At 35.8% G+C, this 110,654-nt stretch overlaps 21 protein-coding genes, 1 long non-coding RNA gene and 1 pseudogene across 29 annotated transcripts; 12 read left to right on the plus strand and 11 right to left on the minus strand.

The window, feature by feature from the left end:
• The first annotated feature begins 2,990 nt into the window (after positions 1–2,990).
• Positions 2,991–6,938, plus strand: LOC106360411 (annotated as a pseudogene).
• A 3,468-nt stretch (positions 6,939–10,406) lies between these two features.
• On the minus strand, positions 10,407–15,084 carry LOC106375647 (pentatricopeptide repeat-containing protein At5g62370). Of its 2 annotated transcripts, none has more exons than XM_048742612.1 (4): positions 11,918–15,084; positions 11,646–11,742; positions 11,483–11,548; positions 10,407–11,387 (listed from the first exon to the last, which is right to left on the minus strand). In XM_048742612.1, the coding sequence occupies exon 1, from the start codon at positions 14,858–14,860 to the stop codon at positions 12,062–12,064; it is 2,799 nt and encodes a 932-aa protein (XP_048598569.1). In that variant the 5' UTR covers positions 14,861–15,084; the 3' UTR covers positions 10,407–11,387; positions 11,483–11,548; positions 11,646–11,742; positions 11,918–12,061. The 2 variants fall into 2 exon arrangements, with proteins under 2 accessions (XP_048598569.1, XP_013671069.2); XM_013815615.3 differs by having other exon boundaries at positions 11,629–11,742.
• Positions 15,085–15,240: 156 nt separating this feature from the next.
• LOC106444875 lies at positions 15,241–17,603 on the plus strand. 4 transcript variants are annotated; one of them, XM_022717496.2, is made up of 9 exons: positions 15,241–15,461; positions 15,702–15,758; positions 15,921–15,973; positions 16,090–16,141; positions 16,307–16,372; positions 16,467–16,526; positions 17,042–17,084; positions 17,194–17,244; positions 17,416–17,603. In XM_022717496.2, exons 1-9 carry the CDS (start codon positions 15,350–15,352, stop codon positions 17,477–17,479), a joined length of 558 nt encoding a protein of 185 aa, XP_022573217.2. In that variant the 5' UTR covers positions 15,241–15,349; the 3' UTR covers positions 17,480–17,603. The 4 variants fall into 4 exon arrangements, with proteins under 4 accessions (XP_022573217.2, XP_022573219.2, XP_022573220.2 ...); XM_022717498.2 differs by having other exon boundaries at positions 15,269–15,455; XM_022717499.2 differs by having other exon boundaries at positions 15,271–15,419.
• An 8-nt stretch (positions 17,604–17,611) lies between these two features.
• Positions 17,612–20,720, minus strand: BNAA01G16050D. 2 transcript variants are annotated; one of them, XM_022717488.2, is made up of 12 exons: positions 20,674–20,692; positions 20,441–20,597; positions 20,112–20,233; positions 19,882–20,024; positions 19,724–19,787; positions 19,613–19,640; positions 19,273–19,487; positions 18,831–19,088; positions 18,450–18,548; positions 18,277–18,327; positions 18,085–18,175; positions 17,612–17,994 (listed from the first exon to the last, which is right to left on the minus strand). In XM_022717488.2, the coding sequence occupies exons 2-12, from the start codon at positions 20,586–20,588 to the stop codon at positions 17,819–17,821; spliced, it is 1,395 nt and encodes a 464-aa protein (XP_022573209.2). In that variant the 5' UTR covers positions 20,589–20,597; positions 20,674–20,692; the 3' UTR covers positions 17,612–17,818. The 2 variants fall into 2 exon arrangements, with proteins under 2 accessions (XP_022573209.2, XP_048598584.1); XM_048742627.1 differs by having other exon boundaries at positions 20,441–20,720.
• Positions 20,721–21,030: 310 nt separating this feature from the next.
• Positions 21,031–24,009, minus strand: LOC106444874 (polyadenylate-binding protein RBP45C). Its single transcript, XM_048742632.1, has 6 exons — positions 23,616–24,009; positions 23,002–23,470; positions 21,969–22,024; positions 21,752–21,882; positions 21,404–21,668; positions 21,031–21,297 (listed from the first exon to the last, which is right to left on the minus strand). Exons 1-6 carry the CDS (start codon positions 23,904–23,906, stop codon positions 21,295–21,297), a joined length of 1,215 nt encoding a protein of 404 aa, XP_048598589.1. The 5' UTR covers positions 23,907–24,009; the 3' UTR covers positions 21,031–21,294.
• Positions 24,010–24,194: 185 nt separating this feature from the next.
• LOC106444870 lies at positions 24,195–33,975 on the plus strand. Of its 2 annotated transcripts, none has more exons than XM_013886288.3 (14): positions 24,195–24,341; positions 24,536–25,628; positions 25,724–26,429; positions 26,599–27,094; positions 27,379–27,527; positions 27,619–30,873; positions 30,961–31,173; positions 31,456–31,659; positions 31,752–31,955; positions 32,121–32,261; positions 32,421–32,861; positions 32,944–33,373; positions 33,460–33,547; positions 33,630–33,975. In XM_013886288.3, the coding sequence occupies exons 1-14, from the start codon at positions 24,302–24,304 to the stop codon at positions 33,835–33,837; spliced, it is 7,668 nt and encodes a 2,555-aa protein (XP_013741742.2). In that variant the 5' UTR covers positions 24,195–24,301; the 3' UTR covers positions 33,838–33,975. The 2 variants fall into 2 exon arrangements, with proteins under 2 accessions (XP_013741742.2, XP_013741743.2); XM_013886289.3 differs by having other exon boundaries at positions 32,121–32,246.
• Positions 33,976–34,032: 57 nt separating this feature from the next.
• Positions 34,033–36,716, minus strand: LOC106444872. Its single transcript, XM_013886290.3, has 7 exons — positions 36,325–36,716; positions 35,777–35,917; positions 35,331–35,696; positions 35,015–35,260; positions 34,780–34,872; positions 34,506–34,706; positions 34,033–34,420 (listed from the first exon to the last, which is right to left on the minus strand). The coding sequence occupies exons 1-7, from the start codon at positions 36,631–36,633 to the stop codon at positions 34,205–34,207; spliced, it is 1,572 nt and encodes a 523-aa protein (XP_013741744.2). The 5' UTR covers positions 36,634–36,716; the 3' UTR covers positions 34,033–34,204.
• A 289-nt stretch (positions 36,717–37,005) lies between these two features.
• LOC106444859 (fatty acid desaturase 4, chloroplastic) lies at positions 37,006–38,003 on the plus strand. Its single transcript, XM_013886279.3, has one exon. It carries the CDS (start codon positions 37,006–37,008, stop codon positions 37,900–37,902), a length of 897 nt encoding a protein of 298 aa, XP_013741733.2. The 3' UTR covers positions 37,903–38,003.
• Positions 37,683–39,708, minus strand: LOC125579108 (vacuolar protein sorting-associated protein 22 homolog 1). Of its 2 annotated transcripts, XM_048742649.1 has the most exons (8): positions 39,450–39,708; positions 39,244–39,354; positions 38,980–39,115; positions 38,633–38,787; positions 38,428–38,535; positions 38,261–38,350; positions 38,132–38,174; positions 37,683–37,922 (listed from the first exon to the last, which is right to left on the minus strand). In XM_048742649.1, coding segments are annotated over exons 1-8 (696 nt in total). In that variant the 5' UTR covers positions 39,501–39,708; the 3' UTR covers positions 37,683–37,920. The 2 variants fall into 2 exon arrangements, with proteins under 2 accessions (XP_048598606.1, XP_048598601.1); XM_048742644.1 differs by lacking the exon at positions 37,683–37,922 and having other exon boundaries at positions 37,968–38,174; positions 39,450–39,707.
• A 279-nt stretch (positions 39,709–39,987) lies between these two features.
• LOC106444836 (microtubule-associated protein TORTIFOLIA1) lies at positions 39,988–43,788 on the minus strand. Its single transcript, XM_013886267.3, has 4 exons — positions 42,924–43,788; positions 42,345–42,536; positions 40,443–41,972; positions 39,988–40,349 (listed from the first exon to the last, which is right to left on the minus strand). The coding sequence occupies exons 1-4, from the start codon at positions 43,647–43,649 to the stop codon at positions 40,152–40,154; spliced, it is 2,646 nt and encodes an 881-aa protein (XP_013741721.2). The 5' UTR covers positions 43,650–43,788; the 3' UTR covers positions 39,988–40,151.
• Positions 43,789–44,979: 1,191 nt separating this feature from the next.
• Positions 44,980–46,168, minus strand: LOC106444827 (60S ribosomal protein L14-2). The gene is made up of 5 exons (XM_013886258.3): positions 46,028–46,168; positions 45,808–45,909; positions 45,462–45,591; positions 45,273–45,385; positions 44,980–45,180 (listed from the first exon to the last, which is right to left on the minus strand). The coding sequence occupies exons 1-5, from the start codon at positions 46,028–46,030 to the stop codon at positions 45,124–45,126; spliced, it is 405 nt and encodes a 134-aa protein (XP_013741712.1). The 5' UTR covers positions 46,031–46,168; the 3' UTR covers positions 44,980–45,123.
• Positions 46,169–46,477: 309 nt separating this feature from the next.
• Positions 46,478–49,679, plus strand: LOC106444815 (TBC1 domain family member 15). Its single transcript, XM_013886247.2, has 12 exons — positions 46,478–46,853; positions 47,332–47,427; positions 47,511–47,614; positions 47,709–47,848; positions 47,938–48,036; positions 48,121–48,243; positions 48,314–48,402; positions 48,498–48,603; positions 48,688–48,785; positions 48,879–49,139; positions 49,227–49,310; positions 49,404–49,679. Exons 1-12 carry the CDS (start codon positions 46,764–46,766, stop codon positions 49,413–49,415), a joined length of 1,302 nt encoding a protein of 433 aa, XP_013741701.1. The 5' UTR covers positions 46,478–46,763; the 3' UTR covers positions 49,416–49,679.
• Positions 49,680–50,104: 425 nt separating this feature from the next.
• LOC106444806 (COBRA-like protein 11) lies at positions 50,105–54,130 on the minus strand. The gene is made up of 4 exons (XM_022717529.2): positions 52,490–54,130; positions 52,246–52,391; positions 51,830–52,162; positions 50,105–51,164 (listed from the first exon to the last, which is right to left on the minus strand). Exons 1-4 carry the CDS (start codon positions 53,061–53,063, stop codon positions 50,220–50,222), a joined length of 1,998 nt encoding a protein of 665 aa, XP_022573250.2. The 5' UTR covers positions 53,064–54,130; the 3' UTR covers positions 50,105–50,219.
• Positions 54,131–54,359: 229 nt separating this feature from the next.
• LOC106444789 (DDRGK domain-containing protein 1) lies at positions 54,360–56,815 on the minus strand. The gene is made up of 9 exons (XM_013886223.3): positions 56,671–56,815; positions 56,446–56,576; positions 56,210–56,321; positions 55,806–55,918; positions 55,515–55,616; positions 55,276–55,434; positions 55,058–55,114; positions 54,928–54,964; positions 54,360–54,780 (listed from the first exon to the last, which is right to left on the minus strand). The coding sequence occupies exons 2-9, from the start codon at positions 56,563–56,565 to the stop codon at positions 54,569–54,571; spliced, it is 912 nt and encodes a 303-aa protein (XP_013741677.1). The 5' UTR covers positions 56,566–56,576; positions 56,671–56,815; the 3' UTR covers positions 54,360–54,568.
• Positions 56,816–56,888: 73 nt separating this feature from the next.
• Positions 56,889–58,777, minus strand: LOC106444777 (protein translation factor SUI1 homolog 1). Its single transcript, XM_013886216.3, has 5 exons — positions 58,474–58,777; positions 57,797–57,877; positions 57,458–57,663; positions 57,242–57,295; positions 56,889–57,155 (listed from the first exon to the last, which is right to left on the minus strand). The coding sequence occupies exons 2-5, from the start codon at positions 57,831–57,833 to the stop codon at positions 57,111–57,113; spliced, it is 342 nt and encodes a 113-aa protein (XP_013741670.1). The 5' UTR covers positions 57,834–57,877; positions 58,474–58,777; the 3' UTR covers positions 56,889–57,110.
• Positions 58,778–60,046: 1,269 nt separating this feature from the next.
• On the plus strand, positions 60,047–60,796 carry LOC106444749 (napin-like). The gene has a single exon (XM_013886195.3). The coding sequence runs from the start codon at positions 60,105–60,107 to the stop codon at positions 60,645–60,647; it is 543 nt and encodes a 180-aa protein (XP_013741649.1). The 5' UTR covers positions 60,047–60,104; the 3' UTR covers positions 60,648–60,796.
• Positions 60,797–63,779: 2,983 nt separating this feature from the next.
• LOC106444770 lies at positions 63,780–66,076 on the plus strand. Its single transcript, XM_048756887.1, has 8 exons — positions 63,780–63,938; positions 64,032–64,299; positions 64,761–64,845; positions 64,974–65,109; positions 65,272–65,381; positions 65,469–65,580; positions 65,658–65,834; positions 65,915–66,076. The coding sequence occupies exons 1-8, from the start codon at positions 63,780–63,782 to the stop codon at positions 66,074–66,076; spliced, it is 1,209 nt and encodes a 402-aa protein (XP_048612844.1).
• Positions 66,077–67,000: 924 nt separating this feature from the next.
• Positions 67,001–67,751, plus strand: LOC106444760 (napin-like). Its single transcript, XM_013886204.3, has one exon. It carries the CDS (start codon positions 67,059–67,061, stop codon positions 67,599–67,601), a length of 543 nt encoding a protein of 180 aa, XP_013741658.1. The 5' UTR covers positions 67,001–67,058; the 3' UTR covers positions 67,602–67,751.
• Positions 67,752–72,468: 4,717 nt separating this feature from the next.
• On the plus strand, positions 72,469–73,242 carry LOC106449778 (napin-like). Its single transcript, XM_013891478.2, has one exon. The coding sequence runs from the start codon at positions 72,533–72,535 to the stop codon at positions 73,070–73,072; it is 540 nt and encodes a 179-aa protein (XP_013746932.1). The 5' UTR covers positions 72,469–72,532; the 3' UTR covers positions 73,073–73,242.
• Positions 73,243–80,970: 7,728 nt separating this feature from the next.
• On the plus strand, positions 80,971–81,760 carry LOC106449768 (napin-like). Its single transcript, XM_013891470.2, has one exon. It carries the CDS (start codon positions 81,036–81,038, stop codon positions 81,582–81,584), a length of 549 nt encoding a protein of 182 aa, XP_013746924.1. The 5' UTR covers positions 80,971–81,035; the 3' UTR covers positions 81,585–81,760.
• A 12,225-nt stretch (positions 81,761–93,985) lies between these two features.
• Positions 93,986–94,773, plus strand: LOC106449756 (napin-like). The gene has a single exon (XM_013891461.3). The coding sequence runs from the start codon at positions 94,050–94,052 to the stop codon at positions 94,596–94,598; it is 549 nt and encodes a 182-aa protein (XP_013746915.1). The 5' UTR covers positions 93,986–94,049; the 3' UTR covers positions 94,599–94,773.
• Positions 94,774–98,006: 3,233 nt separating this feature from the next.
• Positions 98,007–102,080, minus strand: LOC106449745 (kinesin-like protein KIN-14M). Its single transcript, XM_048742692.1, has 16 exons — positions 101,919–102,080; positions 101,580–101,778; positions 101,304–101,448; positions 101,108–101,217; positions 100,916–101,035; positions 100,455–100,835; positions 100,303–100,377; positions 100,064–100,210; positions 99,845–99,983; positions 99,664–99,773; positions 99,365–99,526; positions 99,086–99,294; positions 98,923–99,004; positions 98,729–98,833; positions 98,542–98,646; positions 98,007–98,457 (listed from the first exon to the last, which is right to left on the minus strand). Exons 2-16 carry the CDS (start codon positions 101,745–101,747, stop codon positions 98,278–98,280), a joined length of 2,238 nt encoding a protein of 745 aa, XP_048598649.1. The 5' UTR covers positions 101,748–101,778; positions 101,919–102,080; the 3' UTR covers positions 98,007–98,277.
• Positions 102,081–102,306: 226 nt separating this feature from the next.
• LOC106377454 lies at positions 102,307–104,594 on the plus strand. Its single transcript, XR_001275805.3, has 2 exons — positions 102,307–104,012; positions 104,246–104,594. It is a non-coding gene; the product is annotated as an uncharacterized LOC106377454 (long non-coding RNA).
• Positions 104,595–110,654: the final 6,060 nt, after the last annotated feature.

The following is a 110,654-nucleotide window of genomic DNA, read 5'->3' on the forward strand; positions in this document are numbered from 1 at the left end:
TCCGGCAATTGCTTCATTGTTCGGGCCCGATTGATTTCTTTCTGTTCGGCTTGCGTGAAAAGGGACAGTCGCTTCGAAGTCAATCGATTAAGGTGAACAAACGAATCTGAGATCCAACGCTCTGCAAAGGAAAACTCTTAATAAGTATTATTCACTTGTTCGTGAATGTAAAAGGGAAATAAGAGAGAAAACTCACGACTAGCAATCCGATCTACAGATCTTTGAATTCTTTCCCGAGTAAAATCCTCCCAGTGATCTTGCTTCTGCAACGCAACGATCCGAGCACTCTCCTTCCAATCCTCGGGGTATGTGGCAAGATTCGGGTGACCAACTACAAAAAGAGAAAAAACAACACGGACACGTTAGACGAGCACACGCTACAATCATCACAGAAGGCAGTGTGCAGTACTCATCTCTGCATTCCAAAGAACGCGATAACCAGATTTCGGAGGTTCCTCGAACGCGGACCTGTTCGACTTCACATAGAAGTACGAACGTTGCCAATCCGAGGTTTTGGTCGGATACCCCGTGACCACGTTGTAGTTCGGGCGCATCCTCGTCAAGACGAGCCCATCGTCGGAGATTGAAACCGAGGTCAACTCTTCAAACGACCTCACACTCATTGACGTCCCCGCCTCAGCCGCAATCACCGACAGAACGACCATTAATCGAAGAGAACCGTTCATTAGCTGGCTCAAAGCGACCCCTCGGCGGAACGCATAAGCCGTGACGATTCGAGGAATCGGGAACCACAGTTTCGTGTCGTTCCGGAAATACGACTCGTAAATGCACTGGTAACCCTTCGGAGGTGACCAAGGCCTCTGATCTGGCTTCGGAATAATAAACGAGACTCCGTGTGCGTTGAGATCTCGGAGGATAGCCTCCACCGACTCCACGGTAGATTTCGTCCTCTCGACGTTCGACCAGTCCTGACCATCGACAACCGAAGGTCGAATTCTCCAAACCTCCAACGGACTCTCCTCGGTGAAGATGTTTCCGGGATAGTAGCTGATCGGAACAACCGAGATGTCGACAGCTTCTTGACCGTCGTCGTCACCCCGGAATTGTTCTCTTGCTTCCGAGACCAAAAGACGCTGCGCTAGGTCCATATTCCCCGTATCCATCATTGCTTCGCGATGGATACTGTCAGGATTCTCAGCAGAATCCCGAGAAGATACCGCCCCCTTTCCTTTTTGTTCTCGCGTCAAACGATGTGACGACATCTCGGATAATCGTAGATCTAAAGACAGAGATAAAGAGAGAGAAGGAGTGTAGAGAGAGAAAGTACCTTTAGCGCTGCGGAGAAAAATGAAAAGAAGCGGAGAGGGGTGCGCTATTTATAGGGAGAGAAAAGCGCTGGGATCAAGGCGTCATCATTACGCCTAATAAGACCTAAGTGGGCCTAAACCCAATTAGGCGCGTGATCAACAGATGCGTCGATCCGTCTTCTCGACCCATAAGCGTTTATCTCACGATCGCAACGCGTGATCGACAGATGCGTCGATTCATTTCCCCGATTGAGAAGCGTTGATTAAACGGATTGACTCCTCAACGATCAATCACTTGCTCGGATTGAACCTTTTGTCCTCCGAACTAAAGACACCAAATTCATCGAAGACCGACCGCTCGACCATCAATGAACTGGGGGGGGCTTACTGTTGGGGATGGATTTAACCCATCCACAAAGCCCATCGAACAAAGGGCCCAATCCAGCGAACCGAGTCGACGTCGGCTCAGAAGCCGATTCTCGAGGCTTCGGCTTAACCAGGGAATGCTGCTAGTCAAAGCAGAGAGCAAACGAAGCGGGATCCATCGACTAAGCGGCTCAGAGCGAGCATCTCCTAGTAAGGCCCGAAAGGCCGACAAGGCCCAATCGGTAAAAGGAGATTAGGTTAAGGTAATCGAACAGAGTATAAAAGGAGAGGAAAGCAAAGGAGAAAGGCATCGACACTTAGCTACACAAACTTAGCGGCGAGATTAGGGTTTATCATCCGTATAATCATCTCTCTGCTATTTGTACTTTTCCGGTTTAAGCTCCCACGAGCTCCGGCTTGCTTTCACTTTCTCCACCTTTGTAACATCATCTCGAAATCTAATAAACGCCTCTGTTCGACCCATTTTTAGTATTGTTTACTTCATCCGAGACCAAACTCACCTTAAACAGTTTATGACCGCATAACATAAATTTTACCTCTAGATTTAAGAAAATAATCACAATGGGAGAGAGATAGAAGTTCATTATTTTTAAAAAGTTTCTCTAATGCGAAAGGGGCACGGTGACTTTAACTGACGACTCATAGCAGACGTCGTGATGGCTTCATAACATACAAAATTACTTACTTGTTTCAGAATTGGCATGTTATATTTAATAAGTGGTTAATGCCTAATTTTGACCACCGCACATCAAATTGATTAAATCATTCTTAGAACTTGAAAACATAGGCAAGAAAAATTAGCCGGTTTGGTACTACTGCAAATAAACTATCTGGTGAAAATCTCGATCGAATTTTGGTAGCTATTTATTCAGATAATTTTTTAAAAATAAAATAAAAAGGGTTGACTTGAGAACAAAAGGATGGGACGAGTTATTGTTGGCAAACACACTAAATATCATACAAAGTCCATAACCTCTCTTTTATTTTGTCCTTTTGCGTGTTTGCTCGACTTTCATGCCTTCCATTAGATGCTCGGAGTAGGTGAGGTCTATAGGCGACCCTAACCCCTAAACCATTATTTAATCTCGTTTATTATAAGTTTTTTTTTCGCCACGCTTGTTATTATTAAAAACAAAATGGTAGGAATATTTTTCTTCTAGCAAGACTTATGTAGGTCTTATAATTAACTCGTATTTTGATGTTATAGTAGGACTTTGCAATTTAAGTGACCACTTTTTTCTGTTATAACAATTTTAAAGAGTCAACAAAACTCACTCTTGCTACGTTCAAATCTGAAGGGAGAGCAAGCTAGAAATCGCGTTATTTGAGTCAAGTGAAATCTAGGCCCAATATTCAAGGCCCAATTATTATATTTTAAGACACTCAGAGACGACGTCGTAAACAGTGATGTTTTGTTTAGTCTTGGCTCTTGACAATTGACAATTGACAAGTGACGACGTCCTTTTGAATTAACAAATGAAGCACAGACAGTGAATCACTATCAATGGAGGCTACAACGGCAGCTCCATTCTCATCCTGTGTCACTCCAAGACAAAACCTTTCTTCATCCCCGAGTTCGTTGCTCCTCTCCCGGAAGAATCTCGGCAGTGCTAATCTCAAATTCAAATCTCCGAGAAGCCTCTCGGTTCGCGCATTAACTCGTATTTTGATGTTATATTAGGACTTTGCAATTTAAGTGACAATTGACAAGTGACGAAGTCCTTTTGAATTAACAAATCGAAGCACAGTCAGTGAATCTGGTAATTTCTATAACTCACAAATTCAATCAAAAGTTTTTTAATTTTTCGATCTCAAGCTTTCGTTTTTTTGTGTGTTGCCTATAGTTGTGACTTTACTTGACTACGGAGCTGGGAATGTCTGTAGCATCCGTAACGCTCTTCGACACCTCGGTTTCAGCATCAAAGACGTATAAGCTTTTTTTTATTTTTCTCTAGTCTCCATGTTAATGTAGTGAGTGATGTCATTGGGGGAACTTGAAATGTTAGGTTAAAACCCCTGGTGACATTCTGAATGCTGATCGTCTCATCTTTACCGGCGTTGGAGCTTTTGCACCCGCCATGGATGTACTTAACAAAACCGGGCAAGCATCACTAAGCTCTGAGGATCTCTTCTTTGATTGAGGTGCTCTTTAAGTTACATTCATCGACTCTAGTGAGGAGAATGGACCAGGTTTTGCTCTATTGCCCCTCTTGAACACAATCATCATTTATGATATCATATACTCAAACTGTGTATTTATGTCAGTCAAAGGTCTTGGTGTGATACCGGGAACAGTTGGACGCTTTGATTCTTCAGCTGGTATAAGAGTACCCCACATTGGCTTGAATGCTTTGCAAGTGGGGAAGGATTCTGAAATTTTGGATGATGTTGGAAGTCGTCATGTGTATTTTGTTCATTCTTACAGGGCCATCCCGGTATGTATTTGAACAATCTCTTCTTTTTGCTATCATTTGCCACTGTCTATCTCTTCTTCTTATGTTCATAGTTTTCGGTTCTGTGATTGTTGCAGTCAAATGAAAACAAGGATTGGATTTCGTCTACCTGCCACTATGGCGAATCTCCTTTATATCTTCCATAAGAAGAGGAAATGTGCATGCAGTCCAATTCCATCCAGAGAAGAGCGGGGGTATGATGTTTTACTTTTGTTATTTTGTTGTTGATATCTTCATATATAGTAATCTCATACTAATTCAGAATCTGGATATTCTCAGAGGTGGGGCTTTCTGTTTTAAGAAGGTTCTTGGATCCACAATCACCCTCGAAACAGGTAGGTTTCACTCTAGACTTTCCTGCACAACCTAAGCTTCCTGAGGTTTTTTTGGGTTTTGCTAATGGACACTACACTTCACTCGAAGACAGAAACCAATGGAAGGGAAGGCTTCGAAGCTTGCAAAGAGGGTAATAAACTTTTCCTTCATTATCGTAGTGTCTTATCCACAGTATTGTTGGTTTTTCTCTTTACTATTATTGCAGGAATTTTTCTAATGATATATATATTTTTCCATTTCTCTAGGTGATTGCTTGTCTTGACGTGAGGACTAAGGATAAAGGAGATCTTGTAGTTACTAAAGGCGACCGATATGATGTGAGAGAGCAATCTAATGAAAACGAGGTCTGTTAAAATTGTTGCTTTAATGTTGTATTTTGAGCTGTGTTGACTAATCTGAGAGGTACTGAGGTTGACTATTTTATTGTCGCCGTTAACTAATTAACCTTTCTTGTGCAGGTTCGTAATCTTGGAAAACCTGTGGATTTAGCTGGTCAGTATTACAAAGAGGGTGCAGATGAGGTATGTTTCTTGCTGTTAATGGCTCAAACACAGATTTGTTTAGATTTTGTTTGCCATTAAATCATTCTCCCTTTGGGTTTTCAGATTAGCTTTTTAAACATAACTGGATTCCGTGATTTTCCTTTAGGGGATTTGCCGATGATACAGGTACTAAGATTAGTTGTTTCTCATTAGAGTTTTAAGTATTACTTCTGTGTTTTCTGATTTAGATTATTTTACATCCTTTATAGGTTTTGAGGTACACATCAGAGAATGTCTTTGTACCACTAACCGTTGGAGGTGGTATTAGAGATTTTACAGATGCTACCGGCAGGTACATGTTAAGAGTTTTCTTTTCAGCCTGTTTCTTTTGAACATGTTCTCCATAACGATTAAATATCAAATTACTTTTGCTCAGGTACTACTCTAGTTTGGAAGTTGCTGCTGAGTATTTCAGATCCGGTGCTGATAAAATCTCCATAGGAAGTGACGCTGTTTATGCTGCGGAAGAGTTCATTAAATCAGGGGTAAGCTTGTACATGCCGTCTCATTTTGTCGAAAACGCTAATCCCCTTGTTTTTTTGTAGGTGAAGACAGGGAAGAGTAGTTTAGAGCAAATATCCAGAGTTTATGGAAATCAGGTATGTTAATCGCTTTACACTAGAACGTAAGTAGCTTTGTTACAGATTGAGTAGACAGTGAATATACATTTGAATGCGTTTAGATATTTGTTTTTTTATATTCCCCAATTTACGTGAAGCAGCTTTTCAGTTTATTGATTGAGTTTTTCTCGTCGTCACAGGCAGTGGTTGTAAGTATTGATCCTCGTAGAGTTTATGTGAACCATCCTGATGATGTGCCATACAAAGTCATGTTCTCACCTCTTTTCTCTTTGCTTTGTCATGGTCTAAACGAACATGGTTGAGGCTGGCTACATATCATACATTTACATGGCAAAATTGGGCTGCTTTGAAAGATCAAGGAAAATACTCTAGAAGCTATGTTAACTCTAGTTTCAGATGTCTTGCGTCAATCTTTTCTGAGCTTTTCTTGTATAGCCTTGTGTTCTTTGTACTATACAAAGAATTGAGTTTCTCCATAGTTTTGCATACAAATTTAATCCACTTGCTATTGTTAGGTCCGAATGGGGAAGAATATGCATGGTACCAGTGCACGGTAAAATTCCAGCCAGCTCTTTTTTTGCATGTTATTTTTGAATTTGTCTCATTCTTTAACACTATTGGTTCCTCTGACTAAAAGGTAAGTGGAGGGCGAGAAGGTCGGCCTATTGGAGCGTATGAGCTTGCAAAAGCGGTTGAAGAGTTAGGTGCTGGTGAAATTCTACTGAACTGCATAGACTGTGATGGTGTGTACACTTACAAATTCCTTTTTAATCTTTAAAGCCGCATTGTTTCAGATTTAAAGATCATTCATTCTATGCTTAAATTTTCTCTCCTTATGTTTTTGCCTCTAATTCTTTGCGAGTTTCAGGTCAAGGGAAAGGATTTGACACGGACTTGGTAAAGCTCATCTCTGATTCTGTAGGCATACCGGTGATCGCAAGCAGTGGAGCAGGCACTCCTGAGCATTTTTCTGAGGTGTTTGAGACGACAAATGCATCTGATGCTCTTGCTGCCGGCATTTTCCACCGGAAAGAGGTAACAAACCTTTTATATTCTCCTTAATACCTTTGAATTTTAAACCTAGTTTGCTAACTGTTCTATGCCATTTTGTATGAAGGTACCAATCCAGTCTGTGAAAGAGCACTTGGTAGAGAAGAGCATAGAAGTCAGGATGTAAGAAATTCCGTTTCTGTTCAAGACTTCACGTGCTACCATTATTCATGTCACACTTTCAACAAGATCGATTATTATTTTCAATAAGTTATTATTATAACAGATTAATCGATCACTGATCATTTCGTTGTATGAGAATAGATGAACTTATGTTATCTTTTTATTTCATCATAAGAAAGCATATACGTTTTCAAAATTGTTCACTTTTCAGTTTTCTCTCATCTAAAATCCTTATTAATAATACAAGAAAGAAAATGAAATCTGATGATCCTGATTCCTGATAAAGGCCTAAGAAATTGGAAAAGAAGTTCATGAAAAAAATTGATGAGGGTATAACTGGTTCAAACTTAAAGGTGTGGGAGTGTGCTTTTTGCAGCTAAAATCTGCATTTTCTGTGTGCAAATGCAAAAGATTCTAACGAAATAAGGAGGTCAAAATGCACTCCTATATATTATTTGAGAAGTCACCTATTCTGATGAGGTGTTGATCATTGATGAAATCTTAAGAAAATTGTTATTTATATATATAATAAATTATTATTTAATAAAAAAATAAAAAAATTTATAATTTTATAACATAAATTTATGTTTTCGAATTATACTTTTTCAAATTGTACTTTTTTATAATTTCTTTTTGAAAACTTTTTTTTTATGTTTGATACTACTTTTTAAATTTTTTTTAATATTTTTAAGTATTTATTTATATATTTATTAGAATCCTAAATTTCACATTCTAAAAACCCTACCCCACCCGGGGTGGACCACCCCTCAACTTTAAACCATAAGTCTAGATTAGTTAATCCTAAGGGTATAAGTGTTTTTTACCATTCATTACAAGTGAGAGTAAAAGTGGTTAGTGTAAACATTAAAAGTGGTAATATGAATGTGTTATTTGTGGCAATTTTCCATTACATTGCGATTACATTTTTTTGAAGCATTGCGATTACATAAGACAGAAAAAGAAAAAGAGAATCATCAGACCAATCACTGGGAAAAATGCAGTGGTGGTGGAGGAGGAGGGGTATACGAAGGCGCAATCACCGGTGCAGGATTGGTCGTGACGACCATCCCGTCACCAGCGAAGAAACAAGATCTCTTGGTACGGCCGTTGAGCTGAAAATAAAGGTTCATAGCGACCCATACTCTCCCTTCGCGAAGCACCTGGGGTTCGTTTGCGGGCACGGCGTCGTTGCGCAGAAGGATTCTAGGATAGCCTGCAGCCTGTCTGGCGAAAGCCCCGGCTTGGGTAAACACCAGCGAGAGGGGGAGGGTTCGAAGAGTATGTCGCCGTCGTCTCCGCGGTCAGCGCCGCCAAAACAATGAGAAGGGGTAAGAAGAGTTTCTGCATTCTTGTTGCTTTTGCGTTTGCGATTTGTAAAAAGGAGAGTGAGTATGTTGTAAAGGAGAGTGAGTATGTTGTTGAATTTAAAGAGAACTAAAATACTTAATGAAGCAAAGCTTCTAAAATTGGCAAATTTTGATTGTGATACGTGTTTCTACAACTAGATTGACATTTTAACAGCTGCACATTGATGGAAGTAAAGAAACACGAATTTGAAATATTGGTGGAAGGTTTCAAACTGTATGTAACAATTTTTTTTTTGGTTTCACATAAAAATTAGGTATTAATAATTATTAATTTGAAAAGTATAAAAATCAATCGTACCCATTACAATCAACTGATGGGGTAAAAGGCACAACCATAGAAATATGACAGAGTTCAGGCAAGTTGATAAGTTTTGAATATGGAGATGAACTTATAACATCTTTAAAACACTTGCAAAGATCTTGTCGAGCCTGTTTCGTCGTTGCTTGGCGGTTTATGCTATAAATAGCATTACAACAAGTTGCCGTTGTAATGTCATAAATTTTGAATATTAATTTTGCTATGTATATAATGTCATAAATTTTGAATAATAATTAGAAACATTAAAAATATAATTTTTAACTTCAATTAATTTAAAAATCAATCGTAAAGTTTCTATAAATTTGATGTAAAAATAACTGATGAATATTTAGTAATAACAAATGCGTGTGAAATTATATATGTAATTATCACATTAACTTCTCCAACATATATCATTCATCTTCTTGGGTTTCTTCTTATTTTTTTCGTTATAATTTCGTTTTTTTTACTTAATTTTTGCTAATGTTTTCTTAATTTTTTACATATTTTTGTCAAATATTTATTTTTTTCTCTAAATAATAATACGAAACATACAATCAACGAACCAAAATTCCAGTTAGAATTCTTTTCAATCATAACATTACCTTATTCACTATATTATTTGACTTAAATGCAATTTTTTTTTTAAAATCAAAGTTCTCACATGATCCGTCAAATACAATCTTTCCAATATTCAAAGCCTAATTATTTATCTAACATAAATGGACATTATAAGAGATTAGTAAGTGTTATAGATACGACTATATTTTTATATGAATGTGAAATCATTATTTCTATAATTTATTTATATTCAATATTTTATGTAGTATATAAATATAAAAATAATTGATCAAACATTATTACACTTTCTACTTTTTTGAAAATTATCTACCATTAATTATGATTTGTAATATGATTGAGGTTATTTCGCAAGTGATAGTAATTAGTTTTATATTTTCCTTCTATTCTATATATAATTAAAATAATTAATTTTATTAAAAAGTTCCATTTATTATATTATGTAGTTTATGAATAAAAAAAGAACTGATCAAACGTTAATATTCTTTATATAATTTCAACAATTAGTTACCATAAATCAATATTTGTAATATAATTTAGATTTTTGGGCAAGTAATATTAATTGGATCTAGTTTTGTTTTTATTTCAAATATAATTTTTCAACCAAGCAAATTATAAAATAAATCTTAAGACTTCACAAATGATCGATATGTAAGCAAAATTCATTTAGTTGACTTCTAGTTTAATATCTAGGAGAATTTTTTTTTTATAAATTTTGTGTAAAATCATATAAATAATTTAAAATTAAGATAAAGTAATTTTTAAGCCATGATAGATAATTTTATAAATGCTTTATTTTTTTATAAATGACTTATAAGTCATGACATTATAAGTCATGACATTATAAGACATTAATAGTTATTATAATACGAATATGATGTTTTGTATAAAAATATGAAATCATTATATCGATTTCTAGAAATTGTGTTATACTAATTATTTTATGTAGTATATAAATATAAAAAAAATTAATCAAATATTATTACACTTTCTATAATTTTGACAGTTAGTTACCATAAATTATTATTTGTAATATCATTTACACTATTTGGTAAGTGATATTAATTCGTTTTAGACTTACCTTTTTTTTAGATCTAATTAAAATAATTAAAATTTAAATACTTTTCAACCAATCAAATTATAATTATTTTCTTAAAACTATCTATATGATTGACACCTAAGCAAAAGTTACTTAAATGTCTTCTTATCCTACTATATATAGGAGGAGGATACACTATTTACGTTTTCGATGCAGTTAAGAGGGAATTAGATTACTACTTTACCCTAGCTCATGTAGATCATCAGTAATAGGCAAACTGTAATAGATATAACATATTTTTATTTTTATTTTTTATCTCTGATAATCCAACTTAATCCAACTTAACAAGGGTATAACTTGTTCAAACACAATGGCGTGGGAGCTAGCCTTGTTCAAAATGCACTTCTCAGCTCAGTTCAAACAATACATACATACAAACATATATAGACTGTGTTGAGCCGACTCAAAAGGTCTTTGTATCTATCTATACTACAAAATGTTAAGCGGATTGTCTCCGTACTCTTCTTCCTCAATATGTTTCTTCTGCCATCTTGTTCAGAAAGATGCAGCCAAGAGGGCATTTAAGCCTTCTCCACACCTCCAATGAACATTCTTCATCCGATCTGCTGATATACAAATCCCACTGCAGCTCCAGTCAAACGAGGCAACACAGATGTTGCCTGCCTGCTCCTTCCACTCACAGTCTGCAGTTTCTCATCGATCAACATGGGAACTGATCCATACTAGGGAATACATCCTAGAAACCATGATCCTAAAGAGACATCTTCATTCACGTACTTGTGAAGTGTATGTTTCTGTATCCACAAATTTTCCTTGGTTAATAAACAATCAACGTATGATCTTATACACAGAAAGCAGTTTAGTTTTTTTTTTTTTGGATTTGTCAAGGCGCCATGTTTACTTTCTTCCGCCTGAATAATTCTATCAAGAATTCCACCTGGAGTGGCACTGGCCGCAGAAGACACTTAATCAGAAAATATGTAGGCATGAATCAACCTATGGCCTTTTACAAACCGCATCACGATGCCTTTCTCTTCCTCGAGCTTCTTTCTCTCCTCACCTAAAAGAAGACCATGTCCAGTCCCATACAATGTACTTAAGGCTTAAACGGTGAGCTTGGAGAAACATACTGAGAGGCATTCAAATGGCAGGACTGAATCCCTGCGCTTTCTGCTGCTAAACGCAGTATTTATCTTAACAACCATCAGATTCTTTTGGTGACAGTTTCAGGGAGCTTTGATATCATCAGAAACGAGTGAACGATTGATGATGGATTCGATTCTTGCGCGGCTCCTGCAGTCGCTAATTCCATTTCCAAAGTCGAAATCATTTTGTCAAGTGTTCTGCGTAACACCATTCAAGCACAAACCAAAAAGATTAATGCTAAATAAAAAAAGAAAAAAGTGAAGTTTAATATCAGCTATTTTTTTTCACTTACTGAACTGCATCTGGACTCTTGTAAACTTCTCCAAGGCTGTCTTTTGACCCACGCTTCAAAAACCTTCTGATAAACAGAAAGAGAATGATATGAACAACTCGGAATCAAGAAAACCCTTGTCCGGTTCATGACAATATCAAACTCACCTAATTAGAAAACTTACTTTTGATGAATCACAGTCCTCTGGCTCTGACACTAACTGCAGCCATTCATCTGAAGCTTCCCTTGATACAACAATGGCTTCAGGCTCAGGCCACATTCTATTCATATGCACAAAGTATGATTAGTGCACATAATGACGGGATCATCTGCTTGTGACTCCAGAAGAAAATGTCACACAATGATTGGTTTTGGTTCTCTCACCAACTACAGTTGCATCTCAACCATGTTGTCTATAAAAGAGTATACTTGTCTATAAATACATTGTTCTGTTACCTGTCGGAGAAGAGAGCTCCCGCGCAGAGGAATCCGATCCAGAGAAAGAAAGTCTATTTCTTTGAGACAAAACTCTTGGAAGCAGACAGCTCTAATCCTCTATGTTGTCTAAGCAAAACCATGATAAGCTATAGAGAAAGAATCTCAAAGAGTGACTGTGGGACTAATCGAACGAGGCCAAAAACCAAGAGCAGCCATGTCTTTAACTACTTTAACCGCTTCCATGGTCAATCCAGAGTGACAGAGACACTGAAGCAGCGTTTCATAAGAGTCTCTGTTTGGATACACACCATCCTTCTGCATTTCCAACATCAGAGCTAAAGCATCACGAGGTCTTTCACTTTTACAGAGACCCTTAAGCAGCGTACTGTACATAACTTGATCCGGCTCGCACTCAGAGTCCTCAAACAAAGCTATAGCAGACTCAACGTCGCCTGCTTTGATATGAGCTTTCATCAGGATAGTAAAAGTCACCTGATTCGGAACAACTCCTTCCTTTTGCATTGAGTGGAGATGGTTATAAGCTTCATCAAGGCTCCCTGCAGTACAGTATCCTGTTATGATGGCGTTGTGGAGGTATAAGTTAGGGACTAGTGACGTTTTCACTTTCCCAATCACTTCCATTGCAAAGCTTTTTGATCTGTAGTTGCATAGAGAAGAGGGGATTGATGCTACAGGATTTGTCTGAAGAAGACGTCGAAGAAGCTCTTCTTGACCAGGCTCAACAAACACTCGTCTCTTTCGTGCCATTGCTCTCCATAAACCACTGAGCAGTGTGATGTAAGCAACGTGATCATGTTTCACCTCGTTTTCTCCCATTAAACCAAACAATGTGAAAGAAAACTTGAAGTCTCCCTTCTTCAAGAAATGACCAATGAGTGAAGTGTACAACACAACGTTTGGAGATAACCCGTCTTCAACCATCTTATCAAGATACTCACATCCTTTCTCGATCATACCAGTCTTCACAAACCCACTGATCAACACCGTGTAAGTAAAAGAGCTAGGTCGGACGAAAAGCTTGACCACTTCTTCAACTAACTCATTTGCTTCGTTGATCCTTGCGTTTCTCGCGTACGCATTGATCATAATCATGTAAGCAATCTCATCAGGTTGAATCCCGGACTCGAGCATCCTTGCAAAGGTCTCTTCTGCCTCAACAACTCTTCCTTGTCTACCAAGAGAACCGATGATTGAACTGTAAATAGCAACCGTAGGTCTCAAACCAATCTCCTCCATCACATCCACAACAGCAAAGGCAGCGTCTCTGTCGTTGTTCTTGCATAACTCATTCACAACTATCAAGTACGTATCAGGATCTGGAACGAATCCCCATTCTTGAATTAGATTGACCAAAGACCCCAAATCCTCTATAAGCCCCTCTTCAAACAGACATTTGATCACCGAGTTGTATGAAAAGGGTAAAGGCGTGCATCCTAGATTCACCATCTTCTTGATACGAGACAAAGCAGCGGTGAAGTTTCTTTGCGAGCATAGAGCGGTTGTGACAACGGCAAGTCCCTTGGCAGCTAGCTTCGCGTTTTTTCCAGCAACCTCCTCGAGCAAAGACTCAACTTTCACCTCAATGTTCTCAACGCCATCATCAATAACCGCTGGACTTATTACCCCACATCCGTTATCCACAATGGCTTGTAAGATAACCATAGCGTACTTAAGCTCGTGGTACTTGGGAAGCATCTTCAAGAGCACAAAGTAAGTGATATGGTCAGGGACAACCCCGTTGTCTAACATCCTCATCAACAAGCCAAGAGCTTGATCCAATCCCCCCTTCTTGTGAAACGCGGATATAAGATTCGTATAACAATGCACGTTGCGTGATAAACCTTCTACCCCTCCTGCGCTGTTCTCGAAAAGCCTCAAAGCATAATCAACATTCCCTTCTTTGCAGTAGCTACCAATCATTATATGGTAAGTGAAAACATTCAACCGCACACCTTTTTTCATCATCTGACTAAACATAACCCTCCCTTTATCGAGCACACCAAGCTTCACGAACCCATGGATCAAAGTGTTGAAAATATAAGTGTCGAGTTCGCAACCTTTCTCAACCATCCGCGAGTAGAGCCTCATCGCCATCGTCATATCATTGTCCTTGCAATACTCTCTCATCAAACAAGTGTACATGACCTTATCCACAAAGTATCCGTCAGCTTCCATGTGATCAAACAAAGCCTCTGCTTCAGCAGCGCATCCTCTTGTACAAAACCCGTAGAAGAGAGACTTATAAAGATTAACCGGAAGAGGCATTCTCGTCATCTCACAGAGAGTATCCAACATCCCAACCGCTTCATCCAAGTGACCATAACCGCACAACCCTTTAAACAGTCTCTTGCAACACCAAAGGCGTAAACAACTGCCTCTCGCTTTGACTTGCTCAAAGTAAAGATACGCCTCGAGATAGTGACCTTGATTGCAAAGCTCGTTGACTACTAAGCTACAAGCGTTGTCACTAGGAACATAACCAGAAGCTAGAACTCTATCTAAACATGATCTAGCCTCGTCGAATCTCCTTAACTTAACCAAACAAAGAACCATCGAATCCAAAACAGATGAATCGGGAACGACACCGTTTCCGAGTACACGTTGGTTGTAGAAAGTTTCAGCCGATTCAGGCTGACCCATCTCCGTGAGCTTCCTTATCAATGCGCCGCAGCAGAGAGAGTCGAGTTCTATGCCGTTGTTGACTGCAAAGTCGGCAAATAAAGCTGCCTCTGATGTAGAAGAGCAACCGTCGATGACGCGGCGAGTGACTTCCCGAGCAGAGTCCAGGAGACCTCGTCGGCGAAGGTTAACTATCAACGACAAACATCTGGACCTGTGGTCAGAAGAAGCAGAGGTCGATGATGGGTCTGACGGAAGAGCGCAAGTCGTAGCCTTTCTCGATTTCACTAAGCGATGACACAAAGCCTTCACCTTTAACATCGTCACCCAAATCTCAAGGTTTGGGAAACAAAGAATCGTACTTTACAGAAGTTGAATGAGGAGACAGATAAGATTTTGAAGAGATTTTGGGAAGAATAAACGGCGACGGGGGTTGATTGAAGTGGAACGATGAGAGGTGAAGCGCGGGGTTTGAAACAGAGTCATCGAAGTCGTCGTACTAAAACCCTCGTCATCTTCGTACTCTCTGTAAATTGGTTTAATGTGTTAACCGGTACATATGGTCGAATTCGTTTTATGAATCTAAACCGGGTTTGTGGTTGCAAAATCTGTAAGTAACTTCAAATTATTGGGCTTTCCTATGGGCTATAATCATTTTACAAAACAATTAATTTTTAAAAAGTATTAATCGGGTCGGATCTTTATTACAACCCGATATAACGAAACAGAGGTGGATCCGGATCCCAGACGGAGCAGAGCACACCTCTGATCGGAGAACAATTCTTCTGGGACCATAGAAAAGAAAGCAAAATGTCGAGGCTATGGGCGAGAGTTGCCGGAATGTTCAGAAGCAAGAGTTTCATCGGAGCAGACATGACTGGTAACAAGTACTTCTCCAGAACGGAGCAGATTGACGGTCTGGGCGAGTATTGTTCCTCCAATCTTACTGTCCCAAGGCTTGTTTTTTTTTTTTTTTTTTTTAATTCATGGGTTTGAATTCGATTGATCAGTGATGCTTTAAACGAGTCCTATTCTACGTGTGATCGTGTAATGAGATCATGTGTTTGATATTCGATACATATATGAAACTGACATAACTTGTTAATAAAGATTCTTGTTTTGTGCGCTTACATGTTCTGATTTGCTTCTTTCTACTTTGCAGTGAAGGAGAAAAGATGGGTTGTCTTTAGACGAGAAGAGGACCCAACCTCTATTCCTGGTAACTTTCAAACTTCATCAAATGGCTTGTTTCATGGTTTTGTTTCTATGTATGAGCATATATATATATTTTGATTCTCTCTTGGGGGTTTAAGATAGGCTTACACCTGATTATTTGCATAGAAATAGTGACATATTTCTTGTTTGATCGATGTTGTTGCAGTTGAATGGATATGTTGGCTCAATGGGCAGCGAAAAAGAGCTCCTACTCCAGAGGTAAGAAAGATCAACTCCTCTTTAACCTGATATTATTTTGTAATGAGCATAGCGTTCTTCACGTTCATGGTTACGTTGCATTTAGTATCTGATGTTGGTGATTCTTAATGGTCTAGGAAATGGCTGAACTTGATGCAAGGCGTGAGCGCGTGAAGCTTAATGTTGCTCGTATGTGTTTCCAGTTTCTTTATTCATTCTTTACAAGCTACCTATCCTTTTAGATGTCTGAACATTTATTTTCAGTGTTATTGTTCAGGACTAAATGACTGGTCCATTTAGTGTCGCTTCAATTTCTTTGAAAATTTTAATTGTTTTTTCTTTTGCCTTCCCAAGTTCTCAAGAAAGAAGAGGAGGAGAAGAAAGCCAGAGAAGGAACTGGACGCAAAATCACGAGCATCGGTAAATAACATTTAGAGAGTTCCCACAAAAGTTGTTCAATTTGTTTTCTTCATTTATGAAGTGGACACTTAATGTTGGCTCTCTTTGTATAAAGGTAAAGCTGAGGGTCCAGAATTGACAAGCTTTGTTCGCCACTTCCCAGCGGATTCAAAAGGTACTACATTTTCTCTGTGTCAATTGATTAAGGGAGACACCATAAAGTGCTGAAGGCTAGCCTCTTAGGTTTAGTATGATCTGATAAAGATTGTTACGGACAGGCATTTACACTTATAACTAAATCTGTCTTGGTAAAGTGTCTTTGGAATGACGTCCATATGCGTAATAAGAAATGCTTCTGAGGATATTGGTGGATGATGCTTGTTCTGCTGTTCTGTGTGTATCTGTTGCAGTGATGATCAGAGTAGTTTTGTTGTTAACATGAATGAGAAACATATTGTGCATTGCTTTGTGAAATTCTTTTGCTATGATAGTAAAAATGTTTCATGTACGTCCATTGTGGTTGGGATAGATTAGAAGGGCAATAACAGATTTTTCACTGTCATTTGTCGATTCTTAGGGTGAGGTTCCTACAGTTGCTAGTTTTCGTATAACACAATAAATAAATTTATTCTGCCATAAACTCATGAAAGCAGGACTGACAGATTTTTTTTTGTTTGTTAATGCTTAAAGGTGATAAAACAGATGAAGCTAGTAAAGAAGCAGATCAATCAAGGTAAAATATCTATGCACACATCATATCTTGTGTTAAATCTTTTCATGCTGAATGGAAAACACAGCATCTTTCACACCATAAGCAAATGTTCTACACGTTGCTTTTACAGGGTCAAGGAACATGAACCCGAGATAGTTACAGCAGAACCACCTGAACCGAAGTAAGTATACGTGTTTAAACCTAACACACATGTTCAGACTGATGTATATTAAACTTTTAGCTTCTTTGTGATTGTTACAGACCACTAGCAAGTAGAATCTGTTCTCTGTGCTAATATTTTTTTTTTGGTATGCTTAAATTCAAACTAATGACATTGATGATGATAATGCAGGACGACAGAGCCGTCAGGGTCTGGATCATCATTTAGGTCCGGGACATGGCAGCCACCATCCTAAACATATCTCATTCTCACGTAGATAAACAACCAACTGATTTTTTGTGCAATCATCTGTTTGTTTGTTGTAGTCTACATAAACCGATTGGTTCGAGATGATTAAAAGAGCTATTAAGGACCCTAAAGTTTGTTGTAGCTCACCAAATATGGATTTATAACTCACCCAAAGAATGATATAATTCACACTCTACACAGTTTTTAGTTTTTACTCAATCCAACTCAACAAACCAATGAATCAAAATAGCCAAAATCGAACAAAAAACACAGAACGCATCTTTTTAAACCCTTATTAGGTTGGAGAGGCAAAGAATAAAGGTATGGAAGCCAAAACATGGAGACTCTATTTATGGAAAGTGCCAAAGAAGCCATTAGGAACCGCAACTGGCATTGGCTGATTCGTCGGGAAAGGAGGCTGCATAACCGGAAATTGGGCGGGAACGCTGTAAGGTTGCAGTCCAGCCGTCATGAACGGTTGGGAAACGCATAGCTGCAACGGGTGGCCACTTGCGACTACACCTACATCACAAAATGGTTCATCCTAGTTAGGAGCAAAAAACATCGGTTGTTGTTCTTTAGGGTATCTATCAAGAGATTCAAGTATTTTACCTTGATGCTTCAGGTATTGGACATGTTGTGCGGGAGGTAGAGGACGGGAGAGCATAGGTGGTGGAAGAGGCGGTGTTCCTTGAACCAGATTCTGGAAGAAAGAAGAAAGACGATTACACTACACTAGAGAGATTTTCGACCAAACTAATCCAATGACCATATAAACTTAAATTATATGCACCAAGTTCTTACCTGAGAAAGTGGCTGGGCAAATACAAACTGTCCTGATCTCGCAACCATTACCTGGTGTACAGTAGAAAGAGCATTTAGAAACATATACACCAAGTAAAGCTCCTACAGTGCAATTCATTATAGCGTATACGTTTTTTAAAAAGTGAATTTTGGTATCTTCCATGAAATACAACCTGAGGATTTGGGTTTACAAACATTGGTGATGCTTGAACAGATTGGTATGGGGAAGTGAATGTCTGTGGCTGTGCCCTGTTAACAGTAGGCCCGATCATCTGCAAAAAGGTGGTACGCAAATGGAAGTCTGATTCATTGATTGCAAAAAGAAAAACTAAGTTGGTGGAAAAACTAAAGGAGGCATTTTGTATTACTAAGTCAGGTCAATTCAAAGCGATTTCTAATCTGGTCTTCTATACTGACATTTGTTAAGGATCAGGCTCTTAGTGCTGAAACAAGTAAAATCTACTCTCAACTACTAGCTGATAAAGTCCCCTTTCACGTGATATGCCCGAAGAGACAAAGAGAGGCAGAGACAATACTGGAAAGATAATACTTACGTGCTGAGGAAAAGGAACACCGACAGCATTTCCAGCAGTCAAATTACCATATGGTACAAACTTGGAAGACGGAGATGTTTGGGGCATATAAGGGTTGTTCCCCAGATTTGGGTAAACAGCTTCAGGAACATGCAGCATGGGAGTGTTGTTTGGTATATAAGCAACATTTCCGATGTCAGGCATAGCAGTAGGAGCCGGTGAAAGACGTTTTGTATAAGATGGAGAAAAGGTCTTTGCCTCTGGATTCAATTTGAACTCCTGTAAGTATGCGGTCAAAGTATTAAAGATAGAAACTTGGAAATTAAGTAACAGATAAAGTGAAAATGAACCTCAAACTAAGCGTATACCAACGACTCCGAAAGTGTTCTCAAAGAAGAAGGAATTGGCTAACAAATTTTTAAGACCGAACAATCAAACTAACATAACTGTACTTCGGAATTACCTTAGCCTTTTTGACAGCTTGGATAGGTGCTGGTTCATTAGGAGGTGCCTCTAAACCCTGCCACAACCCTGAGGTTTCATCAACGGCTGTACTTTGTGAGGATGAATTGTCAGTGGAAGAGGGCCTTTCAGCAGCATCGTGACAACCATTACTTAGAGGTTCCATCACCAACTTATCTTCTTCTATTGGTTTAACTCGTTCGGACATGCTATCCACTGGATGATCATATGTATGAAAGTTGAGGAGAAGCATGTAAGAAAACACATCAATTTCAAAAAAGAAGCAGAAACAACTCAACAATAACAAAAGCTAAAAACAACTATGGAGAAAATGAACTTACAGCTAGAACTTGAGCTTTGGATATCAACCTGCAATAGGAAAATTAACAAATAAGCAGCTATTAAGTAATAACCGAATCAAGCAAATGAACTATCCATTGTGCAAGACTAACATTATCCAACTGGCGAACATCAGGAACTTTTTCACTAGGGTTCAAAATCTTGGCTCCTGCACGTCTGGTCAACAAAAAAGCATTCAATAATCAAAGAAAAGAAAGAAAACTTATGTAAAGGCAACAATGGCCGCGTGACCAAGATAGTAACCCTTTACCTAATATGATGATTTCTCCTTCCCTCAAAGCAATTATTTTTAGACTTGTTTGCAGCAGAGAAGCGAGGCTCAGAAGTTTCGGTGGCTGATCCAACATTCGCAACCTCATTATTGCCTGTAACATTTGACGGAAGCGAGACTCCCTATCAATTCAAAGCACGTCATATACACTGTCACAACACGAAGCTCTACAAGATAGTAAAAAGGGAAGTAAATAAATAAAAGGAGACCTCAGCAACTATTTGAACAATATTGGAAGACGTAATAACAAGTGTCTCCACCACAGTTCCACTTGCTACATTCGCTTTACTCTTCCCCTTCTTAGTGATTCTCGCATTCTTCAAAACAATGCCTAAACAGAACAAAAAAAAAAAAATCAATAGACTGCTTAAACTATCTGATCTCATTGTTACATATAACAAACCAATTAACAGAATCTTCAATTCGATATCGAAGATAACGTTCAGATCTCTAGTGCGACATTGTAACCAATTACTAGAAAGAAGCTCGAAAAGAAAAACAAATCAAGCTAAATCAATTAACCGAAAAAGAAACATACCGAAGCCGTTATCGACGGAAGCAGTGTAGAATAAACCAGAGAACACGGAACCATCCTTGACGTGAACGTGAACCTGCGATCCGATGATGCACATAGTCGCAATTAACAGCGTTGAGTTGTCGTCTTCCAATTTCCTTTCGAATCCCATCTTTTTGAGCTTTCAACGCAGATTCAAGTTTGATTCTCTCTGAAAATGTTCAAATCTGTAGAAGTATCTATCTATGTACCATCACCTTGTACCAGAAACGAAGAGATCTAGAGAGGTGCGAGGGAAGCGACTCTTCCTTATTTTCCCTCGTTTCTCCAGAGATTATATGGGCCCTTACTTCGTATAACATACCCGGCCCACTTTAAAAGCATAAACGTAGATATTGGGCCTTATTGGGGGCTTTTTTTATATCTCGCCTTATGTTTTTTATATAGAACCGGCGTGTATAGACGTATTCGTTAGCTATGTGAATAAGAAATCCCTTTTATAACTGATGAGAGCTGATGACAGTAGATTCAAGAATGTGTATATGACACAATATGTTCGTAAACGATTCAACATTTAATCAACTTGTTTCAAACTTATATAAACAGGGCGGGGGTGGTGCCAACTATGGCCTTGTAGAATCTGTTAAAATAGTCTTACGGGATGCAAGAAGACAGTACAGAAACATAATGGTCAAATATGCAAGAGAAAAACAAACAAACAGAAAACAAGAGTTGTAGAGCGAGAGAGTGTGTGAAACTGAGACAAAGAGCTAATTCATATCTACTTCAATAATTCATTCACCATTTCCAAACGGTGTTACATCACAGACAGCTTTCTGAAACTTGAGCTCCATCACGACATACATACACATCATGCTTCACTGCAATTCAGAAAAACAAACAGAGGGAAAAAGAATTAGCAAGCTCCGAACAGGACATTTTTTAGCGTTACTGACTTTTTCAATTGCTTAAAAGCTCAAAAAGTACCTGCTGGTAGCCACCAGGCTGCTGGTAGTTTCCATAGCCGGCACCAGGGTAGCCACCATAGTACGCGTTAGGGTCCCGAGGAGGAGGTGCATATCCGTAACCTTCATATCCCTGAGGAGGATACCCATAGTATCCACCACCACCATACTGGGTCTGATCAGGTTGAGTCTGTTTGTTATTAGGACTGCGACCCCATGAAAGACGAATGCTTTGTCCGCCAAGTTGTGTTCCATTCAACTGGTTGAGTGCTTGCTCTGCACATGCCCTGAAGCACACAGACAAGATGAAAGATATGTGAAACACAATTCTCAAAAATAAAAATGACGTTCATCTACACAGTCACACTACCTATTAGCATACTGAACAAATCCACAACGTTTTCCTGCTGGAATTTTCACATGAACAAGTTCACCAAATTGACCAAAAACTGACTTCAAACCATCTTCTGTCACACTTTCATCTAAAGCCCCAACAAAAATCTGGTAAAGCAAAAAGAACACTTAAATTCACTCACTATACCTCCTTATATAGAACAGACTTGAGGAAACCGAAACAAAGTACGTACCGTTGTGTTAGTTGGGTCAGTTTCTCCGGGATTTCCTTGAGAGCTCTGATATGCACCTGCAAATAACAGACAAGAGAACTTAGTGGAGAAAATTCGAACTTCTACATTCTAAAGCAAACAGACACTAAAACAAACACGCACAAACAAAAGCAGTTACAAAATTATCTAATAAATATCAGCAGATAAAGCAAGTGGCATATTTTATACAACTTGGAGATTAAGGTACAGAGATTCTCAAGTTTAGTAGATAACTGAATCTTTAAGGGTGTTTTAGGTGCAGTGTGGACCAAAATTCTCCAGGATATCACATTATCACAAGTAAACTAAGTTCCTTCCATGGTCTGACACTCGTTACCAAAGTAATCAACTTGTCGAAGAACCAGGATAACTAACTAACGACAAAGAAGTGCTGCTAGCATAAATTTAGAAGAGAACAGTAACTGAAAGAAGGAAATAAAAAATTGTAACACTAACTACCGAAAGAAATTGAGCTGAGAGGTATGAAGATGATTACAAAAGGATTTCATACTGGAAAAGAAGCGAAATGTAATGAACTGTATAATATGAAAATAATTAACTTAAAGGTACGGCTTAATATCAAAAGAAAAGACTTATGCTTGAAAAGTAAGGAGCTGAAAAAGATAAATTGCGACTGTAAAGGCTACTTGTAATTAACTTCTGAAAACATAACCAACTGACCTAAATGAGGCCACGCATTAAGGTGGTATCATTTTCAGCTGTAATCAGTTCCAGGCAGAGCCTCTTGTTTTCCTGCTTTAAGACAACATGAGTTTTTTCTTATAAGCTTTAGGATGTTTTGCGATATTATATATTCTTCAAAGTGCTGAAAGGAAAGAACCGGAAGGAAAAGGACGGTATTAAATATAATTTTAAGGCGTTAACTAACAGAACAAGCATCACCAATCAGAAATATAGAGGCAAATGAATATCCCAAGGAATATACAATCAACTACCATAGACAGTTAATAGACAAAAGTCATCAAAAATCTGGTTCCTTAGTAATAAAACATACCTGGTTGTTGCATCGTAAGAGGCTTCTTGTTAGCAGCTGGACCAGTACGCATAGGCCTGGAAGAGCAGTATTGACCATTCATCTCAGTCATGGCACGAATCTGCTCACTTTCATCCCCAAACTTGACAAATCCGTACCCCTTGGACCGTCCAGTGGTCCTATCAGTCACAACTTTAGCGCCCTTGACAGATGAATACACAGCCTTAAACGTCTCAGTAAGCATATAGTCAGTAACATCAGGCGCCAGATCTCCTACAAAAACTGTGTGCTCAGGCCCGTCAGACTGACGTCTCTCTCCAGCTCCAAGCTGAGCCCAGTTCAGCCTGAACGTCTGCTCACACCCCGGCATTTGAGCACCATTGTAAGTCTGCAAAATCCTCTCGGCTGCAGCGTGGCTCACAAACTCAATAAACCCATAACCTTCAGAATAACCGCTTTGCTTATTGCGAATGACTTTGGCTTGTTGAACCTGCATCCACCAAAGCAAAAAAAAAAACACTGAGTCTTCTTCCCTAACAGTCATCGAATCAAAGGTTAAAACTTATAAAGGACGAAACTTTCTTTCTTCAAATGAGTAAAAATTGATGCTTTAGATTAATGAAATTGACTATTACCTCACCAGTGACTGTAGAGAAGATGTTCTTGAGGTAGCTTTCGTCCATCCATGGCTGGAGGTCTCCGATCCACAAGGACCGGATCTCTCCACCTGATCCTGGATTCTGAGATCCACCGCCATACTGCTGCTGTTGAGGTTGACCAGGAGACGGCGACGACTGTGGATTCCATCCTGCCGGAGGCTGACCCTGTTGCTGCTGCATCATCATCCACTGCTGGTGGTGGTAAGCTTGCTGGTCCTGCCCTGATCCTGCGGCAGCACCGTTAGCGGCTGGAGGTGGCTGCTGCATCGTGACGACGTTCACCTAGAACAATGGAGGATGCCCCTCGGACAAAAGGGCAAAGGACAGAGAGAGAGAGAGAGAGAGAGAGAGAGAGCTAAAGTTGTCTCTGTTGCATTTTAGAGAAAAAGAAAAATATCTTAATGATTTCGACCTCACATGGCCCAATCTAAAAAGGCTTCGGCCCATTATGAGAGCACTGGTGCAACCCGGTTTAATGACAAACCGGGAAGAAGCACGATGATTTCGATTCGTAATAACCAAAGATTTGACCGGTCTAGATCCGGTTTTTGTGATTTGTTTTTTGGTCGGCGGTTTAGGGATTTAAAACCCTACTTTCAGCTGTAACACGTCGCCGGAATCTTTTCTCGTTCTAAACCCTAAACCCCTCTCACCTTTCAGACATGGTGGAAGAATCAAAATCAGACATTGAAGAAGAACAAGGTACGTTAAGACGTTGAACTCTACTTTAGCAAATTCTGTTTTATTTTGCGACCAGAAACAAAAAAGTTTCGAACTTTATTTTGCTTAACAAAAAAAAGTTTTAGACTTTGAGTAGCTTTAACTCTCTTGGCTAGTTATAGGCTGGTGGGAAAGTAATTTTACTTTCTGATTGAATTACATGTTTGCCATTTCAGGAATGGTGGTGAACGGAGGAGGGAATAGTAATCTTGAGGTGGTGATGGCTTTTGGACCGTCCCACGAAGCTAAACTTAGGGAACTGTTGCATAAGCTTTGCTCAGAAGAGATTAAGCTATGCTCCGATGCTTCAAAAGAGTTTGTCAAGTTACTAAAAGGAGAAACCGGCGGCGATTTGTTGCGTCTATATTTCCAAAAGTCACCCGAGTTCGCTGAGCTTCTAGAGGCATGGAGGATTCGACATGGAAAGCAAGGACTACACTATATATACTCTCTTATCCAGACGGTTTTGAGTCATCCAGAGGGGAAAGGTAGATCAACTGATATCGGAACAGCTCTTGACCGGTTCTGTTTGTTCCTTAGTGAAAATAAAATGGATGAGATTTGCAAAGGATTAAATAGCAAAGAGAGTAAACAGCAGAATGCTGCGCTTGGACTGTTGACTTCTATGGTTAGACGTGGTCCACGCTTGGCGTCAGAGATAGCTGGGAAGTTCGATTTTAAGGGTTTTGCGAAACTGGCGGAGTATAAAACGAGAGGAGGGGGTGGCAACGCGACGAGGAGGGCTTGTGTTGTGTTTGCAGTATCATTCCTCGAAGTTGGGAAGCCGAGGTTGTTAAGCGATGTTTTACAGAAGAAGGAAATGTATTCGAAAGTCCTAAGAGGCCTTGGGAAAGACGATGATGATGACGACACTGTGGCGTATGTCCTGTCTACGTTGAATAACAAGATCCTCGTTGAAGAATCAATGGTTCTTCCTAGTCTAAGGAGTGTTCTTTTTGGGATTGCTACTCTAGAGCAGCTAGCCAGCATTTCAGCAAGAGATGATGATGGTGGGACTGTGAATGAGTTGGCCCATGATGTGCTTGTTAAAGTTTGTACAGACCCGTGTAATGGATTGATGCCAGATGATACGAGGAAGTTGACTGGCAATTTAGAAAGACTGCTAATGTTCATGAAGAAACTGCGAGCAACAGAGATTGTTTATCACAGGGATTTGCTTCTAGCAATTGTTAAGGGTAGACCGTCTTTAGCTTCAGCTTTCTTTGAAGAGTTTCCATACAATGTGGAAAATTTTGCATCACCTTCCTGGTTAGTCTTCTTTAGAGTACCATAGTGTATCTATATCTTTATTTTTGAGTGCTGTTTTTTTCTTTCTTTTTGCATACTAATTGAAGTTATTGCAGGGTTTCTTCTATTTCATTGGCAGCAGATTTGGTATCTTCAGTAAGAAATTCATTTTCTTTTGAGTTTCTCAATCCAGATCAACGTTCTACACCTCCTTCAGGTGGTTCAGAAGTTCAGACTATCATGAAAGAAGTTCAGACCATCATGAAATGTATATGCCCTCGACCATTTAGCCGGTTGTTGATCACCAGAGGGATGCTTTGCCCTAAATTTTTTGTGAAACATGGGACCTTGAGATTCCTCTCGGAGACGCTTTTGCTCTGGGATTCGTTTGTTACGGCTTCTCATGGCTGCTCTGAGCAAATTCAGGCTTCTCTTGAACGGGATGTCATGGGTGAGGTGAGAAGCTTTTTTCCAGATTCTCAGGTGTTATTGACTGAGCTGAAGTCTCAGAGCGATGCTAGTGGGATTCAAAAGGCGTCTTTGAAGAGAAAAGCAGTGTTGGAGAGTGGAGTAGTAGGTAGAGAGAAACGCATTAAGAGATCTGAGAAGGATGTTTTGGACGAAGTGGCTGGTGATATCGTCATTGGTGGGGTAGGTTTGGCAGAGGATCCTGTGGATGCTCAGATGTTAGATGGAAATGAATATCTTCAGAATGTTTCAGAAATTTGGGCTTCAGAGCGTTGTTCCAAGCCTGTTGATTCAGCCGAAGAAGCAGAGATGTACTTGCGCATAAAGATTATGGATGTTCTTAGAATTTATGTGGTACGTTGACTTTTCACATATTGTGCAAACTTTTTTTTTTTTTTTTGATCAACTTTGTACAAACTTTTATTAAGATGTATATGCATTGATAATAGGCTGGTAACTTAGACATTCCTCATCTGTATTTGATGAATTCAGGTTTTAAGCTACATGTTTTTCATTTTTGCAGCGTACTGTGCCTAATGTGCTTGAAGGATCGTTTGATGTCTTCATGAAATTTCTGCCTAATCAACGTTCTTCATGGTTGCCAGCTGAATTGCAAAGAGCTGTCTTGTCTTTTCTTAATGAGTACATCAGCTGGAAGCCAAGGTCCCAAAGCGAGAGCGTTCCTACAAGAATGCCACCACTTATGTACATGCAGTTGGAAGTATTCGTGAATTTGTTTCTTTTCTCATCAGACGACGACGTGAAGGATCTAGCGTACAATTTAGCAGTGGTAGCTATGAGCAGCACTGGTGCTTTTGACAAAAATCCAAGTGAAATTGGTGCATGGTTTCGGTTTCTACAAGGTTTTGGAAATACTAAAGGACCTCTTAAGGTTCAGGAGGCTGTACAGAGCACGTCAGCAGTTGTTATCTCCTTTTTATATGATGCAGTTAGGACAGTTGGAAAGAATATGTTCAAGTACTTGGATATTATCAGAAGTAGCCTGTCCCATTTAAAAGGTATTGCTGCCTTCAAAATCAATGGTTTGGTAAAGGTTACATGTGTTTTACTCTTTTTGCTCAGGTTTGGCATCTGAGGTGTCTAATATGTTGATCCAGTGTTTCTTTGTCTACCTTATTTTCTGTAACTATTTGGAGTTTTAAAATTTATTGTCTGCACAAAGATGATTTAGTAATTATCGAACATGATTCATTTGATCCTGCAATATTAATCCTGGTTACTATTTCTGTAGACTTGTGATAAACATTTATTGATTGGTCCATCTTCTATGTTTTGGTTGCAGGTGTATCAATTGGTTTCAGCCCCCTAATTGTTTGTGTTCTGCAAAAGTGTGTGAAGCTACTAACTGTATCTAAAAGCCTTACTTTCCCGGAGAAGTCAGCAATATCTCTGTACGTTTGCACCACGCTGAAATATCTTTTGCAAACTCAGGTAACTATACATCTGCAGATATATAGTATACATACTTTACCATGCAATCGCTTAAGATACCAATACCTTTTCTGTGTATTGATTATTGTAGGTAGATTCCAGACCACTCTCATGTTTGGTGGAGTCAGTTTTGTCTGAGGTGGTTGATGAATCTAAGGATTCTCTATGTGAATGGTGGCCATTGAGAGCGTTGCTGGTTTTCTCACAATCTTTGTCAGACAAAAAACCTTTCATCTTGCATTCCAGAAGGACAATATGTCGACTTGCCGATGCTTCTTTTGCTGATACTCTTGATGAGATCAAAGGGCTGGTGAGACGTAGTTCTCCGGATGAAATTGCTGGAATCGTTCAGTCGTTCTCTTCTGCATTGATATGTGCAAGACCTGAATCGATTCTGGAGAATTTTGATTCTGTGATGGCTATTTCTTGGACTCTCTACGGAACATCATTCTCAATCTTACAGGCGATGGCCTTTCTAGAGGAAAACTTCGTCGGAGACCTTTCAAAGCTGTCGCCTGACTTGCTTGTGCGAGGTTCAGAACTTACTGGGTCAAGAAGTCTTCGTGAAGGAACAGTATATAGTGAGACTTGTTTTGAGGACCACTCATCCATAACTGAAGAAATCAAAAGTAAGATGGACGTTTGCGATACTGAATCTCCCGCCTTCCCTACTTTTTTAGAGCAGCTTCCCTTTCCTGAACTGCTTACCGCAATTAAAAGCATGGATATATCTTGGTTACCAAGAGTATCAGAGTTACTGCTGCTAAAAGTTTCGCATCCTAAAAGTGATAGTTTTGAATCTGTCAAATTAATACTCTTCCATCTCTACCATATACGATCATCTTACAAGGTTCAACCAGCTCCGGTACACTGTCAACTCTCTAAGATCTGCTTACGTCTCATGAAGCACTTGTTCTCTCAAATATCAGAGCTGGAACCCTCTTCAGATAAAGTGCTTGCTCCTTCTGCAAAGTGGAAGCATCAAGTGGCCCAGACTGTTCTCTGCCACCCAGTTGTGATGGCACTGTTGGAGAGTCCCTTGGATTGTGGCACATTACCTCTAGTGCAGAATGTTGAGATTTTTCCAGAAACGTCGCTGGCAACGGGCAGGATAGTTCTTAGTGAAATAGATCAGCACATCCTTGATCTATTGGCGACTACTTGTGAGCATTTTTTGTTTGATGAGACACACATTGTGCAGAAAGGGGAGCTCAGGGACCACAAGTCAATTGTGGCTTTTAAAACCTTGGTTGAAACGCTTCTCTTGGAATTCAGAGGCAAGTTGGAGCTTTGTGTTGGTACTCAAAGTTACGCGCCGCTTCTACAACCATCACAAGTAATTCATGCTTTGTTGAGGTTTATATCACCTTTTAAACTTTTAAATCTTGCTCGTTCCATGCTGGTTGATGTGGAAGAATTGGCAAGCCCAAATTTGAGTAAGATTGTCAGTTTGGGACTGGATATTGCTGGCGGGGCTTTCGAAATGCTTACATTGTATTCACAGCAGACGGCTGCTAAGAGAAAGATATATGATCTGTTGTGGGATTTAGAAGAAAAGAATTATGACAGTAACCTCCTTGAGGAAGTCTATAGCCTAGCATGCAGGTTTTCTACCTCTTTTGGTTTGGTTTCGGCAGACACGTGTTTGCTTAAAGTTGGGGGTGCCATTTTCAGGGGGAAACATAATCAGCATAGTAGTGCTCACCTGTTGACCGTGATAATCTCACAGATTGTTGGTAGAACCCCTGAAGACTTGATTATCCATTGCATTAACCAGGCAAGCATGACCAGAGCCAAGATATTGTTTTATTTTGTGGAGTCCAGTCCCTTGCATCGGTCAGTCTTTGGACACTTTTTCTATAGTATGCTCAGTAAGCAACAGGGCGACTCTGCGCTTACTGATGATCAGTTTATCATGCTTCTGCCTGCTGTGCTATCGTATCTTTCACCAATTTTTGCTAAACCCGAGAAGCCGTGGAGTAGATGTTTGGATATAACTTCAGTTTATTCAAATATACTAATAAATGGTTTTCTACAGTGGCCGAAGTTTTCTTCTGGGTGCATCTTTGACGAGAAATATGAAGAGATTCTTCTGTCGACGACTGAGGATATCGACACTATGTTTAAGGCGAGTCTTCTTGGGAAGGCAGTGCGTATGTTTCAGGATCACTTCGCCTGGACTGAAAGTCCAACTAAAAGAGAAGATCTCTTAAAGGTATTCCAGTCCATGTTTCCTCACACTAGTGCTGGCAAAGAGATGTTGGATTGCAGAATAAAAGAAGTGGACGTTCAGTCAGTAGACTGTATGTTTAATGTTGCCATCCGTGAAGTTGCCAAAGTCGAACTCTCAAGGATCTGTTTGTTTCCTGCGTCTAGCAATCACAAACGTCAAGCAGGTAGTTGTGTGAAGAAAAGTTCCTCAGAAATGGGATCCAACAATGAGAGTTTATTCACGCCGTTATTGAGTTACTTAGTTGATAGGTGGCAATGTGTTGTCAAGAGATTTGATGGTTCTTTTAAAGGGAATGCCGAGAGGAAACAAGACAAATGTGGGTTGCTGTGCAAAAGTCTTGAAAACTTCATTCTGAGAAATATTCTCAAGTTTTTGGAAGACATGTGCGAGGAGCTTGTTCACTTGGATTCCCTTCCTTTCCTGGAGGGACTGATGAAGTCTGTTCTTCTGTACAGATTTGATGACTCGAGGACATTGAAGATACTGAGGGAAATTTTCTCCTTATTGTCTAGAGGAAAGTACTCATATGCACCATATATACAACTCCTAATATCTCACTCTCAGTTTACACCGACTATCAGTTCTCTATCATCCTCACACACTGGTGAATTGTTTAGGCCTATCTCCAGCATTTTAAAACATCTTATCATCCCAAGTCCAGATTCTGTCAGAGTTGGAAGTTGTAGTCTCCAAGCACCTGACTATATGAAGCAGTTGGAGATTGTCAAAATTCTCAGAGTGCTGCTCTCCAAATGTGGGAAAGACTCAGGAATCATTCTGAAAGAACTACACTTTCTTCTTTTGTGTTCTTATGGTGCAACTCTAAGCGAAATCGACATAGAGCTCTACAGGCTGATACGTGATATCGAGTTAGTTGATGAGGAACACACGCTAGATGTTTCTGAAACAGGTTATTTGTGGGGTAAAGCTGCCTTGAAAATGAGAGAGGGACTGCGTCTCTCTCAGGATGCATCTGATGGTGGCGAAGATGATTTAGTGGAAGATCTCCGATTGAGACTTTTTAAAGAGAATCTTTGTGTTGATCCCAAAATATGTGCTCTAACTGTTTTATATTTTCCTGATCAACGAAGCGCTGATGATCCAGTAAGCGAGGTACCTGTCTTTAATTTTAATTCAGCTAATAAATCTTGTAATTGCATTTTCAAACATCGTTCAAACTAATCACTCTTCCATGTGTAGGAATTCTCACCTATAGTTGAGGACATTGAACGATATGATCCGGCTTTCATCCTGCGATTCTCAATGCATTCATTGTCCGTGGGATATATTGAACCTTTGGAATTCGCCAGTTTAGGCTTGCTTGCAGTTGCATTTGCGAGCATGTCTTCAGCAGATCTTGGGATGAGAAAATTGGCCTATGACACTCTTATGATGTTTCTGGACGTTCTTGAGGTAATAGTTATCTTATGTTTAACTTTATCTGTATGCATTGCCTGTTTTGACTGTCTACTGATGTTCTCGTCAGAATCTCTAGGTGTTATCATTTATCTAGTTAATGGTACCTTTAGTAATTTAAACTGTACACAATATGAGAAAGGATTTGTAATTGCAACTGCTAGCTAGCAAAAGTTTTTATTTTGTTGTGGGTTTTGCAAAGGCTCATTTTGCTCAGATTTGTTGTCGAATATTCTAAAGTTAAATTGCTTCTTTTTTAACTAAAACTTTTTGATGTAGAGTTGCACGAGGAATAAGCAAGTAAAGTGGATTAGGCTTCTGCTGCTGTGTCTGAAAAATGGAGTTGAGGAACCATGGCAAAGAATCCCAACTGTTTCTGCTGTTTTTGCCGCTGAGGCATCTCTTATATTATTGAATTCTTCTCACGAACATTATGTTCCCATTAAAAAACTGTTGAAGAGCTCACCTTCACTGAATCTCAGGGTACTTATTCTCTGAAAACTATGAAACATCGTCTTTATCCTTCACACTTCGCCAGTGTACTGAAACTGTTTTTTGCTTTTTCTCTTTGTTAGGGAATACCTTTATTTCATGAATTTTTGTGGAGCAGTGCATTTAACTTTAAATCACAGAGGCTTTGGGAACTTCGCCTAGTTTGCGTGGGCTTGAAATCAGATGACGATGCTAAGCTCTACACTAGAAACTCCATCCTTGAGGATATGATGAGTTTTTTCTCAACTCCTCTTGCTGATGATGAAACTAAAGGACTAATCCTTCAGGTGATACTTTCTTCTAAATGTCACTTCGTGTTAATTTTGCATTATACACCATTCCTTCTTCAAACTTAATACTAAGGCCATCCTGAAAACATTTTTCTGTGGTATCTTTTTCAACTTTAAGCTCTTAATCCAACGCGACAAAATCTTGATTCTTTCACTTTTCAGGTTGTGAGGAAGTCAGTCAAATTCCAGGCCAGACATCTAGTTCAAAATTGTGGTCTGTTTTCATGGTGTTCATCACTTATCTCAATGTTTACTACAAAGCCCATTGGAGACGAAGATTTTCACCTGGTGATTGTCTTGAATGTATGCACAATATCAGTCCATTAATGCTATAAGTCATGGTCAAGCGCGCACATTGTTTTATTGAATCAACCATGCTTATTGTCTATTTGTTGCATCAAGAGTCCTTATGTAGAGTAGTGTATTCGTTAATTGAATTGCTTTGTGGTGTTGCTTTATCAGGTTATAACTGATGTTCTGGCATCCAGAAGCGTTACACAGTGGTTGCAAGGGGAAGAGATGAGAGGAGGGCCCTATGGAGAATGTGGTCAGAAATCCACAACAGAGTCCGACCACAACAACAACCGAATTGATCATCCATTTCCCCTAGAAGGGCTAGTGGAAATCTCATCGCGTTTATGCAGACTTTTGGTTGGTGGATTGGTTTCAATACAAGAAAATACTACTTTGGTTGATTTGATTCTGCAGATACTGTCTGCTACTCTAAAGATATCACAGAAAGTACGAAAAATATACCAGCCACATTTCACCATCACTATCGGTGGGATACTACAACTCTTTGAGGCTGTTGCTAACTGCGATTCTCCTCAAGTCGAAGCTAGTGCAGAGCGTGGGCTTGAAACTATATTAATGAGCACCCCGCCATTTGAACTTATATGCATGGTATCTTTCTCCTTCTCTTATTCTCTGACTTATTGAGCATCCCTCCAATTTGCTTTGAACCGTTTATACGATATCTTTTCAGGACATAGACAAGCTGAGAATGTTTCTTTTGTGGGGAACATCGACAGCATTGAAGAGTGACCTTAGAAAGGGATCTAATCCAAGTGAGTCTCGTCAAGATACTAAAACACTCACTAAAGAACCACAAGAGGAGAGTATGGTAGCAAAGTTTCTACGTTGGCTGTGTGCTTCTGTGATTCTTGGGAAGCTTTATTCTAAGGCTAACGATTCGGACCCGTCGGTCTTAAGTAAAACAAAGCCAGAAACTTTGCTGACATTGTTAGACTACTTAAAGACAAGGAATCTAGAAGGTAGCGAGACAAAGTCCGAACACATAATAGGGGAAGCAATCGTACACCTCCAACAGCTTTTGTCTACAAACTACAGCGTCCTTCCCTCTGTTGTATGTGCACTTTCTTCCATGCTTCTTCGTAATGGCCTCGAAATTGCAGGTATGCTGCTTTTATATAACTCTTGTTCTAGGAAGTACTTGGCTCTAAATGTCTGTAAGTTGAAATTTTGCTATTCTTCTGCATAGGTTCAGAGTCTGGTTGCGATTACAAGCTCATCGAATCTCTGTGTTGTGGAATAAGCAGTCCTCCCGAGGCTACACCAGACTGGAGATGGTAAACGATTCCTCTGTTGTTCAGTCACTTTGTAAAGCTTTGTTCATCATTTCCAAAACTTGACATTATTTCTTATCCGCAGGTCTTATTATCAAGCATGGAAGGATCTTTCATCCGAACCGGCCACAGATCTGCAAAATATCGATGAACGTCATGCATGCCAACACCTTCTGCTGATATTCTCTGATATGCTTAGAGTAGAGCCGGGGAAATCTCAAATGGTGTTGCTTCATAAAAGTTTTGACATGTCTAGTGTATTTGATTGGGAAAGAGGTTTAGTTGAGACCTAGTCATTTTGTTCTATCATCCAAATCAATCAGTTTTGCTTTATCAATTATCAGTGACATAAGTTATTGATTGACACATGTGAACAATTGTCAAGTTTTGTTGTATCAATGATAATTGTTACCAAGTGATTTCCATATAAAGTTAAAAAGAGTATAGCAACTAAAAGCTCCCAGCTAATTTTCTCCGAATGAGCCCACTGAAGATAACGTCTGAACTATTTTATTTTTATACACAAATGTATAAATAATCTTATTTACTTTGATTCCAAGGGATTTCTAATGTATCTGAAGTGAACTTCACGTGATTCGTAGATCATCACACGAAGTCATTCCTAACAAACAGACAGGCAACACAGTTCAGTTCTTGGTTCTAGCAGTTCTTTGGTCTGTGGTACTTTGGAGGCAGAGACGGGCAGTGCTCGTTCATATGCGGGTATGGCTCCATAGTGTTGTAATCAGGAAGCTCCATTCTGTATTTCCCAAGTATCTGACAGTACGGAAGCTTTACATCGTCGTTGTCATTGCACCATTTGGGCAAACGGCTTGCATTGTTCTCGAAAAACTTGAGCATGTAAGCATCTTTGATCTGCAAAAATGGATTCCCTTGTTCAGTCAGTGTGCGTGTGTGTGTGTGTGTGTAGTATCTTCTAGCCATAGGATAGTTCTCTTACCGTGAATTCAGTGACTTGGATGGAACTAGAGACTGGATCAAACAAGCCACCTTCTTTGTACATTTCGAGGATGAAAGCGATACAAGAAGTTGATTTCCCATCGCTATATATCCACTCATCTTGTTCAGGAACTGCTAGCAACTCGTCGAAAGAGGATCCACGCTTTTCGACTTCCACGAGTACATCAGGAAGATCAAGACCCTGCCAGTTCACAACACCTTAGATTAATAACTAAAGATGATAACAACGAAGAATATGGAGTCGAAGCTAATACCTCTGTCCCGAGTCGCTTGTTAAGGGCTTCATTCCACATATTAGCAGCATAATCAGGCTGGATTTTGCTCCAAACCGTCATGACAGAAGCCACCTGAAAACATATAAAACAAAAGAAAATACAGAGCAAGGCAGTCATTAACCTCATTGAAGGTGTTTAAAGAGAGAACACGAAAGAGACAAATTGAAGTTCATATTTTCATCAGGCCAAGGTTTTAAAAGAGGAAAAAACCTACAAGATGAGCATCCAGAGGAGGTGGGTAGTTCCCGCTGATGGTATCGATCCAGCTAAAGATCAAGTTGTGATAGCCATACGGTTTACCATCCATGCTGCGAGCATATTCCCACGCAGCAGTAACATTAAACCTAGCTCGATAATCAGGATGCAACGGTAGCAATGCAATATGAGGATTTGCGTCATCCTTGGTTTGTTCAAACTCCCACCACTCTTCCCATGGCAATACCGCTATTACATCTTCTCCCTATGACCCACACAACATGTAATATTAGTTTCGTCTCAATCATGTGACCTCTAAGCATTTAAAGTGTTACCTTTTCATTTTCATTACCGGATTCACCAACCCATAGTTTCCCATCAGAATCCCTCAAACAGACAGCAGTGTGGCCAGCATAAGCTCCGCTTACCCACTTCTCAAGAGTCTCAAACCCACCCCACCGCCCACGGATCTTTGAGATAGCGAGCATGTCTCCAGAGTGGATTTCATCGGTAGTAATGTTTGTAACCCAAGGCTGAGGACGAGCATAGAAATTAGCACCCATATGCTTCTCAAGAAACGCTATATTAGAGTTCTCCCCCCAACCGGTGTTGGTAAAGAGAGGGAAGACATCCCACAGTGCTCGGAGAGTTCCCACCATCCCTGCTTCCATGAGGAATATCGAAACTCCTTTCTGCTTAACCTGATCAAATGTGAGAAGCTATTAGACTTATGAATACTAAAACAACAAAAAGAAATACAAAAACAGAAGCTTGAGCTTACATATTCATACTCAGCTTTTCCTTCCCACTCACTGAACTCCATGGTGTGCTCCCTTGAAATGAAGTACCAATCCCATGTCACACGATATGGTGTCACAAAGACATAAATATCCATGCAAGTCCAACTATGTGCCTTGTCAACCTGCATTAAAACAAGCAACAGCTTTAATCAATCTTAAGATCCATCAATCAAACACAGTTTCACACAATGTTCTAAAAATCGGTCTAAACGGCAAATCGAACCTAATCAAAAAGATTTTCTAGAATGATTTAAAAAAAAAAAATCGGTTTAGTGTTCAAGAAAATGGTATATTCATCAGCTTAATCAATAATCTTCTATAAATTGCCTAATTACGACTAGTGATTTCTTGAACAATGGTTTCACATGATCAGATACAAATATAGAAACAAAGCAAGTGAAGTAGAATTAATCAACAAGTCTCTATTAAGAACCTTCACAACTCTAAACCCACACACAAAAACTTCAACATATTCACATAAAAAATAAACCTTTGAAACAGTAAAAAAAAAATTAATCATTTCGTCAACCTTAATGTGAAGTGTACCGCCGCCAAACTCGGAACCGGACTTGTTATTGAGCTCCAACCAAGCCTTGTTCTCGTAAAAGCAAGCACCTTTCCACTCCACGGCGTCGTTTTTAATAGAAGCGGCGCCTATGTAAGTGGGGAGGAGGTCGACGGCGGAGTTGAGAGAGTTGAGAAGCGGCCAGGAGAGTTGCCTGGGCAAGAGCGGGAGAAGGTCCCGAGGGTGAAATGGTAATTTGACGGATGAGACGGTGAGAAGCATCAGGACGGTAACGGCGAAGATGATGGCCGGAGAAGAAGAAGAAACCGCCATGGGTGGTCAATCAAGTGTCTCACTTTCCGTGTCCAACTCGCAACCGTTAATGACTTGGTTTTAACGTATTTATTCGAGTATATTCCTCGAATACATGTAATGAAAACTTAATATTAAATATATGTTTTGTTATGGGGGTGTAATAGCTATTTTTAAAATGTTAGGTGTAATTCTGTGAGTTTAGAAACAGAGAAGCTAAATTCTGAAACGTTTCTATAAGTTTCGCAACTGGTCATCTCATCTCTAGTGATCACTATAGCCCCACGCATCTCTTACGTACACCACAACATAACTATACCCTAATCTCTTCCTCTTTATCATTGGCTTAAGTTTTGAAAAAAAGAACTAAAAGAAGACACATCATCTCTTTCAATGGCTGTTTCATTTCAAACCAAGTACCCTCTAAGACCCATCACCAACGTCTCAAGAACCAACCGTCCTTCACTTCTCCATGTTCGTGTCACGTGCTCTGCTACTACCACAACCACCACAAAGACTCAGCCTATCCGTGAAAAGAAGCTTGTAGTTGAGAAACGTTTTGTGAGTCCTCCTCTTTCCAACGACCCAACTCTGAAGTCTACATGGACTCACCGCTTATGGGTTGCAGCTGGTTGCACCACCTTGGTGGCTTCTTTAGCTAAGTCTGTCATTGGAGGGGTTGGTTCTCATCTCTGGCTCGAACCAGCTTTAGCCGGTTATGCCGGGTACGTCTTGGCTGATCTTGGCTCTGGTGTGTACCACTGGGCCATTGATAACTACGGTGATGAGTCAACGCCACTTGTAGGAGCACAAATCGAAGCGTTTCAGGGTCACCACAAGTGGCCTTGGACAATCACCAAAAGGCAATTTGCCAACAATCTACACGCTCTGGCACGAGTCATAACCTTCACGGTGCTTCCACTAGACCTTGCGTTTAACGACCCTGTGGTTCATGGCTTTGTGAGCACATTTGCATTTTGCATAATGTTTAGCCAGCAGTTCCATGCTTGGGCTCACGGAACTAAGAGCAAGCTTCCACCTCTCGTTGTGGCGTTGCAGGACATGGGAGTGCTTGTTTCAAGGAAACAGCACGGGGAACATCACCGAGCACCGTATAACAACAATTACTGCATTGTGAGTGGGGTTTGGAACAAGGTTTTAGATGAAAGCAAGGCCTTTGAGATACTGGAGATGGTGTTGTTCTTCAAGCTCGGGGTGAGACCGAGGTCATGGAGCGAACCAAACTCTGAGTGGACAGAAGAAACTGACCTCTCCAGCAGCCAAGCGTAACCAATAGTTACAAGGTGGCTCTACAGGTGTTTGAAAACACAATTATTTATACATGTACAAGAAAATTGATGGAATAAACAAATAAGATTATTTTTACGTAATTTATATGCAATACAGAGTGAGTTTATTGAGTACAAAGCATGAATAAAAAAGAGAGCATGTAATAGGTTTTAAGTATCAGAACCAACAAATGAGTAAACAGAAGAGACACAAGGGAACCAGTACTGACATTTTCCGTCTTTACTGCCATTGTCGATCATTGCAAGGCCCTCCTGTAAATAAATTAATAGTAAAATTACAAAGTTTCAGGACCCACACTGGTTCGTTGGTTGGTTGCATTGTGGGAGAAAATGCATACCTCTAACAAAGTTTCGAGAGCATCTATGACCCGACCTGATGTCCACGAGAGCCGTCTTTGTACTTGTTCCACAGTCACAAAGCCTTGACCCTGTGGGGAAAGCAACATGAATCCTCTAGTTAATTCAGTTAAAGGATAATGCAAAAGATGAATGTTATGATTATAACCTGAGCCAGCTCCAAGATTTGGTTATGGTCTTTGTTGAGCTCAGTGGGGACTGAACGGACAAGCTTTTTCTTGCCAATTGTGATGACCTCAAATCCACTACCCAATACCTAAGGAAAAAAAAGCTCAAGATATTCTCAAGAGCAGTCCAAAATTTTATTTTTCTGTTGAAAATCTGAAAAGAAAAAAACACAAGTCAGATAGTACCTTTAGCTTGCTAATAGCTCGGAGACAATCATCTTCGGTGACAGCTTCACGGTCTTTTTTCCTTCTCTGACGAAGATGGTTGCAAAGCTCTTGCAAGCTGATCAAACCTCCATTGAGGGACCTTGTAAGCATGCAAACTTCAATAATCTGAACGCCTGTTTGATCAATTTACACTACTGTTCAGATACATGTGGCGATTCCAATTAAGAAAAGGAAGTATAGATACGCCAGTGTTTACGTTCCCTTATCCAAACATAGACTTAAGAAGTCATAGCAAACAAATATAAGCCTATCTTCTATGGCACTAGATGAGAAACATATCAGGTAAGGAAAGAGAACAAACATACCAAGTTCATAGTAGAAGTCACCAATTCCAAGAAGCTCAGCCCAGAAGCCCTTGTTTGAAGCAAGTGGATCCACACCAACTTTAGCACACATTTCATGGAACTGAGCTCTAAAGGATGGATTTTTACGAATGTCATTCTGCAACCAAAGGCAAAAACTGCTTCTTTTTCAGTTAAATTAACCACACTAATCCATATAGGATTATACCATGTAATATATCAAAAAAAAAAAAAAGCATGAAACTTCAGCAAATAAAAAAATTGGACCTTGTGTTTACGAGCGAACTCTTCAAGCTGGGACTTGAAAGTGGCGAGCTGTTCTTTCATCATATCAGTTCGTAACTTGGCCACATTCTCTCCTAATAACCGGTACTGATCCTGTTTGATTTTTCATGGAAGATCATAAGAGTTTTAGCGACAAACAATCAACAGAAGGCACAGATTATAATACAAATCTGGTTTAGAAGCAAAACCCGCGCAGCCGCGGCCTTTTGTAGCCCTCCGATTCCTGGTCGTCGCCGCATCTTCCAGTGTTTTTTTGATCTTCGCAATTCTCCGATTGGGAATAATAGTTCCGAGTAAAGGAAATTGGAGAGGACGACATATTTAATTGTTCTTTAATTATTTAATTTCAACAGCTTTCAACAATCAGAGTGGCGCAGCGGAAGCGTGGTGGGCCCATAACCCACAGGTCCCAGGATCGAAACCTGGCTCTGATATTCTTTTTATTTTCCTCCTTTTCAATATATTCACTTTCTCAGGCTTTAAGTTAACCTTCGAAACAAGTAACAAAAAAAAAAAAAAAGTTAACCTTCGAAACAAGAACGAACAAATTTATTCCCAACTGTTCTCATTATCTCAAAAGATCTAAAACGATATATTTTGAAATCTTGTGATAGACAGTACACATGATTAAGCCTTATGTTTATGTTGTCACAATAGTGGTGTTAAGCATTTTACATCCACGATGATATTTGATCGATTCACGTCACCTTTTACGAATTTCTAAAATGGAAACAAAAAATTTAGAAGTCGACAGCATGTCTGTACGAAAATTATGAACAACGGTACTAAAGCCAAACTCTGTTCCAACGACATTATACCACATATGACAAAATATGAGACAGCACTTAAAACGAGAAGCAAACGAAATAAAATCTCTCACAAGCTCAAGTTTACTTGTCGAATTGTTGCAGATCGATTTCCCAAACTGAAGCCAACTGCATCACGAGCTCTTCCGGCGCTGGACCTTCCCATTCTTCAGGCGGGTCCATGGTTGAACATGCATCTTGTAAGTTGAACAAGATATCACTCTTCAGTTCCATTGGAACTCCAAACGTGTCTGCACCATCTTGCAAAACTAGTTCCAGCAACTTCAAATGGCAAAACAAGAGAGGGGAGACATGTTAAGATCAAAAACATCAATACGATTCTTGGAACCTAATGTCCTGTAAAAGAGGATATACCTGTTGAATCCAAGATAAGCAGATGTCGTAGAGATTGTGATCCAACAGAAACTGAGCGATGAAATTAAGAGCTTCGTTTGCAATCTCATTTGACATCTGGTCAAGAGAAGGTCCTGTCTTGTCCATCAGCTTGATGATCAAGTGCTGGTCACCCGCGCAGAGTACTTCTGCGTAAGCAGAATCAACGTCACCAACACGGAGTGAGTGCATTGCGTTACTCCATGAACTCCATATCGGGTCGCGTTCCTGCCCTTCGCTTTCTTCATCTCCCATGGCTTCAGCTTCAGGGACAGCAGCAACTCGGGTTGGACGAGTGACTGCACCATCCTCGCCGGCTACTCTAATAGCTTCAAGTGTAGCTTCATCCTTTGATGCTTGCCACACACTTCTTGCTGAGGGACCTTCACCATATCTAATAGTCCCAGCTGCTTTATTATCCCAACCTCTCCTGCCATTTCCCATGTGCTCATTCTGATATTGTTCTGACCGGGGTGATCTTCTTGGCCCGGTTTGTCCGTTTCTGGAAGCACCATGTTGATGCATGAACCAGTCATCCTGCATGTCAGAACTCCACATCCTGCCCCTCATAGCTCCATCAGGTTGTGAGCCTCTGTCTCCTGGACCTCGGCCATTATATTTTCCAGAGGAGTAATTTGCAAAGCTATTATATTTGCCAAATCCAGCTGTGGGATTACCCCTACGACCTGATGATATTGAAAGATCTCTTGCCATGTCTTCAACAATCCTCTCTAAACCCCTTACCCTGCCCTCCAAGGTCACCATACTGTCATGTGAACCACCGATAAACTCCTGGAGCATGTTCATAAGGTTAGTCTGTTGTCTCTCTAGCTGCAATAACTGCCTCTGGATCGCCGACCAATTTCCTCTGTTGCTTGTGAAAGATCCGTCAGAATGGTTATCAGCATCGGAGATAGCAGCGTGATTTCCGGCTGTCTGCTTTCCATTTACACCACCAGCCTTATCATCAGCAGATGTCCCAGCCTGTGATATGTTCCCATCCGACCTACCTTTTACTAGTTTATGACTCCCAGACTCTATGTTGTGGAACTTGGAATCTGGAAATCCATGATCATTTGATTGGAGGTTCTTGAAGCGATTTGAAGATCCCATGGCATTGAGATCATCTTGTCCTAATTCTTCCTCATCTTCGTTTTTACATCTACGAGGAACTACTACTTCCACGGATTGCCTTCTTTCTAGTCTTTGGAAAAATTCAGGATTAAAGTCTTTGTCACTTAACACAGGTGCTTTCTTCTTCAACATGACTGCTGCTTTTTCAGGAAGACCTCCTTTTGCTTTAGAAGCAGAATCCGGTGAGAGTATTGAACCATCGGATACCTCCTTTTTCATTAGATCAGATAGATTAGACCTTTTATCCCCGTTCTTCTCCGAACCAAGCTGCTCACCAGATGAACTTTTTGACTCATCTGGAGCACCATCTAAACATTTTCCAGAAATCTTTTTCCATAACTGTAGCGCCTCTGTCACAGTTTCCCTGACAGGTTTAATCTGTCCAAGAAAGTATCATCATTAAACTGTTTTGAGAAGATCACCACATAACCTAACTAATATGTTTTCCATGAATGTAGCACTTCACAAAACATTCACCCATTACAACGCTCACTAGTGAAAGAAAAGTTATAGATGACTGAAACTTAAGATAATGCAGATCACAGTAAATAAATAAAAGACAGGATTCAGTGAGAAATCAAATGATGAGAAAAGCCCACAAGCACCATCAATTACCAATTAATATGCCTGAGCTGGCCATGACCTATGACATTATTTCACAAAGAATCATTGGTCTTACGATTTTTTAAACACGGTCATGGTGTAACTGGATTTGTTCTTAATACTATTTAGAAAAAAGAACGTAGGTACCTTGTCAAAGCGACAGGTCTCAAGCGCCGCAAGAGTGGAATCTGTTCTGTCCTTTAGCAAACTGCTAGAATGTGATGCCAGTGAAGTCAAAGTCTCAGCCGCAGCCTTTCGCGTTACCCAATCTGTACTTCCAAGGCAATCATGAATACTTTCTAGCAATGACTCCAAGCTCTGAGGCGCAATGGCTCCTACCTGAACAAAAGTGATTGCTCCGTTACTACTCTTTTTTCAGACAAGTTAAACTATTGAACCTACTAGCAACGAACTATCAGAAGCAAAGAGACAGAGAGCTTCTTAAACCCCCAACAAAATTTCATTATCCTAGTTAACCGAAATGAAAACAATAAACTTCAGCAACACCGAGAATGAAAATTGTCGGATAAAACTTAACCCATATACAACTCAGCCCATCCAACAATAACATACTGATCTATTGACACTAAGCTTCCAACATGTTGACTAACTCTTTTCTCCTCAAGAATGGCACTAAGTTCAACATTCAACATATTCTTCCATTCACCACCACATCAAACATAGAGCCCATTGTCACATATGAGAATTAAGTGGTTCCGAGCAAACCTGAGAGAGACTCGAAACAACGGGCAAAAGGGAAGCTTTAGCCAAGAAACTTGAACTACTCAAAAGCTTGCAGATTCTAGGGCAAAGCTTTTGGAAAGAAGCAACGGGAGGAGTCGCAGCCGATTCCACCATCCTAGCCATACACATCGCCGCACCAGATTGCACCACTTTATTCTGCTCCCCCATTGCCTCAAACAACGGCTTAACGAACAACCCCACCGCCAACGTATTACTCCCTTCCTCTCTCCCTTTCAGATAAATCCCAGACAAAGCACCAATCGTATCCCTACACGCGTCCCTCACTCCCGAATCGGGATCCTTCAGCCGTTTAACGATCTGAGCGATGATTCTGGTGAGATGCACCGCGGTGGAATCGGAATGCAGGCTGCAGACGTAGGAGAGGAGGTGGAGGCACTCCTTTTTGACGGCGGGTTTGGGATCGGAGCAGGAGTCGTAGAGGCAGTTGAGGAACATGGGGAGGGTTTCGGGGGTGAGGGATTGGATAGTTTTCTCGAGATCTTCGACGGCGATCTGGTATGTGTCTCGATCGGCGAGTTTGGAGATTGAGGTGAGGATCTTCTGCTTCTGCTCCACCATGGCTTGGAATGAAGTGAGGGAGCTGGAATTGGAATTGGAATTGGAGGAGGATGACCTAGCTGTTGCGTTCGATGATCTTGCTGGCCTCGTTGGCTTCGCGGCGGAAGCGGACGACGAAGGTGTGCTCATTATGAGAATGCGGGTGAGAGAAGAGAGGCGATTTTGGAGAAGGAAGGTGAGATCTGTCAGTGGAGAGAGTAACAATGGTTAAGACTGGGATTAGGAAGATGAGTCGCCCAATCTTTAAGCTTTGTCAAACTTTTTTGTTTTCAAATTTTAAAAATAAATAAATTATTTATTGATTTTAGTGCTGGAATATTATTTTGTTGCGTGAAATGTGGGCTTCGTACTTCCGGCCCAACAAGTTTATCTCTGTTTTGTTGGTGCAGTGAGTTATGAGTTACTTGTTGCAAGATGACGATGGTCAAATCACTGAACCACACTCCATCAGTGCGGGGTGAGAGATTCTTCTCTCTTCAAATGATCTTCCATTAGCATTCATTTCGAAAGAGTGTTCATGTTAATAACAGCTTGGACTACCCTGGAGTTGGACCTGAGCTTAGTTTCCTTAAAGACGTGGGACGGGCTGAGTACTGCAGGGTTACCGATGAAGAAGCCTTAGAAGGTGCTCTACTACTTACTTGGCACATCATTTTTTGTTGTCTCTTTAACATGTAATGAGAACTTGAATTGTTTCTTTTGGTGACATTCGTGTGTGTAGCCGTTCAAGAGAGTGTCTCGATTGGAGGGGATAATTCCGGCGTTGGAGACATGCACATGCATTGGCTCATCTGGAGAAGCTTTGTCCGAGGTTACCAGATGGAACCAGAGTGGTCTTGAACTTCAGTGGGAGAGGGGATAAGGATGTTCACACGGCCATCAAGTATCTTGAAGTTTAAAGAGAAGGATACTTTCATTTTAGTTTCTTTTCTGGTCGGAAAATCCAAAATAGGAACAAAGAATGAAGGAGGAGACCATATGTTAAGAATGTATCCTATAAAATAAGACTTTTCTATTGAAAGTTTGATATTCTTATAAGAAACAGCGAACTGTTTGCTCTTCAATTTTCAGACAGTGACTTTTTCGTAGTTTGTTTTCTGGTCAGAAAACCCAAAATAGGAACAAGGAATGAAGGAAGAGACCATATGTTAAGATTGTATCCTATAAAATAAGACTTGTCTATTGAAAATTTGATATTCTTGAAAGAAACAGCGAACTGTTTGCTCTTCAATTGGCTGTTTTGTTTCCCTACCATCTTAATTTGACCAAAACAAAGAAACCTAAAATTCATTCATTACAAGTAGTTTGATTCCCTATTAAATTTATTTCGAGTCAGTTTGTTATCTTGTTTGCTCATAGCAGTTCTTTGTTTCTCTTTAAAGTTATTATAACTTAAAACGAAGAAATTAAAGAAAAAGGCAATAAGCAAATGGAACTTTTGTAAAAGAAGAGGTAAAGATGAAATAACAAACTAAATTTTAAGAAGCAAGGTTTCAAAATCCGACAACAGTGTAGATAGATATTGATGTTGAGATTCGTAAAAACACTAATTGCCAATCAAAAATACAAAAAAAAACAGATAAGCAGATAGTACTCAATCTGATCAAGCAGTGATCTCCTTCTTGAGTTTTGCAAGCTCTTGCCTGACAACGCCAGCTTTCTGCAAACAAACAAAGCAAAATTAACAATTCAGTTAAGCACAAGACCCCAACACAGTCATAAAATAACAACAAATTAACACACAAGACTGACCTTGATTTTGGCCAACATGATCTTGAACCTGTCAAAGTCATTGAGGCTAGCCCTACGCTTCTGAACAATAAGCTTCCTACCCCATGAGCTCTTCTCCCACTTGTTCTTCACGTCTGCAAAACACTTTTATCGGATTAGACCAGAACAACTAACAAGTTTCAACATTAACACACTGAACTCATCACTAACCAGCCTTTTCCATGGCCTCGATCAAAGCCTTCTTCTTAGGCACTCTGTTGATCTCAATCACGATATCGGTAAGAGACAGCCTCTTGAAGTTCATCTGGATTCTCTCCATATCAGGAGCATCTACCAAAGCCTAAATATGCCAAGAACAAAACAAAGACCCAATAAGAACAGTCTTTCAGGGTAAAGGTATAGTCTGTAGCTATAATCAATCACATCGATCAAAACCACTTCTGAAAAAGGCAATGCTCATAAAATTTTCCAACCAATGAAAGATCTTCGGACTAAATTCTCAGATAGCTCAACTTCACAACAAGAGATAAATAAGAGATAACACAAACAAACTTACTCTGTTCTGGTCAACGACGTCGACGATGACGACAAGCTTTCCATGATCTTTTCCGTAGTTGACAAGAGCAACTCTCCCAATCTCTACGTACCTCTTGAACACCTAAACCAATCACAAACAAACATGACAATCTCAGTGACAACCACTTCACTCAAGAGCCACCTAAACACTTATCCTCCATAAATATCGAGAACAAAGTAATTAGAAATGTAAATCTCACCATTTTCGCCGGTTTTGCTTGGAATGTAGAAGCAAAGAGGAGGAGAGCAACAGCAGCTGAAGGCGTCTTACACCTCGCTGAAGAGACTATTTAAACCTAAACCTAAAGTTTTCTTAGGGTTTTCCGTTTTGGGCCATACTTATTAAAATAAATTCTTAATAGGCCCATATAATGGTTCAAATTCAATAACTAAAAGCCTAATTATAAAACGGGGTCGTTTATCGTGGCTTGCTCTTTCCCCTTCTCTATCAACGTTTAGTTTGCATTTCGTTAATAATCATTTCACCTCACCGATCATCTGCGACAGAATGTTACAGAAGTCAACTATTTTTAATTACATTACATGGAATATTAATGATTCTGTTAGAGAAATAAAGAAAAGAAGGGGGTGACAGCAAAAATCGAGACTCCGACTAACTGTCATGACTAATGAGACCAGGTCATCGTTATCAGAAAAAAAGAAGATACTTATTATAAGCGAAGACCAAGAAAAAAAAAGAAGAAGACAAAAACTAAAGAAACACAATAACAAAGTTTCTGTCTTTTCGACTCCAATTCACTGGGTCGCCCCCCTTCAATTCTCGATCTTTTTATCCTTAAAAAATTCGACAAAATTTAAACAAATTTCATCGTTGTCGATCGAGTTTTGAGGGGATTCCGATCCAGTGTTATTGTTTTTTTTTTCTTTTTTCTTTCTCCGGGTAAATATTTGCGTGTATATTTGGGTGGTGGGGAGATGTGGGGAGCTGCAGCTGAGCCGGCTGATTCTTATTACCAAGTTCGTCCTGAGTGCACAGATGTGGCCAAAACTAGATTCAAGATCAAGGTTACATTAATCTTCCTTCTTTTTATTCTTTTGTGTTGGTGATTAAGAATATGATGCGTGATTACATTATCCAGATTCATCATTGCTTATTGATCTTGTCTGGAATGCAATTGTTTTCTTTTCTTGATTATGTAGATCATTGGGTACATTGATCTTATGAGCTGTTTAAGCTCTCAGATCTAATTATTCTTGATCACATTTTATATTTTTTCCTTAGTCACTGATTTGTGTGTTTAGAGAAAGACAGGGACTTGATTGTCTATTTTTTTTTTTTTTGTGAAATATAATTATCAAAAGGTTTGAGAGGAGTTTGGCACACAACAGTAATTGACAAGATACATATAAGACAATGTCTTTCTCATCGGTTATATGCATTTGATGTTTGACTCTAAAGTTGCTTGAATAAGTTTGGTAGTTGCATCATGATGTTAAGCCACTCAAGTTTCTGACCGGTCGTTTTGTGATGTCTGTGGTGCAGCCAGGGAAAACTCTAAGTGTAAGAAAATGGCAGGCTGCATTTCTCCAAGACGGGACTCTCGATATTGGCAAGACTCTAAGACGAATCCGAAGAGGGGTATGTCATTTTCCTAAACTCTTTTTTTTTTGCCAAGACTTGTTTTATGGCTTGCTTTAATCTCTTTTACAATTTTTCTGCAGGGAATCCATCCATCAATTAGAGGCGAAGTATGGGAGTTCCTACTTGGCTGTTATGACCCATCAAGTACTTTCGACGAAAGAGAGCAAATCCGACAACGCAGAAGGTAAATATTATTTTGTCTTTGCTTCCTTTATATGTGTACCAATCTTGCTTCTACGTTGTTTTATCTATGTGTTGTTAATATCTCCTCCTTTCAGAAAGCAGTATGCGTCTTGGAAGGAAGAGTGTAAGAAAATGTTTCCTGTGATTGGAAGTGGAAGTTTTATCACCGCGCCTGTAGTTACTGAAAATGGTCAACCCAACCTTGATCCTCTTGTTCTTCAAGAACTCGACTTCGGTAAAACACAAATATCTACTCGCCTTTTCCCATAGCTATGTTTTTCTAATAGGCATTTGAAAGAAGTATGTATGTGCTTCTTCGCTCAGGTACAAACTCAAGTGGTTCAGTTTTCTTTAAAAAGCTCACAAGTCGTGGACCTCTTGATAAGAAAGTTATCCAATGGCTTCTATCACTTCACCAGATTGGTTAGTGTGACTTTATCATCATCATCATGGCTTCCTCTTATCTCCAAAAGTTTGCTCAGTTGTTTAGTTTTATATTTTTGTCAGGTCTTGATGTGAACCGTACAGACAGGTCTTTGGAATTTTATGAGAAAAAGGAGAATCTGTCCAAGCTTTGGGATATTCTCTCTGTTTATGCTTGGATAGACCAAGATGTCGGTTACTGTCAAGGTAAAACCAATGTTTTTATATATCATTGTGTCCTCTGTTTATTCTGATTCTTAGTTGTTTTGATTTTCAGGAATGAGTGATCTTTGTTCTCCGATGATTGTTCTTCTTGAAGATGAAGCTGATTCTTTCTTTTGTTTTGAGAGATTAATGCGTCGATTGGTACTGGTTAACCTTAAACATACTTTCAGTGTGTCTTTCTGTATTTGGTATGGTAGTAAACGTTTGTGTTCTTGCTTTTTTTTCGAAATGAAAAGCGAGGAAACTTCCGCAGCACGGGGAGATCTGTTGGAGTTGAAGCTCAACTTACTCATTTGTCTTCAATTACTCAGATTATTGACCCCAAGCTTCACCAACATCTAGGTATAACTATTACTACAGTTTCTTTGCCTCTCTATATGTAACATACTCATCTGTTAACCAAGCTCTTGGTCTTATGAAATGAAGATAAACTAGGGGGAGGTGACTATCTCTTTGCCATTCGGATGCTAATGGTTCAGTTCAGAAGAGAATTCTCGTTTTGTGACTCTTTGTACCTTTGGGAGGTAATGATTCTTTGTCTCTCACTCTCTCTTATAAGCATAATCTTTCTTCTTGATTCTTGAATTGATCTCAATGCCAAACTCTACTTCACATAGATGATGTGGGCTCTCGAGTACGACCCTGATCTCTTTCACGTGTACGAGGCGCATCAATGCGGGAGTGAGAAAGTCGAAGTGTCCAACGGTAAACCGAAGTCGATGAGCCAATGCGGAAAGTATGAGAGGCAAAACATGAGGAATGGAGGCAAAAGCGCCGAAGGTCCTTTGCCTATATCGGTTTTTCTAGTGGCCAGTGTCTTGAAAGACAAGAGTTCTAAGCTCATGACTGAAGCTCGTGGACTCGATGATGTTGTTAAGGTTAAACATTGATACGTCTTTCTTTTAACTTTTGTTTTTATTCTGGTGAATCACATTCCTCACACCATTTACTTATGATGTTATTAGATACTTAACGACATGAGTGGAAACTTGGATGCCAAGAAAACATGTTCTGGAGCTATAAAGATTCACAAGAAATATCTGAGAAAGGTTATCTCTAAGTTTCTTCTATCTTCTTTGAGCTGTCTTTGTGTGTCTCTTCCTGAAAGTCTTTAATTTATGTTGTGTCCTCTCTTATTGCAGGCTAAGAAATAGCACTGCCGAACATTCATGATTCTCCTGCTTAAACCCGTGGAATCATGATAAAACCTTTTTAATGATTCCTTGGGTAGAAAGCAATCTGAAAATCTTGGAGGCTTGAATTAATACACTCAGCATATACACACAAGTACACACAAGAAAAAACATATTTGTAAGCTGTTCATAAAATATGATGTTGCATTTATATATGAACAACAAGATGTTTTCTTTTTGTATTTACCAAAGGGGGAAATGAAGAAGGAAATAGTCTGTTCTTAAGTTCATATTGCTCATTTTCTGTTATAGAAATTTTAAATATTTTTTATGAAGAACAAATGTGTGCAAATGAGTTGGCAGGATAGGATCTTCTAAACCAAAGCACAACTTGTAGTAATGGGCAAAAGTGTATTAACAAACACATTAACGGATACATGTTTATTTATTCAATCTCAAATCTTTGAATGAAGAGATATATAAACATTCTCTTCAAGTTACTTAACCATGGGTAAACAGAAAGCAACTTACATAATCACCCTATGCATCTGCAGCCACTGGACTTATGTTTTTGTTTGATGGACTGTTTGATGTGCCAGAGTCGTTACCAATCGTTTTTTTAGACAGATATACAATTTGTAGTAAGGCAAGAGTGTATTCAGTGCTATTCACTCTGCATCAGTTCCTTTGACTAATGGATACAAGTTTCGTGGACCAAACAAAATTTTTAAATAGAGATATACATAAAAATTCTCTTCAAGTCCCTTCACCATGGCTAAACAGAAAGCAACTTACATAAATAACTAATGCAAACCTAAACACCTCTTAAAACGAACACATGATCACAAGAAATGTTGTGATCACGAGGAGAATCGAGGGCAAGAATCCAATACCAGATAACCTCTTCCCGGAACTCTTTTTAGGAAAGAACTTAGGAAGCTCACACTCTTCTCCATTGAAGAAAACTCTCTTAGGGAACCCATCTCCTCTTGGGATATTCAAACTCCCCAAATGCTTTTTAAACGATATAACCGACTGCATTTTCCCTGGCACCTTGGGGTCTCTACCAGGGTGCGTCCCGTTCGTGAGACCGATCAAGAAGTTCATACCACGAACTCCTTGGAAGAAAATGGTCTGGTTCTTAGGTGGAACTCTTGACCCATTGAAGGAGTAAACATTCTCATACCCTAAACCAGCTTTACCCAAATCCACAGCAGCAAACCAGTCCTCCACTGCATTAGCTCCCCAGTTAAAAACCGTCACCCTCGCCGACCATCCATCAGCGTAGTCAGAGTTAACGTGCCAGTTTAAGCTGATTCCGCAGTTGTCAGGACAAGGAAGCTTCTTTGGGAACGCCAGGTGTTTCCTCTTTGCCCATACTTTTGCCTTGAGCGTCCGGTTTTCAAACGGTACCAAGAGCGAGTCTGGAGGGAGGAGAAGCTGTCTGGCGTTGGCGTTGCATGTGTCGGTGTCGATGTCTCCGCAACCGCAAGCACATGTGTTGCAAGGAATGGCTGAGTCGTTGTAGAAGGCTGAGTAAGAGACGCAGCAACGAGCAGCTTTTGGTTTAGGTTTTGTTATGTTGCAGATGACTTGCCAGGTGGCAAAAGCATAGGTGGTAGCTTGGAGACCGCTCGGGTCAGGGAACCCGGTTGGATCCACCCTTACAGGTGGTCCACACTTGTACTGAGGATTGACTATACCGTCTATCTTCCAATGCTGAGGAGGGAAGAAGGCTGTTCTGTTCTGATCAGGTGGCACCTTGTATACCTAAACCAAACACATTCAAACCTTATATGAAACACTCCTAACAAGGCCCGAGCACATTTACTGGGAACCGAAAAACAGAACCGTACTAAACTAAAAAAACAAATTTCATAATTATAAGAAAGGCTCTTATATCTCTAAAACAAAAAACATATATGAACTGAACGAGAACCTGAGTGGTTACCCGATTTTTTTTTTAAAATATAGTTTATATATCTAAAATATTAATTATATTTATAATTAGGTTTAAAATAATCAAATATCCTAAAACTGCTATTTATAAATTAAATTACCTAAAAAAATTGAATTATAGATTTTTTTTATCTGACTTTTTTTTTAATTATCAGATATTTTGTCCGAAAACTTTAATTACTCGATATTTTTTCCAAAATATCCCGAACCATTTCAAAAATTATCTAAATTAAACAAAATTATCCAAAAACCGAAATCGAATTGGACCCAAACTTTTTTTCTGATATTAGTCGGTTCTTAACTTTGTTACTCAAACCGTACCTAGAACCGAATTAACCGAAACAAATTTCATTAATACTGAATGGGTATTTCTAGAACCGAAAAATTGGGAAATACAAACCGAAACCAAACTGTCCATGCCTACTCTTAACTATTTATTCACCAAACACTGTACTTGTTCTGTCTTGGGGGCTAACCTGTAACTGGAAGATGGCTCTGGACTTAGAAGCATCCATGAGAGCTGGTAGGAGAGTTCCATTCTTGCAGCAGAAAGGCAACATCCCGATGAGTTTATCTTCTTTACGTTCAGCTGGTAAGTCTTTGATAATAGGCTTCTTCTGACAAGTAGCTACCTGAGAGAAATCAAGATCCCCATAAAATTGTCCTGCCTTGCTGTGCAAGCATTCTGACGGGTTCTTCTCAGCTGAATAAGCTCCACGCAAGGAGTGGATGAACTCTCCTCGCATCCACTCCCATGTCAAATTCCAATGGTCTAACCGTCCCAATGGACTATCATTGTCTATAGTAACCTGTTCAAAACATATAAACCCAATCCTTTATGTATATAAGAATCTCTCAAGGTTATATTGATAGAACTGATGTAATAACTTGCCTGCGCCATGTAGTTGCTTGTGTAGGCTTGAAGAACATCATATATTATATTCAAGTCTCCATGTCGTCTAGGCGTGAACTTTGTTTTGGTTTTTTTCTTAGCTTTAAACTTAGGATTCCTCTTACAGCAAACTTGCATTGTACCACCTGACTCAAAAAAATAGACCGAGATAATAAGAAAACAGTCATAAAAGCCCTTTCTTGCGTCACACAAATGCGATTTTATGAGTTAGTGTTTAATTTACCTTTTGAAGTAGCGGCAGGGCATTGCCATCCATCATTAACAAGCTTGATCGATCTCGGAAGTGGCGTAGCCGTACCTCTACCACCGAAAAGCGTTCCTGTTATCTCGATATTGGTTGAGATCTTAGTGTAGTCACCAGCTGTTTCTATCGAGGTCTTTAGATCTGTATTAGGAGAACCAATGAACGTTGTCCCATTACTTGCGTCGTAAGGAAAGTCACCATCCGATGAGACAGCTCCCGTAGCAGAAACAATGATCTCTCTGTGACGATACCCTACGAACATTTCCCAACCTTTGACCTCTTCTATCCCCGTGTTCACGATCATAGCCGTTGCCTTGAACGACCAGGCTTGAGCCGTGGCGTTTTTGGTGCGTGGATATAGCTTTTCGCGGCCACCGGAGTTGTATGACATGTAAACTCCGTTGCAACGGGCAAGACCTGGTGGAGGAGTGTCCTTCTTCTCGACATCTTCGCCGTAGTCTTGAGCAAAAGAAAATGTCGTAAACAGAAGAAGGTTGATTAGAGGTAATTGAAGGAGAAGTAGGTTTAAACGAACGTGACGTATCTTCTTCATATCTACCGTGTTCCTAAGTTTCTTAGGACGCAAGAAAGAGAAAAAGAGAGATGATCAAGAAGCTTAAGCGAATTAGAGAGGCAGAGCATAACTGTTTCTCTTCCTCTAGTTTTTTTCCCCTTCTTCTCCGGAGAAAACAGAGATAATACAAAATGATTTAAAAGAAAAAAAACGTAAAATTATTATTATCATACTATTGTCAAATTTGGCTAAAACCGGACCTGAACAAAATGTACCAAAATTCATTTTGAAACCGAAAGAGTCGGAAAAACAAAATGTTTGAAGTTTCAATCTGACTAGATAAATCAAACTCCCTTAGAAAAGATAAGAAACCATGATATTCTCAGCCAATAACTTATGTGGAACACTATGTGAGCACTGGTAACACAATGATTGAACAAAATGAGACATCAATATGTTGTTCTGTACATGGAAATGTTCATCATCGAAATCGATGACCAGACACGAGAGTTTGGATGTGGCTGGACGAAATTGGTTCAAAACAACATTCTCTAAGATGAAAAATACTTTTTACTTAGTTTTGGCTGCGAGATTTGATCACGGTTACATAAGTCAAAAGCATTTTCCATCCTGAGACTGTTGTCTTAAGCAAAGCTCGTTGTTTCAGGCAAAATGAGTGTAGAAGGTGTTGGATTATATAAGCATTTGATAATAAAAAAAGACAAGTTTGAGTAAACGAAATTTCCATTTCTTCACTGAAACTTCCTTATCTGAGAGAGAAGAACACAAGAAAGTTAACATCTTAAACCATGCCATCATCACACAGAAGACAAGCAAATCTCATTAGAGATCGCTTAAAACATGATTCGAAGAGTAACCTTTTTGAAGATGAAGAGAGAGGAGAGCTTTAAAAATCTATATTCATAAAGTGAACAGTGGAACAAGGCTGAGTCTATTCATTGCGACTGATGTGTTCTCCCACGTTTCTTCAAAGTTTATACGCATCAATCAACAGCTCATGTTTACACAAAACTTTGAAGAATCGTTGAAGCACGCATCACTGGCAGGCATGGAGGCTGCATGAAGTATATAAAGAGAGTCGAAGATGTTTCAGAGTACGTTCACTCATTTAAGATGTTGAAGCACCCATCACTGGTAGGCATGGAGGGTGCATACGCATGATAGTGAGCATGGAGGATGCTCCCTTTCTCTCAAATGTCATTATCAAATTGAATCTCTCCTCCCACCTACCATAACCATTCTTCTTAAATACACCCATTATCTTACCAACCCCCATTTTGTGTATTCGACTTGTTTCAGTTTGAAACCAATGAATATGTAAAAGATACTGTATAATAGATTTTCATGAATTTGATCCCCAAAAAAAAACTTCATGAACTGCATATGGATGTAAGGATGTCATACTAGTACTAAAATCAGAACAAGTTCTATCTATGACCAAACCAGTAACGTGTCACCAAAGGCTTTCTCTTACTCTTGCTTTAGACAGAAGGATTTTACAAGAGAGACTGTGAATAAGTTAACTAAGAAACCGAGATCTCTTCCATGCCGCTGATTTCTTCAGTTAGCTGATCTTGTAGTTTGGGCTCCAAGTCGATGAACTGGTTCGACTTGCTTGCTAGATGTGAGATACTAACTCTTCCTTGACGTTTGATGTAATCCGCAACCGCATTCATCTCTTCCATTGATATGTAAATGTATTTTCCTCTATCATCCATAACACCAGAGAGCCGTCCTGAATGAAAATGAGAAGGCTTTTCAGATCTTACGAGTCCCATTACAGTTTCACATGTATGTATACACAGTCATCTGTTTCACCTGGTTACTCATATAAACTACCATACGAATTCTAGTTTAATGGTTGGATGGAGAGAAGATTTACCGATGCTCTCCAAAGAGGCGATCCTGTTGATGCATTCCTACACCAACAAACAATTGAATCAGATTCTCACTTTAGAACAATGACAAAATGTATTCAAATTTGCTTCATATAAGATGTATCCAGCAGAAACCTGAGTTCGTAGATTAAACTCTGCGGCGAGATCTTCAAGTGGAACACATTTTTGTATCTGCAATCACATCAAAGAGTAAAATGAAGGCTCAGCATTTCTGTTCATCGATATGGAATGAGACAATACATGTATCTATACTTCATCGTTATGTTTGTTTCTGTTGGCAGAATAACGATTATGATGGGAGATTGGAAAGCGTTTGGTTATTCAAGATGTACCTTTATGTATTCAACAAATTCTGAAAGCAAATCTTGGTTTCCACCCTGCACTTCCTCTGTAGTCCCTTCAGCGTCAACTGAGAACTCCCCTTTCCATTTGTCAAACTCTAACGCAGCGGCCTCTTCTTCCTTGGCTTGTCGTGCTTTTTCTTCTTCTTCCTTCATAACAGCCAAGTTCAGTATTTACTAGAGCAGGACACCTAAACAGAAGAGAATTGGAGATGAAATAATTGACCCACCAGCTTCCGCTCCTCTGCCTCGCGCTCCTCATCTTTCTTCCTCCGCATCTCTGCATACCAATCTTGTTTTGTACTCCTTGACTCACGTGCAGCTTCTTCAGCCTTTACCAGAAAAATATGAAAGAAATTGTGAAGAGGAAAGTATTGCCACGTACTATTCTGATCCATGGGCAAATGCTCTATCCTTAAGCTACAATCCAAGACTTTCACAGTTGGGACTGTAACTGGTCAAATGATAATCCTATAATTTCCTATACTTAGTACTTGTAGAACATTAGACTGTTTAGGCACCTGTCTTTGTTCTTCTCGTTCTTGACGCTTCTTCTCCTTCTTCTTAGATGCTCTGGCTTGATTTCCAATGGCTTCTTCTTCTTCTTCTTCATCTTCACTCCCACTGATGTTTTCTGTTTTCACATTTACCCAAATAAATATTCCAAGCCCAGTAGTTCATTTATTTTCAAACCCTTTCTTAATTTTAAGCTTAGCTTTACAGCAAGATGACAATTCTTGAATAGCTGGTTCCGAGTTCCTCACTGGCTATATAGTAAACTCTAACCAATAACACACGGTTGTTGTAACAGAAACTTATATTCATCTGAAACCATGCCTATTTGATAGTGTGTCTATACTTTAAAAAAAAAAAAAAACTCAACCCTTGACACTGAATAACAGTACAGAAGCTGTAAAGTACCAACCTTGAACGTTGGATGATGATGAGGAGCTAGCACCAGCAGAAGCTGCAGGTCTCCGACGCATTCTACGCCCACCACCACCAGTAGCACGTACCACGTTTTCACGTGCCTGAACCTTTTTTTTTTTTTTTTAATTCCACGCAAAATAACCCATCAGACCCCCAAAAAACAGAGGAATTACCTAACAGTCCATTTCGCAGCACTGACAAAAAAAAATAAAAAAAAAATTGAGAAGTTACCTGCGGCGGTTGTGCATCTTCCTCACGTGATCGAGCATCTACCCGACGTTTCCATAAGAACAAAGGAATCACTGCAGCTATGAGGATCATCGACACTATCAAAGCGAATATCTCCTCCATTTCTTACTTACCTGCGATCGAAATGTAACCGAATTTGAAACAAGTGTTGAGAAAAATCAAAATATAATAACGAAGCGATCGATTCAGATCGTTCAACAATCTAACCTAATTTTCGTAGTGTAACCTAAAGCGTCTTGCTCGAGGATTGCAGAGCTCCCTCCACCTTGACTCGCCAGAGAAGACGATCGACAGGGTTAGTTTCGTAACTGTACACGACAGAGTCTTTGGCGCTAAATATAGACTTCTTTAGTTTCATGGTTTGTTATTAAGAAATTTGCTATACGGATCCAATGGTAAGAAAGATAATCAGACAAGAGGCCAAGTTAACGAAAGATTCTTAACATTCTCATAGTATTAAAGAAGTGGCAAAGCCAAAGTACATAAGATGGTAGTCTCTTAGTATCATACCAAAGGGTGAATAGAGAGAAAACAGCAACAAGAGAATCAAAGATGATGAAAGTTGAAGAAATGTTTTGGAAGGGGAGGGTAACAGTAGTGATTCACTAGAGCAGTAAACGGCCTAGGGAAATTGCACCACAAGCAGCTCAGAAACCATGTATCTTGATGTTATCCTTCTTCACAAGGCCAGCCTGTTCCAAGAAAAAAAGTAGCCTGGATGAGATAATGCAACAAATGTATTATGGTAGCTTTGTTCGTGAAAATGTGTGATTATTACCTGGACTAGGAACGTGGAGACGTTCTTCCTCTGGTCGCCTTGAAGCTGAATAACCTACAAATTCCAATAATAACAAAATTAACGAGAGAGCACACATACAAAAGCTAAAATTCTTAAGCTAAGTCTTTAACTGTCTGTTTGCATTATTTGACTGATACTACACCAACTGTTAAAAACAGTAGTTGATGATATACCACGGAGTTTCAAAACACGCACCTGTCCGAGTTCAGAGTCTTGAACCACGGTTCCGTTGCAACAAAACTCCTTCTTGAGGTCCTTAAGTATCTTGCTGTAACTATACTCTTTCTTCAGCCCCTGGACAGTTGTCAAGCTTTTCCTACCATTGCGCTGCTGCACACGGATGTGGACGTACTCCTTTGTTCCCGCACCTGAGTCCTCAGCATTCGCATCAGCAAACGGGTCTGCACGAAATCCAAAAATAAACTAATTAGCTCATACCATATCCAACATGAGAAACATCCACAGAATCATACGAGCCAGATATGCAGCGGTACTTCAATCAAACTATGGACCATATCAATAATTGGAGCTTACCGAAGGCAGTAGGGACCTGGGAATCAAGTTCAGACATGAAACTTTGTTGATCTGATGGGCAAACTACACAGAAACTGAGACCTGAGCAATAAGACCACCAACATCACATAAGAATTTGACAAACACACAGAGAAGATGAAAAGTCTCAAACCAAAATCGACTTAGGTACTAAGCTTATTAACTAGGTCTCAAGATAATAGCTAAAGACCTGAATCAAGTAACACAGAGAAAAACAGAGATAAAATAAACATAACACGATAACAAATCAATAAAAAAAAAACACAATTTTAGCCGCATTCAATTGGAGATTATTGATAATTAATAGTAAATAATCAAATGGGAAACTAAAGATTATCATCACCAACGGAAGATACGAGATGAGCAAAATACCATCTGATCATATCCCAGACACGATTCAGTCAAATTACCCAAACAATGTAAAGAGGAAACATCAATCCATCAAAAGATTACGTTTTTTTTTTTCAAATTCAGATGCAATTCTAATAGATCACAAGCAAAACCTCGAGTTCGATCGTCAGACGAGGAAAAAAAAAAACGAACCAGAAACGCAATAAATTTGACCTCGGAATTATCGAAATCAAGCAAAATAACAAGATGTAATTTGCGATCAGCTAAAGAAAGAAGACAAAACGTGGATAGAAGAAGGGCAATTCTACCTGATTCGAGGAGTAGAGTTTCGAGGATCTGATTATCGGGAGAGGAGAAGAGAAGAATGAAACCCTAGATTCGGATAAAGTATGCAACTTATGTTTCGGTGGAGGAGAGGAAGACGTAGTCTCAAATTATATTTTCAAGGTGGACTTGGGCTTTGTACTTAACCCCTTAGTGGGCTTGTAATTGGGCTTCGCACGTATCCATTTGGTAGATTTGATTTGTCCACTACACCAGTCGAATTCCATCAGATACACATTCTCCAATCGAAATTACGTGTTCTCACACTTTCTTTTACAAGTGTTTCTAACCTCGTGCTTAGTTTACCATGTCATTGATTTATGATCAGTCGATAATGGGATTCTTTTTTTCTTAAATAGCTCGACTTGAATTAAATAAATGTTTACAAGGAAATTCGGTTTTAAAAATATTCGAAATGTCAGAATATGAACTACACATCATACATGCAAGGTTGCACTGCATGTAGACGCGGAGACTTGTCACTCCTCCACATTTGAGTTTCCAACACCTAATCGCTACAAAAACCTTTATAGATTCTATCTTTTTCACAAACAAACAAACACATTCATGCAATGTTACACGTGATCTACATGCAGAACATCTCTCACGCCTATAAATACCAACCAACACTCCACTTCTGAGAAGTTCTATAATTATATAATCGTTCTTATTATTCATGGAAGACCTCAAGGCCTATATTTATATACATCAGATTTCCTAATACTATCGAATAGAGGAAACTACAATAATGGAAATATTCTATTCTAATGTCATCTAGGTTTGGGATATGCTAATATCCCAATACCTCCCCTCAAGTTGGAGCATACAAATTTTGTATGTCCAACTTGAACTACAAGTATTCAAATTCAAATCGGTCGTTGGTTCTTTCGTCAAAATCATCAGTTTGTTGGATCGTCGGTTTCGGTTCGTCGAATTCAATATTATCGGGTTCGGTTTCGTCAGGTTCGGTTTCATCAATTCGAGGTCGTTGTAACAACAGGAAAGTTTGCTATCCTTGTTGATCAAAGAAAAATCGAGAGGTCCCAAGTTCGTCGGTTGTGAGTTCGTGAGGTCGCAGGTTCGGTGGTCGTGAGTTTTTGGGTTGAAGTTGTTCGGTGGTCTTGATTGAAGTCGCAGGTTGAGAGTTCGAGAAATCGCAAGTCGTGAGATTGAGTATTCGTGGTCGCAGGTCGTGATGTCGAGAGTTCGAGGTCGCATGTCGTGAGATCGAGATTCGCATGTTGTTTTGAAAGCAATTCGAGTTTGTTTCTTCACGTCATCATCATCCGGAACGTCGTCTTCTTCAATTGTCATCACCATAACCAAAATTTTCTAACCACAATAAACGGAAGCGCTGGTTTTGGTCCTCAAAAACCGTTGTGGCTCTGATACCATGAGAAGTTCTATAATTATATAATCGTTCTTATTATTCATGGAAGACCTCAAGGCCTATATTTATATACATCAGATTTCCTAATACTATCGAATAGAGGAAACTACAATAATGGAAATATTCTATTCTAATGTCATCTAGGTTTGGGATATGCTAATATCCCAATAACTTCCCTCTTCACTCAAACCAAAACAAGCAAAAAAACATACACACAAATAGCAAATGGCGAACAAGCTCTTCCTCGTCTCGGCAACTCTTGCCTTCTTCTTCCTTCTCACCAACGCCTCCATCTACCGCACCATCGTGGAAGTCGACGAAGATGATGCCACAAACCCAGCCGGCCCATTTAGGATTCCAAAATGTAGGAAGGAGTTTCAGCAAGCACAACACCTGAAAGCTTGCCAACAATGGCTCCACAAGCAGGCAATGCAGTCCGGTAGTGGCCCAAGCTGGACCCTCGACGGTGAGTTTGATTTTGAAGATGACATGGAGAACCCCCAGGGCCCACAACAGAGGCCGCCACTACTCCAGCAGTGCTGCAACGAGCTCCACCAGGAAGAGCCACTTTGCGTTTGCCCAACCTTGAAAGGAGCATCCAAAGCCGTTAAACAACAGGTTCGACAACAGCAAGGACAGCAGGGACAGCAGCTGCAGCAAGTAATTAGCCGTATCTACCAGACTGCTACGCACTTACCTAAAGTTTGCAACATCCCGCAAGTTAGCGTTTGTCCCTTCCAGAAGACCATGCCTGGACCCTCCTACTAGATTCCAAACGAAACCCTCGAGTGTATGAATGTGGTTGTCGATATATGTCAACGCCACACTTCATCTCGTAATATGTAAGGTCTTATCTAGGATGTTTGAGGCTATGTAATTAGCACTACTCCGTAATAAAAGAGGTTTTTAATGTTTTATTCGGTGTGCATGCTCTCTAAGTGGTCCAAGATTTTAGTATTCGAGCAAATTTTCCTATCAAATTTGTGCGTTACTTGATCAACTTAACTCGTACATGTACATCCATGGGCGAATCTACGTGACGTAGGGAGGGGGCAGCTGCCCCCATTTAATTTTAAAAATGTTAAATATATAACCATAACAAAACAGATAATGTTGACTATAGTGGTTCTAGTGGTTATTGCCTCCACTAACTAAATATATTTCCTCCCGTTGGTTTATGTTTTCAGTCACGTTTTTGCTTTTATTTCTAAAGTTATTTAGTTTCCAACATAAATTTTAAACTATTTTCTAATTTACATCTCCTATAAATGCACAATCTAATTATCATTACTTTTAGGATTTCAAGTCATACAATAATATATAAATCTATGATATTATTCTTTTTACTATATCTTGTTTTCTTTCATCATTTTTGTTAATTATTATTGAATAACTATTTCTTGGAATGTATATTTACTTTTAAGGATATAAATTAAAGAGTAATCACATATTTTATAAAGGAAAACCATTTTAAACTAACGTCTATATATTCCTATACAATATTTGATATAATATCGTCTAATGGGTTACCTATCCTCAGTTGGCTTCTCACCTCTCATCCAAACCCTTTAAGTTGGGTATATCAACGTCGATTTCGACTATTTCAAGCTCTTTAGAGCTACCGTTTCAGGGTTACAAGTGAAGCGTATCTAAGGGTTCCTTTACTTTGAGCACGTCTCTCCCTTTAACATTGTTTTCTCATGTTTTGTTGTAGTACTTTTAGTATTCATTTTATAGTTGAATGTTCCTCCGGTTGTAGTTCTTTAAGCCTTTAGGCCTTTAATATATTGTGTTTCAAAATATATATATATATATATATATATATATATATATATATATCTATATATGTATATATATTTATATTAGTTTTAATTGTAGGTTCCTAAAAACTATGGAAAATCTAACCGAAGTATCTAAAATTAGATATTTAATTTTCAGTTAGATTTTCCATAGTTTTTAGAAATCTGTAATGAAATATTAATATAAATATATAATTACATATATACATATATTAAGAATTGTTTGGATAGAACCCCCATTAAAAAAATACTCTAATGTAATTACATATTTTATGAGTAGTATTTGGAAGTATGTTATACCCATCCCACCAGATTTATCCCACAGAGGGGTTAACTATTTTATGATTCAGAAAACTTAATCTGCAAAGTGAAAATATAACACGCATCTATCTCGTTTAAATTTGCGGAGAACCTACAAGAGCCGTTTACATATTACTTATAATTTTTTTTATAAGTAATATGTAAACGGATATTGTAGATTTTCCGCAAGTTTAAACGAGATAAGATGTGTGTTATATTACTTATAATAAAATAATTATTTCATATATTTTTAATTATACTTTTATCAGAATATATTATATAGTTATAACTAAAGTTATATAGATAGTTATAGTTTAACATATGATTTATGTGTATAAATAATAATTTACGGGATGATGTATATCCATAATTCAAATTTGATCGACAATGGACATGCATCAGCCTAAATTATAATTAGACCAATCGTACGAAGTAGATCCAGATAGAACGATTTTAAATATATGAAATATATGAAAAATATATATATATATATATATATATATATATATCTCCTATACATTAAAACAGAAGTCACTTTAGTGATTTTTGCTGAGGTGGCACTCATATAGAGCTTCTCAGGAAAAACGAATTCTATTGGTTGGTTTTTTTGAATTTCTCTTTTTCATTTTTTTTTTCATTCCCCTCCGTGTTTTCTAAAACGCCGTCGTATGTCCTGAATTTATTCTTTTTTTTTCAATCGCGTATCAATGGAAGCTCTATATGGTTTCGATCCGATGAAGAGAGTCCGACCAAAGGAATTTGCTACTCCCTACTCTGCTACTTCAATCATATCCATCGCGAACATCAACGATAACCAGACGAGGTTTAGTTTGTCGATACTCTCAGAATTTACGGTTTTTTTGGTTTATCTGATTGGATTCGACTTTTAAGCTAATTGGCGAAGATTTTTTTGGATTCTCTGATTGGATTCGACTTTTAAGTTATGATACAAAGATTGTTTGATTTCTCTGATTGGATTCGACATATATTAAGCTGTAAACTACGATCTGCTTATTAAAATTTAGAATATTTGTATCTAATTGACTGATTAACCTTCTTGCTGTTGAGGTCTTGATTCTCTAGAACCAGACAATTGCCACGACCAGAGATGTCGTACGCGGACTGTCTACTGATGGAACAAGAAGAGACAACTGACATTTACAAGAAACTTGCATTCGACTTCAGTCTCTGACTCAGGACTGTAAGATTATCTTCTCCTTAATAACTCAACCAGCATTTAGACAGTCCTCTCTTGAGATATTCAAGTTTGGTTTTTTTGTTTCATTAGCACGATTTAGAGCTTCACATTACTAATTCCGATAGTCTGTTGCATCGCTAATTGCTATTCGATTTAGAGGTTCACATTACTAATTTAGTCTGTCGGTTTCATTCCTTACGGTTTCCGGTCTGTTGGATTTCGGATTTTCAAGTTTGCTTTTAGTTTAATTATGGGAAAAAATATGAATAGCCCATTTAAAAAAGGCCTAATATATTGTCGATAGATGTTAAGCCCATATAATTAGATAACTTGCGCAAGATTGTAAACTAATTTTCATATTAATAACTTTCCTTATTATTCGAATCAATTACTTGCGCAAGTTATTTTCGTATTTATTACATTACTTGTGCAAGTTAAAATCATATCATATGCAAATCAATTTATGACAATACACAATTAAAATATTTCTTTAAACGATTTCAATCTTTATTAGGGGTCATTAATATGATAAATAAATCGGCTTAATATATATATGAGAAACCCGAATGGTTAAAATACAAACATTCAGCTCTAACAAAAACAATGGCAATGGTGCGAGCCAAAAAAAATATTGTTTCTTATGTGAGAGAATTAAAACCCCGTAAAGATACGTCCCGTATTGAAGTTAGGATTGTTCGCTTATGGAGAAACTATAACAAAGAATCCGGAAACACCATTGAAATAGTGGTTGTTGATAAAGAAGTAAGTATACATCATACAACATGGATTTATGAAAGAAGCATCGTTTATATACTTATTCTGCGTTTATAAAACTCTTATAATTTTTGTGACCAGGGGACAAGAATTCATGCTTCAGTTGGTGAACAACTCATCAAAAAATTCGATGACAAGCTACGAGAGGGAGATGCGATTGTCCTCCAGTTGTTCAAAGTGTACGATGCAACTGGTGAATACCGTACAATGCCACATCCTTACAAAATTGGCTTCTTTCCAACAACTTTTGTTGGAAAAACTGATGATTTTCCAAGTGCAGTTCCCGAAAAGTATTTCGCGGACTTTTCTGATATTCTTGGTGGAAATTTGGATCATAACTGTTTGGTTGGTGAGTTAGTTTCTTACGCAGTTAAAGAGTCTTTCACTTTGTAGTAACTTGTTTCTGATTTGACACTTATTTTTATTATGTAGATGTGGTTGGCCAAATAGTTAACGAGGCTCTCTGGAAAACAAAATAATAAAAGTAAAAGACAACATGAAGCTCTTGGTTGAGTTGCGTGACCCAAAGTAAGACCCGGTTTTTAATCTTAGTTATACTTTGCTAGCTAAACCTCTATTAACTGTATTTAACTTAAGTTTATATTATACATTAATGTGAAGATGATGTGTACTCTGTGGGGTTTTTATGCTAAACAAGTATACGATTACAGTAGGAGTAACATGTCCACCATGATTATTTGTGTTATCAGATTATGTTCTGTTAAAGAGTGGAAAGGTATATAATTGTGTTTCAATTTGTGTAAAATAATTGCGAGCATAACATATGAATAAGATCAATATACTTTGTAGGTGCTTACTCCATATCTAGCGGGTATAATTCAATCCATATTCTGCTCAACCCAACACTTGATTTTATTGAGGAGTTCAAATCAAGGTACGTGTCATGCGTCTTACGTTCCAGACCTATGGAGGAGTTCAATACATATAGATGTTTATTTTAATTTGTGAACGTCATTTTCACTGACGGGATTTTAAATTATGTGTGATTATTTGTGATGGCAGTCTCCCTGATGATTCACTTGCTCTTACAAACAACGATAGTAGCCAATGGTCTGTTGGTACTGCTACTTCTATTCGTGCCAGGTTTTTTGTTCTTAATGAGAGGCTAACCATCAGAGAGATCATTGACAATACTCTGGTATATAGACTACACTCTTTGATCTCAAATTTTTTACACATGCGTATACTCCATGTGTTATCAATGCTTTTAACATATTGTTATTGACGAATAGGTTGACACTTTTGTCACTCTGGGGACTATTGAAACAATTGATACTGAACGTGGCTGGCAATATTTAAGTTGCAAATACCACAGCAAAAAGTGATGCCTACCACCAATGTTGATGCTGATGGCCGGCCCTTGTTCTTCTGCAATACGTGTGACAAAGAACACAGTGATGTCATTTCCAGGTATTGAGCGGGTTAGATATACAAATAGATGAGTTGGGTAAATCGTCACTGAAATAGTCTGTGACGTTAATTAATTTTTTTGTACAGGTTCAAATTAATTGCCCATGTCAAGGATGATAGCGGTGAGGCTAATTTTCTTTTGTTTGACGCTAATGCTCAACAAATTGTGCGTCATTCTGCTGCTGAACTCTATGATGAGGTACTCTTATGCAATATAATTATACATCAATTAACACAATAAATTCGTTTGTTTAACCTATCTCTATGTAATTGTAGAATGAAGATGAAGACTTCTTACCAGAAGCAGTTAGCGATCTCTTTGGTAAGAGAGTCCTTTTTGAGATTTCAGTTGACGCTGATAACATTAAAGGAAAGAGCTCTCAGTATGTGGTTCGATTGGCTACTGATGACCGTGAAATGGTTGAGGAATTTGCTGATTTGCCTCCTAAACCGGTAATTTACTGCTTCTAATTGCGATTAATTTGATTGTTACAGGAGCATAATATTGATTCGATTAAATCTGTTTCTTGCAGGTCCTAATGTTGGAGTCCGCATATGATATTTCCTCTGGTTCTGGTGGTTTTACAGCAACTCCTTTGTCCAAAAGAAAAAGCGAACAAGATGACGAAAGTTACCTTGAGGATCAACACTCTGTTAACAAGAAACTCTCTCAAAAGAAACTCAAGGGCGAGTGAACTGTCTCTTTTTCAAATGTTGTCCTTTATATTGTTTGCTTAACTCATCAAATTACTTACAAAATTTATTTAATTTTTTGCAGGTTTCTAATTGAATTTGCTTTCTTTATCGAGAAATGTACTTCATAATTTATATTATTTATGGATAATATTTTGATTTTTATTATATTTTCTTTTAATATGTGTACATAAATGTTTGTTTATTATTTATGGGAAAATAATATTATTCACCTAAAATAAAGAATTACGATACATATACAATACAATTCTAATTAATGATAATATAAAATATGTTACTTCTAAAACTATACACTTTTTATTCCATTTTTTAAATGAAAGTATCTTCGTAAACACACAAAATATTTTGTGACGTTGCAATTATACATACACACAATATCTGCCTTCATACTGACGTTACTGTGTTCCCTCTCGTGAGGTGTGGACCGAGAGGAAACACATGGTGCGGGCCAGTCACGTTCTTATGCCCGCACAGGGTGCGAACGGATCACCTAGTATATATATAACAGGGCGGATAACTCAAATTCCCAGTTTATATTGACTGTGGCTAGTAAGTCAACTTTAACTCCTATGCTTCTGATTACAGACTCTCTCAACTGCACTACCTCCAAAATTATAGACTCTCATCACATTTAAAACCAACTAAATGTCTTTTTATTTTATGAAATTAAGTTTTTACCTTCTTTCTAAAAGAATCGTTCATAACGTCATGCCAAAACATGAGCTAAACGTCGCATATAGCATGCAGATGCGGATGACTATTTTGTTCGTCACTTGTCACTCACTTCATACACCCAAGAGCTTCTCTCTCACAGCACGCACATAGAATCACATGTGTGCATGCATTATTACACGTGATCGCCATGCAAATCTCCTCTATCACCTATAAATTAACTCATCGCTTAGTTCACTCTTTACTCAAACTAAATCTCATCATAACAAACAAGGTTAATAACATACACAAATGGCGAACAAGCTCTTCCTCGTCTCAGCAACTCTCGCCTTCTTCTTCCTGCTCACCAATGCCTCCATCTACAGGACGGTCGTGGAAGTCGATGAAGATGATGCTACAAACCCAGCGGGCCCATTTAGGATTCCAAAATGTAGGAAGGAGTTTCAGCAAGCACAACACCTGAAAGCTTGCCAACAATGGCTCCACAAGCAGGCAATGCAGTCCGGTAGTGGCCCAAGCTGGACCCTCGACGGTGAGTTTGATTTTGAAGATGACATGGAGAACCCCCAGGGCCCACAACAGAGGCCGCCACTACTCCAGCAGTGCTGCAACGAGCTCCACCAGGAAGAGCCACTTTGCGTTTGCCCAACCTTGAAAGGAGCATCCAAAGCCGTTAAACAGCAGGTTCGACAACAGGGACAAATGCAGGGACAGCAGATGCAGCATGTAATTAGCCGAATCTACCAGACCGCTACTCACTTACCTAAAGTTTGCAACATCCCGCAAGTTAGCGTTTGTCCCTTCCAGAAGACCATGCCTGGACCCTCCTACTAGATTCAAAAACGAAACCCTCGAGTGTATGAATGTGGTTGTCGATATATGTCAACACCACAACTCATCGCGTACTATGTAAGGTCTTATCTAGGATGTTTGAGGCTAATGTAATTAGCACTACTCCAAAATAAAAGAGGTTTTAATGTTTTATTCGATGTGCATGCTCTCTTGATCAACTTAAACTCGTACATCGGCTGTTTATCGGAATGCAAAACACCGTTCATACTGATCTCTGGCTCTCCTCCACCAATCAGTAATCACGTATAGGTTTTAAGTTGCTTATATTTTTCCTCCATAAGAAACGTATCATGGATAAACGGCGTTTCTTCATTTTAAGACTACAAATTAATTCGCAACTAATTTTTTTTTTTTTGTAAAAGAATTCGCAACTAATTTTTCAACTATTAGACGAGCTTTAGACCAAAAAAAAAAAACTATTAGACGAGCATTGCATGAACTATTTCTGTCTTTCGCTAGAGCTATAGCAGACGAATCCATTTGACTCCTACGCTTGAAGCTGCCTTTTGTTCTTTCTATGTAGTTTAAGATGGAACGTTCTTTAAGATGCAAACTAGATTTTGACCCGCGCTTTCAAAGCGCGGGATTGTTTCTGTTTAAAATAAAATAAAAAATAAAAAATAAAAAATAAAAATATTTATAAATATTTTGTTAAGTTTTGGTTGGATCGATCAAAATATTTGTATTCGAAGAACCGAATCAAACCCGTAAAGTTATACCAAACCCAAACCACATTGGGAAAATACTTAAATGGTCCAAAGCATTAATATTGGAATAGATAGCACCATACCCGACTTGAGTCAAAATATTTTGAGTAATCTGAAATTATACGAATCACAATCTATACTATCTAAAAACCTAAATATATGAAAAATACTAATTTAACTGAAATAAATTGAAATAACAAAACTTTCTAGATTTTAATTAGACTTAAACGTTCATTTGTATTAACTCTAGATTTTAATATTTTTTGAACCAATAAAATTTAATATTCTTTGTCCAACCATTTTACCCAAATTTGATTACACATTTTAGATAATCAACAAACACGTACATGTTTATTGTAAAAAAAATTGACTGGATTATGGAAATGTTTATAAGAGGATTTAGAGATTAAATAAATTTAATTGGTCGTCTGATAATCTTTTAAATAAAGAGATTAAATATATCATATATATACTACATACCTAAAAGTCCTACAATTAATGACCTAGATTTTCTGAATCTATATTTGTTAATTTCACGCATTTGTTTTCATTAAACTGATTTGTTAATATATTACATATACTTATAAATAAATGCAATGGCAAATCTCGTAATATCTAATGAAAACTAAGGGTAGAATCTTAATAGGGATTCTGCTTTAATAGTATAGATGATTACACAACTAAAAGGAGTACAATGGGAGATATTTGACATTTCTCCAAAAGATTACCATTTGAAATAAAATAAAATGTATTTGCAAATAAATCACAAAACTCTGTTAGAAAAGAAACTGAATTTCTTAAGAAAGTTCTTAAATTTTGTAACTATATTTATAAGAAGAAATAGATTTTGACCCGCGCGTCCGTGCACGTGTATTTTTTAAAAAATATGATGTTATTTGTCTTTTATATCACTATTTAGGGTTGGACAAAAAACTCGATTTCGAAGACCGAATCGATTCCAATCCGGATAAGTAGTACCAAATCCGAACCGAAATCGATTAAATATCCGAATTATTCAAAATTTTGGTATCTTGAGAACATAAATCTAATCTGATCCGAACCGAAGTATTTTGGGTATCCAAAATAGATTTACATACTTATATATTAATTATTTTTAAATTTAATATATATAAAAACATTCAGAATATATATGATACTTTTAAATTCGTTTAAATACTTGAAATATATACAAATAATCAAACGTAAATGTCTAAAATAGTTAAAATATACTCAAAACTCCAAAAATACTTAAATAATTATTAATTTCCTATCTAAATATTTAAACCAAACCAATTTATATTTTAAGTTAGGTACTCTGACATATGTTATTCAAATTTATATATAATATATTCGATTGTTTATAGATTTTTTTAAAATTAAAGAATATAATAAATTTTAAGTTTTTTTATAATAATTTAAATTGATTATCCAAATCCGAACCGAATCCTCAAAGATCTGAACCAAATCCGAACCGAATCCTCAAAGATCTGAACCAAATACGAAATTCCAAACAAAAATGAACCCGAACGTCCACCCGTAATCACTATTATATATTCTATATATGTCATCATAAGTTACAAAATATGTGTTATCATATAATTAATCATACTTTATATGGTGTTGTCTTCCAATTAAAAGGAAGTGGTCTCCTATGGATTTGCCAAATCTAATATATAGTAAAATTATATGGTGTTGTTTCTTCAAAATCATTTGGATTTATGATCGGAGTATTGATTTAGAAAATGCTAGATACTGTATCTGTTCACTGCCAAAAAATCAGTTCATTAGTATATTTAATACAAATAGATAATACAAGTATATTTCACTATAGTCACGAAAGATTGAATTACTTCATTTAGAGCCATTACTTTTTATGTATTTGTATCTCTTAGGTATATAAGCATATTACTAAATTAAATAAGTAAATTTAAGAATTCCAAATGTTATGGAAACTCAAAGATGTGATGTTGATAACATTATTATCTTTAAACATTTGAGCAAGGAATATATGGCATCTTATTTAATTTGAGATTGATGTACCCGACAATTCACAAAATTGTATAATTTATATATTTTATTTATGGAAATTAGAGAGTAACGCATTAGCTTATACGACTATACCAGAATCCCGTAGACTATATTTGAGTGATTTTGCAACATGTCTTTTCTACCATCAATTTCACAAAACAAATATGATATGACTACTGAAATTGATGACATGTTTTATAGCTTAATATGACATAGACAATTACATTTAATGTTAATTTATATTTTTGATAAACTTTTTAAAATATGGTAATACTTCATATATTACATTTAATGTCAATTTATATTTTTTGGAAATTATTTTAGAATATAAGAATAACTCATAAATCGTCATTAAAATAAATGTATTCAAATATGGCATTATAAATTTTGAAATATAATTTAATTATATATTTTTAAATTATACAATTTTATTACTAAAATTTTCAAAAATGTATACAATTTTTTAAAAAAATTATAAAAATTTAATCGTAAAATCATTATTTTCTTATGTATCTACAAATTTTACAAATATTGTCTAATTTTAATTTTTGGTAATTATGCAACTTTTACAAATTTATTTAATTAAAATAAATAGATAGAAAATCTATCTAAGATTATAATTTCAAATATATACATGCATATTCTTAAATATAATTTTTATGTTTAATTAAATCAAATTTATATTAAAATATTGATAAAAAAAAGAAAATTTACAATATTAATAAAAATTTATTTTAAAATATAATTTATATTTATCTGTTAAAAAATATTTTAAATTTTTTTACTGCACATGGTGCAAGAAGATACCTAGTTATTTATTTATTTTTGCATCTATGATTGTGTAAGAAGATTATGAAAAAACCATAAATTGCCAAACATTAAGTATGCATGATATTCTAATTAATTATCCCATTGGTTCTCCCTTACTATATATAGACAAGGTATAAGTTTTTCCTAACAATCACTACTACAATCTATAAGAAATCTCCCTCTTGATGTAACTTAATATGACAATATGTAATTGCTTTGTTTAATTTGATCAATGAATTGAAGCCATTCAAATTGGTGTGGAAGATTAAACTTAAAATCATTGTTATTGTACTCTGTCTTACATAACTTTATAAATCCATCTTTTGTGACCATGATTTCAACCTCCGCATATTGAAGACATATAATTATGGTTTAATAAACACTAGGATAAGACCTGCGCCTCGTGTGCGTCTCGCGCATGGTAAATTTATAGGAAAATTATTTAAGAAATATCGTATGAAAAAATAAAATTTATATTCTCGATCGAATAAATATTTTTTGTCCTTAAACAATATTTTTAAAACTTGTTGTGAATTAAGTAATTTGTTTACTGATGAGCTGATCCCATTTTAAAAAATATTTAGGTAAAAAAATCACTTATTACAGTAGCAGAACTAATTTTGAGACAAAGACAATAATAAAAGTTTGAGAGATCCATAATTATTAAAGAGAACATTCTGTATCTACCCGCAAATATGCATATCTACGGTTACACGAACTAAACTAACCACAGTCGATTTATGTATGAAGGAACACAATGTGACATCATCACATTTGATTTACCAGTCTTCTTCCTATTTTTACATTGTTCTATACATGTTATATATTTTTGTATCATGTTAGTTTTATATGAATATAAAACTGTTTGTTGTGTTTTCAACATAAATTCACTGGTCTCAATCTAGTTACATATTATACGAGACACATTTAGTTTCCACCATGACATAGATCTTCATTACTATTTCTGAATTCTAATTAAGCTCCCAATATATATTTTCAACCGCCCCCGCACCACCTCCAAAGTATATATAGACTCATATCTCACTTACTGAAGGTTTTTTAAAATATTATGAAGTTAAGTTTTTTACATTCTATTTTAAAAATATCGTTCATAAGATGTCACGCCAGGACATGAGTTACACTTCACACATAGCATGCAGATGCGGATGACTGTTTTTGTTCGTCACTTGTCACTCCCTTCAAACACATAAGAGCTTCTCTCTCACAGCGCGCGCACACAAATGCATGCACTATTACACGTGATCGCCATGCAAATCTCCATTCTCACCTATAAATTATAACTTAACAGCTTCACTCTTTACTCAAACCAAAACTCATCATAACAAACAAAGTTAAAAACATACACAAATGGCGAACAAGCTCTTCCTCGTCTCGGCAACTCTCGCCTTTTTCTTCCTTCTCACCAATGCCTCCGTCTACAGGACGGTTGTGGAAGTCGATGAAGATGCCACAAACCCAGCGGGCCCATTTAGGATTCCAAAATGTAGGAAGGAGTTTCAGCAAGCACAACACCTGAAAGCTTGCCAACAATGGCTCCACAAGCAGGCAATGCAGTCCGGTAGTGGTCCTAGCTGGACCCTCGATGGTGAGTTTGATTTTGAAGATGACATGGAGAACCCCCAGGGCCCACAACAGAGGCCGCCACTACTCCAGCAGTGCTGCAACGAGCTCCACCAGGAAGAGCCACTTTGCGTTTGCCCAACCTTGAAAGGAGCATCCAAAGCCGTTAAACAGCAGGTTCGACAACAGGGACAAATGCAGGGACAGCAGATGCAGCATGTAATTAGCCGAATCTACCAGACCGCTACTCACTTACCTAAAGTTTGCAACATCCCGCAAGTTAGCGTTTGTCCCTTCCAGAAGACCATGCCTGGCCCCTCCTACTAGATTCAAAACGAAACCCTCTGAGTGTATATACCACGATGATGGGTGTGGTTGTTGATGTATGTTAACACTACGCAGCCATGGTATGTGTTCCATAAATAATGTACTTTAAAATCGCGGCTAATGTAATAAGAACTACTCGTAGACCGTAATAAAAGAGGTGTTTTTTAATTTTTGTTACTCTTGCTACTTCATAAAAAGTGATAATTAAGGATGCGCCAAAAAGAACAGAACAATTAATCTATTCACAAGTAGTCCAATGAACAGAATAGACTAAATGTTAATTAAAGCCTTCGAGGCCAATAATAAAAGATTATCCACTGGGATCAACCAATGACTCAAATTAATCTGGTATGATCAGATACTTCGAAACTCTTTTTGATCACCATGCATCTGTAAATTCCTGCAAATATTAATTACTGATGTTGCCTTTACTTATAAACAGTACTTTGATAGCAAAGGTAGTAAATTTCTGTACCATTGATCATCTATAACTTTTAATAAATGCTAAATACTCTAACCGCTGGGATACTATATATTGTTCAACTCTTCTTGGTGGATGATGGTTGGGACATTACCATTCTCTTTACATTGCAATACATGTTTCATGCAGTCCGCCGGAGCCCGAAATATTTTATACCAGATCAGAATTTTTTTTTTCTTATATCAGCGTTATAATTTTTTTTAACTATAAAAAAATGAGATTAAAACTAACATATCTTAAGTTTTAAAGATAAAAATGTATAAATATTTTAGTTGTATAATTAAATTTATCTTTAATGTTTAATAATTATTTTGTGGGGTCAGCTGACCCTCCCTCTTTGTTAGTTGCATCCTTTCACGGAGTGGTGGGTCTTAAGATTTCTTTTAAAAAAACGATTTCCGCGACTTTATTCGAAAAAATATTTATTAATTATTTAATTTTTTTGTAAAATTTATAAATAAAATTTTGTTTACAAAAACATAATTTTGTAGTATATTACTTATTTATATCTAAACTACAATAATAATAACAAAACTAAGTGTCTTGCCCGCATATGCAGGCTTAATCGTTTTACAACTATTTATTAGTTTATTTTTTTTAATTCAAAATCAGCATAATAACTTATTATTTATGTTTTCAAAAAATTAAATAAAACATAAATATATATAACAAAGTTAATTAAATATATATGTTTAATTAAAATTTATTAATTGTTTTATATATTTTTTAAAAATTTATAACTGAAAAATATGTTTTAAGATAACAACACAATATATAAGAATTATCTTATTGTTTTAAAAAGTTAATATTATTAATCAAAATTCGTTTCTGATTATATAATTAATATATATACATAAAATTCATTAAGGGTAATATAGATATTAACCACTCTAACTTTGTTTTATATTTTATTTTTAAAATTTATAATTGAAACATATGTTTTAAGATAACAACATAATATATAAGAATTATCTTATTGTTTTAACAAGTTAACTAGATCTTGACCCGCGCAACAGCGCGGGTATTTATTTCCATTACGTAAACATTTTTTTTGCAACATTCGTGATATATATTATAATATTAAAATATTTAACGTATTACTAATGTATTAAAATATTGAAATTTTTAGAATATAATAATAACTCGTATATCAAAATATGGTAATAATTCATACATCATTGTTAAAATAAATATATTCAGATATGATTTTCTAAATTTCTAAAGATGATTTATTCTATTTTTATAATTATACAATTTTTATTACTAATTTTTTTAAAACGTTCTATATTATTTTAAGCAAAATTTAATCGTAATATCATTAGTTTCTTTTATAATATCTAAGTTTTCTTTATAAATATTGTTTAGTTTTATTTTTGATAATTATACAATTGTATATCATTTTATTAGTTTTATAAAGGTTGATTTAATTCAAAAAAAAAGGTTGATTTAATATATTTAACCAAAATAAATAGATAAAATTTTAGCGAAGATTATTATTTTTAATATAGAACTATATATATTCTTAAATATATTTTAAAATAAGCAAAATTATTTTTAATTTTAATAATAATGCTTAATTAAATAAAATTTCTATTAAAACTTGGTAAAATAATAAAATCTACAATATTAATAAATTTTATTTTTAAATTTATTTTAATTTAAAAATATAAGAAACACCGAGTTAAAATATTACACAATAGACAAATATTGAGAATCATTTTGAAGAAATAACTAATCAGAGTTGTTCAATGCACCCCAAGTCAAAATAGAGAGGCTAGTTACTCAATAAGTAGGACTTAATTCAAGAAGCTTAATATTGTATTGTAGGTGTTGGGTTGGATGGGATATTATTTGGTGGTCGGATGAGAGGGTATATATGTTGGGTCTGAGCTATGAAATGACCAAGTACACAGCAAAACCAAACTCATAACTATAAACAAATCAAGGATTTATTCCACTTATCATAGGTTAGACCGTTAGAGTTCGAACTACAACGGCCGTATCAAGACTCAACAGCACGACGAAGTTTCCTCACCTCCTTATTCTTGAAAAGAAGTAAAAACATATAGAAAATAATGAAATATTTCACCATGTCTTCTTGATTTTCCAGTCAAACGAAATAGAAGCAAAGCAAACTCACTCGTATTTCTGTGAGGAAGACCGATCAATACTCTTTTGTCCTAGCAAAGATTATACTACAGAGAAAGTAAAAAAGCAATGCGACCTGGTCATTTCAAGAAGTTAAATCTACAAATTTTAGTAAAAAAATCTGCAAAAGTATGAAGCAGAAAAGTTTTAAAAGGGAAAGTACAGCCTTTTGTGCAGTTATCAATCTGATGTGTTGTTTCAGTGGTTCTGCGGAATCTAATGCACATAAGGAAAATGTCGCACAGCTCTCTTCGATATTATCTGTGGTTTCCCCAACCTGAGAAACTGAATTATTGTGGTCATGTGGGTCAGCACACTGAATCACTGAGAACCCTGGCTTTTTAGTATCTAAAGTTTTAAGATCGAATGAATTGTTTTTCGATCCTCATTACCAAGAAATAGAACACAAAAATACATTCTGGTACAATCCCAAAATGTATAAAACTGAGACTAACAATATTCACAAGAGAAAGTTCTTTAAAGATCTCTAGTGAAACTACAGTGGTCAAGAACATTGAGAAGAGATAGTGCAATGGATGAATAAAAGTACCGTAGTCCCGGCAAGTTTATCCAAAACGACATAAGAAGAGTCAGTCACAGCAATAATCCGCGACTTCCAGTCAATTTCATAATACCTGATACAATCCATCATGTGTGCAGTGAATATTATCACCAAAGCTTTCCAATTTTCAAACAGTTTTCTAACAGTGTACCTTGGGGAACGTTTTGGTTAAACGTGCACACGCAAGTAAGTTCCAGCTTCAACATACTGATTAGCATGAGAGATACAAAACGTTTTCTGAGCTTCGCTAACAATTTTTCTTTTGATAGAAGATCTCTTACGCAGTACTGAAGGACAGGTTATTTCTTTAAAGAGTTTAACTTGCTAAGGAGTCGCAGTGGGTGGAGGTTTAGGGCATACAAGAGCGTAAAGCACAGCTCCAAATCGACATATATTAGGTGATTTATCGGTTAAAATGTTTTCATAAACGGAGCCGGCTTTATAGGAAAAAGTTGTTATAATAGTCGATTATTATTATGTGATTAATTAATTATAGCAAAATGTTACTAAGAAATAAATGAAACATAACTTCTTTCTAGTGATAGTCCATTTTTAAAAAAATCACACATGAATCAAGGTTGTGACTTCTCTTTTAATATATAAGACATTATTAATCAAAATTCGTTTTTGATTATATAATTAATATATATACATAAAATTCATTAAGAGTAATATAGATATTAACAACTCTAACTTTCAACGTGAGAGTTTCGTTGCTAAAAATTACTTCGCAAATAATAGTATAGATCATTTAATATATTTTTATCAACTAAATTTTTTATCAATATTTTACAGTTAATATATCTATGTTATTATATCAAAAATATAAATACATATATACAATTTTTGTAGTAGGGCTCTTGTAAAGTGGGTGTTCCATTCAATTTTTTTTATAATACTGTCTACATGCCCGACTCTAGTGGTGTACACTATTTGGCGTAAACGTAATGGAGGAAAGCATAGAGAACAACATCAGCATGCCCTTCGAAAATTCAACATGATTATTTTACTAGGCCTAGTTAGTGTTGCATCCATTTTATAAATTCTTTTAAATCAAATAAATTTAACATTGATTGAAGTAAATGTAAAGAGAAGAACAAATAAAATGGTGAAAGCAGAGGAGGCAAACCAACAAAATACTGGTTGCTAGGTTAGTTTTGCCCATTTTTGTTAGATTTTAACATTTTTTTAGAAAATATTTCTTTTTAGAAAAAATAGTGGGTACAAGACTACAAGTGCACCTATATATTCTGATGGAGAGCGGAAGCTAGGAAACCTAGGGATCAAGGGTTTGATCACTAGATTGGTAACATGTTCTTGAAGGTAACTCGGACACAAGGATAATAGGACGCGAATACTCTTCGCAGCGCTTGTTAAAGCTTTTTAAAAACTCTAAAGATGTATTCAATATTAACCAATCGTGACCTTACAAGCTTGATTAGGACCCTTTAAATACTAGAAACGAAAAACATAAACCTATAGGAGGATTAGTTAACTCCTCTTTCTAAAAGGAAAACGAAAACACCTAAAAAGGAAAGTTAAAACCGACTTTAATATAAAAGGAAATTCCTATATGGAAGAGAGTCGTGAACCTTGGCAGTCTCGTGTTGATTGTGTGCGATCAGAGATTGAGCTGCATCACATTCGTCCCTGGTTACAGTTACACAAGAGGCACTAGTGCATTTATCCCTTATATATTAAAAAAAAAGCATTGCAATAAATGTATCCACACTAGACACGTGACAGTCTTACAATGATTTGATAATAAGTATGTTAACGCGTTCACATTATATTCATAAATGTATTCACACTATGTATTTTGCGATTTTTTTAATATAAAACTCACATACATAGTTTCAATAAAACTCTGGATTTTTTTGTTTGAATAAAAATAGATAACGAATCAAAAGCTAAACTATATATATATTATTTTTATTGTTTACGGATAAAATTGAGCAAAATATTCATAAATTTTGATTTGATTCGTTATATGTTTTGATTTGAACCAAAAAATCTGGATATCTGTAACACTACGAAACAAATCAAATACTAAAATACAATATCCAAAAAAGAAGCAAATCACAAATACCAATATTTTTAGGAACATATATCTAGTTCGATATGTTATATGCATATCTATATATACATATATGTAAAAAATTATATATATACGTTATATATATTATACTTTATATCAGTTTTACAATATTTTTTATGAATTAAATTTATTATATTTTTAAAAATTCTAAAACATTTCGGTTATCCGAGTCACTAAATATCTAGGTGGCTAAAGATCGAATCGACACGAATGCTTCCAAATACCCAGATATTTGATCTGTATCCACCCCTGTTTACGGATACAAATTTATTTTCTTTATATATAAAAAATGAATAATGTCAAAGCCTTTTTTATTTTAAATTAATTTTAATTTTATCTTTCATGTATTATTATTAGGGCTGGGCAAAAAACCCGGATCCGAAGAACTGAACCGAACCCGATCTGAAAAAGTAGTACCGAACCCGAACCAAAATTGATTAAATATCCGAACAGGTTCAATATTTTGGTATCTAAAGAATCGAAACCGAACCCGACCCGAACCGAAATATCTCGGGTACCCAAACATAACCGAAATAGATTTATATACCTAAATATATTACTTATTTTTAGATTTAATATATATATTAAACACATCTAAAATATATAAGATATTTTTAAGTTGTCTAAAAAACTTGAAAATATACATAAATAGTCAAAAGTAAATGTCTAAAATAGCTAAAATATATTCAAAGCACCAAAATACTTAAAATATCAATTGATTTTGTATCAAAATATTCAAATCAAACCAATTTATATGTAAATTTTAGATATTTTGACATATATTATACAAATTCTATGTAATATATTATTTTGTTTTATAGATTTTGAGAAATTTTAAGCATAAAATGAATATTAAAATTTTAAAAATAATTTAAATGGGTTATCCGAATCCGAACCGAACCCGCAAGGATCCGAACCGAAATTTAGAAATACCCGAATGGGGCTGAAATCTTTAAACCGAAAACCCGAAACGCGAATAGATCCAAACTGAGCCCGAATGGGTATCCGAACGCCCACCCATAATTATTATGAAAAAAAAATATCATTTAATATTAATTAACAATATATTTATATATTTGTCAACTATTTTTATATACTTTTTACATACACATATATGTGCACCTTGATGTGAATACCTTGTAACTAAGTATTCACCACAAATGAAGTATCTAATTTTTTTAAAAGTTGAAATATTATTTCTTAATGCTTCTTTCACTACCGACCAAATTGTAGTGAAATGATTTGTCTTAATAATTTTCTTTTCTTTTTCTTAAACTATTATCTGTTTAGAAACTATTGGTTCGACATGACGACTATCTAAAATTTATAACATGAAAATAAATAAATAATATTAATTTTGGTTTTTACCGGAAAAAAAACCAAAATTCAAATATTTTAACCGAATATACTAAAATGAATATTAATTTAAAATAATAGTTATATTTTAGAAGATTAAAAACGAAAAAAAACTTAATACCGAACTAATATCCAGATTAAACTGATTTAATGTCTTTTTATTAAAAATAACGAAACTAATAATCATATTCCTCGCAAGGCTCGCGCGGATTATTACCTAGTCCCCTAGTCATCTAAGAAAATAGATGGATATATAAAAAAAATTCTATTACTTTGAACTTTTTTTTGTATTGTTTAAAATTATGTTTTAAAAGAAATATTATTTATGTTTCTAATATCAAGATTATCTGTGTAAATATTTTTAATGAAATCACATTATATACAAATTTATATTTTTCATCTAAGAAAATATAGATATAAATAAAGTATTTTCTTATTTCAAAAGTATATTTTATGTTAATTAAAAATATTTTTTAAATGTAATATTACTATTTTGTGAACTTTTTTTTATGAAATCATATATATATATATATATATATATATATATTTCGTTTTTCAATTCGTTTTTTAACTTTATTAAAAATTCCTTTTTATTATGTGTATATGTTTTTGGAAATTTTTTAAAAGCAAGCTAAATAAAATAAATAAATAATAGTATTTAATATTTTAAATTCATTAAGGGTATCAGTATAATCAACCATCCTGATAATTAATGTGGAAGCGACACATAGGAAAGTGACTTCTCAAATAATATTATAGAGATTGAGCTACACCTTATATGTTGTACATAATCATAATATATACAATCAACATATTATTAGATATCTAATCCCGCGCAAAACGCGGGTTACTACTTAGTTAGATATTATACGAGACACATTTAGTTTCCACCATGACATAGATCTTCTTTACTATTTCTGAATTCTGATTAAGCTCCCAATATATATTTTCAACCGCCCCCGCACCACCTCCAAAGTATATATAGACTCTTACCCCACATACTGAAGGTTTTTTTAAATTTTTTGAAGTTAAGTTTGTACATTCTGTTTTAAGAATATTGTTCATAAGATGTCACGCCAGGACATGAGCTACACTTCACACATAGCATGCAGATGCGGATGACTGTTTTTGTTAGTGACTTGTCACTCACTTCGAACACATAAGAGCTTATCTCTCACAGCGCACACACACAAATGCATGCATTATTACACGTGATCGCCATGCAAATCTCCATTCTCACCTATAAATTAACTTAACAGCTTCACTCTTTACTCAAACCAAAACTCATCATAACAAACAAAGTTAAAAACATACACAAATGGCGAACAAGCTCTTCCTCGTCTCGGCAACTCTCGCCTTTTTCTTCCTTCTCACCAATGCCTCCGTCTACAGGACGGTTGTGGAAGTCGATGAAGATGCCACAAACCCAGCCGGCCCATTTAGGATTCCAAAATGTAGGAAGGAGTTTCAGCAAGCACAACACCTAAGAGCTTGCCAACAATGGCTCCACAAGCAGGCAATGCAGTCCGGTAGTGGTCCTAGCTGGACCCTTGACGGTGAGTTCGATTTTGATGACGACATGGAGAACCCCCAGGGCCCACAGCAGAGGCCTCCGCTGCTCCAGCAGTGCTGCAACGAGCTTCACCAGGAAGAGCCACTCTGCGTTTGCCCAACCTTGAAAGGAGCATCCAAAGCCGTTAAACAACAGGTTCGACAACAAGGAGGACAACAGGGACAGCAGGGACAGCAGCTGCAGCAAGTAATTAGCCGTATCTACCAGACTGCTACGCACTTACCTAAAGTTTGCAACATCCCGCAAGTTAGCATTTGTCCTTTCCAGAAGACCATGCCTGGGCCCTCTTACTAGATTCCAAACGAAACCCTCGGGAGTGTATATACCACGGCGAAGAGTGTGGTTGTTGATGTATGTTAACACTACGCAGTGATGGTGTGTGTTCCATAAATAATGTACTTTAAAATCGATCGAGGCCAATGTAATAAGAAGTACTCTGAAGACCGTAATAAAAGAGAAGTTTTTTTGTTGTTGTTACTCTTGCTACTTGATAATAAAGTGATACTGAAGGATACGCCAAAAAGATCAAAAGAATTGAATTTTTTTTTTGTTCCAAACGAATCAATCTATTCACAATGAGATAGTAGTCTACTGAACAGTATAGGCCAAAATCTATATATATTAATAAATCAGGTCTTCGTAGCTGCATCAAGACACCAGTAACTCTTTAGTTCCTCATCTCTCATCTTCAACTTTCTTTTATTGGTTTGATATACAGTAACCATTTGCTTTGCTTCAGATCTAAGAAGGCTCCACATAGTGATTTTGTCGGCCCAGTCTCAACCCCTAATACCACTTATTTTGATTGGAAGCGGCAGTACCTAAAGTCTCTGTAGATCGGTGATTCGTTTTCAGGTTTTGCTTTCATCTTACGCTGACTATTTTATGAAATTTGATGCAGGTTCTTCAAAAAGAAACAAATATCAATTCTTGGAATGATTCGCTTATTAGGTTTTTTCAAAACTTTCTTCTTTGACCAGTTTTTAAAGATCTGATGTTATAACTTATAACTAGGATAAGACCCGCGCCTTGCGCGGGATTAAGTTATTATTTTTATTATATTTTGGAGAATGAAACAATAGTTTGGCTTCATCTATATTATTAAAACTGAAGTACATTTGAGAGTTGTTTGGAAACTTGGATAGTAGTATAAATGAGAATTGTTTGGAAACATGGATAGCAGTACAAAATAATACTTACTTATCTTAATTGATTTTTTAAAAGATTTTTATTCTATTGTTAATCAATTCTAACCCTTCATCTATTATATTTACTAAATAAGTTAATATAATTTATTACAGAAGTACAAAAAAAAAATTATTTGTTTTCAATTTTTATTTTATCTTTTACATTCATTTTTCTCACTTTTAATTATTACTATACAAAATTCAAATCAAAATAATAATTTAAAACTAATTTATATAAAAAATTGATTCAAAAATATATATATATATATATATTTAAAAAACAATTTACTAAAATATTTTCCAATAACCATTTAAAAAAATATTTTTACTATATATAAGAAAAATACAATACAAAACTTAATTAAAACACCAACTTAAATTATGGTTTTTATATTTCATATTAGGTTTATAAATATAATATATGTGATTATTTATATGATGGTACATATAAAATACTATTAGTTATATGATTACTTATATTATGGTACATATAAAATATGATTAATTATATGATGACATATATATGATATATAATAGTGACAAGAAAAACAAAACTTATTTGTTTTCAATTTTTTTATTTTATCTTTTATATTCATTTTCTCACTTTTAACTATCTCATTAATTATATTTACTATAATATTTTTCCAGGATTATTTACATATTAACTATAATAATTCGACATATTTGAATGAAACCACTCTATTTGTGATAAGAATTCAAAATGGTTAACAAATGTTTTTTTTAATTTACTTATGTATCGGTTAGACATGGACATTCGGATAACTATTCAGTTACGAGTTATTTCTTTGGGTTATCATGCTTTTTGAGTTTTGAAACTAGACTTCATTTCAGTATTAAAAAATTTTCATGTGTATTTTGAATCGGGTCCAGATGAATTCAGTCTTGATATATACAAACCTACAAATATCTAAAAACTAATGTATTTGACGCCGGTACGGATATTTATATGAAAAGTAAGAATATTAACCGATTCAATTCGGGTATGCTGAATTCAAATTAAACTAAAAATAACCAAATAACCAAAAGTAATCATATTACTCTATTTGATTTAGGTTCGATTATGATGTATAGAAATTTAAAAGTACTTATGCAATTAATTATATTATAACACATATAAAATATATAATACATATCAGAAAAATAAAAATATCAATTTATAAGAAAGTAAAAATTAACACCCGCACGGACGTGCGGGTCAATCTCTAGTTTGGATTATGGGTGTTCAATCCGGATATCGGGTTGGTTTTGGTTCGGTTCGGTTTTTTTCGTTATTTGGTTAGTAAAATATAACTACTATTCTAAATCCATATTTACTTTGACTTTAGTCTTTCACATACTTTTGAAAGATTTAAACTGGACGACTAAATTGATCAGCCAATCTTGTTGCTTTAAATCATTAGTGTTTATATATATATATTATTTAGTTTGAATATTTATTAAATAAAAATTCATATGCGTTATATTTTATGATCATTTGTAACTTATTATAACAAAAAAATAATCTATTGATCACAAAATTTTCAGAGTGGGAATATTCAAATTTCTAAATAATATATAGACGTTTTGAAAAATTCAAATATAACATATAAGAAAAAATATAAATGTTTTTATTATATATTTAATGTGATTTTTTAATATCTTTCAATAATATAAAATAAAAAAAAAGAACTAAGATACCAAAATTGTTATCAAATATTTATTATTCATAATAATTAATTTTCATATATACGTTAATCATATTAGGTAATTTCGTAGCTTCTAATTAAGGAAAGTGCAAAAAACATTTTGGTAGATTATTTATCAATTCGATAGTTAGTTTAATAAAAAATATAATGTAAGTTAAGATGGACAAACCTATTTTTCTAAGAATAGTATATTTTATATAGTCATTTATTAAATGAGAATTTATAATCATACAGCTCTATGATCATTCATATCATTTTATAACTGAATATTTAAATCATCGATAACAAAATTTTCAATGTGAAATCTTTAATAAGTTTATAATTTATAAATGTTTTTGAAAATTCATTGAAAGTTTTAATATTAAAATATTTATGTAATCTTATGGTATATAGTATAATATATATATATATATATAAATATATATTTTATTATTAAATGATATTTTTTACTCATATGGTTTTAAAATAATGTGTATCTTCTTATAATATTAAATAAAAGTTCATATTAATACAATTTTATGATCATTTGTAACTTATTATGACAAAAAAATAATCTATTGATCACAAAATTTTCAGAGTGAGGATCTTCAAATTTCTAATAATTTATAGACGTTTTGAAAAATTCAAAATATAACATATAAGAAAAATTATAAATGTTTTTATTATATATTTAATGTGATTTTTAATTATATTTTAATAATATAAATTTAAAAAAAGAACTAAGATACAAAAATTGTTATCAAATATTTATTATTCATTATAATTAATTTTCACATATACGTTAATCATATTAGGTAATTTCGTAGCTTTTATTTAAGGAAAGTGCAAAACATTTTTTGGTACGTTATTTATCAATTCGATAGTTAGTTTAATAAAAAGTGTAATATAAGTTAAGATGGACCAACCTATTTTTCTAGGAATAGTATATTTTGTATAGTTATTTATTAAATAATAATTTATAATCATACGGTTCTATGATCGTTCATATCGTTTTATAACAAAATATTTAAATCATCGATAACAAAATTTTCAATCTGAAATCTTTAATAAGTTTATAATTTATAAATGTTCTTGAAAATTCATTGAAAGTTTTAATATTAAAATATTTATGTAATCTTATGGTATATAGTGTTTAATATATATATTTATATTTATTTTATTATTAAATAATATTTTTTACTCATATGGTTTTAAAATCATGTGTATCTTCTTATAATAAAAATGTTAAACCATTGATCATTAATTTTTAACATAATAATTTTAATAGTTTTAGTCATTTATTGTCGTTTTTAAAAATTCAAAATATAACATATACGAAAAAATCTAAATTTTATTTTTATAGCTAATTTGATTGTTTAATTTATTTTAATAATATAAAATTAAACAAAAAATGATGGAGGATATATACATTGTTATCAAATCTTTATTATTAAACTCATTAATTGTCATATATATATTAGTCATTTATGGTAATTCCGTAGGTTTTATTTAAGGAAAGAAAATATCATATCATATCATTATATCATATAGTTTGACCAATTTATGTATCTAACAACATATAAAAATCGAATGTGGACCTACTTATTTTTCAATTGAATGTAATTGACTACCTAATTGAGTGCCACCTATGCATTGGAGCCTCTTTTAATTAATACAAAATTGAGGTTACATCTTTTCAAATGTTCCTCAATTAATATATAAGGGATGTTTCCATATCGCCGCGGAGCAACAGCCGGGTCAAAATTAACAGCAAATCTTAGGAAGGATTGACTTGAAGAGGGTGAACAAGTTCAAACATTGCAAGCCGGAACAAACCACTTTGGCCTCACACTTACTTTCTTCCCAACTTAATATCCACTGCAACACAACCGTATGAAAGGTAAAACATCACTTGGAGAGGAAGTTAGCCTTTATTACAATGTAATTTCTTATAGATTCAGATCAGAACTGATTTCTAGGAAATGCCGATGATGGATTGTTTAGAGCACCCGCAATAGTGTACCAGCAAATGGAGTCCTTAGGATTAATTAACTATTTTCTTTTTTTTGAATAGTTAAGGATCATAATCAGAATTGTTAGTCCAATGATGTTCTCCAATTTGGAGTTCTTAGGAATATAAAAATAATAAACTTTTTTATAAAAGTGAAATTAAAATTTTTATTTATTGCATTATTAAAGATAAAGATACAATATTTATTAACCAACAATCAACAAATTGGTTCTAAATATTTTCAATTAAATCATTTTTCAAACGTTGATGTAAACGCTTATCGCGAACATCATCCCGAATGCCGAGCATATTAGCAATAGTTGTAGGCCTGTCGGTATCCACCGTGAACTTCTAGTGACGTCTCCCTCTTGAAATTCAGATATATCGAATTGAATGTATCCATCTCGTTTATTTTCGACAATCATATTGTGTAGTATGATACATGCTCTCATAATCTTCCCTATCTTTTCTTTGTCCATTGAAAGAGCCGGATTTTGACAATCGCAAATCGAACTTGTAATACTCCAAACGCCCGTTTCACATCTTTTCGGGTTGTTTCTTGAATTCTAGCAAATAACTTTGCTTTAGGACCTTGAGGGTGCGAGATAGATTGGATAAATGTTGACTATTTGGGATATATACCGTCTGTGAGGTAGTAAGTCAACTTATACATGTGTCCGTTGACCACATACTCTAACCTGGGAGCTCGGCCTTGAAAAATGTCATCAAAAATAGGAGACCGATCGAGGACATTAATATCGTTTAAGATACCTGGAGGACCAAAAAAGGTGTGCCATATCCAAAGATTTTGTGAAGCCACAGCCTCTAAGACAATTGTCGGGTTTCCTGATCCACGTGCGTACTGCCCTTTCCAAGCGGTTGGGCAATTCTTCCACTCCTAATGCATACAGTCAATGCTTCCTACCATCCCGGGAAACCCGCGCTTCTCTCCAATATCGAGGAGTCGTTGAAGATCCTCTGGTGTGGGTCTTCGTAGATACTCATCTCCAAATAACAGTATTATTCCTTCAGTGAAATGGTGTAGACACGAAAGTGCCGTGCTTTCTCCAAGTCGAAGATATTCGTCTACCGTGTCAGCCCCAGAACCATAAGCAAGCAGACGAACAGCTGCCATACATTTTTGTAGTGGAGACAGGCCCAACCTCCCGGTTGCTTCTCTTCTTTGTCGAAAGAAAGGAACGTTCTCTGAGAGGGCATGGACAATACGCATGAATAATTCCTTACTCATGCGGAAACGACGTCTGAATAAATGTGTCGAGAATGTCGCTTCTTCGCTGAAATAGTCATTCCATAAACGGTTGTGTCCGGCTTCACGGTTTCGTTCTATGTAAGCACGTTTCCTTTGCTTATAGGTTTGGCCCTCCATAATGTCGTTGTATGTATCTTCGACGATTTCATCGAATAATTCATCCAGTCTTTCTTCGACTTCATCGGATGAAGAGGATGACATTTTTTAGGGATCCTTCCTTTAAAAATAGGTTTTTAGTTGTATATTTTAATTCCAAAGTTTTGTTCCAAAAAAAAAATACGTTTTTAGTTCTATATTTTAGTTCCAAAGTTTTGTTACAAAAAAAATATACTACAAATGATTTAACAAAACTTGAGATCAGATTAACTTTGGAACTAAAATTTCTCAAATATACTTGACAAGTTTAGTGATCAGATTAACTTCAAAGTTTCTCAAATGAATTATATAATTCTCTAGTTTAGTAAGTATATACTACACAAGTTACTGAAGAATATACTACAAATGATTTAGATACTACACAATCTCGGTATATAAAAGAGGAGAACCAGTGTTACCTATAGATAATGTAGTTGTAGTTAAATAGAATCAGAACTTGAGATCGTTGGATAGAAATCCAAGCAAGAGAAGCAACTTGTTGTACTAAAACGAAAATATTACAAGAGAAGCAATTTGTTGTACTGAAACAAGAAGATACAAGTTCTGATGAAGAGGAAGCAAAGCGAAAGAGATACATAGCTAAAGACGTGCAAATGACAACTACTTATAGTACATAGATAGAATCTCGTGACTTGATTCACTTGAGCTAAACAACAAAAGACTTTCACAACACCAAATGCACCCGTGACTTCGTTCACATGACCCTGCAACAACACAAAAGACAAGAGTGAGCGAAGTTTAATAGTAAACAAGTACACAAAACAACAGTCACAACTTAACATACGGTTAACATCAGTTTATAGCATCTCAGACATTAGTTTGAGCTTAAGAGATGTCTCCATCTCAGATAGAGGCTCTTTTTTCCCGAGTAAACGATCAAGCAACTTATGCCTAGCGAGTTTTTCTTTAACTTCCAACACGCCCTGTAACTGTGACAATTCTTCTTCTCTAGCACTCTTCTTCTTCTTGGTAACACCTTTAGCTGCCTTGACCCCGACTGGTCTTTCCTCTGGTTCTCCCACTTCCGCTTGTCTATCAACCTCCGCCTGGACTGGTTTGCGCTTTTGACTCCCACCGTCCTTAGTCACATAGGTGGAGCACCATTTCTGGTCATGCCTCAGCTCCCTCCAGGCATGTTCCATGCTGAACTTGACTCCGTGATCGTTGAAGAAGAACTCTTGGGCAGCTCTCATCACATCATCATCGTTTTGACCACTTCTCTGTGCCCTAAGAGCCGCGTCATAGCTCCCAACAAACTTGCAGACTTGCTCATTTATCCTAGCCCACCTCTGCTTGCACTGCCCAAGCTCTCTAGGTATAGTCCCAGCCAGATAAGGGCTCGCGTTGTAGTATTGAACAATCCTCTTCCAAAAAGCACTAGCTTTTTGCTCATTGCTGACCACATAATCTTTACTTGTGTTAAGCCAAGCCCCAATGAGGATTTGATCCGCTTTCAGTGACCATTTCCTCCTCTCCTTCGAACCGGACTCGGCAGCAGGTTGTGTTGAATCAATTTCAAATGGAGATTGACTATAAAGTAGGTTAACAAAACCAGTGGTGTTATCCATGGTTAGAGAATGGTTGTGTCGCTCTATTAGCAACACAGAGTCTTAAGTAAGCCATTTACATTTTTTTTTTCAATTAAAGCAATTAAAATCTGAGCAGTTAGGAAGATAGGAAGCAAAGAACTAGCATTTATCACCAATCAAATCCGACTAGTTAGTACAATCCTAGCAAGCTAGAGTCTTCAGTTCACTATTTCTAAACGCTAACATTTATAACCGATCAAATCCGAGGAGTTACGACGGTAGAAATCAATTCACCTTCATTAAATGACTAATTGCTTTTATTCAAGTGGGCGTACCTTGTTAGTAATGACATTGGTTCTTTGAGACACTCTCGTTTGAAGCTAATCCTGAAAAGAAAGAGAAAAAATAGTCAACGAACTCACCACGCAGAATATTAAAAAATGAACTACGAAAAGCACAAGGAGATATACTCACCACACAGTAACAAGAACACGGAACCTATTAAAACTAATAGACAGCACCAGCTTCTGCTCACTCTCATTAGCGTAACTCCTGATTTCTGGTTAGATAACTCAAACACACTCTTCTCTAGCAGCATAAGCTTATGCTCACTCGCATTGCCTTGATCCTTAAGCAGCCTAAGTTGTCTCTGCAACTCGCTCATCTCCTCTGTGACCGCAACATCCCACCATTTCCAGATGTGGCAGTCTCCATCATCCACATTCTCGCATGTGAAGTACCTCCTGCCGGGATCTTTATGAGTGGAGGATGTTGCAACAACAGGCTCACCACCACAGTAGCATAGCCTCGGGATTCCATCATCTGCCTCTGGTTGAGGTGGGTACTGAACCGGCTCTGGATTATTGTAGCTACTCTGACCTTCATCCGCATACAACTAAGCTTCTGCTTGAAGAAGGGAGGTAATGTCCATCGAGTCTGATGATGAGAAAGGCTGGCTGTATGAATAATCTTGTCCCATATTCGTTAACCTGCAAGAAAAAAAAAATTAAGAACAGAGCTAAACATAAGAGAGAATGAAAAAAAAAATTAAGAACAGAGCTAAACAAATCCTAACAACACACACACACACATGATCATAAACTTGCAGCTCATCCGAGAGAACAAATTAGGAAGCTTTTTTTTATGTCTCACAGAAAACTGAACTTCTACTTGTAATCCTTAACAACAAACACATAAACTCAATACACTCAAACAGATAGTTGAGTTGTAGCTAGCAAAACTGTGCAAGAAAGAAACGCTAAGGATATTTTTCGAACCAATTAATACAAACTCAAAAAGCCCCAAATCCTTTTGAAGCCCTAATTTCAAACCAGAAGAACCCCAAATCGATGCTAGCAGTATCGTTTTCAAACCGATTAGTACAAACGCAAATCGTTTTCAAACCGATTAGTACAAACGCAAAAAGCCCCAAATCTGAATTGAAACCCTAATTTCAAACGAGAAGAACCCGAAATCGATGAAAGCAGTATCGTTTTCAAACCGTTAAGTACAAACGCAACAAACCCCCAAATTATGTTCGAACCCTAATTTCAAACGAGATCGATTCAACATGCAAACTAATCTATATCGATTAATCTACATCAGAAGGGTGCGATTTACCTTGTTCAGCCAACGGAGACAAATCGCCGTCTTTCGCCGCGGGAATCGCCGTCTTTCGTAGCGGGATTCGCCTTCGCTTCGTCGAGAGCAATCGCCTTTCTTCGTCGGGACTATTTTTTTTTTCTGCTTCGGTCGAGTATAACCAATGTTTTACGCGTAACCAAACCGTAAACCCTTCCATCCATTCAAAACACGCCACGTACCCTAAGGATCAAGTCCTAAAAATCCTTATTAACGTATCAATCCTTACTCCTATTAACCAAACAACTATTATTATAATCCTCCTAACCTATGATTAAACGCTAAGGACCCTGCATGTACCCCCGTTACAGGTGCTCTTATAGATGCTATATCAGTTTAATGGGTTGGCGGTATTTCAATGGTGGCAAGACTTTTCCTTTAAAATTTTAGGAAATGTTCTTTCACAGTTTATTGTTTTCCGGACAGGTCAGGTCAACAAGATTTGGTTTCCTCAAGTTTCTGGTGTTGTTCATGATGCCACATCTTCTAATTTTATGGTAAGTGGCTACTGCAAATCTGAGGAGATCAATAAACCTTTATTGGTTCTTGATATAATGATTGTTTTGCGGAAATATTATGGCGTCGAGGCAAAGAACAATGAAGTTAGAGAAGGTTAAAAGCCGATCAAGATTGGTAATAAAGAAATGCCTAAAACGTGCAGAAGATACTTATTATTTGATTTGCTTATGAGTTCTACCTAGGAGATGCTTGGATCAGTTGTGATCGAAAGACATCACTGAAAGTCGAGGTTTTGAAAAGAACCAATGATTTTGAGGGTGAGGCTTCACAAGAAGATGAGAATGAAGTGAATTATGAAAGCAAATATAGTGAGGACGAAGAAGATAAGAGGAAAGGATCATTCGACCCAAAAAAAGGTTCAAAGATAGTAAACAAGATGGGTCGAGTTCCAAAGAGTCGGGCTCAGAATCTCAGATGAAGATTGAAAAACAAAAAGGCCTTAAACTTGCATTGTGTAGATTTTACCTCCCAAATTTGCCAACGATACTCAAAAGACTTTAGCATGTTAGTTTTTCTTCTGCTGATTTCGTAATTATTTTTGGATTTTGATGGTTTGACTCTTCTAAGCTTTACTGTAAAATAAGTTAAAGCTTCCTATTTCGATTAGTTCCATGGCTTTGGAGGTGATTAGAGGTTTAACTGGGTACAGAGGCTGTTATGGCATTATGGGAACTTGGTGGTTATGTCGCTGTTTATCAAATACACCAGAGTGAAGGAGGTGGACATAACCTTCCCCCCTCCCCAAACTGGATCATTTCATATATTTGAACAGAGCCACATACAATAAAACAGAGTGTGCAGCAGAGCCAAAAAGAACTCAGCACCTTCACCCACGGCATTAACGTGCACAAAAACTTCCACTATACCTCCTACGCTACCGAAGTCATCACAGTTGAACAGATATGTTCCTTTCATCGACAAAAAAAATGAGGTGGACATAACCTTACACTTGAACAAGTTTAAAATAGAAAAAAATTTATAACAAAAATGAAGCAGATCCACATTTGTGTGGTTGAAATTATGGGATGGAAAAACAGCTACTCTAAAATTATTGTATATCAAAAAACGAAACAAACATGATGGTCACAAGGGAAAAAAACATGTTGATCAACCCCAAAACATTTTACCAAGAAACTTATAAACAAATTTTTTAAAGATATCACATTAGTTAACCATCTAATATTTTAAGCTATATTAATAAAAGATTTAACACCATCAATAAAATAAATATCATCGTTCGCGCGGACAAACAACTAGTGTTAATATAAGCATTCGGGGCCAATAATAAAAAATCATCCACTGGGATCAATCAATGACTGAAATCTGGTATAGTCAAATACTTCTAAACTCTTTTATTTTATATTTTTTGCAAAAGTACTTGGAAACTCTTCCTTTCTAAAAAAACAAAAATACTAACAAACTCTTTTAGATCACCATGCATCTGTCAATCTCATGTATCCACTAAATTCCTGCAAATATACTGATGTTGCCTTTACTTATAAACAGTACTTTGATAGCAAAGGTAGTAAATTTCTTTATCATTGATCATCTATATCTTTAATAATGCTAAATACCTAATACTATATATTGTTCAACTCTTGGTGGATGATGGTTGGGACATAACCATTCTCTTCATTTTGTGATACATGTTTCAAGCAGTGGTGTCCAGCCGATTTTGAGATTTTCGGGGCCCTGATAATTAATATTTTTATAAAGTTTATAAATAATATATTTTATCATTTTTGTCAACTCAAAATTTCATTCAGTATTTATTTCACAGCTAATATTTATATGTTATTATACCAAAAATAAAAATACATATACATATATATTATTTTTTAGTGGAGCTCCTATAAAGCATGAAGGCTTCATTCAAAAGTTTAATAAAACGTTGAAGACGCGATCACAAAACAAAACTATCGAACTTTGTTCAAAAAAAATAAAATTTAATAAAACTGTCCGCAGGCTCGGCTCTGGTGGTGTACACACTATTTGGCGTGAACGTAATGGCAGAAAGCATAGAAGTAAATGTTTTAAATCAAATAAATTTGAACATTCATTGAAGTAAATGTAAGAAGAAGAACAAAAAAATGGTGAAAGCAGAGGGGGCAAACCAACAAAATACTGGTTGCTAGGTTAATTTTGCCTATTTTTGTTAGATTTTAACAATGTTTTAGAAAATATATCTTTTCAATTTAACATTTTACCAAAAAAAAAATATTTCTTTTTAGAAAAAATAGTGGGTACAATTGCATAATTTGCATTTGCACCCATACATTCGTCCATACACTAGAGGCTCTACTGCATTTATTACATATTGTACGAGTCTACGAGACACATTTAATTTTCACCATACAATAGATCTTCTATACTATTACTGAATTCTCATTAAGCTCCCAATATATATTTTCAACCGCCCCCGCACTACCTCCAAAGTATATAGACTGTCATCCCACTTACTGAAGGTTTTTTATTTTATGAAGTTAGCTTCTTTTTGAAAAATATCGTTCATAAGATGTTACGCCAGGACATGAGCTACACATCACACATAGCATGCAGATGCGGACGACTGTTTTTGTTCGTCATTTGTCACTCACTTCAAACACCTAAGAGCTTCTCTCTCACAGCACACACAAATGCATGCATTATTACACGTGATCGCCATGCAAATCTCCATTCTCACCTATAAATTAACTTATCAGCTTCACTCTTTACTCAAACCAAAACTCATCATAACAAACAAAGTTAAAAACATACACAAATGGCGAACAAGCTCTTCCTCGTCTCGGCAACTCTCGCCTTTTTCTTCCTTCTCACCAATGCCTCCGTCTACAGGACGGTTGTGGAAGTCGATGAAGATGCCACAAACCCAGCCGGCCCATTTAGGATTCCAAAATGTAGGAAGGAGTTTCAGCAAGCACAACACCTGAAAGCTTGCCAACAATGGCTCCACAAGCAGGCAATGCAGTCCGGTAGTGGTCCTAGCTGGACCCTCGATGGTGAGTTTGATTTTGAAGATGACATGGAGAACCCCCAGGGCCCACAACAGAGGCCGCCACTACTCCAGCAGTGCTGCAACGAGCTCCACCAGGAAGAGCCACTTTGCGTTTGCCCAACCTTGAAAGGAGCATCCAAAGCCGTTAAACAGCAGGTTCGACAACAGGGACAAATGCAGGGACAGCAGGGACAGCAAATGCAGCAAGTAGTGAGCCGTATCTACGAGACCGCTACGCACTTACCTAGAGTTTGCAACATCCCGCAAGTTAGCATTTGTCCCTTCCAGAAGACCACGCCTGGGCCCTACTACTAGGTTCCAAACGAAACCCTCGAGAGTGTATATACCACGGTGATGAATGTGTTTGTTGATGTATGTTAACACTACATAATCATGGTGTGTGTTCCATAAATAATGTACGTTAAAAAGTTTGAGGCTAATGTAATAAGAACTACTCCGTAGACGGTAATAAAAGAGAAGTTTTTTCACTCTTGCTACTTCCTAAAAAGTGATAATTAACGACAGATACGACCCAAAGAAAAACAAATTAATCTTATCCAAAATGAAGCAGTTGTCTAATGAACATGTGATAGACTAAATGTCTAATTAATTAAGCCTTCAAGACCAACGATACTAACAACGACTACGTAGTAATCCGCGCATATGGATGTTAAATATTTTATTAGATAATTTATTATATGGTGCGCTAAGGAATTTGTTGTATAGTTTTTTCTGGGGATGAACATTCATATATCCGTTAGGATTCAGTTAAAATATTCAGATTTTGAAATTTTAGGATTAGAAATTTAAATCAAATCGGATATATACAAATTTCAAATTTTAGCTTGGATTTGGTTCGAATCATTGCGAGTGCGGTTCGGATTTAAGTTTGGATACTAATTCTAATTATGTATATTTTAACAAAAATCCAAATATACTTAATATTAAAATAAAGTAAAACATAAACTTTTGAAAAATGTAAGACTAAATATTTAAATTTACATAAAAACTAGTTCAATTTAAATATTTGGATGGAGAACAAATAAATATTTTCAGTATTTTGAACATTTTATGCTATTTTACATATTTACTTGTGATTATATGGATAATATTTAGATATTTTCATATTTTTGAAAATCTAATAGGTATAAAATTTAAAATAGTAAAAATATTTAAATATATAATTGTTATTTAGATATTTTTGGTATCCAAACTTTTAATTTGGATCAGTTTCGGATCTGATTATGTGGATATTAAACTTTTAGATCCATGTGAGTACTTAATCAGTTTTAGTTTGTGTTTAGTATTGCTTTCAAATCTAGTTCAGTTTGGTTCTTTGGACCTAGATGTTTTACTCAGACTTATTATTTTTCTACAAATATAAAGCAAAATAAAATAAATGTAAAACAAATATTCTCGGTTTATTTAACATACATAATTATTGGACTATAATTTAAAAATACCAATAAAAATAGTTGAGAATCATGTCAATATTGAGTATGTTGCAAAATTGATATATCCTAAAACCAATAACATGTGTTTTCTTATAAACAATTCTTGGTAAATATAATAAAAACACGATACAATCGAGTGAAAAGTATTAGAGTTTCTTGGAAAATAATGTGATCTCTTCACTCAGCACATGAATTCTAATTTTCAATCGATTTCACGAATTTTTTTCTTTTTTTTTTTAATTTTTCTGATGTCTGATTTTTTCTTGCAATCTGATTATGTTTCGTATTTTTGGTATGATATGAAAACTCTGTAAAGAAAAACAATATTTGACATAACTAAAGATCCGACTTTGTGTGTGGTACATTTTACCCCAATTTTCTTAATTTATAATCAATCATAATTATTTATTGCTTTCTTAGTGTGAAAGCATTAAATGACATGCTTCTCTTTTAATATATGAGGGATTTCCTATGTTTTAAAGCATCTTTAGTAAAAAAATAACGTTGAGCGGTAATATAAATATATACAGTTTAAATTAAACTAGAACTTGATACGCGCACCCGCGCGGATGTTTGATTTAACTTGTGTTCAACGTAAACTCATAAACTGCTAGTTTTAAAAACAAATCTCATGCATATTTTTTATGTTTACAAATAGAGTAAAATATATTATTTTACAATATAGATTTTTGATGATAATTTTTTTATTTGTACATAATATTATATTAAAAATTGTAACTTGATACAATTTGATGTAATTGTACTATTCGTACATTAACCTGTTTTTTGTTATTTTATTTTAAAATGAAACAACATGATAATTTTTTTAATTTTTTGCATTAGTTTTCTATGAATTATTATTAATTTTATGATATTTTATTTTCTCAAAAATTGAACGCTAGAAATTTTTATATTTTTGACTAAACTAAATAAGGTAATACTATATTTAAAAACTGTTTTATATAATATATAGTACATATTTTAGTTTGTGTTTTTATTTTCACCACAGAAAAAACAATAACCATTGTAATTAATTAACTAGACTTCAATCCGCGCAGTTGCGCGGGTATTTATTTTTAGTTTAATACATATATATTTATTTTATATCATTAATATTGGTATATATTTTTAATGTTAATCATATATTAAAATAATTATATAACTATTTCAAATACTATAATTTTATATTTTACAAATTGTAATTTAACTAATTGTTACAAACCATCACATTAATTTGTCACATTTATTATATATATTTATATTTTATTGCTAAAAAAATTAATATATGTCTGAAATAACATATTTGAATAATGTTTTGTAGTTAGCATATGCTAATTTCTTATCCGCGCTTCAAAGTGATGTATTATCTTTTAGAAAGTTTTATATTTATTCATTTTAAATAATATATTAATATTATGTATATAAAATTTTGAGATATGTTTATTTTTTTGGATGTATTATATAGTTTACTAATATTAACTCCTTCTACTAACATGTCATAATTTTGTATAATAAAGGTTTTAGTTTTATAAATATAATATATATTAACTTATCATTTTATATAACTTATCATACTTAGTTAAATATAGTAATTTTCTTTTAATATGATTAATAATATAGATTACTTTATGTGACTATAAGGAAATGATTTGTGAGAGAAACCGACATATTGTAGGTAAATATTTTTTAATATTTTTAAGATGATTAAATAGTAAAATAAATATAAAATGATTAAACTGTACCAAATAAGAAAAGATCTAAATATCATTAAAATGAGGAAAATATATCTGAGAACATTAAAAAGATATGGTTATAGTAGTATATATATAAAAATACATTTAAGAGATTTTCTAGGGATAGTCTATTTTTTAAAAAATATCACATCAAAAGAAGTTGTAACTTCTATTTTAGTATTATGTATTTAAATTGATATTTAATGCAGTGGCAGAATCTGTAAATAAAAAATACAAAAAATAATTATTTTATTATAAATAGAATAACTAAATGTGTAAATAAAAAAAATATTTAATCTGATATGTTACCAAACAATTTTCATTTGTTATATTATCTATGTTTTTAAACAGTACTAACGAATAGGCGGATAATCTAGCACGTAATGTCAGGAAACAAACGTCTTTCGTCGTTCACATGGATCAATATCTACCGGTGTAGTTTACAGAGTCAATATGAGTCTGTAATGTTGTTGATAAAAAAATAAAAAAATAAACAGTACTAAAGAGTACTTAGCATATGAATAGAAAAAAATCACTTAACAAATATAGTATGATTTTTGATTAAAAACAAAACAAAAACAAAAACAAATATAGTATGATTAATGTAATATTGTTTATCTAATGCTTGTCTATTCAAGATTTTAGAACATTAATATGTTTTTGTCCACACATAGACAAAACAGACAACACTTAAGGTTAATACACGTTATATACAGATTAAGCACCAACATCAAGTCAAGTAATGACCACGTTTAGGTATCAACATAACTTTTTCTCTCTTGTTTTCTGGATTCGGAGTAGAAAATCTCATCCAAGACTCAAACGATTATCCAACGGCCTGTTGTTAACTTGACGGTGTGCAGTTCCAATCTCACATGCATTCACTCTTGCTGCGAATCTAAGGGAGCACAGAGACTCACCAGTTGAGGAAGGTTCCGGTGTGATGTTAACAAACATTAGCGTCTTCGAGTCTCCACCTAAGCATGGCTGATAACAGAATTCGACAAAATATCATTTCTGTTCGAACATATGATAAGATGGTGAAATGATCATATAATTTTGTTTCTTTACCTGAAGAAGATAAGTGAGCTTCGAGTTTCTGAAGGGTACGTGATCTTCTTTCTTGGCTAAGGCGAATATGACATCACCTAGAGAGGATAAACTCTTGTTGATTGCCTGCGTTAGATTGAAAAGAAATCATTATTCATGAGGTGTCTCTAAAGAATGTATTGTTTTAGTTATTTTCTTGAGACATTACTTGAGTTTCTTTAAGTCTATCACCGGTTGATCCGCTCTTAGATAAACGCTCACTACCGGCAAGATCAATCAAGTTCAAGACACCTTGTACTTGTTGTTCTGTGCTCTGTAAGAAAAACAAACAGCTTTGGTTTAGGTGAAACCAAAAACAATACTTTTAAATCATATTGTTCCAGTAAGAAACTCAATTAGTACCTCGTTAAAACCAGTGATTCTTAATGTGAAGACGAAATGGCTTCTAGATGATTGCTCATTCATCGCAGTTTTCCCTACAGACCTGTACAAAATTGTAAAGAAACAGTTTGCATCATTAGCAGCTTCTCTCAAAGATGAACAATTCTTCAAAACAGATACTTGCCTGTTCCGAGCTGCATGATCCAAGAGGAAAGAAACCTCTCTGCTGCTTCTAACATCAACAACAGTAAGCTCCACAACATGTGTGTTCCCACTAGCATCATGTTTGATTGCATACTTCTGAGGAGAAACGCCATTGTCTGCTCTCACAGCTTCCTTGTTTGTTGACAAGAGATCTCTAATTGTTTCGTTGTATATTTCCAACATAGACACCTATCATATAAACACATAACAGAATCAATATGTACACTATCTATCTCTAAGTCTCTAGGAGATTTGTTACCTGCAACTCATACTTCCAACCCTGTGATCGAAGAGACTGCCTCGTTTGAAATATTTGCTCCAAACATCGAGGAATCAGTCCTTTTTCCTCAGGGTTCCCTGGCCTGCCCATCATTGTATATGTTTTTCCAGATCCCGTTTGTCCATATGCGAAAATGCAAACCTGAAAATGTTTTAATATCAGCCTCAGTCCAAGAATATACAGTGAAACATAGCATTATAATTATTATTATTATTCTGTAGCTTGATTAACTGGTTAGACAATGTATGAAAATGAGCAGATAGAGAATGTATAAGTACCTTGTAACCATCAAGAGCACTCTGAACAAGCTGAGAAATCTCTACAAAGATATCTTCTTGTGATGCATTCGGTACAAAAACCTTATCAAATGTGAAGCAATGCTTTTGCCCTGTCCATAGCAGAACATCAAATGAGTCTCTTTCTTCTTTTGTTATTTCAAGAATCCAAATTTTATCATACCATTTTGCATCAAGTCAATGCCACGACCAAGTGCTTCCAGAGATGTAGGGTAGGAAATGGTTTTGGCCTCCTCACTAGAATTCTCACCCGATAATAGAGGTCTAACCCTACAGAATACGCGTATGTTTCCCTTCAGCTCCTGCAACATTTAAAATGTTTCAGAATCAGCCAAGTTAACTCAACATTTCACACACAAGGGAAATGTACAAACATTTTAACCTGTATGGTATTGTGCAACTTCTTCCGTAGCTTTTCTCCTTCGATGAGTTTAAGTTCAGCTTTTTCTAAGCGAGCTTTCAGCTCGAGAATGCTTTCCTTTTGCTCTTCAAACTCGTTCATTTTCTCAAAGGTAGACAAATCCGCCACCTAACCAAAATGAACAAATATAAAATAAGAATTGAAAACATTTTCATATAAATATTCATTTAAATGTGTTGAACTCAAGAATGTGATGAGACCTGCAGTTTCCTCTCAGAAGCTGCTAACTGATCCTGCAACTCTTGTAGCTCCTTATTTTGAGAAGAACACTTACTCTGGAGAAACAAGATTACATTAGTCATTTAGATTATTTTTAGAGCATACAGAAGTGCATTCAAGGATGAAAACAAACCTCAAGCTCGTTTATGGTTCCTTTGAAGTCATTTTGCTTGGTTGCTTCAGCTTGCAGATTTTTAACTTCTGTAATATGGCGGTCACGGTCATCCTTGACCTGCTGAATCTCCACCTTGAGACTTACAATTTCATTCACCAGTTCATCTTTTTGCTTCATGATATCTTCTTGAGACACCTTGGAGGCAGCAAGCTGATCTTGCAGTGCTTTGAATTGACCCTTTAAGTTGCCAATATTTTCTACAATGCCAGTCCGTTCTTTCTCTCCTCGCTTTATAGTTTCATGGGCTTCATCAAGATCACCTTGGATCTTGCTATTGTAGAGTTGCAAGCTTGAGTTATACTCTTGCAAGAGTTTGTACATGTCATTCACAGCTTGAATCTGAAACACAGAAGGGAAAAACATTCAGTGTCAGCTATAACAAACCATTTCTCAATTCGAAACTTTCAGAGATTCCTCACCCTTTGGTTAGCTGTTTGAAGGTCTCCTTGCGTTTTCCCCAGCTCTTCTGTGAGAGCAGCTTGCAACTTTTCAACAGCAAGTCTTGCTTCTTTCTCTTTTTCAAGCGAACCAGTTGCAGCCTTAACCAGAATAAAACCAACTTAGAAAACCACAAAAGATGAACTTTTAACCAGAATCTAGACATTTCTTACCAATTTCTCAGCTTGTTCTTTGGCAAGTTGCACCTGAACAGAAGAAAAATTCTTCCTCAGCTCATGGATAACCAAGTTCAGCTCCACTTCCTTCTCTTTCAAACTAACCTCTGCAAGCAAATGCATACACGTTAAGTTTTCTTTTTTTTTTGTTAAATCCCAAATGTCCATAATAAGAACCAGCTCTGCAACACACCCAAGTCTGCACAATGCTTCTCGTTCAACTCCATAGCGTTCTTCAACTTCTCTTGCTCAAACGCATAGTCTAACTCGAGTTCTTGAAACCATCGAATGCAAAGCCTAAGCCTTTTCACATAGTCCATAGTATTCTCGCATCTCTCCTGCAAAACCAAGCATAACACTTATAGATTAAGCAACTAAGACTGAACTACAAACCCTTTTGATAATTGATAGATAGACTTGTTTTAGTAAAATTGCATGAAACTGAGAGATCTAAAAAAGAGAGAGAGACCTTATAGTTGTACTTGCTCTTGTACTTGATTCGCTCATGAAGAAGAGCGTCAACGTCTTCTCTGGTGAACTCAACGGGACCATACTCAGATCCTTCAGTGCTCGTCAGATCTCTAGCTCCGGGAAACGATTGCCGGATTCTTCCACCGTTTGTCATCTCCCCCACCATTTTTATTTTATTTTATTCAGTGATTTTTGAGCTGAACAACAAACACTATCAGTGAGTAAAAAGATATAATAAAGACTGAAACTTTAGGTGAATGAAAAAACAAATTCCAGATTTTTAGAGTTTAATCAGAGAAGAACATGCAGACAGAGATTAGAAAGGAAAGAGAAAGACCTTTTGTTGTATTAATGGGTTAAGCTTTAAGTTGTCGTAAGTCACCGTTCTGTTGTTCCCCCGTCGCTCTCGCCGGTGGCTACTTCTATTTCTGTTGTTGTTTGGAGAGAGAGTGTGTGTGTGATGAATGTGGGGCCGTTGATTGGATCTTAATTCACCGAGCTTATGCGATCACATCCGTTGCTTTATTTATTGCTTTTTAACCTTTTTCACCAAATAAATATTGAATACTGTATTTTAAATGGCAAATCTCCAAAATAACACATTTCTAAGTTTATATCACAAAAATAGCACTCAAAAATTAAAATGACCAAAATAGCATTTTATCTTTTGAAAAATTTAAATTTTTTTATTTTTCAAAATTTGAAATCTTATCCCCAAAACCTCACTTCTCAACTCTAAACCCTAAAACTTAAACTCTAAACCCTAAACCCTAAATTATAAACCCTAAACCCCATCCTTTGAGTGCTATTTTTGTGACTTTTGGCCTTGAGTGCTAGTTTGGGAACAAAAACTTGATTTAGTGCTATTTTGATCTTTTTCTTTATTTTAAATCTTAGAGAAAATTAAAATTGATTTTGTTTTTATTTTTTGTCAACTTGTCTCTTCGAAAAACTCGGAAAAGGTGAAACGGATCCATTGTATTTGTATGTTTTTCCTTATTCCCAAGTGTTTTTTTTTCTTTGATCAAATATAAACCATTTCCCAAGTGTTATATTCCAGTTTTTAAGAGTCTTTTTCTATGAAAATCTGCTAGTTTAAAAAAATAAAGGTTGGTATTGATGAATTCAATGTATAGATTAACTCTAACGTTATATCTTGAAATTCAGCTGCAACAAAATAGCTCTTGAAATTTTAGATTTGAATAGATAATGCACTTGTTACTTCATGTATAACGTGTGTAGGTAACAACTAAATGTATATTTTCGGTTCATTGGATGAAAGAATCTAACGTTTCTTGAGCTATATATTTTATCATGTACGTAGTAGTTGGAAAAGTTGTATAGTTATGTTATACAGTACGTACAACAAGATAGTCGTCCTTGTTATTTTATATAGCATATTCTTTTATAAGAAAAAGTTTGATATTTTCATTGGTTAATACAACTACTGCAACAGGAAAATTCAAAAGAGCGAAACATGAATGTGACATCAGTAATATAAACGTTAATAGTAACGATTATGAAGAAAAGCTAACAGCATGTGTCGGTAAAATACTATTCGTCGGCAACATGGCGTTTCAACCGGCAGATTCTTTTTAGAAAAGTTCGTTTTTTTTTTTAACTTGAATGACCCTTTTCTTTGATCCAAAACTACATGGCTCATGGGTCTATTGTCATGGGAGTTGATTATAGAAATTTTTATGTTTTAAGACACATTTTCACTTTCAATTTACACAATCAAACACATGTTGCTGGAGGCACACTTTCTCTGTGGTGATTGTCTCTTATACTCCCAATATTGTTTCTTCTTAACATTCTTTCTTTCGTAGCTAACTTTTTTTTTAAAATAAAACAACAATATATCCAATTGGACACACATCTCAATTAAAGAAATATAATAAAATTCAAAATACAATTAATCCATTATCTCTCATATTTTTGAGACAAAAAATTGAAATCACTTTCATAGTTTCTCAAAACCTAATTGCAACGATCCCCTTTCATCATCTATCCCCGAACCTCGTCCAGCTTCGAGAAACCATGGTGAAATCGAAGTCGAAGAAGAAAGGGAACCTCAATAGTCAACCTTCTTCACCGCAGATCGACAACAGAGGTTTATATTTTGAATTCTTTAACTCTTTTTGACTTTAAAGAGTTTTCGAAATCCCTAACTTTTTATGTTTTTCTTGTTTGTGTTGTAATTTTCCAATTGGATCGAAATTTCTGAGATTTTGTGGATGGGAGAGATAATGAGCAGATCTGAGAGCTCCAGTGTGGAGAGGGCAACGTGACGGCGAGCATGTCCAAGCTCCGTTGTGGAGAGGATGACATGACGGCCAGCAGATCTGAGCTCCGGTGCGGAGAAACGCGGCGACGAACAGGTCATGCCTCTATTGTGGAAAAGAAGACGACAAGCTCTCGTGGTGTGAAGGTTAGCTTCATTTCTTTTTCAACAAAGAGCTCAATTTTGACATTTACATATTCTAATTTCACTTCCTTTCTTTATCAGAATCTTTCTGAGATTTAAATGTTGAACACTTCTTCTTTGTATCAGAGATCTGAGAAGTAAAAGTCTCTGATTTTAATTAAAACAATTCTTTATTTATCTTTGTTATGGTCTTCCACAACTAGTGCTCTGAATCGATAATTTGATTATATGACTAGATGGATTTTTGGATAAAACTTGACATGACCACAGCAAGAATTCATGGATAATGCAGCAAGATATACTTGACATGACCACAGCAAGAATTCATGGATAATGCAGCAAGATATTTTAACTACATGACCACATCAAGAGTCTATGACGTAGTTCACAACAACAACGTCCTAAACATCAATCTTGTTTCCACCCATTAAGAGTCTATGGATGATGCAGCTCAACACCTCCTATCCAGACTCCAAAACGTGGTTTATCTACTTTCACTTGGTCTTGTATTTCATATCTATGTCAACATATGTAATTACTATAGACCAAACTTGGGGAAAGTATGGATATGAACGTTTTAGTGTATGTGTCCAGCTTTGATGTCTATATCCACATATAGTTTATAACTCTATTATCTAAGTGTCCATATCCACATTTTTATAGATGATTGAGAATATAAGAATGTTATCAACGAAAACACATCCATGAAACTTCTTAAAAGATTTTTTATATTTTTGTATCTATCCATGTCCACATCTTTTTTTTCATGTATTTTTCTTACTTGTCCACAATTTTCCGTCCATAGTTTTTATGTCCATACATTTTTTTATATAATTGTTAATATATATAAAATATATATATATATGAATATGGATGTTAAAATATAGAGAAAAACAAATTACAATTTACTGTGATGATTATATTTTCTTCAAATATCTTAAACTTTGATAAAAAACAAACAATAAGAACTTTGCTGTAAAATAAAACAATGAAAAAAAACTGAAAAAGAACAAATAAAAACAAATAAAATATTAATGTCGGAAGGTAAGTCCTAACTAAAAAAAGAAACTAACTATTCTGCCTACAAACTAAACTGAATAAAAACAAATATATTTTTCTTTGTACTTTCGTTGGACAAAGGGGCATTTATGTCCAACATCTCCCTTGGATTCCTTGAAAGTGTGCCTCCAGCAGATTGTGTTCTAAAGTGTCAAAAAAGATAAAAAAGTGTCCTAAAGAGTAATGCACTCTTGATTATAAGGGACACCTTTTGACATTCTATTACACATAAAAACACTTTTTACATGTGATCTACTTTTTCTATGTCCATGTATTGTTGTGGACTAACGACAGATTGTGGATAATTTTGTCTTTAATAAACACGACACTTGTAAATACTCATGTAATATGTGAATTGGTGATTTGTTGACGTATAATGCGTGGTTGGGTGATTTATGGACGGATCATGTGTAAATGAGTGATGAGTAATGTGTAGATATACGATGTTAGCGGGTTTATAATAGATAATATGGACAAACTCTATGTTTTGATTCCATAAAACTATACAACAATACGTGGACATGGACTTATGTTACTAAAACGATGCTACAAAACGTGAATTGTAATCAAAAACCCTCACCAAAAAAAAAAGATTGTGTCCATACCTAACTTCTTTGATAAATTATATGCAATTAAACTTCAATCAAGATAAGAAATAGATGATACTGTGAGTATGAGCAGAGAGAAAATCAAAAAGCGTTTACCTTCTGTCGGAGAGTAATAGATCTTGCATGTCATAGATTTTTGATCTAAGGGATATGCGCTTTGTCATGATGTGGATGGATGCAAATTTGATTAGATTTGAATTTAGATCCCGGGATGATGAATGGAATCAAATGAATATTGTTCATGTTTCCATAACTAGTTTATAATTCTGTTAAAATGTTCATATCCACAACTAATTTATAATTATGTTATCCACGATTTAGTGTTCATGCTCACAGTTAATTTTGTTTACACAGTAATATATATATATATATATATATATATATATATATATATATAATATATATATGAAAATAGATCTTAAAAATAAATAATTTTATTTGTAGTTTATTATGACAATTATTTTTGTGTAATATATTTTAGAATTTGAGATAAAAATGAATGAAAACATAAAGTAAAATAAAAATAATAATAAAATGAAATAAGAAGAAGAAAAAGATTTTCTTTAGTTTATGATCATATGAATCTTTTTGACAAAAAAAAATATGTCTCAAATGATAAATGTGTTGTACTATAATTAGAATGAGGTAAAATATCTATATGTAAAAAATTCTTGTTATGGGCCAAATTGTTCTGTTACAGAATTTTATTATGTATCCATTCCGTCTCAGATGCTCGCAATGTGTCCACACAATTTCATGTGAAATCAACGAAAAGAAAAAGCAAAGCTGTTTTAGATTCTGTAATGAACCCGTGAGGTGGAACTTTCTCACAATAAATTCAGTTTACATGTAAAACTCGATATTGACATTTAAATAAATAAGTAAAAAATTGTGAAGTCATCCCATATTTACCATTTTGAAAATTACAGCCAAATCACAGTACTAACAGTTTTGTCAATCGAGGGTGACAAATATCAAAGTGGCAACCAAGGAATCTTAGGAGAGTTGGATAAAATATTGATGTTGGTTTAGGTTGCAAAGTCTACTTTTCTGATACTAAACACCCAGGCATTAAGAGTTTGATCCTAAAAGACGAGTACGTCTTACATAGCTTGGCAAAATCAAGCAGGCATAATGAGTTTTGATTCTTCTTCACGAACTGGACAAAAAGTTTATCTATCATTTAGAACTAAAACCAATAATATATGAAAATTATAAATCTTCACGCTTTCTTTGTATACAATCTCCAAATTATATCTATATAACTTCTTCCGTTTCATATCAAGTGTCGTTGTAGAGAATTTTTTTTCATTACAAAATAAGTGTCATTTCGACTTTTAATGCAAAATTTATTAATTTTAATTAACAATTTATGTTTGTTATTGGTTGAAATATGGTTTGGTGTATAGGTAATTGTGTTTTTATATAGAAAATATACAAAATTAATGGTTTCCTTGCTCTGTGTGCACAAATCCAAAACGACGCTCAATATGAAACAGAGGGAGTATTAAAACTGAAGTACAAATAGAACTAATCTTTTTTCCAACAAATTATTACATTAATTATCATTTTATTTTCACTCAATTTAACAACTTCATTAATTATATTACCTTAACAATACATTACATCATTAATTATATTACAATAATAATAATATTACAGATTTTTATTTATTAGTTAATCAATATTAACTTTGTACCAATTATAAAAATCAAAATGTAAAATAAACGGATTTTGCATATGGTTAAAATTTTAGTTTAGCATGTTTTTTTTATCCTAGTTTCAATCAGTAAAAACTACGTAGCCAAACACATAATTTAAAGACATAGTTTTTTTTAACGCGTAATCATTCATTCCATTATAGAGTTTTTGACCAAACTGGTCTTACATAAACAAGACCTGCAGAAACGCACCAGTACGAAAAAGTACAAAGAAGGAAAAACTGTTAGTAATAAAAATAGATCGATACCAATAGGCACCATTCAAATTGGAGAAACTAATAAACCTCAAACTTCCATAGTTCAGAGATCTTAGTCAAGGTGAAAACCAGCTGAATTGAAAACCACCAGAGTGTTAGATTACCATTTTCACTCTTTCCAATCAACCAATGGTTAGGGAACTCTGCAAGTCTCGTTAAAAAGCTTCCAATCTACTGAAGCTACGAGAACCGAGAATCTCTCTATCAACGCAACACTGCTATAACCCAAGAATGGGTTGCTTTTCGCATGCAAGAGCTACAGACTCAAGGACAAACCAATCATGACAACTCAAACTCTAAAGTATATGAGTTGACAAAATAAAATAACGAGAACACTAGAGACTGAAAACACAATCAGATCAAGAGAAAACCAAACCGTCCTGATTGCAATAAAAACCGTCGATGTAGAGCCATCTCCATATCCAAAAAAGATATGCTATTGGACTGTGAATGGGCTCTTCACGTGCGACTTCACAACCTGACAATACCAAAAGAAGCACCACTTCTCCAGTGGCCGAACCACCGATGAGAATGAGCTCTCCACAAGTCTTTGATATGACTACACATCATGAACATAACAACAGAAGCCCCACCAACATGATCCTTTCAGTACAACCGGAACTGGATCCATCATCTTCAGGGGAGGAAATGAGAGGCCATACATCCCGCACGAGATCAGACCAACACACAAGACGCCAGAGCCTCACACCAATCGAAATAACCACCTCCAAAACAGATGAAGGGAAACTTGTAGCACAGACTAACAACAAAACCCAACAGCACCCGATACAAAGTAGAAACCTTTGTCGGAAGGTTATACCGCAACCATAACAAACAGAAACTATATCTCCTTAATCCAGCATCGTTGAAGACCAAACACCTAAGAACAAATTAAACTTGAAAAGGATAAGAGGAGACCCTCTCACAGCACCGGCAAGGAGTGCCGGACCGGAGAAAACCTCAGATCTGAGGAGAAAGTTGAAAATGGTACTCTAGAGGGGGAGAGGAAAAATCGCCGCCAGAGAATTTAGGTTTTTATTTTTAGATTAAAGACATAGTTTACGCGAACAAAATAATAATTTAAATCAAAATAATTAAAACGTATTATATATATTGTCACTTAATTTTTCACATCGTATAATTATTTTACTAAATAGAAAATTCTTTCTATTTCACTTAATTTAGGTAAACATAATAAAATAGTTTTTTTATTTGTTTATAGAATCAGTTAGGCATGGACAATTCGGATACCTATTCAGATACGGATTGCTTCTTTCAGGCATCAGATTTTTTTTGGTTTTTGAAATTAGGTCCCGTTTGGATATTATAAATTTATGTGTTGGTTTTGAGTTGGGTCCTTCTGAATTTATATGATTCGCTTCTGAAACGGATTCGGAATATTTATACCAAAAATAACTATATTATTCGATTTAGTTCAGATTTTTTTAATACAATTAGTTATATAGTGATACATCTAAAATATATAACACTAAACATGAAAAATAAATATCAATTTATAAAAATGCAAAAAACAATACCTGCGCGAGTTCTTAAACTAAAACCAAAGAATCCTTAGTCAGAGAAACACATTATAAATCGTCAAAACCTTAGGAAAAGTACAAACCAAATTGTACTTTTTTATATCATATGTTTTTTTTTCAACAAATCTCCATTCTATAAAAAGAGCTTTTATATCACCATGACTTACTTATCTCGACTCTTGTACATGCATGTATTAAGTTTAGGATGAGAGCTTTGATATCATGAATAAGCTTGTTACAGAATGTATATTATGCAATCATATCGTGATACGTCGATTTGAGGATGAAATATTTTGGATCAGCACATATTGTGAGATCTCAATTTTTTTTATAAAATGTAGAAGAGCTATAGATGTAAGGAGTATTAAGCTTTCAAATAAGCTCTTTTTTATTTTAATTTCAGTCTCTTGACAGAGCACCAAAAAATGTTGTAAAAAGATGTTCTTTGATTTTTTGAATGAATTTTACATTAACTCAAAATTGTATCTTTTGTAATTTTAAAGATCAATTTGAGAATTTTATTCTATTTTAAATGTGCTGGTTCTCTTACAAAAAGATGCATGCACAAGATTATTTGATTTTGTATATAAATTCATGATTAACGACAATTAGAATAATCATTAATTACCTATTGACATATCCCTTATATATTAATTGAGGAACATTTGAAAAAATGTAACCTCAATTTTGTATTAATTAAAAGAGACCCCAATGCATAGGTGGCACTCAATTAGGTAGTCAATTACATTCAATTGAAAAATAAGTAGGTCCACATTCGATTTTTATATGTTGTTAGATACATAAGTTGGTCAAACTATATGATATAATGATATGATATGATATTTTCTTTCCTTAAATAAAACCTACGGAATTACCATAAATGACTAATATATATATGACAATTAATGAGTTTAATAATAAAGATTTGATAACAATGTATATCTCCTCCATCATTTTTTATTTAATTTTATATTATTAAAATAAATTAAACAATCAAATTAGCTATAGAAATAAAATTTAGATTTTTTCGTATATGTTATATTTTGAATTTTTAAAAACGACAATAAATGACTAAAACTATTAAAATTATTATGTTAAAAATTAATGATCAATGGTTTAACATTTTTATTATAAGAAGATACACATGATTTTAAAACCATATGAGTTAAAAATATTATTTAATAATAAAATAAATATATATATATATATATATTAAACACTATATACCATAAGATTACATAAATATTTTAATATTAAAACTTTCAATGAATTTTCAAGAACATTTATAAATTATAAACTTATTAAAAATTTCAGATTGAAAATTTTGTTATCGATGATTTAAATATTTTGTTATAAAACGATATGAACGATCATAGAACCGTATGATTATAAATTCTTATTTAATAAATAACTATACAAAATATACTATTCCTAGAAAAATAAGTTGGTCCATCTTAAC

The sequence above is a fragment of the Brassica napus genome, chromosome A1 (assembly GCF_020379485.1).
Source record: "Brassica napus cultivar Da-Ae chromosome A1, Da-Ae, whole genome shotgun sequence".
Lineage (NCBI taxonomy): Eukaryota > Viridiplantae > Streptophyta > Magnoliopsida > Brassicales > Brassicaceae > Brassica > Brassica napus.

Excerpts from the sequence above, each read along its gene's own strand:
- BNAA01G16050D (XM_048742627.1), bottom strand. The coding sequence starts at position 20,588 with ATGGGATTCGAAAGGAAATTGGAAGACGACAACTCAACGCTGTTAATT. Across the intron at positions 19,641-19,723 it reads ATGTTCGCCAGTTGGATAAT|GTTGATATCCAAAGCTCAAG; the intron begins GTTAGTCTTGCA and ends TTCCTATTGCAG. Across the intron at positions 18,549-18,830 it reads GTGTTCCTTTTCCTCAGCAC|ATGATCGGGCCTACTGTTAA; the intron begins GTAAGTATTATC and ends ACCTTTTTGCAG.
- LOC106444777 (XM_013886216.3), bottom strand. The coding sequence starts at position 57,833 with ATGTCTGAACTTGATTCCCAGGTCCCTACTGCCTTCG. Across the intron at positions 57,664-57,796 it reads CCAGGTCCCTACTGCCTTCG|ACCCGTTTGCTGATGCGAAT; the intron begins GTAAGCTCCAAT and ends GATTTCGTGCAG. Across the intron at positions 57,296-57,457 it reads AAGACTCTGAACTCGGACAG|GTTATTCAGCTTCAAGGCGA; the intron begins GTGCGTGTTTTG and ends TGGAATTTGTAG.
- LOC106444815 (XM_013886247.2), top strand. The coding sequence starts at position 46,764 with ATGTGGGGAGCTGCAGCTGAGCCGGCTGATTCTTATTACCAAGTTCGT. Across the intron at positions 46,854-47,331 it reads AAACTAGATTCAAGATCAAG|CCAGGGAAAACTCTAAGTGT; the intron begins GTTACATTAATC and ends TCTGTGGTGCAG. Across the intron at positions 48,037-48,120 it reads TCTATCACTTCACCAGATTG|GTCTTGATGTGAACCGTACA; the intron begins GTTAGTGTGACT and ends TATTTTTGTCAG.
- LOC106449756 (XM_013891461.3), top strand. The coding sequence starts at position 94,050 with ATGGCGAACAAGCTCTTCCTCGTCTCGGCAACTCTCGCCTTTTTCTTC.
- LOC106449778 (XM_013891478.2), top strand. The coding sequence starts at position 72,533 with ATGGCGAACAAGCTCTTCCTCGTCTCGGCAACTCTCGCCTTTTTCTTC.
- LOC106444872 (XM_013886290.3), bottom strand. The coding sequence starts at position 36,633 with ATGGCGGTTTCTTCTTCTTCTCCGGCCATCATCTTCGCCGTTACCGTC. Across the intron at positions 35,697-35,776 it reads GAAAAGCTGAGTATGAATAT|GTTAAGCAGAAAGGAGTTTC; the intron begins GTAAGCTCAAGC and ends ACATTTGATCAG. Across the intron at positions 34,421-34,505 it reads TCCAAGTCACTGAATTCACG|ATCAAAGATGCTTACATGCT; the intron begins GTAAGAGAACTA and ends CCATTTTTGCAG.
- LOC106444770 (XM_048756887.1), top strand. The coding sequence starts at position 63,780 with ATGGCAATGGTGCGAGCCAAAAAAAATATTGTTTCTTATGTGAGAGAA. Across the intron at positions 64,300-64,760 it reads GGATCATAACTGTTTGGTTG|GTGCTTACTCCATATCTAGC; the intron begins GTGAGTTAGTTT and ends TATACTTTGTAG. Across the intron at positions 65,835-65,914 it reads CTGATTTGCCTCCTAAACCG|GTCCTAATGTTGGAGTCCGC; the intron begins GTAATTTACTGC and ends TGTTTCTTGCAG.
- LOC106444870 (XM_013886288.3), top strand. The coding sequence starts at position 24,302 with ATGGTGGAAGAATCAAAATCAGACATTGAAGAAGAACAAG. Across the intron at positions 27,528-27,618 it reads AATATCTTTTGCAAACTCAG|GTAGATTCCAGACCACTCTC; the intron begins GTAACTATACAT and ends TGATTATTGTAG. Across the intron at positions 31,956-32,120 it reads CTAAAGGACTAATCCTTCAG|GTTGTGAGGAAGTCAGTCAA; the intron begins GTGATACTTTCT and ends TTCACTTTTCAG.
- LOC106444859 (XM_013886279.3), top strand. The coding sequence starts at position 37,006 with ATGGCTGTTTCATTTCAAACCAAGTACCCTCTAAGACCCATCACCAAC.
- LOC106444827 (XM_013886258.3), bottom strand. Across the intron at positions 45,386-45,461 it reads CGAGGCCATGGAAAAGGCTG|ACGTGAAGAACAAGTGGGAG; the intron begins GTTAGTGATGAG and ends AGTGTTTTGCAG. Across the intron at positions 45,181-45,272 it reads TCATGTTGGCCAAAATCAAG|AAAGCTGGCGTTGTCAGGCA; the intron begins GTCAGTCTTGTG and ends GTTTGTTTGCAG.
- LOC106444875 (XM_022717496.2), top strand. The coding sequence starts at position 15,350 with ATGTCGAGGCTATGGGCGAGAGTTGCCGGAATGTTCAGAAGCAAGAGT. Across the intron at positions 15,974-16,089 it reads AAAGAGCTCCTACTCCAGAG|GAAATGGCTGAACTTGATGC; the intron begins GTAAGAAAGATC and ends TTAATGGTCTAG. Across the intron at positions 17,085-17,193 it reads AAAGAAGCAGATCAATCAAG|GGTCAAGGAACATGAACCCG; the intron begins GTAAAATATCTA and ends TTGCTTTTACAG.
- LOC106449745 (XM_048742692.1), bottom strand. The coding sequence starts at position 101,747 with ATGGTGGGGGAGATGACAAACGGTGGAAGAATCCGGCAATCGTTTCCC. Across the intron at positions 99,295-99,364 it reads GTTGGAAGTATGAGTTGCAG|GTGTCTATGTTGGAAATATA; the intron begins GTAACAAATCTC and ends TTTATATGATAG. Across the intron at positions 98,647-98,728 it reads ATAGACTTAAAGAAACTCAA|GCAATCAACAAGAGTTTATC; the intron begins GTAATGTCTCAA and ends AATCTAACGCAG.
- LOC106444749 (XM_013886195.3), top strand. The coding sequence starts at position 60,105 with ATGGCGAACAAGCTCTTCCTCGTCTCGGCAACTCTTGCCTTCTTCTTC.
- LOC106444789 (XM_013886223.3), bottom strand. The coding sequence starts at position 56,565 with ATGGAGGAGATATTCGCTTTGATAGTGTCGATGATCCTCATAGCTGCA. Across the intron at positions 55,115-55,275 it reads AATTTGTTGAATACATAAAG|ATACAAAAATGTGTTCCACT; the intron begins GTACATCTTGAA and ends ATGTGATTGCAG. Across the intron at positions 54,781-54,927 it reads CGCCTCTTTGGAGAGCATCG|GACGGCTCTCTGGTGTTATG; the intron begins GTAAATCTTCTC and ends ATTTTCATTCAG.
- LOC106444836 (XM_013886267.3), bottom strand. The coding sequence starts at position 43,649 with ATGAGCACACCTTCGTCGTCCGCTTCCGCCGCGAAGCCAACGAGGCCA. Across the intron at positions 41,973-42,344 it reads AGACCTGTCGCTTTGACAAG|ATTAAACCTGTCAGGGAAAC; the intron begins GTACCTACGTTC and ends TTTCTTGGACAG. Across the intron at positions 40,350-40,442 it reads GCTTATCTTGGATTCAACAG|TTGCTGGAACTAGTTTTGCA; the intron begins GTATATCCTCTT and ends TGCCATTTGAAG.
- LOC106444760 (XM_013886204.3), top strand. The coding sequence starts at position 67,059 with ATGGCGAACAAGCTCTTCCTCGTCTCAGCAACTCTCGCCTTCTTCTTC.
- LOC106375647 (XM_048742612.1), bottom strand. The coding sequence starts at position 14,860 with ATGTTAAAGGTGAAGGCTTTGTGTCATCGCTTAGTGAAATCGAGAAAG.
- LOC106444874 (XM_048742632.1), bottom strand. The coding sequence starts at position 23,906 with ATGCAGCAGCCACCTCCAGCCGCTAACGGTGCTGCCGCAGGATCAGGG. Across the intron at positions 22,025-23,001 it reads TCTTACGATGCAACAACCAG|GTGCATATCAGAGCTCTCAA; the intron begins GTATGTTTTATT and ends TGTTATTTGCAG. Across the intron at positions 21,883-21,968 it reads CTGACCCAACTAACACAACG|ATTTTTGTTGGGGCTTTAGA; the intron begins GTACGTACTTTG and ends TTGCTTTACCAG.
- LOC106444806 (XM_022717529.2), bottom strand. The coding sequence starts at position 53,063 with ATGAAGAAGATACGTCACGTTCGTTTAAACCTACTTCTCCTTCAATTA. Across the intron at positions 52,392-52,489 it reads CCCTGCCGCTACTTCAAAAG|GTGGTACAATGCAAGTTTGC; the intron begins GTAAATTAAACA and ends TTTTTGAGTCAG. Across the intron at positions 52,163-52,245 it reads CAAGCAACTACATGGCGCAG|GTTACTATAGACAATGATAG; the intron begins GCAAGTTATTAC and ends TGTTTTGAACAG.
- LOC106449768 (XM_013891470.2), top strand. The coding sequence starts at position 81,036 with ATGGCGAACAAGCTCTTCCTCGTCTCGGCAACTCTCGCCTTTTTCTTC.
- LOC125579108 (XM_048742644.1), bottom strand. The coding sequence starts at position 39,500 with ATGCGGCGACGACCAGGAATCGGAGGGCTACAAAAGGCCGCGGCTGCG. Across the intron at positions 38,536-38,632 it reads GAGCTATTAGCAAGCTAAAG|GTATTGGGTAGTGGATTTGA; the intron begins GTACTATCTGAC and ends TTTTTTCCTTAG. Across the intron at positions 38,175-38,260 it reads CTCTCGAAACTTTGTTAGAG|GAGGGCCTTGCAATGATCGA; the intron begins GTATGCATTTTC and ends ATTTATTTACAG.